The 121,896-nt window shown below is 41.0% G+C and overlaps 13 protein-coding genes across 13 annotated transcripts; 5 read left to right on the top strand and 8 right to left on the bottom strand.

Moving 5' to 3' along the window:
* The first annotated feature begins 392 nt into the window (after nt 1-392).
* On the top strand, nt 393-68,888 carry LOC137133307 (uncharacterized). Its single transcript, XM_067516798.1, has 3 exons — nt 393-1,419; nt 68,278-68,449; nt 68,727-68,888. Exons 1-3 carry the CDS (start codon nt 509-511, stop codon nt 68,871-68,873), a joined length of 1,230 nt encoding a protein of 409 aa, XP_067372899.1. The 5' UTR covers nt 393-508; the 3' UTR covers nt 68,874-68,888.
* On the bottom strand, nt 28,027-29,588 carry LOC137133313 (beta-galactoside-binding lectin-like). Its single transcript, XM_067516805.1, has 4 exons — nt 29,449-29,588; nt 29,021-29,097; nt 28,546-28,717; nt 28,027-28,268 (listed from the first exon to the last, which is right to left on the bottom strand). Exons 2-4 carry the CDS (start codon nt 29,092-29,094, stop codon nt 28,122-28,124), a joined length of 393 nt encoding a protein of 130 aa, XP_067372906.1. The 5' UTR covers nt 29,095-29,097; nt 29,449-29,588; the 3' UTR covers nt 28,027-28,121.
* LOC137133308 (beta-galactoside-binding lectin-like) lies at nt 29,588-32,487 on the top strand. The gene is made up of 4 exons (XM_067516799.1): nt 29,588-29,736; nt 30,913-30,992; nt 31,358-31,529; nt 32,237-32,487. Exons 1-4 carry the CDS (start codon nt 29,731-29,733, stop codon nt 32,378-32,380), a joined length of 402 nt encoding a protein of 133 aa, XP_067372900.1. The 5' UTR covers nt 29,588-29,730; the 3' UTR covers nt 32,381-32,487.
* Nucleotides 37,547-44,045, bottom strand: LOC137133312 (beta-galactoside-binding lectin-like). The gene is made up of 4 exons (XM_067516804.1): nt 43,928-44,045; nt 38,725-38,801; nt 38,257-38,428; nt 37,547-38,113 (listed from the first exon to the last, which is right to left on the bottom strand). Exons 1-4 carry the CDS (start codon nt 43,931-43,933, stop codon nt 37,967-37,969), a joined length of 402 nt encoding a protein of 133 aa, XP_067372905.1. The 5' UTR covers nt 43,934-44,045; the 3' UTR covers nt 37,547-37,966.
* Nucleotides 44,940-49,178, top strand: LOC137133311 (beta-galactoside-binding lectin-like). Its single transcript, XM_067516803.1, has 4 exons — nt 44,940-45,047; nt 47,635-47,714; nt 48,089-48,260; nt 48,924-49,178. Exons 1-4 carry the CDS (start codon nt 45,042-45,044, stop codon nt 49,065-49,067), a joined length of 402 nt encoding a protein of 133 aa, XP_067372904.1. The 5' UTR covers nt 44,940-45,041; the 3' UTR covers nt 49,068-49,178.
* Nucleotides 52,476-54,287, bottom strand: LOC137133310 (beta-galactoside-binding lectin-like). The gene is made up of 4 exons (XM_067516802.1): nt 54,168-54,287; nt 53,253-53,329; nt 52,782-52,953; nt 52,476-52,638 (listed from the first exon to the last, which is right to left on the bottom strand). The coding sequence occupies exons 1-4, from the start codon at nt 54,171-54,173 to the stop codon at nt 52,492-52,494; spliced, it is 402 nt and encodes a 133-aa protein (XP_067372903.1). The 5' UTR covers nt 54,174-54,287; the 3' UTR covers nt 52,476-52,491.
* Nucleotides 54,298-58,135, top strand: LOC137133309 (beta-galactoside-binding lectin-like). Its single transcript, XM_067516801.1, has 4 exons — nt 54,298-54,417; nt 56,490-56,569; nt 56,978-57,149; nt 57,844-58,135. The coding sequence occupies exons 1-4, from the start codon at nt 54,412-54,414 to the stop codon at nt 57,985-57,987; spliced, it is 402 nt and encodes a 133-aa protein (XP_067372902.1). The 5' UTR covers nt 54,298-54,411; the 3' UTR covers nt 57,988-58,135.
* LOC137132800 (beta-galactoside-binding lectin-like) lies at nt 64,061-68,069 on the bottom strand. Its single transcript, XM_067515788.1, has 5 exons — nt 68,061-68,069; nt 66,497-66,570; nt 65,918-66,088; nt 65,371-65,386; nt 64,061-65,212 (listed from the first exon to the last, which is right to left on the bottom strand). The coding sequence occupies exons 1-5, from the start codon at nt 68,067-68,069 to the stop codon at nt 65,069-65,071; spliced, it is 414 nt and encodes a 137-aa protein (XP_067371889.1). The 3' UTR covers nt 64,061-65,068.
* A 2,210-nt stretch (nt 68,889-71,098) lies between the features above and the next one.
* Nucleotides 71,099-73,954, bottom strand: LOC137133195 (trace amine-associated receptor 13c-like). The gene is made up of 2 exons (XM_067516541.1): nt 72,181-73,954; nt 71,099-71,915 (listed from the first exon to the last, which is right to left on the bottom strand). Exons 1-2 carry the CDS (start codon nt 72,354-72,356, stop codon nt 71,099-71,101), a joined length of 993 nt encoding a protein of 330 aa, XP_067372642.1. The 5' UTR covers nt 72,357-73,954.
* Nucleotides 73,955-82,486: 8,532 nt separating this feature from the next.
* On the bottom strand, nt 82,487-84,206 carry LOC137132920 (trace amine-associated receptor 13c-like). The gene is made up of 2 exons (XM_067515950.1): nt 84,034-84,206; nt 82,487-83,757 (listed from the first exon to the last, which is right to left on the bottom strand). Exons 1-2 carry the CDS (start codon nt 84,204-84,206, stop codon nt 82,941-82,943), a joined length of 990 nt encoding a protein of 329 aa, XP_067372051.1. The 3' UTR covers nt 82,487-82,940.
* Nucleotides 84,207-98,382: 14,176 nt separating this feature from the next.
* On the bottom strand, nt 98,383-100,748 carry LOC137132918 (trace amine-associated receptor 13c-like). Its single transcript, XM_067515945.1, has 2 exons — nt 100,576-100,748; nt 98,383-100,299 (listed from the first exon to the last, which is right to left on the bottom strand). The coding sequence occupies exons 1-2, from the start codon at nt 100,746-100,748 to the stop codon at nt 99,483-99,485; spliced, it is 990 nt and encodes a 329-aa protein (XP_067372046.1). The 3' UTR covers nt 98,383-99,482.
* A 9,086-nt stretch (nt 100,749-109,834) lies between these two features.
* On the top strand, nt 109,835-111,150 carry LOC137132917 (trace amine-associated receptor 13c-like). Its single transcript, XM_067515944.1, has 2 exons — nt 109,835-110,007; nt 110,270-111,150. The coding sequence occupies exons 1-2, from the start codon at nt 109,835-109,837 to the stop codon at nt 111,084-111,086; spliced, it is 990 nt and encodes a 329-aa protein (XP_067372045.1). The 3' UTR covers nt 111,087-111,150.
* A 6,787-nt stretch (nt 111,151-117,937) lies between these two features.
* Nucleotides 117,938-121,286, bottom strand: LOC137132916 (trace amine-associated receptor 13c-like). The gene is made up of 3 exons (XM_067515943.1): nt 121,255-121,286; nt 119,584-119,649; nt 117,938-118,748 (listed from the first exon to the last, which is right to left on the bottom strand). Exons 1-3 carry the CDS (start codon nt 121,284-121,286, stop codon nt 117,938-117,940), a joined length of 909 nt encoding a protein of 302 aa, XP_067372044.1.
* Nucleotides 121,287-121,896: the final 610 nt, after the last annotated feature.

The raw sequence follows: 121,896 nt of genomic DNA, 5'->3' as shown, positions 1-121,896 counted from the left end.
ATTGGTCGTGGTTGGTGGAGCCGTCATTTAAGTTAAACGGTACCAACACTGGTGAACCCGTCAATATTTATGGTTTCATGTGGAACTTTAATTTATTGTAATTAATTATATTATTATATAAGTTCGTATGAAAAGAAAACTCCACAGGATGGTCATAGAAAATCCAACCAATAAAAGGAAATCACACGTGAACACTTTCATTTATAAACAAATCATTTCAGAAAGAAGAAGTAAATACTACTCGGTGTTTTGCTTTCGTGTTTGTAAAATCCATAACTCACAATATAGTTGTTGGACTCGCTGGAAAGACACATTTCAAACCAAAACAAACAAACAAACGGGCAACGTCCTGTGACGTCATTGTTTAGTATGAAAGCCATTCATGGCTTTGATGTATGTGACGTCACCTGCATAGCCAGAAGGCCTGACACGATATGAACTGAATTTTGCACAGTAACAGAGACGAGTCTGGTTCGTACTGTACGCAGGTCTTTGGGGGAAATTACTTATGGAGACCGACACGACTCACACTACGACGGAGTCAGAGGAGCTGATCAAATCTCTGCACAAAGAAATACTGCAGCTTCGGATGGAGTTAGAATATGAGCGAGTCCACGCGAAGCATCGGGAGAAGTTCTTTCTGTCCAAAGTCAAGTTGCTGAAGAGGGGGATCGAAGGCCAAGCGGGTCTGGCAGAAAACTACAAGAAACTCTATGTGGCCGCGCAGAGTGGATTTGAAGGAATGGTGAGGAGGCTGAGACGGCGACTGTCCCACGGCACGAACGGTTGGTCCCCCACTGAGACAAGTAAGCTCAGCGAGGACCGTTCATCCGACAGCGTTTACCCGTCAGACGCGGAGACAGAAAGTCAAGACAACGACCCAGAGTTGGTCTCCCTGGTGAGTGAGATGGACAATCTGTGGGTGGAGTGGCAGCAATATGAAAATCCGCCAGAAGACCGGACAGCGGGACAGGAAGTCACTGACCAATCGGACATGAGCGAGACGCAAGGTGACGAGGAAGAGGACTCGTCCTCTAGCGCTGCAAGCCGCGCCAGCACCCCAGAAACCGCACCTGTGAAACCCAGTGTGGAGTTCATAAAGTGGACCAGCAGTACAGCTGAGGACAGACCCCTACTGGCAGAGACTGAGAATCTGTCCGAGGAGGAGGAGGACGTACCAACCGAACCCGAAATCCTCACAGAAGAACCATTGTGTCTGGTCAGTGCTAACGAACAAGTGGACATGTGGGTCCTTTGTGAGGGGACCGATGAACCAGAAAGTCCCGCCGCTGAGCCTCCACAGCTGGAGACCAAACGTCCATCGCGCTTGTTCTCAGGGAGAGTGGTCAAAGGAGTGTGTGTCTACACAGCTGTTGTGATCGGGGTTGGTGCCGTGGCCGTCGCAGTGCACTACTTCCGGTAAGTCTTGCCTGTTGGACTGTGTCCATCACTTGCTGCTATAGCAACAGCGAGGTGTAACAGTGTGAATGGTTCAGTGTGTGTGTCTCTGTGTGTGTGGTGGACCACCTATCCCCACCACACACACTGAGACACAAACGAGCTCCAAAGAGGGGGGGGAGCTCTTAATGAGGGTGGACCACAGAGAGAGGAACCTCTGGCGCCACCCCACCACACACGTGGGAACACAAACTGAAGCTGGGGGGACACTTGCAGTTTGTAGAACAACTTTATTGTTACATGGCCTGTAGCCTTCATCAGGGTCCTTTTCAAAGCGTGCAGCCCATGGTTTGGGGTGCACCCCTTTCTGGACAGGTATGCGTGGGTTTCCTCCGGGGGCTCCGGTTTCCTCCCACAATTAGACCCTAAAAACAATCAAAGGACAAAAATTAAAAACAAACCAAATCTACTGTGGCAATGTCATCAGTCATTGTAGTCCTGTTGAGACATTTAATGTGAAGGTCCAACAGGATTCCGGATTGTCCACCAACAGATGTATGAGGGAACTGAACTGTCTGAAATAGAAAAGAAATTTGACAAGATACAGAGTAAAAAAACCAAATAAACAAAAACTGTTATGAATTACGATGTTTGAAAAATTTGAACCATGCACAGTTCTGTGAATGCTTTTAATCTCACCTACATCCAGATGTGACCGTGTTTTCCGGTTTGAATATCATTTTTTTTACTTACATACATATTTACTATTGGCAAGAAAAAAAAGGAAATAAATAATAGTAATAAACTTTAGATTTAGTAACTGAAATCCAAGTAAAATGTTGACTGATATTAGTTTGTTTCACACATCAACAGTTTTAACATTGTAAAAAAGTTTATTTGAAGATACTGAACATTCTTTATTGACAATATATCGTGAACGACGTGACAACAAAAATCCAACGTCCATAAAATTCACTGTACACTTTGTACACAGAAACAAATTCCATCATTAGGTTGCATTTCAATATGTGGAGAACATCAGTTGAGTCTACAAGAGAAATACAAAACTAAAAGAAGTCACCAAATTAATAAAATAACTAGAAAAAGAAAATGTCCAAAAAGAAAATGCACTGAATGCTTCAGTGCTAAAGGATTTTCCAAGCAATGCTGAAAATCAATATTCTGCAATGCAGAAAAATGTTTTACCATTAAGATGTTAAAATCTTTTTTTAAGTATCAAACAGGCTTTTATTTTGAAACTGTGTTTCCTGTGTGTCTGTGTGTGTGTCTCCACTGTGTATCATGTGGGAGAAAGACTGTCAGGTAAAGTGTTTGGACTCTGATCACATGACCTGATTCAGCGGCGTCTGTTACCATGGCAGCGACAGCTTTCAGTCTGCTGAGTCACGTTTTGCTGAAGACAGGTTAGAAACTGCTCAGATTCGCCTCTCAAAATGTGCAAAATGGGAAAAAGTATTAGTCCTATTAACAAATCGAAACACTATGAGGGGCAGAAGGCTTCAGCGAACATGGTGACATATGTAGTTTGCAGATATTTGTGATTTGAGGAGAATTTCTGCAGGAGAATTTCCAATAGGAGTTTCAGTCTCTTCCCTCCTGGCCAGAAACTGAAAGCACTGTAAGTCCTGTCACTATGAGAGTTACGTTCCTGAAAGAAAACAAAAATGCAGACGTTTCAATGTGTAATTTGATGAGGAAAGATGCAACTCGACTGAAGAAAAAGAATAAAAGTTGAAGCTGAGAAGTTAAGAGTGTGTGTGATGTGACCAACTCCAGCTGGGCAACATTCTGCAAAACATTCACCAAAAAGTAACAAAAACAGTAAAAGTTATCGAAAGGCTGAATCCACGGCTCATAGCTGAAAGTCCTGTCAGAATGGCCTCTGCAGGCTAAAGTAGGCCCGACTAGATAAAGCTGAAGAGTTTCTCCATTCATGTGAATGTGAATATTTTTAAAAGTATAAAGGATATTAAAAAGCTGATGTTCTTAACATGCTGAAAACGGTGTTTCAATATTGATGCACTTAGACTAAGTTTGGACAAATAGCTCTGAAAAATGATGAGATTTTTTATTTTGTAAAAGTTTAACAGATTTAAAATAATGTTATACTTCAATAACTAACAGTTTAAAGGGATTATGAAAATTGGGACTTGTGAATATGGAGTTTCGCCAACAGGATGAATAAGTTAATAATCTGTCATTTCTGACAGTTTGATCTAATAGTTAAGCTGATTAGCACAGCAAACCACATTAACGAGCCGCTGAGCTGCAGCCACAGTTGGACAGACATAGTTGGGACACAAACACCTGCCAATCAGAGCGTAGCTTCAGGTCACATGATTGTCCCCAGCAGCCACAGAGGAAGCATGAACTAAACACTGCTTTGGTTGTTTGTCAGGTATTTCATGACTGTACTTAAATCCTTGTTATTTTCTACGTATCTCACAGAGAGAACATGCAAACTCCACACAGAACGAGCACAGAGCCGGGGACCTTTCAGCTGTGACGCAGCAGCGCTACCCACTCGACCACCGGGCCGCCCTACTAGAAAGACGTGTTAAGAAATTAGATGAAAATATATTGTTGCTACTCAACACATTTTGTTGACCTTCTCTGTAAAATGTGTGAAGCTGTTTGTACTCATCATGTTTTATGCTGAAAGGCACCGAGTATATCAAACATAAAAATAGAGACGTGTAGAAAGTCTATGTGGGGGAAACGTGCACCCGCTCTGTCTCTGGTCTTTGTCAGTCCACCCTGTGTCCTCTCCCTCCTTACAGAGCTCCGACCTCTGCTGGACCTCATGCTCTGTTTCAGCCTCCGCAACCAGTCAGTTTAATAATGTAGCAGCAAGCTGATTCACATGAGGTCAAATTAGCTGCTAAATCATTTTGTCTTGTTCCTTCTTCTTTGCCTGTTCTCATGTTAAAGCACCTCAGCTGCTTCAGAATCCAGAGTAACGAACTGAAGCCTTCAGTATTTGAGCTGGAATATAAGCACGATGGTGACATCTACTGGCTCAAACCGTTTTTCAATTAACACACAGCTGAAACACAGTGCAAAAGGAGAGAGTCACCAGTTTCCCTGGATGAAACAATCTGTTCAGCATTTATTAGACTTGGTTTATGAATCTGCATCTGTAAAACAACTAGTGGCTAAATATGTTGAATGTAGTGGAGCGACTGGAAGTACCCAGGCAGAGTACTAGTACCTTTAAACTATACTAATGTACACAAGTGGAGTAAGTGGACTTGGTTACTTCCCTCGACTTCTTGACATTTGAATTTTACGTCAACCTCGTTCTCTCTGCTGAAGCAGAAAAGGGAGGGAAGAGAAGCTACAGTGCTACGATCTTAAAGTAACATGCTCCCTGTATCCATCATTCTGCTGATCTCCTCATTTCTGTTCATATGTCAACAAGCTACATTTGTGCAAAACAGTAATTATATCAGGCTGCTGCCACACGTTCTCAAGGATTTCAAAGTCATTTGTTGGTAGATTTTTAATCTACTGATTCTCAAACGTGGAATTTGCACCACACGGTGGCTGTTTTGTAGCGCTGTGTCACGTATGATCAGTGTGATTCAAATGATTCATGTTTTTCTTGTTACTCATTGTACTTGATTTCAGTTAGCATTTAATAAAGTCCATGAAGGACAAGTGAAGACCGGACTGTCCCACATGTCCCATAAATACAGAATATCTAGGTGCTTGTGGTCAATTACAGGAAAAGAGTCTAGGTTGGTCTGAGTGAAAAGAAATTAACTAATTTCAAATCCAAAGTAGAAGCCGAAGAAAAGGACAGAACACACGTCCTCTTCTTTTAAAGAAAAAAGAAGGGACAGAAAAAGGGACTCGATTAAAGCTGAATGAAAGGTTTTCAGTAGGTGGCAGGTAGAAGCAGGTAAGTGTTGTTAAACATGAGGGAAAGGAAACGGAACCTAAACTCTACGTCTTCTTGTCACGACAGGTACAAATGACCGATTCTGTCCACTGTCTGTTTGTCCACACACAATGTTCACAACGTCTAACTGTGGCTTATTTACGCTGATGAAGCGATGGCTCATGCTGCCACTGACATTACCATCCAAGCTGAGAACATGAAGCCGTGTGTGTGTGTGTGTGTGTGTGTGTGTGTGTGTGTGTGTGTGTGTGTGTGGTTTAACCTATAGATCATGTAAAGCTGTTTCACATCCTGTTGTTGTGAGGGGACTTGGTTGCCATCTTGTTAGAGAAGTGCTGTGTTTAGCAGGTGTGAATCAAATTTGCTTCATAGACACTAAACTAAAAATCAGTCTAAAGACCCCAAAGACCCCATGGATGAGTGCAGGACATCTAAGTCAAGGACAAAACGGTGAGGTTACTCATGTCATGCACATGAATGAAGAAACTCTTCAGCTCAGTGGTCACACAATGGTGGAACGAGCTTTTGCTCTGACGTTTTGTCCTTGACTTAGATTTTCTACCTCGTACTTCACTTGTAAGTCAGTTTGGATAAAGAATCTGCCAAATGACTAAATGTATAAGTATGTGAATGTCAGAGTGACAAAAGGAAACATTAATGAGAACATTTAATGGGACACAGTGCAGCTGTCTGAAACATGAAGAACAGCATCTATACCTCGATGGAGGTTCTTTCTATGTCCTCTGCCCACTGGCCTCAGTGATCTGAAGCTGCACTCATCCATGGGGTCTTTGGGGTTTTTAGAGGGAATTTTGGTTTAGTGTCTATGAAGCAAATTTGATTCACACCTGCTAAACACAGCACTTCTCTAACAAGATGGAAACCAAGTCCCCCTCACAACAACAGGATGTGAAACAGCTTTACATGATCTATAGGTTAAAGCAAACCACAAACACTCACTCGGCTTCATGTTCACAGCATGTTCAGCCTAAATAAGCCACAGTTAGACGTTGTGAACATTGTGTGTGGACAAACAGACAGTGGACAGAGTCGGTCATTTGTACCTGTCGTGACAAGAAGACGTAGAGTTTAGGTTCCGTTTCCTTTCCCTCATGTTTAACAACACTTACCTGCTTCTACCTGCCACCTACTGAAAACCTTTCATTCAGCTTTAATCGAGTCCCTTTTTCTGTCCCTTCTTTTTTCTTTAAAAGAAGAGGACGTGTGTTCTGTCCTTTTCTTCGGCTTCTACTTTGGATTTGAAATTAGTTAATTTCTTTTCACTCAGATCAAACCTAGAATCATTTCCTGTAATTGACCACAAGCACCTAGATATTCTGTATTTATGGGACATGTGGGACAGTCCGGTCCCAGCTTTATTTACAGTTTCATGTGGACAGACCAGCTCTGTTGCAGACACCAGATACTGTTTCATTACTAAGACACTTCTGCCAGCTACTTTTCAGTGATTGATCTTTTCTTGCTTTGTCCCTTTTCCTTTCAAATTAACATCTTACCACATTTCAGTTGTTCCTCTCAATACATCACAGTGACATCCTGGTAAATGTGGAAGTTGCAGGAACAAGTTCACTGTGCCTCAGTGTTTGATGTCTCACCGACTGCTTTCTTTCGCCATATTCAGCCAACAAGTACAATGACGTCAGCATTTGCATAATCCATAATCCATAATCCTTCCAATCCCACTTCTGGCACCATTTCTGCCATTTTGTGACAAGAGAAGACAAGAATGTACAAAAACAAAATCTGCATCAGATATAAACGGTAACACCAATAGGATCTACACTAATTATTCATTAATTACTAATTATTACATTAATTATTTGGGGTGAGTGGAAAGTGAAGAGAGAAAAGAAATGAAAAGAGCAACAAAAGCAACAACAAAACATTGGGCAGGTTAGTTGGACCAGTAGCTGCACACTGGAAACACACAGCTCCAAAGCCGGGGACACCTGCAGAAAGGGACAGAGAGAGTGAGACAGAGGGGGAGAACAACAACTACGGGAGAGAGAAGACACAAAGTTAACATCATGCAGTGGTGACAAATAAATGTATAGAGAGAAAGAGGAGAGGAGCTCATTGCACTTGCAGGAGTCCCCCATCATTCTAAACCTATAGCATCTTAAGTAGGAGCTGTTTCAGGTTGACTGAGCAATTTTAACTATAAGCTTTATTAAAGAGGAAGGTTTTGAACCTAGACTTAAAAGTAGACAGTGTGTGTCTGCTTCCCGAATCTGAACTGGGAGCTGGTTCCACAGGAGAGGAGCTTGATAGCTAAAGGCTCTGCCTCCCATTCTACCTTTGGAAATTCTGGGAACCACAAGTAGGCCTGCATTCTGAGATTGAAGTGGTCTACTGGGATGATATGGTGCTATGAGGTCTTCTATATATGATGGAGCCTGACTGTTCAGAGCTTTGTATGTAAGAAGCAGGGTTTTAAATTCTATTCTAGATTTAATGGGAAGCCAGTGGAGAGAAGCTAGTGAAGGTGAAATATGATCTCTCTTCCCTAATCCAGTCAGCACTCTTGCTGCAGCATTTTGGATTAACTGAAGGCTTTTAAGAGAGTTAATATTTCACCCCCAAAGTAGGGAATTACAGTAGTCCAACCTAGAGGTAACAAATGCATGGACCAGTTTTTCGGCATCACTTTGAGACAGGATGCTTCTAATTATAGAAATGTTCCGTAGGTGGAAGAAGGCTGTTCTAGAGATTTGTCTAATATGTGACGTAAACGCCAAATCCTGGTCAAAAATAACTCCAAGGTTCCTCATCGCAGTACTGGAGGCCAAAGTTATGTCATCTAAAGTAACTATATTATTAGACAGCATCTTTCTTATCTTTTTAGGCACAAAGAGAATAATTTCAGTTTTGTCTGAATTTAGAAGTAGGAAATTGTAGGACATCCAGGTCTTTATGTCTTTTAGACATGCTTCAAGTTTGACTAATTTGTTTAGTACCTTCTGGTTTCACAGATAAATAGAGCTGGGTATCATCTGCATAGCAGTGGAAGTTTATGGAATGTTTCCTAATAATTTTGCCTAAAGGTGACATATACAGATTGAAAAGTATTGGTCCTAACACAGAGCCCTGTGGAACTCCATAACTAACTTTGGTGCAGAAAGAGGATTCATCATTAACATGAACAAGTTGGAATCTGTCTGACAGATAAGATTTAAACCAATGTAATGCGGTTCCTTTAATCCCAAATCCATGTTCTAGTCTCTGTAATAAAATGTTGTGGTCAATGGTGTCAAATGTGGCACTAAGGTCCAGTGGGACGAATGTGGACACAAGTCCATTATCTGAGGCCATGAGAAGATCGTTGGTGACTTTTACCAGTGCTGTTTCTGTACTATGATGAACTCTAAATCCTGACTGAAAGTCTTCATACAAATTATTCCTGTAAAGATGGTCACATAATTGTTTTGCAACTACTTTTTCAAGGATTTTAGAAATAAACAGGAGATTTGATATTGGTCTAAAGTTGGCTAAATCACCTGGATCAAGACAGGGTTTTTTAAGTAGTAGTTTGATTACAGCGACTTTATAGGCGTTTGGTACATAGCCAGTTTCTAAAGATAGACTGATCAAATCTAATATGAACTTGTTTATTAAAGGTAGAAAACCTTTGAGCAATTTGTTTGGGACAGGGTCTAAAAGACATGAGCTGTTGTACGTGAAGATCTATCTGTAATATTTGGGGGGAGGATCTGGTGAATTCTTTGTGTAATAGCTACAATTTTATTCATAAAGAAGGTCATGAAGTCATTGCTGCTCAGAGTTAAGGGAAAACTAGGCTCAACAGAACTATGGCTCTTAGTCAGCCTGGCTACAGTGCTGAACAGAAACCGGGGGTAGTTCTTGTTTTCCTCTATTAGTGCGGAATAATATGCTGTTCTGGCATCACGGAGCTTTTTTGTACATTTTTAAACAGCTTTTCCAGGCTAAATGAGATTCTTCTAAATTAGTCAATCGCCACTTCCTCTCTAACTTTCGTGACGCCTGCTTTAAGCTGTGCATTTGTGAATTGTACCATGGAGGTCGGCTCCTCTGATTCACTGCCCTCTTTTTCAGAGGGGCAACTGTATCTAGTATCATACGCAGTGAGGCTGCAGATTTATCAACTAGATAATCAACTTGTACAGGAGTAAGATGGCTACTTACCATAGTGGTGAAAAAGATGAAGAAATAATTTCTTTAAATTTTTTCACAGCATTTTCAGATAAACATCTGCTGTGTGTGTGTGTGTGTGTGTGTGTGTGTGTGTGTGTGTGTGTGTGTGGTTTGCTTTGACCTATAGATCATGTAAAGCTGTTTCACATCCTGTTGTTGTGAGGGGACTTGGTTGCCATCTTGTTAGAGAAGTGCTGTGTTTAGCAGGTGTGAATCAAATTTGCTTCATAGACACTAAACTAAAAATCAGTCTAAAGACCCCAAAGACCCCATGGATGAGTGCAGCTTCAGATCACTGAGGCCAGTGGGGAGACGACAAAGAAAGAATCCCCATCGAGGTATAGATGCTGTTCTTCATGTTTCAGACAGCTGCACTGTGTCCCATTAAATGTTCTCATTAATGTTTCCTTTTGTCACTCTGACATTCACATACTTATACATTTAGTCATTTGGCAGATTCTTTATCCAAACTGACTTACAAGTGAAGTACGAGGTAGAAAATCTAAGTCAAGGACAAAACGTCAGAGCAAAAGCTCGTTCCACCATTGTGTGACCACTGAGCTGAAGAGTTTCTTCATTCATGTGCATGACATGAGTAACCTGCACATCTGTGGAGGCTCCATTACTGCTGAATGATATTCAGCTTTAGGAGCAACACATGCTGCCATTCAGACATCTTTTTTTTCAGGGAAGATCTTGATTATTTTAGCAAAGCAGCATCAAACCATATTCTGTACATATTTCAACAGCATGGCTCAGTAGAAAATGAGTCCAGGAGCTAAACTGAGGTCCTAACATGCCAACATCCCAAACGTTTTAACACTGACAAATTCAAATAAAATTTGTCAAAAAAAAAAAGTTTTGTCAACAAGCCAGAGACTGAAGTTGTTATGTGCTAAAGTAGTGGGATGTGTTTTTTCTGACAAGTTATCACGTCCACATCGACTGACTCCAGAAAGACGCTGGGATGTTACAGTCACCACAGGCTTATTCTCAATCTGTGTCTCAAATGGGACATTCTTGTTTGTGTTGTTAGTCTTTATGAAGCATTTACCTGAGTTGTGTTTAAGTTCCCTGTTTCTGATCGTTGTGTGCTGGGTTCCCTGCTGATCATCTTGTCCTTCATCCTCTCTTTACACTCTGGACTGCTGAGGTATACGAAGCTTTGCATTTGGTGAAGTAGGACAGACAGACTTGTGTTTTAAGGAGTTCATTTCCTGCCTGTCTGTTTTATTTCACCTCTGGATTGCTTGTTCACAGGTTCCAGCTCTTTCCTATCCCAGAGTCATGGTGCCTTTCCTCTATGGAGATTTTGGCATAAAAAACGTTAAACCGTAAACTTGTAAGAAGAAACAGAACAAAATGCCACTGGAAAATGCTGCTGTTAAGCTTCCATATTGTTAGTTAACTTGTAAATACTATGTCCAGTGGATCCATATTAATAAAGCTTTGTCAAATATCAAAAATGCCATCACACACAATGTGTCAACCACTGATAAGCAGGAGCAAGTTTGTATCTCCCTACATTGAAATGGCAGGAAAGAGGATGGGAACTTACCCCTAAACGTAATAACAATGCACATTCAGCTGGGACAAATGTTCTCTTATCATTCAGCAGAGAGCAGAGACGGTTTGTAGCAGAGACAAAGGTGCTGTGATTTGTAGCTGGACATGACTGAATTGTTCAGAAACACATGATGCATCGACCTAAAGGGATATATTGTACCTTGTCCATGCTTCAGCTGAGACTATCATACTAAAAGTGAATAAGACACTGAGCTACAAGCAAAGATGAACAGCATATTAGTTGTGAGGCTGGATGGTTAGAGGAAGGGGAAGTAACACAAGACAAGAACCCAGGTGTTTAAATGATGAATCTGTTTAATGTGAATGAGGAAGTTGCAGGGACTGTTTCCTGTCTCACCGACTACTTTGTTTCCCCATGTTCAGCTAAGGTGATTCTAAAGATGTCTGAATGGCAGCATGTGTTGCTCCTAAAGCTGAATATCATTATCAGTAGAATGACTTCAACATTCATCACTTAGTCATCAAATAAAACAGGTTCCACGTCAGTGGTTATGTAGTGGCCGTCATGCTCAGGTCACTCAAAGCATTTTACAGGGAAAATGGAACAAGTACAGTAAGTAAAGAAGGAAATTAACACAAGGACGTGTTTCAATGATCAGTTTTACTTTTTAACAACAAGACAATACTACTTACTCTTCAGCTTTAAGGGTGGGGACCCCACCAATGGTCAGGGTCTGGCCAGCCCTGAAGGTGGTCTTAAGCATCATATTCTGTGCAGAGAAGTAGACTGATAAGATACTTTAACACTACTGGATTTTACTAGACACATTATTGCAGCTACAGGCAAAAAAACAGAAACAATCTTTTAATTTCATCTTTCCAAATTCCCACTGGTAGTTAATTCATAGACCCCAGCTTGTTTCTCCCCCACACTGATTTGAAATGTACCATTCTCATACCATGACAGAGAAACATTAGGTGGGACAAATGGTGGAGGGAAAAATACTTATTGAGCAATAATAACAACTTGACTAAAGAAGAATATGGTCTGTGTACATTTTTTACTTTCTCATCATGTTTAAAATCTCTATATTTTTGATTATTTGCAATTTGTTGAGAGGATAATAAAATACAGGATAACAATCCTGTATTTTGATACTTACTTTCGTCTTTGCAGCCATGGTCAACGAAGAAGGTTCGAGATGAAATGAGAGCTGTAGGCAGAGTCTCCTCTCTGAAGTTTAGCAGGAAAATATAGTCGACAGTGTGGGAGGGACCCTCTCAAACATTGACCATATTTGCAAAGATGCAACTGCCACACCTCCCATACTGTCACCTATATTTTCCTGCCAAGCTGCAGAGAGGAGACTCTGCCTTCACCACTCTCATTTCTTCTCAAACCTTCTTTGTTGAGCACAATTGCCAAGATGAGTTTAAGTATCCAGAGAATATTGTTATACTTGAAATGAGCAATTACATTTGAAATTGGTTCTAGGTCAGGAGAAGTCTGAGAAAAAGTGTGTATTATGCCCTTTTCACCTGAAAGGGGAAAAATCCTACAACATAATCTATTGCCGGTTGCTGCATTTGGTTTAGGCTGCGCAAGTCAGACATCAGGTCTGATCCTTTTTTCTCTATTTATAACAGAATGTTAACATACACATCATTTGTCAGTGTGCACATGGGTTTGTGTAACGAACCAATGTAATGTTTCCATCTTTTGAAGGATTGAACAAGGGATATAAGCATATCCTACAAAACGAAAACATGAATAAAGAAAACAAATAAGGCAGTGAAAATATTCACTAAGACTGAGTAACATCTGCTTTTACATGTATTAAAATATTTTGCATTACTACAGATTTGTCAGATTGAAGTATCTTTTAGTTTTTTAAAGAATCTGTTAAAAGTAGAGAAACACCAGAATGATCTGTAAGAGCAACAATCACTTCACCTAAGTTTTGAAAGACAGAAGTATTTGCAGTATTTGTATCCGTAAGGATTCAAAGGATTCAAGGATTCAAAGTGTTTATTGTCATGTGCACAGACAGAAAGCATGTTTCCCTGCACAATCAAATTCTTACTTTGCCGTCCACAATAACTGCCGTATAGTACAGTAACATAAAAATAGAATAAGGCAATAAAAAGTGAAGTAGTGCAGTTCTGATAAAGTCTGGTATGTTGCTCTGAATGTGGGCCAGCACCACTCTCTCCAAACACTTCATAATGGTTGGAGTGAGTGCCACTGGTCTGTAGTCATTCAGGCAGGTGGGTGGGCTCTTCTTAGGCAGGGGGACGATGGTTGTGGTCTTAAAGCAGGAAGGAACAGTGCACTGGCTGAGGGAGAGGTTGAAGATGGAGGTGAGAACATCAGCCAGCTTGTTGGCACATGCTCTGAGGGCCCACCCAGCAATGTTGTCTGGTCCTGCTGCTTTGCGGGGGTTGGTCTTCCTCAGAGCTTTGTGTACCTGGGCTGTTGAGACGGTTGGTGGAGGGGAGGGGGGGTTGGTTGGTCCAGGTGTGTGTGAGCCTCCTCTCTAAAAGTTACTTAGAAGAAGAGTAAAGTCTCCCCACTGAACGACACTTATAATCCATTTTCCCTCTGACGACAAATGTGAATCGATAATCTCCTCTTTGAAATTTCTATCAAACAAAATATAGCTACACCCACCAGAGGGACTTCCCACCCCACCGATTTGAACGGGTACCTTATGCGTCAGCCTGTAACACAAAGGGGCTGGACAAAGCGTCACTTGTTGACACCTCAGGAGTGAGGATGGGCTGTAAAAGCAGCTAACTCTAGGGATTTTGTTTTATTCAATTTTGTAACAAAAAGTGCAAAGTACATCGAGGTACCATTGTGTGTTAACCAACGTGGCTTTGAACTAGTCATTATTAATAACCATCACTAGCCAGTTGTAAGTTACAAGCTTAGAAACAGAAACGTCTGATTTAGACGTTAAACAGTGAAGTGCACAGAGAAATTATGACTGACTACTTAACATCTTCTGCTGCAATTTGTTTTTGTCCTTTTATTAATCTATAGAATATTTTCCCATTGAGCTGCAGTGTAAATGAGAATGAGAAGCAGTGTAAAGTGCTTTGAGTGCCAACAGGTGGAAAAGTGCTAAATAAGTGTAGAACATTTACCATTAATCTTTATCTGCACAGACTTTGCTGATAGAGAACACGTCCTTCAAGACCGGGCAACTGACTCTTGGTGGGTTTCCCAAGTCCAATGCCGCACAGTAAGTAGTAATCAAAAAAACACTGTCTGGTAAAAAAGCAAAAGTGAAAAATTAATCTTACACTTTTCTTTCAAGGTGACTGAAGTGATTTAAAGATGTAAAGTCATGAGCAAATCTAATCTTGTTCCTTGCTTTCATTAAAATGAGGATAAAAAATTCAGTTTTGCTTTTCAGTCTGGTTTAGTTTCTTTAGTTACATCATGAAACATGTTTTCTTGATTTTCATTTCTATGTATTTTCCTCGTTCCTTACTTACACGTTTATTTGATTTTCTCTGTAACTGACTTGAACATAAAGGCCATTCTCTACATCACTACTGACATCACACTGACTCACCTGTTACCTTTTCCACAGAAATGAGAATGTCTGTGTTTCTTTGTGCTGAAGGTTTGAAGTGAATATTGGCCCCAACAAGCAGGACATTGCTCTGCAGATTAACCCTCGCTTTAAGTTCCAGGATGATGAAAATGTAGTAGTCTGCAACTCTTACCAAGGAGGCGACTGGGGTTCTGAGCATCTTGAGAAATCCTTTCCATTTGGCAGAGGAGAGGATTCATGGTGAGATGTTATCTGTGAATAGATAATCTGCTTAATCGTGTCAGCAGCAGCAAACAGTGGCAACTGGAGATGCTCCCTTTGCTTTATATACATAAAGTAACATAAAGGATTTAATTCATGTGTATAGCACCAGATCACGACAGTCGTCCAAAGGCACTTTACAGTGTAGTATCAAGACCTTAGAGAAACCCAACAAATGGGAACAAGGTAAATATATTTACCAGAAAATTACGAGAGAAAAGATTTATTTTACGTGTCAGTATATAATATTTTAGCAATACAGTTTATATTTCATGTCAATTTTACTCTCAGAAAACTACAAAATCAAACAGAAATAAAGAAAAGATGCTTGCAAGCATGCGGACGTATGATATTCACTCGATAAATTGATCCAGTTATTAAGATTTGTCAAGAGAAAACCCTGTGGAGCATCTGCTGATAGCAGCCATGCAGCTGTGGCAGATGTGCTTTGTTGGTGCTGTTTGTGGGATTTTGGAAAGACAAGTGAAATTTGTTATATTCCCACTTTAGTCTGATGACGTTGTGTGTAATTCGTGACTCGTATCAATGACTGTTAATTAGAGTCTTAAATGTGCCTGTGTGGGTGTTTGATGATGTGTGTAACTTATTTCTAATGGTACAGTGATGGAATGAGAATTGTGTAACATCTTTTTCTCTTTTGTCACCGTCTCTCCATCTGTGCAGATCATCATTGAATTCCGCTCTGAGTTTGTGGTGACTTTACCCGATGCCTCTAAGATTAGGTTCCCAAACCGCATAGGTGCGGAGCAGTACTCAGTCATCACTGTGAATGGGGACGTTCGCATCAAAAAGTTTAAGATTGAGTAAATGTCTCCAGGAATATGGAGCAATACATTATTAAAGTGCATTATTGGTATTTTGACCAAAACTTTGCCTAAAAATGTAGAAAATATCAATAAATCATTGCTTCATCCTGCACTGTTTGCTGCATTGTGTTCACTCCTCATCCTGCCAACATTTAGCCACACTTACTGTACATTGTCAGCCCAGTCTTCAGCTTGGTTGATACTGTGTAGAAGCAGCTTTTGCTTTAATTACAGCCCTGAGTCTGTGTAGACACAGTAGAAAACCTGCACAGCGGCTGTAGATGAAGCACTGTTTGACTCTTCCTCACTGAACTGTTCAAGCTCAGTCACACTGGATGGTGACTGCTGGTGGACTGCAGTCTTCAGGTCCTTCCACAGATTTTTAGTCCATGCTTTACTGTAGGTATCAGAATCAGAATCAGAATCAGAAAGAACTTTATTGCCAGGCATGTTTACACATACTAGGAATTTGTTTTGATGACAAAGCTTCACAGTGCAACAGAATGACTGTGACAATACAAGAACAAATACAATACAATACAATAATATAATTAAATATAATATATAATATACAATATAATATACAATATAAAGATAAAATGCAAAAAGCTAAACAAAATGTAAAATTGACAAATGTGAACACAGTAGTTATGTGTGCAACTTGAAAAGTAAATGAGTATGAGTTTTAATTAGATTATGTGCAATATTGTTATGTGTTCTGTGATGGTCTGTGATGACTTAGATTCTTGCTGCCTTGTACCTCACTTGTAAGTCGCTTTGGATAAAAGCGTCTGCTAAATGACTAAATGTAAATGTAAATGCAAGTGTTCATGAGGGTGATTGCCTGAGGGAAGAAACTGTTCCTGTGTCTGGTCGTTCTGGTACTCAGGGCTCTGTAGCGTCGACCAGAAGGCAACAGTTCAAACAGGGAGTGTGCTGGATGTGAGGGGTCCAGAGTGATCTTCTTTGCCCTTTTCCTCACTCTGGATAAGTACAGTTCTTGGAGACTGGGGAGGGCTATACCAATGATTCGCTCAGCAGTCCGGACTACCCTCCGTAGTCTTCTGAGATCAGACTGGGTAGCTGAGCTGAACCAGACAGATATAGCAGTGCAGAGGATGGATTCAATGATTGCAGAGTAAAACTGTTTCAGCAGCTCCTGTGGAAGGTTGAACTTCTTCAGCTGGCGAAGAAAGTACAACCTCTGCTGGGCCTTTTTCACAATGGAGTCAATGTGAATGTCCCACTTCAGGTCCTGGGAGATTGTGGTGCCCAGGAACCTGAATGACTCCACTGCAGTCACAGTGCTGTCCATGATGGTGAGTTGGGGGAGAGCAGGGGGGGTTCTCCTGAAGTCTACGATCATCTCCACTGTCTTGAGCGTGTTGAGCTCCAGGTTGTTAAGGCCGCACCAGAAGGCCAGCTGTTCCACCTCCAGTCTGTAAGCCGACTCGTCACCGTCCTGGATGAGGCCGATCAGTGTGGTGTCGTCCGCAAACTTCAGGAGCTTGACAGAGGGGTGTTTAGAGGTGCAGTCGTTGGTGTACAGGGAGAAGAGCAGTGGGGAGAGAACACAGCCCTGAGGGGCGCCGGTGCTGATGGTGTGACTGCTGGATGAGAGTTTACCCAGCCTCACTAGCTGCTGTCTGTCTGTCAGGAAGCTGGTGATCCACTGACAGACAGAGGAGGGCAAGGGTGTTCTTTATATGGTGACTTGGATTGTCTTGCTTCCAGACATGCTGTTTGGCATTGAGGTCAAAAAGTTATATTTCGGTCTCGTCAGACCTTAAAAACTTCTTCCAGGATACTGATTCACCAGTAAGTGGACCTGCCACATACAGATGTATTCATACTACAGTTCTTTACACACAATCACTACACTCCACTTAACTAATTGTTTGACTTTGGAAACCAATTGGCTGCACCAGTGATAGTTTAGGTAAGTTACACTGAAGAGTGAGAATCTTTATGCAGTCACTTGCCGTTTTTTTCCCTTTTCTTTCAGCTATTGCTTTATGCTAAGAAAGTAGCACAGGTGCAGTGTGATCAGTCTGCTCTGGTGCCCTTAGTGAAACGTTCAGGGAGTGTAGGGCATCTGTGTTCTGGCAGCACCCAGTAGGCCAACGGCTTTGTTATCAATGGTCGACGTAACTGTTCACAGCAGGTCCAACGACCCTGCATCCACCAGGAAGTGTCCTCATGCTCCTGATGGGCTGTCTGCCACTGTGACATGCTAACAGTAACTTCTGCAAACCATTTTTCTGACAGTAAGTTGTTGCTTTCACTGTTAAATGTGTATTTTTAATGTAATTATCTTTAAGAAGTGAGTAGCACAGTCACCGTATGGGCTATAAAAGCCATAAACATTTCGGATCTTTAAAGGTTAAAATAACTGCAGTGGAAGATGCTAAATACTTAATTGTTTTCAGGAAACATCTGATAGTCTTGACACATCTTTACAAAAACAAACCAAAAATAACTACATATTAAAATTAGATCATAAAACACTTCAAACCTTCTTTCCACTTGATCCTAAGTCTCACAAACTAAAGGTGACAACACTCACAGTTGTTCCCCACTGAGTCCACCTCCAACATTATACAGCAGGTTTAGCTAAATCCAAACTTTATTTATGTAGCATCTTTTGTACAAATTAATTCAAAGTGCTTTACAGGTGGTTTGCTCTCGGCCTAGTCGTGAAGATGAGACTTTGGCAGAACTATCTGTGATTTCAGTCTGTTACAATTACTGTCCTTTCACTTGATTCCATTATAGTAACTTAACAGATACGTTTGTGTAAATAGACTTAGAATTGATGGTTTTTGTCAAACAGGAAGTTTGTTCCATAGAACTAGTGTCAGATATCCAGGGTCAAACCTGCTTCCCTACAGTCCAAGGTGGCACCACCACAGTGTTGTCAGTGGTGATGATCAGTGTGTCAGTTCAGAGTCAGAAAAGGAAACGACTGTGCTCAAGAACTTATCTGAAGTTAAACGTTTACAGGAAGCAGTTTTACAGATTGTTATACACTGATTGTTTGCCCTCCACCCATTATCTTATACTTTGCAGCTGAGCTTCTCTATTTGTCTTTGGAAACATGTGAAGTCTGATGGAATCAGTCCTGAGCTGGAACATCTTGTTCATCCAGCAGGTGGCACTGACGGAGTGCAGTAATGGGTAATGCACCGTGTGTGTGTGTGTGTGTGTGTGTGTGTGTGTGTGTGTGTGTGTCTGTGTGTGTGTGTGTGTGTGAATAACAAGTTTTGTTTTTGTGCCACCAGTGCAGTTACCAAGTTCACCACAGTGACTCTGGTGGAGTAATGCAGAGGGTCACAAATAGCCACATAGCAGTCGATTGATTAAAGAATCATGTTTCCTATTGAGGCACCGAGAGCGATTGAGCTCAAATAAACATGTAGAGAACACATGAGGTCACCAAGAAACCAACAGGTTGTTTCATTGTGAGAGTCTAACACTGATTCAATCCCAATGGCCTCTTTCTCCATTCATGTGAATGAGAACAAATTGCTGAAAAAAGCTGAATATTTCTGAAAGTATAAAAGATATTAAAAAGCTGATGTTCTTAACATGCTGAAAATGGTGTTTCCAGCTGAAAGTTGGCTCAGACACTGAAATCAGAATAGTGATAATAAAGATCAGAATATCATTAGACAGTGTTGTAGAGGCAGTTAGACTAAGTTTTGACACATAGCTCTGAAAAATTATGAGATTTTTTATTTTGTAAAAGTTTAACAGATTTAAAATAATGTTCTATTTCAATAACTAACAGTTTAAAGGGATTATGAAAATTGGGACTTGTGAATATGGAGTTTCGCCAACAGGATGAATAAGTTAACAATCTGTCATTTCTGACAGTTTGATCTAATAGTTAAGCTGATTAGCACAGCAAACCACATTAACGAGCCGCTGAGCTGCAGCCACAGTTGGACGGACATAGTTGGGACACAAACACCTGCCAATCAGAGCGTAGCTTCAGGTCACATGATTGTCCCCAGCAGCCACAGAGGAAGCATGAACTAAACACTGCTTTGGTTGTTTGTCAGGTATTTCATGACTGTACTTAAGTCCTTGTTATTTTCTACGTATCTCACAGAGAGAACATGCAAACTCCACACAGAACGAGCACAGAGCCGGGGACCTTTCAGCTGTGACGCAGCAGCGCTACCCACTCGACCACCGGGCCGCCCTACTAGAAAGACGTGTTAAGAAATTAGACGAAAATATATTGTTGCTACTCAACACATTTTGTTGACCTTCTCTGTAAAATGTGTGAAGCTGTTTGTACTCATCATGTTTTATGCTGAAACGCACAGAGTATATCAAACATAAAAACAGAGACGTGTAGAAAGTCTATGTGGGGGAAACGTGCACCCGCTCTGTCTCTGGTCTTTGTCAATCCACCCTGTGTCCTCTCCCTCCTTACAGAGCTCCGACCTCTGCTGGACCTCATGCTCTGTTTCAGCCTCCACAACCAGTCAGTTTAATAATGTAGCAGCAAGCTGATTCACATGAGGTCAAATTAGCTGCTAAATCATTTTGTCTTGTTCCTTCTTCTTTGCCTGTTCTCATGTTAAAGCACCTCAGCTGCTTCAGAATCCAGAGTAACTAACTGAAGCCTTCAGTATTTGAGCTGGAATATAAGCGCGATGGTGACATCTACTGGCTCAAACCGTTTTTCAATGAACACACAGCTGAAACACGGTGCAAAAGGAGAGAGTCACCAGTTTCCCTGGATGAAACAATCTGCTCAGCTCAGAACATGTCAGCATTTATTAGACTTGGTTTATGAATCTGCATCTGTAAAACAACTAGTGGCTAAATATGTTGAATGTAGTGGAGCGACTGGAATTACCCAGGCAGAGTACTAGTACCTTTAAACTATACTAATTGTACACAAGTGGAGTAAGTGGACTTGGTTACTTCCCTCGACTTCTTGACATTTGAATTTTACATCAACCTCGTTCTCTCTGCTGAAGCAGAGAAGGGAGGGAAGAGAAGCTACAGTGCTACGATCTTAAAGTAACATGCTCCCTGTATCCATCATTCTGCTGATCTCATCATTTCTGTTCATATGTCAACAAGCTACATTTGTGCAAAACAGTAATTATATCAGGCTGCTGCCACACGTTCTCAAGGATTTCAAAGTCATTTGTTGGTAGATTTTTAATCTACTGATTCTCAAACATGGAATTTGCACCACACAGTGGCTGTTTTGTAGCGCTGTGTCACGTATGATCAGTGTGATTCAAATGATTCATGTTTTTCTTGTTACTCATTGTACTTGATTTCAGTTAGCATTTAATAAAGTCTATGAAGGACAAGTGAAGACCGGACTGTCCCACATGTTGTCCCATAAATACAGAATATCTAGGTGCTTGTGGTCAATTACAGGAAAGGATTCTAGGTTTGATCTGAGTGAAAAGAAATGAACTAATTTCAAATCCAAAGTAGAAGCTGAAGAAAAGGACAGAACACACGTCTTCTTCTTTTAAAGAAAAAAGAAGGGACAGAAAAAGGGACTCGATTAAAGCTGAATGAAAGGTTTTCAGTAGGTGGCAGGTAGAAGCAGGTAAGTGTTGTTAAACATGAGGGAAAGGAAACGGAACCTAAACTCTACGTCTTCTTGTCACGACAGGTACAAATGACCGATTCTGTCCACTGTCTGTTTGTCCACACACAATGTTCACAACGTCTAACTGTGGCTTATTTACGCTGATGAAGCGATGGCTCATGCTGCCACTGACATTACCATCCAAACTGTGAACATGAAGCCGTGTGTGTGTGTGTGTGTGTGTGTGTGTGTGTGTGTGTGTGTGTGTATGTGGTTTGCTTTAACCTATAGATCATGTAAAGCTGTTTCACATCCTGTTGTTGTGAGGGGACTTGGTTGCCATCTTGTTAGAGAAGTGCTGTGTTTAGCAGGTGTGAATCAAATTTGCTTCATAGACACTAAACCAAAATTCCCTCCAAAAACCCCAAAGACCCCATGGATGAGTGCAGGACATCTAAGTCAAGGACAAAACGGTGAGGTTACTCATGTCATGCACATGAATGAAGAAACTCTTCAGCTCAGTGGTCACACAATGGTGGAACGAGCTTTTGCTCTGACGTTTTGTCCTTGACTTAGATTTTCTACCTCGTACTTCACTTGTAAGTCAGTTTGGATAAAGAATCTGCCAAATGACTAAATGTATAAGTATGTGAATGTCAGAGTGACAAAAGGAAACATTAAAAAGAACATTTAATGGGACACAGTGCAGCTGTCTGAAACATGAAGAACAGCATCTATACCTCGATGGGGATTCTTTCTTTGTCCTCTCCCCACTGGCCTCAGTGATCTGAAGCTGCACTCATCCATGGGGTCTTTGGGGTCTTTAGACTGATTTTTAGTTTAGTGTCTATGAAGCAAATTTGATTCACACCTGCTAAACACAGCACTTCTCTAACAAGATGGCAACCAAGTCCCCTCACAACAACAGGATGTGAAACAGCTTTACATGATCTATAGGTCAAAGCAAACCACACACACACACACACACACACACAAACACACACACGGCTTCATGTTCACAGTTTGGATGGTAATGTCAGTGGCAGCATGAGCCATCGCTTCATCAGCGTAAATAAGCCACAGTTAGACGTTGTGAACATTGTGTGTGGACAAACAGACAGTGGACAGAGTCGGTCATTTGTACCTGTCGTGACAAGAAGACGTAGAGTTTAGGTTCCGTTTCCTTTCCCTCATGTTTAACAACACTTACCTGCTTCTACCTGCCACCTACTGAAAACCTTTCATTCAGCTTTAATCGAGTCCCTTTTTCTGTCCCTTCTTTTTTCTTTAAAAGAAGAGGACGTGTGTTCTGTCCTTTTCTTCGGCTTCTACTTTGGATTTGAAATTAGTTAATTTCTTTTCACTCAGATCAAACCTAGAATCCTTTCCTGTAATTGACCACAAGCACCTAGATATTCTGTATTTATGGGACATGTGGGACAGTCCGGTCCCAGCTTTATTTACAGTTTCCTTTGTGGTTTCCTTGTGGACAGACCAGCTCTGTTGCAGACACCAGATACTGTTTCATTACTAAGACACTTCTGCCAGCTACTTTTCAGTGATTGATCTTTTCTTGCTTTGTCCCTTTTCCTTTCAAATTAACATCTTACCACATTTCAGTTGTTCCTCTCAATACATCACAGTGACATCCTGGTAAATGTGGAAGTTGCAGGAACAAGTTCACTGTGCCTCAGTGTTTGATGTCTCACCGACTGCTTTGTTTCGCCATATTCAGCCAACAAGTACAATGACGTCAGCATTTGCATAATCCATAATCCATAATCCTTCCAATCCCACTTCTGGCACCATTTCTGCCATTTTGTGACAAGAGAAGACAAGAATGTACAAAAACAAAATCTGCATCAGATATCAACGGTAACACCAATAGGATCTACACTAATTATTCATTAATTACTAATTATTACATTAATTATTTGGGGTGAGTGGAAAGTGAAGAGAGAAAAGAAATGAAAAGAGCAACAAAAGCAACAACAAAACATTGGGCAGGTTAGTTGGACCAGTAGCTGCACACTGGAAACACACAGCTCCAAAGCCGGGGACACCTGCAGAAAGGGACAGAGAGAGTGAGACAGAGGGGGAGAAGAACAACTACGGGAGAGAGAAGACACAAAGTCCCCCATCATTCTAAACCTATAGCATCTTAAGTAGGAGCTGTTTCAGGTTGACTGAGCAATTTTAACTATAAGCTTTATTAAAGAGGAAGGTTTTGAGCCTAGACTTAAAAGTAGACAGTGTGTGTCTGCTTCCCGAATCTGAACTGGGAGCTGGTTCCACAGGAGAGGAGCTTGATAGCTAAAGGCTCTGCCTCCCATTCTACCTTTGGAAATTCTGGGAACCACAAGTAGGCCTGCATTCTGAGATTGAAGTGGTCTACTGGGATGGTGCTATGCGGTCTTCTATATATGATGGAGCCTGACTGTTCAGAGCTTTGTATGTAAGAAGCAGGGTTTTAAATTCTATTCTAGATTTAATGGGAAGCCAGTGGAGAGAAGCTAGTGAAGGTGATCTCTCTTCCGTATTCCAGTCAGCACTCTTGCTGCAGCATTTTGGATTAACTGAAGGCTTTTAAGAGAGTTAATATTTCACCCCCAAAGTAGGGAATTACAGTAGTCCAACCTAGAGGTAACAAATGCATGGACCAGTTTTTCGGCATCACTTTGAGACAGGATGCTTCTAATTATAGAAATGTTCCGTAGGTGGAAGAAGGCTGTTCTAGAGATTTGTCTAATATGTGACGTAAACGCCAAATCCTGGTCAAAAATAACTCCAAGGTTCCTCATCGCAGTACTGGAGGCCAAAGTTATGTCATCTAAAGTAACTATATTATTAGACAGCATCTTTCTTATCTTTTTAGGCACAAAGAGAATAATTTCAGTTTTGTCTGAATTTAGAAGTAGGAAATTGTAGGACATCCAGGTCTTTATGTCTTTTAGACATGCTTCAAGTTTGACTAATTGGTTAGTACCTTCTGGTTTCACAGATAAATAGAGCTGGGTATCATCTGCATAGCAGTGGAAGTTTATGGAATGTTTCCTAATAATTTTGCCTAAAGGTGACATATACAGATTGAAAAGTATTGGTCCTAACACAGAGCCCTGTGGAACTCCATAGCTAACGTTTGTGCAGAAAGAGGATTCATCATTAACATGAACAAGTTGGAATCTGTCTGACAGATAAGATTTAAACCAATGTAATGCGGTTCCTTTAATCCCAAATCCATGTTCTAGTCTCTGTAATAAAATGTTGTGGTCAATGGTGTGGCACTAAGGTCCAGTGGGACGAATGTGGACACAAGTCCATTATCTGAGGCCATGAGAAGATCGTTGGTGACTTTTACCAGTGCTGTTTCTGTACTATGATGAACTCTAAATCCTGACTGAAAGTCTTCATACAAATTATTCCTGTAAAGATGGTCACATAATTGTTTTGCAACTACTTTTTCAAGGATTTTAGAAATAAACAGGAGATTTGATATTGGTCTAAAGTTGGCTAAATCACCTGGATCAAGACAGGGTTTTTTAAGTAGTAGTTTGATTACAGCGACTTTATAGGCGTTTGGTACATAGCCAGTTTCTAAAGATAGACTGATCTAATATGAACTTGTTTATTAAAGGTGGAAAACCTTTGAGCAATTTCTTTGGGACAGGGTCTAAAAGACATGAGCTGTTGTACGTGAAGATCTATCTGTAATATTTGGGGGGAGGATCTGGTGAATTCTTTGTGTAATAGCTACAATTTTATTCCTAAAGAAAGTCATGAAGTCATTGCTGCTCAAAGTTAAGGGAAAACTAGGCTCAACAGAACTATGGCTCTTAGTCAGCCTGGCTACAGTGCTGAACAGAAACCGGGGGTTGTTCTTGTTTTCCTCTATTAGTGCGGAATAATATGCTGTTCTGGCATCACGGAGCTTTTTTGTACATTTTTAAACAGCTTTTCCAGGCTAAATGAGATTCTTCTAAATTAGTCAATCGCCACTTCCTCTCTAACTTTCGTGACGCCTGCTTTAAGCTGTGCATTTGTGAATTGTACCATGGAGGTCGGCTCCTCTGATTCACTGCCCTCTTTTTCAGAGGGGCAACTGTATCTAGTATCATACGCAGTGAGGCTGCAGAATTATCAACTAGATAATCAACTTGTACAGGAGTAAGATGGCTACTTACCATAGTATTGACACATGGTGGTGAAAAAGATGAAGAAATAATTTCTTTAAATTTTTTCACAGCATTTTCAGATAAACATCTGCTGTGTGTGTGTGTGTGTGTGTATGTGTGTGTGTGTGTGTGTGTGTGGTTTCCTTTAACCTATAGATCATGTAAAGCTGTTTCACATCCTGTTGTTGTGAGGGGACTTGGTTGCCATCTTGTTAGAGAAGTGCTGTGTTTAGCAGGTGTGAATCAAATTTGCTTCATAGACACTAAACTAAAAATCAGTCTAAAGACCCCAAAGACCCCATGGATGAGTGCAGCTTCAGATCACTGAGGCCAGTGGGGAGAGGACAAAGAAAGAATCCCCATCGAGGTATAGATGCTGTTCTTCATGTTTCAGACAGCTGCACTGTGTCCCATTAAATGTTCTCATTAATGTTTCCTTTTGTCACTCTGACATTCACATACTTATACATTTAGTCATTTGGCAGATTCTTTATCCAAACTGACTTACAAGTGAAGTACGAGGTAGAAAATCTAAGTCAAGGACAAAACGTCAGAGCAAAAGCTCGTTCCACCATTGTGTGACCACTGAGCTGAAGAGTTTCTTCATTCATGTGCATGACATGAGTAACCTGCACATCTGTGGAGGCTCCATTACTGCTGAATGATATTCAGCTTTAGGAGCAACACATGCTGCCATTCAGACATCTTTTTTTTCAGGGAAGATCTTGATTATTTTAGCAAAGCAGCATCAAACCATATTCTGTACATATTTCAACAGCATGGCTCAGTAGAAAATGAGTCCAGGAGCTAAACTGAGGTCCTAACATGCCAACATCCCAAACGTTTTAACACTGACAAATTCAAATAACATTTGTCAAAAAAAAAACAGTTTTGTCAACAAGCCAGAGACTGAAGTTGTTATGTGCTAAAGTAGTGGGATGTGTTTTTTCTGACAAGTTATCACGTCCACATCGACTGACTCCAGAAAGACGCTGGGATGTTACAGTCACCACAGGCTTATTCTCAATCTGTGTCTCAAATGGGACATTCTTGTTTGTGTTGTTAGTCTTTATGAAGCATTTACCTGAGTTGTGTTTAAGTTCCCTGTTTCTGATCGTTGTGTGCTGGGTTCCCTGCTGATCATCTTGTCCTTCATCCTCTCTTTACACTCTGGACTGCTGAGGTATACGAAGCTTTGCATTTGGTGAAGTAGGACAGACAGACTTGTGTTTTAAGGAGTTCATTTCCTGCCTGTCTGTTTTATTTCACCTCTGGATTGCTTGTTCACAGGTTCCAGCTCTTTCCTATCCCAGAGTCATGGTGCCTTTCCTCTATGGAGATTTTGGCATAAAAAACGTTAAACCGTAAACTTGTAAGAAGAAACAGAACAAAATGCCACTGGAAAATGCTGCTGTTAAGCTTCCATATTGTTAGTTAACTTGTAAATACTATGTCCAGTGGATCCATATTAATAAAGCTTTGTCAAATATCAAAAATGCCATCACACACAATGTGTCAACCACTGATAAGCAGGAGCAAGTTTGTATCTCCCTACATTGAAATGGCAGGAAAGAGGATGGGAACTTACCCCTAAACGTAATAACAATGCACATTCAGCTGGGACAAATGTTCTCTTATCATTCAGAGCAGAGACGGTTTGTAGCAGAGACAAAGGTGCTGTGATTTGTAGCTGGACATTGTTCAGAAACACATGATGCATCGACCTAAAGGGATATATCGTACCTTGTCCATGCTTCAGCTGAGACTATCATACTAAAAGTGAATAAGACACTGAGCTACAAGCAAAGATGAACAGCATATTAGTTGTGAGGCTGGATGGTTAGAGGAAGGGGAAGTAACACAAGACAAGAACCCAGGTGTTTAAATGATGAATCTGTTTAATGTGAATGAGGAAGTTGCAGGGACTATTTCCTGTCTCACCGACTACTTTGTTTCCCCATGTTCAGCTAAGTTGATTCTAAAGATGTCTGAATGGCAGCATGTGTTGCTCCTAAAGCTGAATATCATTATCAGTAGAATGACTTCAACATTCATCACTGATCCCTTTGATTCTAAATGATTCCTTAATAAGGAGCCTCTTATCAGTACACTCATTTCTGGGAACACAACACGGCAGAAACTGTGCCAGAAATGGAATTTGTTATCAGGATCATTGATGCTGCACAAATTAATAATTGGCCGCCTGTTGATTATGATGTCAGTTCATTGCCTGTTGATGTTTTATACAGTGAACTTGTCTATAGAGTGGACCATTGTCACAAAAAGGGTTTTTACTCACAGATACTTGTGAACCCTGCATATAATGTATCACAACCACTGCATCATTGTTATGTCCAACGCCTATTATCAGTCCCAGTGTCCCACATCTGTTGGGTGAGGCTGTAACTGGGCTCTTATGTTGTAGTCTGAACCAGGCATAAGTGAGTAGAAGACAGTGAGTGTAACATGAATAATGAAAGGGTAGAAAGTAATGTGCAGTTTTTGGCAGAAGCTCATCAAAATAAATGAATATAACTGCAGAAATCATGCACTTGACTGTTTAGCAATAACCAGCGTACACATGTTTATAAGAGCTTGTGCTTTAATAGATGATGATGAACAATCAGTTACACAAACTGAAAAGCACAAACAGATTTTGCTTCCTGTAAAGGTGGAACTTTACACAATATTAAAGCTTGTAATGCTACAATCCCCATGTACGTTGATGAACGGGTACTCCTCCAAACCTATGCGGTTGGGGAAGACAACGTTGGAGCCATCGGAAAAACTCACCACGAACTCCTTGCCAGTGAACTTGATGATGATCTGTGCAGTTGGAGAGACAGAGACAAAAGTTCAGACTTTTTAAATACTTTTTTGTACATTCTGCAAAGGTTGTTTATAAGACGATTTGCATATGTGGCAGCTGTCACCTACAGTGTCCCCTGCTGTGGCAGCTCAGTGGCCACAAACAGCAGCTACTGGAGTGGAAATCACTAGTTGGAAGTTGATACAAACAATGGCAGCTACATGCATCTCACTTTGTCTCTCGACACTTTGAGCCTGCTGTCTCTACACAAGATGTCAAACCCTGAACACTCACCTTGAATTCAGTTCCACGGCAGAAAGGAAATTCTCCACCACGTATTTCACTTCCCCAAATGCCTCCCTGGCAAGAGTTGAAAACCACTCTTTTGTAGTCCTCATAGCGTTGAAAACGAGGGTTGACATGCAGCGCAATATTATTATCATCAGTGCCAATATTCACTGCAAAACTGCAGCACAAATAAACAAACAATATTACATTTTAACACGACTCATAATCTTTACAATAAACGACACAGTGCACAAAGTTTTAAGACAAACATATAATGTGCTGAGCAACACATTCAGAACACGTAGTCATCAAATAAAACAGGTTCCACGTCAGTGGTTCTGTAAAGAGTGGCCGTCATGCTCAGGTCAGTCAAAGCATTTTACAGGGAAAATGGAACAAGTACAGTAAGTAAAGAAGGAAATTAACACAAGGACGTGTTTCAATGATCAGTTTTACTTTTTAACAAGAAACTACTACTGACTGTGAAGCTTTAATGGTGGGGACCCCAGTAATGGTCAGGGTCTGGCCAGTCCTGAAGGTGGTCTTTAGCATCATATTCTGTGCAGAGAAGTAGACTGATAAGATACTTTAACACTACTGGATTTTACTAGACACATTATTGCAGCTACAGGCAAAAAAACTGAAACAATCTTTTCATTTCATCTTTTCAAATTAGATAGATAGTTAATTCATAGCTTGTTTCTCCCCCACACAGATTTGAAATGTACCATTCTCATACCATGACAGAGAAACATTAGGTGGGACAAATGGTGGAGGGAAAAATACTTACTATGAGTTCTGTTTACATTTTTTACTTTCTGATCAAGTTTAAAATCTCTATATTCTTGATTATTTGCAATTTGGGTAATAAAATACAGGATAACAATCCTGTATTGTCTTGATACTTACTCTAATCTTTGTAGACGTGGTCAACGAAGAAAGTTCGAGAAGAAATCAGAGAGCTGTAGGCAGAGTCTCCTCTCGCAGTATGGCAGGAAATATAGTCAATAATGGGGGTGGGACCCTCTTAAACATTCTTCTTTAACTACATTTGCAAAGACTTCGTTTTAAAGACATTATGTTTCCTTTGCAAATGGTCCCTCCCCCTTCCACTTCTACAGTCTAGTCTGTAGACTCTGCCTACAGCTCTCATTTCTTCTCGAGCCTTCTTTTTTGACAACATCTGCAAATATGACTGTAAGTATCCAGAGAATATTGTTATCCTTGAAATGAGCAATTACATTTGAAATTGGTTCTAGGTCAGGAGAAGTCTGAGAAAAAGTGTGTATTATGCCCTTTTACCTGAAAGGGGAAAAATCCTACAACATAATCTATTGCCGGTTGCTGCATTTGGTTTAGGCTGCGCAAGTCAGACATCAGGTCTGATCCTTTTTTCACTATTTATAACACAATGTTAACATACACATCATTTGTCAGTGTGCACATGGGTTTGTGTAACGAACCAATGTAATGTTTCCATCTTTTGAAAGATTGAACAAGGGATATAAGCATATCCTACAAAACGAAAAAGTGAATAAAGAAAACAAATAAGGCAGTGAAAATATTCACTAAGACTGAGTAACATCTGCTTTTACATGTATTAAAATATTTTGCATTACTACGGATTTGTCAGATTGAAGTATCTTTTAGTTGTTTAAGGAATCTGTTAAAAGTAGAGAAACACCAGCATGATCTGTAAGAGCAACAATCACTTCAGCTAAGTTTTGAAAGACAGAAGTATTTGCAGTATTTGTATCCGTAAACGGTACTTAGAAGAAGAGTAAAGTCTCCCCACTGAACGACACTTATAATCCATTTTCCCTCTAACGACAAATGTGAATCGATAATCTCCTCTTTGAAATTTCTATCAAACAATATAGCTACACCCACCAGAGGGACTTCCCACCCCACCGATTTGAACGGGTACCTTATGCGTCAGCCTGTAACACAAAGGGGCTGGACAAAGCATCACTTGTTGACGCCTCAGGAGTGAGGATGGGCTGTAAAAGCAGCTAACTCTAGGGATTTTGTTTTATTCAATTTTAGTACATCGAGGTACCATTGTGTGTTAACCAACGTGGCTTTGAACTAGTCATTATTAATAATCATCACAAGTCAGTTGTAAGTTACAAGCTTAGAAACAGAAACGTCTGATTTAAACAGTGAAGTGCACAGAGAAATTATGACTGACTACTTAACATCTTCTGCTGCAATTTGTTTTTGTCCTTTTATTAATCTATAGAATATTTTCCCATTGAGCTGCAGTGTAAATGAGAATGAGAAGCAGTGTAAAGTGCTTTGAGTGCCAACAGGTGGAAAAGTGCTAAATAAGTGCAGAACATTTACATTTACCATTAATCTTTATCTGCACAGACTTTGCTGATAGAGAACACGTCCTTCAAGACCGGGCAAAACCTGACTCTTGTTGGGGTTCCCAAGCCCAATGCCGCACAGTAAGTAGTAATCAAAAAAACACTGGACATTTCAGGGTAAAAAAGCAAAAGTGAAAAATTAATCTTACACTTTTCTTTCAAGGTGACTGAAGTGATTTAAAGATGTAAAGTCATGAGGCAAATCTAATCTTGTTCCTTGCTTTCATTAAAATGAGGATAAAAAATTCAGTTTTGCTTTTCAGTCTGGTTTAGTTTCTTTAGTTACATCATGAAACATGTTCTTTTGTTTTTCATTTCTATGTATTTTCCTCGTTCCTTACTTACACGTTTATTTGATTTTCTCTGTAACTGACTTGAACATCACACTGACTCACCTGTTACCTTTTCCATAGAAATGAACATTTCTGTGTTTCTTTGTGCTGAAGGTTTGAAGTGAATATTGGCCCCAACAAGAAGGACATTGCTCTGCAGATTAACCCTCGCTTTAAGTTCCAGGACGATGAAAATATAGTAGTCTGCAACTCTTACCAAGGAGGCGACTGGGGTTCTGAGCATCTTGAGAAATCCTTTCCATTTGGCAGAGGAGAGGAGTTCATGGTGAGATGTTATCTGTGAATAGATAATCTGCTTAATCGTGTCAGCAACAGCAAACAGTGGCAACTGGAGATGCTCCCTTTGCTTTATATACATAAAGTAACATAAAGGATTTAATTCATGTGTATAGCACCAGATCACGACAGTCGTCCAAAGGCACTTTACAGTGTAATATCAAGACCTTAGAGAAACCCAACAAATGGGAACAAGGTAAATATATTTACCAGAAAAGTACGAGAGAAAAGATTTATTTTACGTGTCAGTATATAATATTTTAGCAATACAGTTTATATTTGATGTCAATTTTACTCTCAGAAAACTACAAAATGAAACAGAAATAAAGAAAAGATGCTTGCAAGCATGCGGACGTATGATATTCACTCGATAAATTGATCCAGTTATTAAGATTTGTCAAGAGAAAACCCTGTGGAGCATCTGCTGATAGCAGCCATGCAGCTGTGGCAGATGTGCTTTGTTGGTGCTGTTTGTGGGATTTTGGAAAGACAAGTGAAATTTGTTATATTCCCACTTTAGTCTGATGACGTTGTGTGTAATTCGTGACTCGTATCAATGACTGTTAATTAGAGTCTTAAATGTGCCTGTGTGGGTGTTTGATGATGTGTGTAACTGTTATTTCTAATGGTACAGTGATGGAATGAGAATTGTGTAACATCTTTTTCTCTTTTGTCACCGTCTCTCCATCTGTGCAGATCATCATTGAATTCCGCTCTGAGTTTGTGGTGACTTTACCCGATGCCTCTAAGATTAGGTTCCCAAACCGCATAGGTGCGGAGCAGTACTCAGTCATCACTGTGAATGGGGACGTTCGCATCAAAAAGTTTAAGATTGAGTAAATGTCTCCAGGAATATGGAGCAATACATTATTAAAGTGCATTATTGGTATTTTGACCAAAACTTTGCCTAAAAATGTAGAAAATATCAATAAATCATTGCTTCATCCTGCACTGTTTGCTGCATTGTGTTCACTCCTCATCCTGCCAACATTTAGCCACACTTACTGTACATTGTCAGCCCAGTCTTCAGCTTGGTTGATACTGTGTAGAAGCAGCTTTTGCTTTAATTACAGCCCTGAGTCTGTGTAGACACAGTAGAAAACCTGCACAGCGGCTGTAGATGAAGCACTGTTTGACTCTTCCTCACTGAACTGTTCAAGCTCAGTCACACTGGATGGTGACTGCTGGTGGACTGCAGTCTTCAGGTCCTTCCACAGATTTTTAGTCCATGCTTTACTGTAGGTATGGTGTTCTTTATATGGTGACTTGGATTGTCTTGATCCACACATGCTGTTTGGCATTGAGGTCAAAAAGTTATATTTCGGTCTCGTCAGACCTTAAAAACTTCTTCCAGGATACTGATTCACCAGTAAGTGGACCTGCCACATACAGATGTATTCATACTACAGTTCTTTACACACAATCACTACACTCCACTTAACTAATTGTTTGACTTTGGAAACCAATTGGCTGCACCAGTGATAGTTTAGGTAAGTTACACTGAAGAGTGAGAATCTTTATGCAGTCACTTGCCGTTTTTTTCCCTTTTCTTTCAGCTATTGCTTTATGCTAAGAAAGTAGCACAGGTGCAGTGTGATCAGTCTGCTCTGGTGCCCTTAGTGAAACGTTCAGGGAGTGTAGGGCATCTGTGTTCTGGCAGCACCCAGTAGGCCAACGGCTTTGTTATCAATGGTCGACGTAACTGTTCACAGCAGGTCCAACGACCCTGCATCCACCAGGAAGTGTCCTCATGCTCCTGATGGGCTGTCTGCCACTGTGACATGCTAACAGTAACTTCTGCAAACCATTTTTCTGACAGTAAGTTGTTGCTTTCACTGTTAAATGTGTATTTTTAATGTAATTATCTTTAAGAAGTGAGTAGCACAGTCACCGTATGGGCTATAAAAGCCATAAACATTTCGGATCTTTAAAGGTTAAAATAACTGCAGTGGAAGATGCTAAATACTTAATTGTTTTCAGGAAACATCTGATAGTCTTGACACATCTTTACAAAAACAAACCAAAAATAACTACATATTAAAATTAGATCATAAAACACTTCAAACCTTCTTTGATCCTAAGTCTCACAAACTAAAGGTGACAACACTCACAGTTGTTCCCCACTGAGTCCACCTCCAACATTATACAGCAGGTTTAGCTAAATCCAAACTTTATTTATGTAGCATCTTTTGTACAAATTAATTCAAAGTGCTTTACAGGTGGTTTGCTCTCGGCCTAGTCGTGAAGATGAGACTTTGGCAGAACTATCTGTGATTTCAGTCTGTTACAATTACTGTCCTTTCACTTGATTCCATTATAGTAACTTAACAGATACGTTTGTGTAAATAGACTTAGAATTGATGGTTTTTGTCAAACAGGAAGTTTGTTCCATAGAACTAGTGTCAGATATCCAGGGTCAAACCTGCTTCCCTACAGTCCAAGGTGGCACCACCACAGTGTTGTCAGTGGTGATGATCAGTGTGTCAGTTCAGAGTCAGAAAAGGAAACGACTGTGCTCAAGAACTTATCTGAAGTTAAACGTTTACAGGAAGCAGTTTTACAGATTGTTATACACTGATTGTTTGCCCTCCACCCATTATCTTATACTTTGCAGCTGAGCTTCTCTATTTGTCTTTGGAAACATGTGAAGTCTGATGGAATCAGTCCTGAGCTGGAACATCTTGTTCATCCAGCAGGTGGCACTGACGGAGTGCAGTAATGGATAATGCACCGTGTGTGTGTGTGTGTGTGTGTGTGTGTGTGTGTGTGTGTGTGTGTCTGTGTGTGTGTGTGTGTGTGAATAACAAGTTTTGTTTTTGTGCCACCAGTGCAGTTACCAAGTTCACCACAGTGACTCTGGTGGAGTAATGCAGAGGGTCACAAATAGCCACATAGCAGTCGATTGATTAAAGAATCATGTTTCCTATTGAGGCACCGAGAGCGATTGAGCTCAAATAAACATGTAGAGAACACATGAGGTCACCAAGAAACCAACAGGTTGTTTCATTGTGAGAGTCTAACACTGATTCAATCCCAATGGCCTCTTTCTCCATTCATGTGAATGAGAACAAATTGCTGAAAAAAGCTGAATATTTCTGAAAGTATAAAAGATATTAAAAAGCTGATGTTCTTAACATGCTGAAAATGGTGTTTCCAGCTGAAAGTTGGCTCAGACACTGAAATCAGAATAGTGATAATAAAGATCAGAATATCATTAGACAGTGTTGTAGAGGCAGTTAGACTAAGTTTTGACACATAGCTCTGAAAAATGATGAGATTTTTTATTGTGTAAAAGTTTAACAGATTTAACATAATGTTCTATTTCAATAACAGTTTAAAGGGATTATGAAAATTGGGACTTGTGAATATGGAGTTTCGCCAACAGGATGAATAAGTTAACAATCTGTCATTTCTGACAGTTTGATCTAAACCACATTAACGAGCCGCTGAGCTGCAGCCACAGTTGGACAGACGTAGTTGGGACACAAACACCTGCCAATCAGAGCGTAGCTTCAGGTCACATGATTGTCCCCAGCAGCCACAGAGGAAGCATGAACTAAACACTGCTTTGGTTGTTTGTCAGGTATTTCATGACTGTACTTAAGTCCTTGTTATTTTCTACGTATCTCACAGAGAGAACATGCAAACTCCACACAGAACGAGCACAGAGCCGGGGACCTTTCAGCTGTGACGCAGCAGCGCTACCCACTCGACCACCGGGCCGCCCTACTAGAAAGACGTGTTAAGAAATTAGACGAAAATATATTGTTGCTACTCAACACATTTTGTTGACCTTCTCTGTAAAATGTGTGAAGCTGTTTGTACTCATCATGTTTTATGCTGAAAGACACAGAGTATATCAAACATAAAAACAGAGACGTGTAGAAAGTCTATGTGGGGGAAACGTGCACCCGCTCTGTCTCTGGTCTTTGTCAGTCCACCCTGTGTCCTCTCCCTCCTTACAGAGCTCCGACCTCTGCTGGACCTCATGCTCTGTTTCAGCCTCCGCAACCAGTCAGTTTAATAATGTAGCAGCAAGCTGATTCACATGAGGTCAAATTAGCTGCTAAATCATTTTGTCTTGTTCCTTCTTCTTTGCCTGTTCTCATGTTAAAGCACCTCAGCTGCTTCAGAATCCAGAGTAACTAACTGAAGCCTTCAGTATTTGAGCTGGAATATAAGTGTGATGGTGACATCTACTGGCTCAAACCGTTTTTCAATGAACACACAGCTGAAACACGGTGCAAAAGGAGAGAGTCACCAGTTTCCCTGGATGAAACAATCTGCTCAGCTCAGAACATGTCAGCATTTATTAGACTTGGTTTATGAATCTGCATCTGTAAAACAACTAGTGGCTAAATATGTTGAATGTAGTGGAGCGACTGGAATTACCCAGGCAGAGTACTAGTACCTTTAAACTATACTAATTGTACACAAGTGGAGTAAGTGGACTTGGTTACTTCCCTCGACTTCTTGACATTTGAATTTTACGTCAACCTCGTTCTCTCTGCTGAAGCAGAGAAGGGAGGGAAGAGAAGCTACAGTGCTACGATCTTAAAGTAACATGCTCCCTGTATCCATCATTCTGCTGATCTCATCATTTCTGTTCATATGTCAACAAGCTACATTTGTGCAAAACAGTAATTATATCAGGCTGCTGCCACACGTTCTCAAGGATTTCAAAGTCATTTGTTGGTAGATTTTTATGAAATCTGTACATTTTCAATCTACTGATGTCTGGGATGCCTGAGTACTGCTCTGTATGTGGTTGGGGAATTGAATCCTAGACACCTTAGGTAAAGTCACCAAAAACTCCCTTGGGGTGAATTCAGTGATGTTCTGTAGAGACAGAGAGAAGCGGAGGAAGAATCCGTAAATAGTGATTTGTCTTTATACAGCAGCACCCAAAACGAGGATTGATATGCAATAGTATATTTTGCTCATCAAGACCAATAGTCAGCATTTTACAGGGAAAATGGAACAATCACATAAAAAGAAGAAAATGGACCGTAGTGAAACACATAACCGTGTGTTCAGCTGGGATGTAAGTAAAAACAGATCACTCTTTATGCTGGTTTTTCACAAGCAAATCACATCAGCAACTGTGTTAAACCCCACAAAGACGCCTCAAGAAACTCATTGGTCCTGATATGATCATGTCCTGAACAATATAAGAGGAAGAGGACTGGCACAGACGGTGATTGTGAGGTAAAACTACTGGATTTTACTATTTGACATTAGCATTGCAGCTACAGTGCCTGTAAAACATCCCCCATTAAATGTTCTTTTTTAATGTTTCCTTTTGTCACTCTGACATTCACATACTTATACATTTAGTCATTTGGCAGATTCTTTATCCAAACGAGGTAGAAAATCTAAGTCAGGGACAAAACGTCAGAGCAAAAGCTCGTTCCACCATTGTGTGACCACTGAGCTGAAGAGTTTCTTCATTCATGTGCATGACATGAGTAACCTGCACATCTGTGGAGGCTCCATTACTGCTGAATGATATTCAGCTTTAGGAGCAACACATGCTGCCATTCAGACAAAAAGTCCAGGAGCTAAACTGAGGTCGTAACATGCCAACATGTCAATGTCCCAAACGTTTTGACACTGACAAATTCAAATAACATTTGTCAAAAAAAACTATTTGGTGGACAAGCTGGACACTGAAGTTATTATGTGTTAAAGAAGTGGGATGTGTGTTTTCTGACAAGTTATCAGGATCATTGATGCTGCACAAATTAATAATTGGTCGCCTGTTACTTATGATGTCAGTTCATTGCCTGTTGATGTTTTATACAGTGAACTTGTCTATAGAGTGGACCATTGTCACAAAAAGGGTTTTTACTCACAGATACTTGTGAACCCTGCATATAATGTATCACAACCACTGCAGACTACAGAGTCTTAGGATCTTGACTTTATTAACAGATTGGTTGATGCCTTTATGTTTGGCAATAGAAACTTTCCCTTTTGTTACAAGGACATTATGATTTGGTGTTTTGCAGCTTATTGGTAATTGTTCGCAGTAATGAGATGAGGCAGTGATTGTCGTCCATTATGAAATACTATCCAAAATAAAACAATCATTGTTATGTCCAACGCCTATTATCAGTCCCAGTGTCCCCCATCTGTTGGGTGAGGCTGTAACTGGGCTCTTATGTTGTAGTCTGAACCAGGCATAAGTGAGTAGAAGACAGTGAGTGTAACATGAATAATGAAAGGGTAGAAAGTAATGTGCAGTTTTTGGCAGAAGCTCATCAAAATAAATTAATATAACTGCAGAAATCATGCACTTGACTGTTTAGCAATAACCGGCATACACATGTTTATAAGAGCTTGTGCTTTAATAGATGATGATGAACAATCAATCACACAAAATGAAAAGCACAAACAGATTTTGCTTCCTGTAAAGGTGGAACTTTACACAATGGCAAAGCTTGTAATGCAAACATCCCCATCAACAGTGATGTGCGAGTACTGCTGTAAACCTATGCGGTTGGGGAAGACAACGTTGGAGCCATCGAAAAAACTCACAACAAACTCTTTGCCAGTGAACTTGATGACGATCTGTGCAGTTGGAGACAGAGACAAAAGGAAGAAAGAGTATTGAGAATATTCTTATAGCTTTCACAGATCTCTGTGAGGCCCATTTAAGAACAAAGGTTTGAGCCTGCTGTCTCTACACAAGATGTCAAACCCTGAACACTCACCTTGAACTCAACTCCATGGAAGAAAGGAAATTCTTCACCACGTATCCAAGATCCCCAACTGCCTCCCTCACAAGAGTTGAAAATCACTTTTTTGTGCTCCCCATAGTGGTTAAAACGAGGGTTGACATGCAGCACAATATCATCATTATCAGGGCCAATATTCACTGCAAAACTGCAACACAAATAAACAATATTACATTTTAACATGATTCATAATCTTTACAATAAATGACACAGTGCACAAAGTATTAAGACAAACATATAATGTGCTGAGCAACACATTCAGAACACGTAGTCATCAAATAAAACAGGTTCCACGTCAGTGGTTATGTAAAGAGTGGCCGTCATGCTCAGGTCACTCAAAGCATTTTACAGGGAAAATGGAACAAGTACAGTAAGTAAAGAAGGAAATTAACACAAGGACGTGTTTCAAGGATCAGTTTTACTTTTTAACAAGAAACTACTGACTTTGTAGCTTTAAGGCCGGGGATCCCAGTAATGGTCAGGGTCTGGCCAGTCCCGAAGGTGCTGTTTAGCGTCATATTCTGTGCAGAGAAGAAGACTGATAAGATACTTTAACACTACTGGATTTTACTAGACACATTATTGCAGCTACAGGCAAAAAACAGAAACAATGTTTTCATTTCATCTTTTCAAATTCAATTCAATTCAATTCAACTTTATTTATATAGCGCCAATTCACAACAAAGTCATCTCAGGGCACTTTACAGAATAAAGTCAAGATTATAAAGATATATAAAGAGAACCCAACAATTCCCCCTGGAGCAAGCCATAGGCAACAGTGGAGAGGAAAAACTCCCTTTAACGGAAGAAACCTCCAGCAGAACCAGGCTCAGGGTGGACGGCCTTCTGCCTCGACCGGTTGGGGTGAGTGGAAAGGGGAGAGAGAAAAGAACAGAGCAACAAAAAGCAACAACAAAACATCGGGCAGATTGGTAGGACCAGTAGCTGCACGCTGGAAGACACACAGCTTCAAAGCCGGGGGACACCTGCAGAAAGGGACAGAGAGAGGGGGACAGAGGAGGACAAAGACAACTACGGGAGAGAACACACAGAGTTAATGACATACAGTGGTGACAATTGCGGGGTGAGAGGAGAGATGGTCAAGAGGAGGAAAGGAGCTCAGTGCATCAGGGGGTGGGTCCCCCAGCAGTCTAAGCCTATGGCAGCATAACTATAACTAACTATATGCTTTATTAAAGAGGAAGGTTTTAAGCCTACACTTAAAAGTAGAGAGGGTGTCTGCTTCCCGAATCTGAACTGGGAGCTGGTTCCACAAGAGAGGAGCTTGATAGCTAAAGGCTCTGCCTCCCATTCTACTTTTGGAAATTCTGGGAACCACAAGTAGGCCTGCATTCTGAGAGCGAAGTGGTCTACTGGGATGATATGGTGCTATGAGGTCTTCTATATATGATGGAGCCTGACCATTCAGAGCTTTATATGTAAGAAGCAGGGTTTTAAATTCTATTCTAAATTTAATGGGAAGCAAATGGAGAGAAGCTAGTGAAGGTGAAATATGATCTCTCTTGCTAGTTCCAGTCAGCACTCTTGCTGCAGCATTTTGGATTAATTGCAGGCTCTTTAGGGAGTTACTGGGGCATCCTGAAAGTAGGGAATTACAGTAGTCCAACCTAGAGGTAACAAATGCATGGACCAGTTTTTTGGCATCACTTTGAGACAGGATGCTCCTAATTTTGGCAAAAAAGTGGAAGAAGGCTGTTCTAGAGATTTGTTTTATATGTGAGTTAAAGGACAGATCCTGATCAAAAATAACTCCAAGGTTCCTTGCAGTAGTACTGGAGGCCAGACTTATGCCATCTAGGGTAACAATATGGTTGGACATCATATCTCTGAGATTTTTGGGCCCAAATACTATGACTTCAGTTTTGTCTGAGTTTAAAAGTAAAAAAATTGTGGGACATCCAGGCCTTTATGTCTTGTAGGCTTGAAGGTTTATTAACTGATTATTTTCTTCTGGTTCCATAGATAAATATAGATGGGTATCATCAGCATAACAGTGGAAATTTCTGGAGTGTTTTCTAATAATGTTGCCTAAAGGAGACATATATAAAGTAAAAAGTATTGGTCCTAACACAGAGCCTTGTGGAACTCCATAGCTAACCTTTGTGTGCATGGAGGATTCATCATTAACATGAACAAATTGAAATCTATCAGACAGATAAGATTTAAACCAACCTAGTGCAGTTCCTGTAATTCCAATTTCATGTTCCAGTCTCTGTAATAAAATGTTGTGATCAATGGTATCAAATGCGGCACTAAGATCTAACAGAACAAGTATAGAGATGAGTCCATTATCTGAGGCCATGAGAAGATCGTTGGTGACTTTTTCCAGTGCTGTTTCTGTACTATGATGAACTCTAAATCCTGACTGAAAGTCTTCATACAAATTATTCCTATGAAGGTGATCACATAATTGTTTTGCGACTACTTTTTCAATTATTTTAGAAATAAAGGGGAGATTAGATATTGGTCTGTAATTGGCTAAAACACCTGGGTCAAGACAGTGTTTTTTAAGTAGTGGTTTAATTACAGCTACCTTATAGGCCTGTGGTACATAGCCTGTTTCTAAAGATAGATTGATGATATCTAATATGAACGTATCTATTAAGGGTAAAGCTTCCTTGAGCAGCTTAGTTGGAATAGGGTCTAGCAGACATGTTGTTGGTTTAGATGAGGTAATAATTGAAGTTAGCTCAGAGAGATCTATGGGTAAAAATCAGTCTAACAGGGATTGGGGCCTTATTGATGACTCTAGCACTGCTGTACATGAAGATCTATCTGTAATTTTTGGGGGGAGGATCTGGTGAATACTTTCTCTAATAGCTACAATTTTATTCATAAAGAAGGTCATGAAGTCATTGCTGCTCAAAGTTAAGGGAATAGTAGGCTCAACAGAACTATGGCTCTTAGTCAGCCTGGCTACAATGCTGAACAGAAACCGGGGGTTGTTCTTGTTTTCTTCTATTAATGATGAATAATATGCTGTTCTGGCATCACTGAGAGCTTTTTTGTACGTTTTAAAACTATTTTTCCAGGCTAAATGAGATTCTTCTAACTTTCTGGAACGCCACTTCCTTTCTAACTTTCATGTTTCCTGTTTTAAGTTGCGTGTTTGTGAACTATACCATGGAGATCACCTCTTCTGATTTACTGCCTTCTTTTTCAGAGGGGCAACACTATCGAGTATTGTACGTAGTGAGGCTGCAGAATTGTCAACAAGATAATCTACTTGTGCAGGAGTAACATTAAGGAGACTACTTTCCATTGTATTAACATATGGTGAAGCAAATGATGGAGAAATAATTTCTTTAAATTTGTTGACAGCTTTTTCACTTAAGCATCTGCTATAGTGGAATTTTTCCCTATGTGCTATATAGTCCGTTATTGTAAATTCAAATGTTATTAAAAAATAGTCAGACAGAAGAGATTTGTGAGGAAATATGGTTAAATTCTCCGCTTCAATTCCATATGTAAGGACAAGGTCTAACGTGTGACTAAAACAGTGAGTGGGTTTATTTACATTTTGGGAAAAACCAATTGAATCTAATAATGAATTAAACGCAGTGCTCAGACAGTTACTGTCAGCATCTACATGAATGTTAAAGTCACCCACTATAATTACTTTATCTGTACTAAGCACTAAATCAGATAGAAAATCAGAAAATTCAATCAAAAACTGGAGGACGGTACACGATAACAAATAATAGTGGTTTTTGAGTTTTCCAGTTTGGGTGTGAAAGGTTAAGAGCAAGGCTCTCAAATGAGTTGTAACTATGTTTAGGTCTATGGAAGATTGCTGCTACTCCTCCACCTCGGCCTGTGCTTCTAGGAACATGATAATTAATATGACTCATTTAAACTGACATATTCTTCCTGCTGCAACCAAGTTTCAGTGAGACAAAATAAATGGAATTGATGATCACTTATTAAGTCATTTACTAACAGAGATTTAGAAGAGAGAGATCTGATATTTAATAATCCACATTTAATAGTTTTGGGGTTTTGTTCTGTAAGAGGAGTAGTCTTAACTTTTATTAGGTTATCATGATTAACTCCTTTTGTTGTCATATTTACTTTATGTAATTTAGGTCGGGGAACAGACACAGTCTCTATAGGTATGTGGGAGTTGTGGGGGGGTGACGGTTGTAAGGACACTGCAGAGAGGCGTGTAGGACTGGATCTCTGCATCCTAGGCTCAACTCTGGATTGTCATACTTTTGGTTGTCTAATAAAACCAGCCATATTTCTGGATAAGAAAGCTGCACCATCTAAAGTAGGATGGATGCCATCTCTCCTAATCAGCTTAGGTTTTCCCCAAAAACGTTTCCAATTGTCTATGTAGCCCACATCGTTTGCTGGACACCACCTAGACAGCCAGCGGTTGAATGACGACATGCGGGTGTACATGTCGTCACTGGTCAGATTTGGCAGGGGACCAGAGAAAATTACGGAGTCCGACATTGTTTTTGCAAAGTTACACACCGATTCAACATTCATTTTAGTGACCTCCGATTTGCGTAATCGGGCGTCATTAACTCCCACGTGAATAATAATCTTACTGTATTTACGTTTATCCTTAGCCAGGAGTTTCAAATATGATTCAACGTCGCCCGCTCTGGCCCCAGGAAGACATTTGACTACGGCCACTGGAGTCTCTAATTTCACGTTTCTGACTATAGAGCTGCCAATTACCAGAGTTGGTTTCTCAGCGGGTGTGTCGCTGAGTGGGGAAAATCGATTAGAAACCTGAACCGACTGGTGGTGAACCTCGGGCGTCTGTTTAGCATTAGATCTCTTACGAACCGTCACCCAGCCGGACTGGCTTCCCGGCTGCTCGGGAACTGCCGGGGGAAAACTAGCAGGGGCTACGCTACGTTGGCCTGCACCAGCTACCGGGGCCTGACTAGCGGAGTTGTTTTCCATGGTGCGGAGCCGCACTTCCAATTCCGTGAGCCTTGCCTCCAAAGATGCAAAAACCTTTCACTTATTACATAAACCATTATCACTAAAGGAGGCAGAGGAAAAACTGAACATGAGACACACCGAGCAAGTGAGAGAAGGAGAGACAGAGGGAGACAGAGAAGCCATTGCTAATGGATAACTGCTAAGCTAGCAAAGCTAATATAAGTGAAATGTGGAATTTGTAAACTTTAGCTGGTTATGTTTTGCAAAAGCAGGTGCTTGTGCAATACAAGCGTATGTTACGACTAAGTATTAATTCTTGTGTGAAGAAATCACTTATTTAAGTAAAAATAACAGCTACAATTAATCAGTAAACAGTCTTTCGGTAGAAACCCAAGAGTGTGCAGAAACAGGAACGCTTACTGCAAATCTGGATTGCACGAGGAGCGCAATGATAGTTAATACATAGAGCCCAGCTTGTTTCTCCCCCACACAGATTTGAAATGTACCATTGTCATACCATGACAGAGAAACATTAGGTGGGACAAATGGTGGAGGGAAAAATACTTAATGAGCAATAATAACAACTTGACTAAAAAAGACTATGGTCTGTGTACATTTTTTACTTTCTGATCATGTTTAAAATCTCTATATTTTTGATTATTTGCAATTTGTTTAGAGTGTAATAAAATGCAGAATAACAATCCTGTATTGCCTTGATACTTACTCTCATCTTTGCAGATGTTGTCAATGAAGAAGGTTCGAGAAGAAATCAGAGAGCTGTAGGCTCCTTTCTGCAGTATGGCAGGAAAATATAGTCAATAATGTGGGTGGGACCCTCTTAAACATTCTTCTTTAAGGGACCCTCCCACACTGTTAAGTATAATTTCCTGACAAACTGTGAAGAGGTGACTCTGCCTACAGCTCTCTGATTTCTTCTCGAACCTTCTTCATTAACAACATCCGCAAAGATGACAGTAAGTATCCAGAGAATATTGTTATCCTTGAAATGTGCAATTACATTTGAAACTGGTTCTAGGTCAGGAGAAATCTGAGAAAAAGTGTGTATTATGAAGGGTAAAAATCCTACAACATCCATAATGCATTGCGTTCTTTTGTTTCCAAGGCCGCACCCTTGGTTGCTGCATTGGGTTAGGCCTGCACAAGTCAGATTTCAGGACTACTGCTTTTTTCTCTCTTTATGAGATTTAAAAAAGGGAACAAAGCGAACAACTAAGGCACTGAAAAAAATTACTAAGACTAAGTAACATCTACATTTATTAAAATATTATGAAAGATTTTTAGATTTTAGATGTCTTAAAGGCTTTTTTCTTCTTTTGACCATTACTACAGAATTTTTTTTTTTACAAGTTGAGATATTTTAATATAGGGAGGTCAAAGGGAAGTTTAATGGCATTTTGGGTTTTGAGTTTGGGTAGTACATCAAGTTCAAAAACTAAAACTAAAAAAGACTATGGTCTGTGTACATTTTTTACTTTCTGATCATGTTTAAAATCTCTATATTTTTGATTATTTGCAATTTGTTTAGAGTGTAATAAAATGCAGAATAACAATCCTGTATTGCCTTGATACTTACTCTCATCTTTGCAGATGTTGTCAATGAAGAAGGTTCGAGAAGAAATCAGAGAGCTGTAGGCTCCTTTCTGCAGTATGGCAGGAAAATATAGTCAATAATGTGGGTGGGACCCTCTTAAACATTCTTCTTTAAGGGACCCTCCCACACTGTTAAGTATAATTTCCTGACAAACTGTGAAGAGGTGACTCTGCCTACAGCTCTCTGATTTCTTCTCGAACCTTCTTCATTAACAACATCCGCAAAGATGACAGTAAGTATCCAGAGAATATTGTTATCCTTGAAATGTGCAATTACATTTGAAACTGGTTCTAGGTCAGGAGAAATCTGAGAAAAAGTGTGTATTATGAAGGGTAAAAATCCTACAACATCCATAATGCATTGCGTTCTTTTGTTTCCAAGGCCGCACCCTTGGTTGCTGCATTGGGTTAGGCCTGCACAAGTCAGATTTCAGGACTACTGCTTTTTTCTCTCTTTATGAGATTTAAAAAAGGGAACAAAGCGAACAACTAAGGCACTGAAAAAAATTACTAAGACTAAGTAACATCTACATTTATTAAAATATAACGAAAGTTAGAAAGGAAGTGGCGTTTGACTAATTTAGAAGAATCTCATTTAGCCTGGAAAAACAGTTTAAAAGTGTACAAAAAAGCTCTGTGATGCCAGAACAGCATATTATTCATCATTAATAGAAGAAAACAAGGCTCCAATCCATCTTAGACTGCTTTTCACCCATAGATCTCACTGAGCTAAGTTCAACTATCGCTTCGTCAAAACTAACATGTCTTTTAGACCCTGTTCCAACCAAATTGCTTAAAGATGTTCTACCTTTAATAGACACGTTCATATCAGATTTGATTAACCTATCTTTAGAAACTGGCTATGTACCAAACGCCTATAAAGTCGCTGTAATCAAACCATTACTTAAAAAACCCTGTCTTGATCCAGGTGATTTAGCCAACTATAGAACATTATCAAATCTCCCGTTTATTTCTAAAATCCTTGAAAAAGTAGTTGCAAAACAATTATGTGATTACCTTTACAGGAATAATTTGTATGAAGACTTTCAGTCAGGATTTAGAGTTCATCATAGTACAGAAACAGCACTGGTGAAAGTCACCAACGATCTTCTCATGGCATCAGATAATGGACTTGTGTCCACACTCGTCCTACTAGACCTTAGTGCCGCATTTGACACCATTGACCACAACATTTTATTACAGAGACTGGAACATGGATTTGGGATTAAAGGAACCGCATTACATTGGTTTAAATCTTATCTGTCAGACAGATTCCAACTTGTTCATGTTAATGATGAATCCTCTTTCTGCACAAACGTTAGCTATGGAGTTCCACAGGGCTCTGTGTTAGGACCAATACTTTTCAATCTGTATATGTCACCTTTAGGCAAAATTATTAGGAAACATTCCATAAACTTCCACTGCTATGCAGATGATACCCAGCTCTATTTATCTGTGAAACCAGAAGATACTAACCAATTAGTCAAACTTGAAGCATGTCTAAAAGACATAAAGACCTGGATTTCCTACTTCTAAATTCAGACAAAACTGAAATTATTCTCTTTGGGCCTAAAAATATGAGAAATATGCTGTCTAACAATATAGTTACTTTAGATGATATAACTTTGGCCTCCAGTACTGCGGTGAGGAACCTTAGAGCTATTTTTGACCAGGATTTGGCGTTTACGTCACATATAAAACAAATCTCTAGAACAGCCTTCTTCCACGTACGGAACATTGCTAAAATTAGAAGCATCCTGTCTCAAAGTGATGCTGAAAAACTGGTCCATGCATTTGTTACTTCTAGGTTGGACTACTGTAATTCCCTACTTTTGGGGTGAAACAATAACTCTCGAAAAAGCCTTCAGTTAATCCAAAATGCTGCAGCAAGAGTGCTGACTGGATTAGGGAAGAGAGATCATATTTCACCTTCACTAGCTTCTCTCCATTGGCTTCCCATTAAATCTAGAATAGAATTTAAAACCCTGCTTCTTACATACAAAGCTCTTAATGGTCAAGCTCCATCATATTTAAAAGATCTCATAGTTCTGTATCGCCCGATTAGACCACTTCGATCCCAGAATACAGGCCTACTTGTGGTTCCCAGAGTTTACAAAAGTAGAATGGGAGGCAGAGCCTTTAGCTATCAAGCTCCTCTCCTGTGGAACCAGCTTCCAATCTAGATTCGGGGGACAGACACCATCTCTACTTTTAAGACTAGGCTTAAAACCTTTCTTTTTGATAAAGCTTATAGTTAAAACTGCTCACTCAACCTGAACTACCTCCTACTTAAGATGCTATAGGTTTAGAGTGTTGGGGGAATCCTGCAAATGCAATGAGCTCCCCTCCTCTTTATCTCCATATATTTATTTGTCAACACTGTATGCCATTATTTTGTGTCCTACCAACCTGTATAATGTTTTGTTGTTGCTTTTTGTTGCTCTTTTCTTTTTACTCTTCACTTTCCACTCACCCCAACCGGTCAAGGCAGATGGCCGCCCACCCTGAGCCTCGTTCTGTTGGAGGTTCCTCCCGTTAAGTTTTTCCTCTCCACTGTTGCCTATGGCTTGTTCAAGGGGGAATTGTTGGGTTGCTTCTACATACTTGTGTACTCTGGACTTTATTCTGTAAAGTGCCTTGAGATGACTTTGTTGTAAATTGGCGCTATATAAATAAAGTTGAATTGAATTGAATGAGTGTGTGTATGTGATTGTTAGTGTGAATGAGAAGCAGTGTAAAGTGCTTTGAGTGCCAATAGGTAGAAAGGTGCTATATAAGTGCAGAACATTTACCATTGACCATTAATCTTTATCTGCACAGACTTTGCTGATAGAGAACACGTCCTTCAAGACCGGGCAAAACCTGACTCTTGTTGGGGTCCCCAAGCCCAATGCCACACAGTAAGTAGTAATCAAAAAAACACTTTCTGGACATTTAATTTTTTTTTCAAGGTGACTGAAGTGATTTAAAGATGTAAAGTCATGAGGAAAATCTGATCTTGTTCCTTTGCTTTCATTAAAATGCTGATAAAAAATTCAGTTTTGCTTTTCAGTCTAGTTTAGTTTCTTTAGTTAAATCATGAAACATGTTCTTTTGTTTTTCATTTCTATGTATTTTCCTCGTTCCTTACTTACACGTTTATTTGATTTTCTCTGTAAATACCCGAACTGACTTGAACATAAAGGCCATTCTCTACATCACTACTGACATCACACTGACTCACCTGTTACCTTTTCCACAGAAATGAACATTTCTGTGTTTCTTTGTGCTGAAGGTTTAAAGTGAATATTGGCCCCAACAAGCAGGACATTGCTCTGCAGATTAACCCTCGTTTTAAGGTCCAGGACGATGAAAATGTAGTAGTCTGCAACTCTTACCAAGGAGGCGACTGGGGTTCTGAGCATGTTGAGAAATCCTTTCCATTTGGCAGAGGAGAGGAGTTCATGGTGAGATGTTATCTGTGAATAGATAATCTGCTTAATCGTGTCAGCAGCAGCAAACAGTGGCAACTGGAGATGCTCCCTTTGCTTTATATACATAAAGTAACATAAAGGATTTAATTCATGTGTATAGCACCAGATCACGACAGTCGTCCAAAGGCACTTTACAGTGTAATATCAAGACCTTAGAGAAACCCAACAAATGGGAACAAGGTAAATGTAAAGGTAAAAATTTAGCAACACAGTTTATATTTCATGGCAATTTTACTCTCAGAAAACTATAAAGTTAAACAGAAATAAGGAAAAGATGCTTGTAAGCATGCGGACGTATGATATTCACTCGATAAATTGATCCAGTTATTAAGATTTGTCAAGAGAAAACCCTGTGGAGCATCTGCTGATAGCAGCCATGCAGCTGTGGCAGATGTGCTTTGTTGGTGCTGTTTGTGGGATTTTGGAAAGACAAGTGAAATTTGTTATATTCTCACTTTAGTCTGATTACGTCGTGTGTAATTCGTGACTCGTATCAATGACTGTTAATTAGAGTCTTAAATGTGCCTGTGTGGGTGTTTGATGATGTGTGTAACTGTTATTTCTAATGGTACAGTGATGGAATGAGAATTGTGTAACATCTTTTTCTCTTTTGTCACCGTCTCTCCATTTGTGCAGATCATCATTGAATTCCGCTCTGAGTTTGCGGTGACTTTACCCGATGCCTCTAAGATTAGGTTCCCAAACCGCATAGGTGCGGAGCAGTACTCAGTCATCACTGTGAATGGGGACGTTCGCATCACAAAGTTTAAGATTGAGTAAATGTCTCCAGAAACATGGAGCAATACATTATTAAAGTGCATTATTGTTATTTTGACCAAAACTTTGCCTAAAAATGTAGAAAATATCAATAAATCATTGCTTCATCCTGCACTTTTTGCTGCATTGTGTTCACTCCTCATCCTGCCAACATTTAGCCACACTTACTGTACATTGTCAGCCCAGTCTTCAGCTTGGTTGATACTGTGTAGAAGCAGCTTTTGCTTTAATTACAGCCCTGAGTCTGTAGACACAGTAGAAAACCTGCACAGCGGCTGTAGATGAAGCACTGTTTGACTCTTCCTCACTGAACTGTTCAAGCTCAGTCACACTGGATGGTGACTGCTGGTGGACTGCAGTCTTCAGGTCCTTCCACAGATTTTTAGTCCATGCTTTACTGTAGGTATGGTGTTCTTTATATGGTGACTTGGATTGTCTTGATCCACACATGCTGTTTGGCATTGAGGTCAAAAAGTTATATTTCGGTCTCGTCAGACCTTAAAAACTTCTTCCAGGATACTGATTCACCAGTAAGTGGACCTGCCACATACAGATGTATTCATACTACAGTTCTTTACACACAATCACTACACTCCACTCACTTAACTAATTGTTTGACTTTGGAAACCAATTGGCTGCACCAGTGATAGTTTAGGTAAGTTACACTGAAGAGTGAGAATCTTTATGCAGTCACTTGCCGTTTTTTTCCCTTTTCTTTCAGCTATTGCTTTATGCTAAGAAAGTAGCACAGGTGCAGTGTGATCAGTCTGCTCTGGTGCCCTTAGTGAAACGTTTAGGGAGTGTAGGGCATCTGTGTTCTGGCAGCACCCAGTAGGCCAACGGCTTTGTTATCAATGGTCGACGTAACTGTTCACAGCAGGTCCAACGACCCTGCATCCACCAGGAAGTGTCCTCATGCTCCTGATGGGCTGTCTGCCACTGTGACATGCTAACAGTAACTTCTGCAAACCATTTTTCTGACAGTAAGTTGTTGCTTTCACTGTTAAATGTGTATTTTTAATGTAATTATCTTATAAGAAGTCAGTAGCACAGTCACCGTATGGGCTATAAAAGCCATAAACATTTCGGATCTTTAAAGGTTAAAATAACTGCAGTGGAAGATGCTAAATACTTAATTGTTTTCAGGAAACATCTGATAGTCTTGACACATCTTTACAAAAACAAACCAAAAATAATTAGATCACAAAACACTTCAAACCTTCTTTGATCCTAAGTCTCACAAACTAAAGGTGACAACACTCACAGTTGTTCCCCACTGAGTCCACCTCCAACATTATACAGCAGGTTTAGCTAAATCCAAACTTTATTTATGTAGCATCTTTTGTACAAATTAATTCAAAGTGCTTTACAGGTGGTTTGCTCTCGGCCTAGTCGTGAAGATGAGACTTTGGCAGAACTATCTGTGATTTCAGTCTGTTACAATTACTGTCCTTTCACTTGATTCCATTATAGTAACTTAACAGATACGTTTGTGTAAATAGACTTAGAATTGATGGTTTTTGTCAAACAGGAAGTTTGTTCCATAGAACTAGTGTCAGATATCCAGGGTCAGACCTGCTTCCCTACAGTCCAAGGTGGCACCACCACAGTGTTGTCAGTGGTGATGATCAGTGTGTCAGTTCAGAGTCAGAAAAGGAAACGACTGTGCTCAAGAACTTATCTGAAGTTAAACCTTTACAGGAAGCAGTTTTACAGATTGTTATACACTGATTGTTTGCCCTCCACCCATTATCTTATACTTTGCAGCTGAGCTTCTCTATTTGTCTTTGGAAACATGTGAAGTCTGATGGAATCAGTCCTGAGCTGGAACATCTTGTTCATCCAGCAGGTGGCACTGACGGAGTGCAGTAATGGGTAATGCACCGTGTGTGTGTGTGTGTGTGTGTGTGTGTGTGTGTGTGTGTGTGTGTGTGTGTGTGTGTGTGTGTGTGTGTGTGTGTGTGTGTGTGTGTGTGTGGTTTGCTTTGACCTATAGATCATGTAAAGCTGTTTCACATCCTGTTGTTGTGAGGGGACTTGGTTGCCATCTTGTTAGAGAAGTGCTGTGTTTAGCAGGTGTGAATCAAATTTGCTTCATAGACACTAAACTAAAAATCAGTCTAAAGACCCCAAAGACCCCATGGATGAGTGCAGCTTCAGATCACTGAGGCCAGTGGGGAGAGGACAAAGAAAGAATCCCCATCGAGGTATAGATGCTGTTCTTCATGTTTCAGACAGCTGCACTGTGTCCCATTAAATGTTCTTTTTAATGTTTCCTTTTGTCACTCTGACATTCACATACTTATACATTCAGTCATTTGGCAGATTCTTTATCCAAACTGACTTACAAGTGAAGTACGAGGTAGAAAATCTAAGTCAAGGACAAAACGTCAGAGCAAAAGCTCGTTCCACCATTGTGTGACCACTGAGCCGAAGAGTTTCTTCATTCATGTGCATGACATGAGTAACCTGCACATCTGTGGAGGCTCCATTACTGCTGAATGATATTCAGCTTTAGGAGCAACACATGCTGCCATTCAGACAAAAAGTCCAGGAGCTAAACTCAGGTCGTAACATGCCAACATGTCAATGTCCCAAACGTTTTGACACTGACAAATTGAAATAACATTTGTCAAAAAAAACTATTTGGTGGACAAGCTGGACACTGAAGTTATTATGTGTTAAAGAAGTGGGATGTGTGTTTTCTGACAAGTTATCAGGATCATTGATGCTGCACAAATTAATAATTGGTCGCCTGTTACTTATGATGTCAGTTCATTGCCTGTTGATGTTTTATACAGTGAACTTGTCTATAGAGTGGACCATTGTCACAAACAGGGTTTTTACTCACAGATACTTGTGAACCCTGCATATAATGTATCACAACCACTGCAGACTACAGAGTCTTAGGATCTTGTCATGACTTTATTAACAGATTGGTTGATGCCTTTATGTTTGGCAATAGAAACTTTCCCCGTTGTTACAGGGACATTATGATTTGGTGTTTTGCAGCTTATTGGTAATTGTTCGCAGTAATGAGATGAGGCAGTGATTGTCGTCCATTATGAAATACTATCCAAAATAAAACAATCATTGTTATGTCCAACGCCTATTATCAGTCCCAGTGTCCCCCATCTGTTGGGTGAGGCTGTAACTGGGCTCTTATGTTGTAGTCTGAACCAGGCATAAGTGAGTAGAAGACAGTGAGTGTAACATGAATAATGAAAGGGTAGAAAGTAATGTGCAGTTTTTGGCAGAAGCTCATCAAAATAAATGAATATAACTGCAGAAATCATGCACTTGACTGTTTAGCAATAACCAGCGTACACATGTTTATAAGAGCTTGTGCTTTAATAGATGATGATGAACAATCAGTTACACAAACTGAAAAGCACAAACAGATTTTGCTTCCTGTAAAGGTGGAACTTTACACAATGGCAAAGCTTGTAATGCAAACATCCCCATCAACAGTGATGTGCGAATACTCCTCCAAACCTATGCGGTTGGGGAAGACAACGTTGGAGCCATCGAAAAAACTCACAACAAACTCTTTGCCAGTGAACTTGATGACGATCTGTGCAGTTGGAGACAGAGACAAAAGGAAGAAAGAGTATTGAGAACATTCTTATAGCTTTCACAGATCTCTGTGAGGCCCATTTAAGAACAAAGGTTTGAGCCTGCTGTCTCTACACAAGATGTCAAACCCTGAACGCTCACCTTGAACTCAACTCCATGGAAGAAAGGAAATTCTCCATCACGTATCTCATATCCCCAACTGCCTCCCTGGCAAGAGTTGAAAACCACTCTTTTGTAGTCCCTATAGTGGTTAAAACGAGGGTTGACATGCAGCGCAACATCCTGCTCATCAGGGCCAATATTCACTGCAAAACTGCAACACAAATAAACAATATTACATTTTAACATGACTCATAATCTTTACAATAAACGACACAGTGCACAAAGTTTTAAGACAAACATATAATGTGCTGAGCAACACATTCAGAACACGTAGTCATCAAATAAAACAGGTTCCACGTCAGTGGTTATGTAAAGAGTGGCCGTCATGCTCAGGTCACTCAAAGCATTTTACAGGGAAAATGGAACCAGTACACTAAGTAAAGAAGAAAATTAACAGAAGGACGTGTTTCAAGGATCAGTTTTACTTTTTAACAAGAAACTACTACTGACTGTGAAGCTTTAAGACCGGGGATCCCAGCAATGGTCAGGGTCTGGCCAGTCCTGAAGGTGGTCTTTAGCATCATATTCTGTGCGGAGAAGTAGACTGATAAGATACTTTAACACTACTGGATTTTACTAGACACATTATTGCAGCTACAGGCAAAAAAACTGAAACAAAGTTTTCATTTCATCTTTTCAAATTAGATAGATAGTTAATTCATAGCTTGTTTATTCCCAGCTTGTTTCTCCCCCACACTGATTTGAAATGTACCATTCTCATACCATGACAGAGAAACATTAGGTGGGACAAATGGTGGAGGGAAAAAAAACGATGTCCTTCCTGTAGCTGCTCGCATCAGGTTCAAAGCTCTGTGTCTTGCTCACAGGCTGGTTAACTCGACAGCTCCTGTTTACCTCAACTCCCTCATTCAAGTCTACAATCCTTCCCATCTGCTGTGGTCTGCCAACAAATGACCTCTGGTGGTCCCAGCACCACAAAGAAGACACCAAGCAAAACGATGGTGAAATGAGCTTCCAAACTCTGCACGCTCAGCAGATTCTCTCCCAATATTCAAAAAACTGCTGAAAACAGAACTCTTCCACATCTTCCTATGCACTAAAATCACTTAAAAAAATCTTCCTTTCTGCTCTTTCTCACACTTGCATCTCGTGAAATGTAAACACTTTTCTGATAGGACTTTGCTTTGATGTTCTCTCCTTGACTTAACGTCTGCTAAATTACTTAATGTAAATGTAAATGTAAAAATACTTAATGACTACTTAACTTGACTACAGAAGACTATGGTCTGTGTACATTTTTTAGTTTCTGATCATGTTTAAAATCTCTATATTTTTGATTATTTGCAATTTGTTTGGAGGGTAATAAAATGAAGAATAACAATCCTGTATTGTCTTGATACTTACTCTCATCTTTGCGGATGTGGTTAATGAAAAAGGTTCGAGAAGAAATCAGAGAGCTGTAGGCAGTGTATCCTCTCTGCAGTATGGCAGGAAAAAATAGTTGACAATGTGGGTGGGACCCTCATTCTTCTTTAAGGGACCCTCCCACACTGTTCAGTATATTTTCCTGCCAAACTGTGGAGAGGTGACTCTGCCTACAGCTCTCTGATTTCTTCTCGAACCTTCTTCATTAACAACATCCGCAAAGATGACAGTAAGTATCCAGAGAATATTGTTATCCTTGAAATGTGCAATTACATTTGAAATTCTAGGTCAGGAGAAATCTGAGAAAAAGTGTGTTTTATGCCCTTTTACCTGAAAGGGTAAAAATCCTACAACACCCATAATGCATTGCGTTCTTTTGTTTCCAAGGCCGTGTTGGGTTAGGCCTGCACAAGTCAGATTTCAGGACTACTGCTTTTTTCTCTCTTTATTTATGAAATTGAAAAAAAGGGAACAAAGTGAACAACTCAGGCACTGAAAAAAATGACTAAGACTAAGTAACATCTGCTTTTACATTTATTAAAATATTATGAAAGATTTTGGATGTCTTAAAGGCTTTTTTCTTCGTTTGACCATTACTACAGATTTTTCAGATACAAGTTGAAATATTTTAATATAGGGAGGTCAAAGGGAAGTTTAATGGCATTTATGTAAATGTACTACCCAAACTAGAACCAAACGAAGCAAGTTCAAAATCAGTGAAGGCCTTTAAGGGGTTATTGCTGAAAAGTTGCAGATCTTCCAAGCATGTCTTTGTATTTTTTTAATAATTTCTTTAATTGCTATGCCATATTAATTATGTTTTAGAAAAGAGCAGTTTAGTTTCAAATACCCTGGAGTAAATCTTTTAGTTTTTTAAGAATTCTGTTGTAAAGTAGAGAAACACCAGCATGATCTGTAAGAGCAACAATCATATCAGCAGAATTATTGTATCGGTAAACGTTACATGGAAGAAAAGTAAAGTCTCCCCACTGTTCTGTAGTTATAATGCATCTCTCCTCTGACGACAAATGTGAATCGATAATCTCCCCTTTGAAATTTCTATCAAACAAAATAGCTACACCCCCAGACAGAGTTCCCACCTCACCGATTTTGCTCAAATAATCCATCCTTTTTTCCAGGAGTGCATTTCTTTGAGGAAATAGATATCTCTGTTTTTTGAGCTTGACAATAAATAAAGCATTTCTTATATTAATATCATGTATACCTCCCAAATTAATGGAAAAACAGGATAAAGGCAGCAACAAGAAAACACACACCATCTCGTACTTGAATTGAACCCTGTTCTCCTGTGGAAGAGGACTGTGTGTTGTTGTACCATCCATCAATCCGTCCACCTCCCTATGAGGCTTTTTCTCTTCATATTTTACGTCATTGATTTAGGCATCAATTATTGAAGCGTCAGGGTTTCCACTTAACTTAAAGTACACTGAAAGCTCAGAGCTTCACTCACAGACATGAACGGATACCATATGTGTCAGCATGTAGCATAAAGGGGCTTTACGAAGAGACGCTTTTTGACGCCTCAGGAGTGAGGATGGGCCGTATAACCAGCTAACTCTAACTTTTTATGCTACTTGTTATTGTTTTTTCTGTTTGACATTTCAATTAATTATGTTCCATTTTTGAAAGATCATAGTGTTGAAATATTTAGAGCTATAAAGCTTTGGACTTTATTAGACATAACAATGTAGACACTTCAGTCAGGCTATATGATAAAATAATTTAATGTTTCCTTGTAAAATGATTAAATGTTAATGTCCTGGTAGAAGCTGTGTTGAGGAAAAGGGCAAAAGCTACAATGGTGCAGTGAAAAAACAGAATCTGTGAACAAACTATCGATGAGCTTTTAATCTAAAACACATATTGTAATTTCTATGGATGAAATGAGGACTGGAGAGTTGGTTGAGGCCACTATTCTTTTTTTTTTTTTTTTGTAGATAAAATAATAAATGGAACTAGGAAAATCTAGAATTACAGTCCCAGAAAATAACACACCCCAGGTTGACTGTGGCGCAGGAAGGTAGAGCGGTTGTCCACTAATTCCACAGTTGTTGGTTTGATCCCAGGCTCCTCGGGTCACATGTCAAAGTGTCCTTGAGCAAGATACTGACACTGGCCAGCTGCATAGCAGCTCCTCCATCGGTGTGTGAGTGTGTGTGTGATTGTGAGTGTGAATGGGTGAATAAGAAACAGTGTAAAGTGCTTTGAGAGCCAATAGGTAGAAAAGTGCTATGTAAGTGCAGAACATTTAACATTTACTATTAATGTTTATCTGCACAGACTTTGCTGATAGAGAACACGTCCTTCAACACCGGGCAAAACCTGACTCTTGTTGGGGTTCCCAAGTCCAATGCCGCACAGTAAGTAGTAATCAAAAAAACACTGTCTGGACATTTCAGGGTAAAAAAGCAAAAGTGAAAAATTAATCTTTCAGTTTTCTTTCAAGGTGACTGAAGTGATTTAAAGATGTAAAGTCATGAGGCAAATCTAATCTTGTTCCTTGCTTTCATTAAAATGAGGATAAAAAATTCAGTTTTGCTTTTCAGTCTGGTTTAGTTTATTTAGTTACATCATGAAACATGTTCTTTTGTTTTTCATTTCTATGTATTTTCCTCGTTCCTTACTTACACGTTTATTTGATTTTCTCTGTAAATGCCCGAACTGACTTGAACATAAAGGCCATTCTCTACATCACTACTGACATCACACTGACTCACCTGTTACCTTTTCCATAGAAATGAACATTTCTGTGTTTCTTTGTGCTGAAGGTTTGAAGTGAATATTGGCCCCAACAAGAAGGACATTGCTCTGCAGATTAACCCTCGCTTTAAGTTCCAGGACGATGAAAATATAGTAGTCTGCAACTCTTACCAAGGAGGCCACTGGGGTTCTGAGCATCTTGAGAAATCCTTTCCATTTGGCAGAGGAGAGGAGTTCATGGTGAGATGTTATCTGTGAATAGATAATCTGCTTAATCGTGTCAGCAGCAGCAAACAGTGGCAACTGGAGATGCTCCCTTTGCTTTATATACATAAAGTAACATAATGGATTTAATTCATGTGTATAGCACCAGATCACGACAGTCGTCCAAAGGCACTTTACAGTGTAATATCAAGACCTTAGAGAAACCCAACAAATGGGAACAAGGTAAATATATTTACCAAAAAAAGTACGAGAGAAAAGATTTATTTTATGTGTCAGTATATAATATTTTAGCAATACAGTTTATATTTGATGTCAATTTTACTCTCAGAAAACTACAAAATCAAACAGAAATAAAGAAAAGATGCTTGTAAGCATGCGGACGTATGATATTCACTCGATAAATTGATCCAGTTATTAAGATTTGTCAAGAGAAAACCCTGATAGCAGCCATGCAGCTGTGGCAGATGTGCTTTGTTGGTGCCGTTTGTGGGATTTTGGAAAGACAAATGAAATTTGTTATATTCCCACTTTAGTCTGATGACGTCGTGTGTAATTCGTGACTCGTATCAATGACTGTTAATTAGAGTCTTAAATGTGCCTGTGTGGGTGTTTGATGATGTGTGTAACTGTTATTTCTAATGGTACAGTGATGGAATGAGAATTGTGTAACATCTTTTTCTCTTTTGTCACCGTCTCTCCATCTGTGCAGATCATCATTGAATTCCGCTCTGAGTTTGTGGTGACTTTACCCGATGCCTCTAAGATTAGGTTCCCAAACCGCATAGGTGCGGAGCAGTACTCAGTCATCACTGTGAATGGGGACGTTCGCATCACAAAGTTTAAGATTGAGTAAATGTCTCCGGAATCTGTTGGTTACAAATTAAAATCTGTTTGTGCTTTTTAATGTGTCTGACATCAGGTCACATATTAAGATATTTACCAAACGTTACCACATTTTGATTCCATCCCAGGAACATGGAGCAATACATTATTAAAATGCATTATTGTTATTTTGACCAAAACTTTGCCAAAAATGTAGAAAATATCAATAAATCATTGCTTCATCCTGCACTTTTTGCTGCATTGTGTTCACTCCTCATCCTGCCAACATTTAGCCACACTTACTGTACATTGTCAGCCCAGTCTTCAGCTTGGTTGATACTGTGTAGAAGCAGCTTTTGCTTTAATTACAGCCCTGAGTCTGTAGACACAGTAGAAAACCTGCACAGCGGCTGTAGATGAAGCACTGTTTGACTCTTCCTCACTGAACTGTTCAAGCTCAGTCACACTGGATGGTGACTGCTGGTGGACTGCAGTCTTCAGGTCCTTCCACAGATTTTTAGTCCATGCTTTACTGTAGGTATGGTGTTCTTTATATGGTGACTTGGATTGTCTTGATCCAGACATGCTGTTTGGCATTGAGGTCAAAAAGTTATATTTCGGTCTCGTCAGACCTTAAAAACTTCTTCCAGGATACTGATTCACCAGTAAGTGGACCTGCCACATACAGATGTATTCATACTACAGTTCTTTACACACAATCACTACACTCCACTTAACTAATTGTTTGACTTTGGAAACCAATTGGCTGCACCAGTGATAGTTTAGGTAAGTTACACTGAAGAGTGAGAATCTTTATGCAGTCACTTGCCGTTTTTTTCCCTTTTCTTTCAGCTATTGCTTTATGCTAAGAAAGTAGCACAGGTGCAGTGTGATCAGTCTGCTCTGGTGCCCTTAGTGAAACGTTCAGGGAGTGTAGGGCATCTGTGTTCTGGCAGCACCCAGTAGGCCAACGGCTTTGTTATCAATGGTTGACGTAACTGTTCACAGCAGGTCCAACGACCCTGCATCCACCAGGAAGTGTCCTCATGCTCCTGATGGGCTGTCTGCCACTGTGACATGCTAACAGTAACTTCTGCAAACCATTTTTCTGACAGTAAGTTGTTGCTTTCACTGTTAAATGTGTATTTTTAATGTAATTATCTTCTAAGAAGTCAGTAGCACAGTCACCGTATGGGCATTTCGGATCTTTAAAGGTTAAAATAACTGCAGTGGAAGATGCTAAATACTTAATTGTTTTCAGGAAACATCCGATAGTCTTGACACATCTTTACAAAACCAAACCAAAAATAATTAGATCATAAAACACTTCAAACCTTCTTTCCACTTGATCCTAAGTCTCACAAACTAAAGATGACAACACTCACAGTTGTTCCCCACTGAGTCCACCTCCAACATTATACAGCAGGTTTAGCTAAATCCAAACTTTATTTATGTAGAACCTTTTGTACAAATTAATGAAATTCAAAGTGCTTTACAGGTGGTTTGCTCTCGGCCTAGTCAAGAAGATGAGACTTTGGCAGAACTATCTGTGATTTCAGTCTGTTACAATTACTGTCCTTTCACTTGATTCCATTATACTAACTTAACAGATACGTTTGTGTAAATAGACTTAGAATTGATGGTTTTTGTCAAACAGGAAGTTTGTTCCATAGAACTAGTGTCAGATATCCAGGGTCAAAGCTGCTTCCCTACAGTCCAAGGTGGCACCACCACAGTGTTGTCAGTGGTGATGATCAGTGAGAAGTATAGGTGGGAGGATCTGTCTGTCTTTGAAATTTAACACATCATCAAAACATGCAACATACATTACACTAGTTTTTACAAAAGCTGTTATGAAGTCAGACATTATGTGCTGTCTTTAGAAAAAAGGGCCAATCAATCTTAGAGAGACTGGAGACTCGAACATGCATTTTAGACACTGTAGTAATGTAATACAAGTGAACACAAGATACACACTTGATCTTGTATTAACAAACCAACCAAAATCTGTGAATGAATTGACTGAACAACAAACTACCTAACTAATTCTCAGTCTCCTCCTCTAATTCCTCTGTCTTTTGAATTCCTGTCCCTGTTGATACTATTATTGAACATTTATCCACCCAGTCTGTGACCATCTGCTTTCACTTCACTTCATTTTATTTTTATCACTATACTTCACATGTAAGCGTCTGTTGGAGTGTTTGTGGACATTTGTGGAAGAGAGACAGAATGTAAATTGTACCACATTCATCAAAGTTTACTTCTTATTTACTTCTGTGTAACAGAAGTCACGGTGTGGTGCTTGTGAAAACAGACACAGAGGAAAAAACAGTTTGTAACCAGAAGCCGAATGAGAAACAGGACAAACTCAGACTGGAAATACACAGATTAGATATCTGCAGCAGGGAGTGTGTATGGCTGGTTACTAATAATAAGCACAATCACTGGAAATAATGAAGCATCACTTCAATCAGGAGAAAATCCAACAGATTATCTGACAGTAACAACTTAAGAACTGCACATTTTCACCGTTTGGATTTGTGAATTCACTCACTGAAGAACATGAACAAATGAATTTCTTCGTTCATAGAGCAGATCACATTTCAGTCACTGCACAGTCTCTGTTTACAGCATGTTGGTCTCACGGGAGCCAGGCTGCAGTATCTGAAGAGAGAAAATGAGTCTGATAGCTTTTCTAAATCAGGGTTAGAACAAGGCGTAGATCACAGGGTTCAGACAGGGGTTAATATGTAACAGGAAGACACCAAAGGTTGTATGTAACTTATCAACAGAGATATGTGGTACAAAAAAGATGGAGAAATATGTGTAGAGACAGATTAAGAACACAACTACAACAACACACAGAGTCCTGGCTGCTTTCAGCTCAGATTTCTTAGTCATTACAGGCCCTGAATGCTGGAGTGTGACGGCTGCAACATGAGAGCGCATGGCAAGAGCCTGAGACACAGCTGTCACAAACACTCTCATATACAGAATAAAGATCACAGTGACTGGAGCAAGAGATGTCAAAAGCGCATCAACAATTCCTGAAATGTTTTCAGTGCCTGCCACACATCTTACATAGCAGGGCCTGGAAAGCACTGGTTGAGTCAAGAAGTCCTTTAAAATGAGACAATTGTAGACAAGAGAACATGTCCAACATATACAAATCCACATTTTAACTCTTGTCACGGTGACTCTGGTTGGATAATGCAGAGGGTCACAAATAGCCACATAGCGGTCGACTGATATAAGAACCATGTTTCCTAATGAGGCACAGAGAGCGATTGAGCTCACATAGACATTTAGAGAACACATGGTGTCACCAAGAAACCAACAGGTTGTAAGTCAATTAACTTCTACCGTTGACTCAAAGCCCAAGAGAAAGTCAGACACAGCCAGAGAGAGGAGGAGGAGGTTGGTGGGTGTGTGCAGCTGCCTGCAGGGAGACAAAGACATGTAATGTAATATCAGACATTAATGTAAAGGGATATGTCTTACATGTGGCACATCTGGACATTTAACATTCAAAAACATTGTCAGCAAAGCAGAAAATACGTCTGGTGTCAAGATGTGAAGTTATATACACACTAACTAAGTAACATTTTCTTGTAAATCAGACTGTTCACACAAAGAATCAATTGTAAGTTTTCAGAGTTTATTTCTGCCTGAAGTGGGAGACTGAGATGATGACGAGCAGAATGAGAATCACAGTGAACACAGAAAAGATGAACAACACAAAATACAGTGTGGCAGTTTTAGACTGATAGTGCTTTGGTTTCTTGCACAAGGCATTGAGGATTTGTGGAAAGCAGAGATCCTCCATTCTCAAAAAGAAGAGGAGGAGAAGCTGCAGCCTTTGCAGCTTCTGACTGAAAATCCGTCAAACAACTCGGCCGTTTCGGCCTTAACAATCATCCCTCCCATTCTCTCTCTTTCTTTCTAAATACATGAGACCCTCATCACCATGTTGGCACTGGGCGCCTCCGTCGGCAGCAGCCTTTCCAGCAGCTCCATGTGTCTTTTTCTTTTTTTGTGTATTTGTGTAGTTTTTGTGCCTCTGTTGCATCAGATTAGCATCTTTCCTATGGATATGGATTCTCACATGCCAAAAGTTGTTTATTCTTTAAAGCCACCACTTGACCACTTAAAACAAAGTCTTGTGCTGGTGTGGTTCCCTGTTTACCTGACGAGGCCCTATGGTGGCTGCAGAGCCAGCCCTAAGCTAAAGGCTAAGCAGCTAGCGAGGAAGTGGCAGAATAAGCCGTTGGTACCTTCTGTGATCAGGGGAAATGGAATCTTGCTACTGGAGAAGATCGACAATTTGGCTGCGCTGGTGAAAAATGTCAAGATCTACAGAGAGTGTTGCTTGTTGTGCTTCTGTGTAACATGGCTCACTACTAGCATGTGGTGTTTGAGTTCTCTTCATTGGATTTTTACCCCACTTGTAAGTCAGTCCCTACACTGACCAGAACAAAACAGGTAGGATGGAAGTGAATCAGGAAGTTTAAAGATCTTCTTCCAAGTTGCATCAGCTAAAAAGACAGTGCTATATTTTAGTTGCCATTAGACAAAAGCCAGTATTGTCTGGACTGAACCATTTCCGGGAGTCAAAAGAGGAATATGCTGACGCAGTCACTGATGTTGCTTTACAATTCACTCTGTCAAGGAAAATTAACCGGGGCTGAAAAGCTTAGTTCTAGAAAGTCATTATGCTGTTGCCAAGTCTTTAACAAATGAAAGTAGTCGAGGTTATGATCAGCCATGAGATCGTTGATCAAAGAGCTTTTGTTGGAGATTGAGTGGATTTTAAACAGCCCAAATGCAGATGTAGTGTTGATCAATCTGACCAAGCTGGCTAGCACCCTGAAACCAACAGTCCAATCTGGTTTCCTGGGTGGATGAGGGATTGAGGGCCAGAGTGACTGTATAGGCTTGAAATCATCATACCTGTACATGTTTGTACATGTTCCTCAGTGAGTGAATACAGGTCCAAACAGTGAAAATGTGGAGTTGTTACTCTCAGATAATCAGTTGTTTTTTTTAATCGTGTCAGTACATTTGAAGCTAGGCAAATTAAAATAATATAATCGAAATAATAGAAGAATAATCTACAACGTAAACCTGTCACTTTAAAATCTTCTCCTTTCAGGAGTCGCCACATCGAATCATGTGCCTCCATCTAACTCTGTCCTCTGCATCCTCTTCACTCACACCAACTAACTTCATGTCCTCCCTCATTACATCCATAAATCTCCTCTTTGTTCTTCCTCTAGACCTCCTGCCTGGCAGCTCCAACCTCAGCATCCTTCTACTGATATATTCACAGTTTCTCCTCTGAACATGTCCAAACCGCCTCAATCTGGTCTCTCTGACTTTATCTCTGAAACATCTAACATGAGCTGTCCCTCTGATGTCCTCATTCCTGATCCTGTCCATCCTCGTCACTCCCAAAGAGAAGCTCAACATCTTAAGATCTGCTACCTCCAGCTCTGCCTCCTGTCTTTTCTTCAGTGCCACTGTCTTTATGACCTTCTCTGTACTTCTCCATCAGCATCCTCAAAGCAAATACTGCATCTGTTGGACTCTTTCTAGGGATGAAACCATATTGCTGCTCACAAATGTTCACCTCTGCCCTTAGCCGAGCTTCTACTACTCTTTCCCAAAACTTCATTGTTTGGCTCATCAGCTTTATTCCTCTGTAGTTGCCACAGCTCTGCACATCTCCCTTGTTCTTGTTCTCCATTTCTCGGGCATCCTCTCACTCCAAGATCTTGTTCCAAGAACAAATTAGTCAGAAACTCTACTGATCTTTGCTACTTCCTGCTCCACACCAGTCACCTCTTCTACTCTTCGTTCCCTTTCATTTTCCTCCTTCATCAACTCTTCAAAGTTCTCCTTCCATCTTCCCATCACACTCCTGGCACCTGTCAATACATTTCCATTCTTATCTTTAATCACACTAACCTGCTGCACATCCTTCCCATCTCTATCTCTTTGTCTGGCCAACCTGTACAAATCCACCTCTCCCTCTTTAGTGTCCAACCTAACATACAAGTCCTCATATGCTCTTTGTTTGGCCTTTACCGACTCTACCTTCACCTTACGCTGTATCTCCCTGTACTCCTGTCTACTCTCTTCAGTCCTCTCCGTGTCCCACTTCTTCTTAGTTGATTTTCTGTTTCTGTATACACTCCTGTACTTTTTTGGTCCACCACCAAGACTCTTGGTGGACTTTCCTCTTTCCCGATGACACACTGAGTCTCTCCTACCTGTCTCCCTGATCACATTAGCTGTAGCTCTAGCTGTGAACCTCCTCTCCATTCTCAGGTCTGTTGCAGTCCATGTAAGCCTGACACATCTGGAGGAGAACACCGATGTACGAATGGTGTACTGTACGTGACCTTCAGTGGATCGGCTTGTCAAAACTCATCTGTTCTTTCAAATGTTAATAAGAGGAGAAATCATGAATTATTATTTAACAATTAATGCCCTTTAACCTCAGCTTAGCCTTAGCTGTGTACAGTTGTGTCCACCTGCTGAATATCACTGAAGCAGATGCAAACCTGGTTTCTGCTTTGTGCAGTACTGCAGTTACACTTTTACGCTTTGAAAGGTAAAGTGTTATAGTATTTGCCTATTTTTAAAAAGTATATATTACAATTCTTTCTACACTTCATTTCTTTAAGCTAATCAATGTCCACGCTTTACTGAGATTGAAGTTACCTAACAAGAAAACTGATGTGTTTTCATGCAGCACTTTCACAGCTCTCATTCCAGGAGCACACAGCTGGATTTATGGCAGTAAACATACAGTTTATTGTACCTAAATATCTGGAAGACATCAGGGAAATTTTATCATCTTCACTTAAACCTACTGGCTGGACTGTGGTCTCTCAGGTGCAGGGTTTGAGGAACTTGGTAACTGCATTGGTGGCACAAAAAAAAAACTTGTTATTCACACACACACACACACACACACACACACACACACACACACACACACACACACAGTGCATTACCCATTACTGCACTCCGTCAGTGCCACCTGCTGGATGAACAAGATGTTCCAGCTCAGGACTGATTCCATCAGACTTCACATGAGACATTTACTCAATCTTAAACATTGTGATGCGAACGTCCCCATTCACAGTGATGACTGAGTACTGCTCCGCACCTATGCGGTTGGGGAACTGAATCTTAGAGGCATCGGGTAAAGTCACCACAAACTCAGAGCGGAATTCAGTGATGATCTGCACAGATTGAGAGACGGTGACAAAAGAGAAAAAGATGTTACACAATTCTCATTCCATCACTGTACCATTAGAAATAAGTTACACTCATCATCAAACACCCACACAGGCACATTTAAGACTCTAATTAACAGTCATTGATACGAGTCACGAATTACACACGACGTCATCAGACTAAAGTGAGAATATAACAAATTTCACTTGTCTTTCCAAAATCCCACAAACGGCACCAACAAAGCACATCTGCCACAGCTGCATGGCTGCTATCAGCAGATGCTCCACAGGGTTTTCTCTTGACAAATCTTAATAACTGGATCAATTTATCGAGTGAATATCATACGTCCGCATACTTACAAGCATCTTTTCTTTATTTCAGTTTGATTTTATAGTTTTCTGAGAGTAAAATTGACATCAAATATAAACTTTATTGCTAAAATATTATATACTGACACGTAAAATAAATCTTTTCTCTCGTAATTTTCTGGTAAATATATTTACCTTGTTCCCATTTGTTGGGTTTCTCTAAGGTCTTGATATCACACTGTAAAGTGCCTTTGGACGACTGTCGTGATCTGGTGCTATACACATGAATTAAATCCTTTATGTTAATTTATGTATATAAAGCAAAGGGAGCATCTCCAGTTGCCATTGTTTGCTGCTGCTGACACGATTAAGCAGATTATCTATTCACAGATAACATCTCACCATGAATCCTCTCCTCTGCCAAATGGAAAGGATTTCTCAAGATGCTCAGAACCCCAGCGGCCTCCTTGGTAAGAGTTGCAGACTACTATATTTTCATCGTCCTGGAACTTAAAGCGAGGGTTAATCTGCAGAGCAATGTCCTGCTTGTTGGGGCCAATATTCACTTCAAACCTTCAGCACAAAGAAACACAGAAATGTTCATTTCTATGGAAAAGGTAACAGGTGAGTCAGTGTGATGTCAGTAGTGATGTAGAGAATGGCCTTTATGTTCAAGTCAGTTCGGGCATTTACAGAGAAAATCAAATAAACGTGTAAGTAAGGAACGAGGAAAATACATAGAAATGAAAAACAAAAGAACATGTTTCATGATTTAACTAAAGAAACTAAACCAGACTGAAAACCAAAACTGAATTTTTTATCCTCATTTTAATGAAAGCAAGGAACAAGATTAGATTTGCCTCATGACTTTACATCTTTAAATCACTTCAGTCACCTTGAAAGAAAACTGTAAGATTAATTTTTTAATTTTGCTTTTTTACCCTGAAATGTCCAGACAGTGTTTTTTTGATTACTACTTACTGTGTGGCATTGGGCTTGGGAAACCCAACAAGAGTCAGGTTTTGCCCGGTGTTGAAGGACGTGTTCTCTATCAGCTAAGTCTGTGCAGATGAAGATTAATGGTAAATGTTAAACGTTCTGCACTTATAAAGCACTTTTCTACCTATTGGCTCTCAAAGCACTTTTCACTGTTTCTTATTCACCCATTCACACTCACAATCACACACACATTCATACACTGATGGGGGAGCTGCTATGCAGCTGGCCAACACTCACCGGGAGCAACTAAGTTGAGGTTCAGTGTCTTGCTCAAGGACACTGACATGTGACCAGAGGAGCTGGGGATCGAACCAACAACTGTGGAATTGGTGGACAACCGCTCTACCTTCCTGCGCCACAGTCAACCTGGGGTGTGTTATTTTCTGGGACTGTAATTCTAGATTTTCCTAGTTCCATTTATCATTTCATCTACAAAAAAAAAAAAAGAAAAGTGGCCTCAACCAACTCTCCAGTCCTCATTTCATCCATAGAAATTACAATATGTGTTTTAGATTAAAAGCTCATCGATAGTTTGTTCACAGATTCTGTTTTTTCACTGCACCATTGTAGCTTTTGCCCTTTTCCTCAACACAGCTTCTACCAGAACATTAACATTTAATCATTTTGCAAGGAAACATTAAATTATTGTATCATATAGCCTGACTAAAGTGTCTAAATTGTTATTTCTAATAAAGTCCAAAGCTTTATAGCTCTAAATATTTCAACACTATGATCTTTCAAAAATGGAACATAATTAATTGAAATGTCAAACAGAAAAAACAATAAGAAGTAGCATAAAAAGTTGGAGTTAGCTGGTTATACGGCCCATCCTCACTCCTGAGGCGTCACAAAGTGACGCGTCGTAAAGCCCCTTTATGCTACATGCTGACACATAAGGTATCCGTTCATGTCTGTGAGTGAAGCTCTGAGCTTTCAGTGTACTAAAAATATACTTAACAGTGTGGGAGGGTGTAGGGTCCCTCCCACATTATCAACTATATTTTCCTGTCATACTGCAGAGAGGAGCCTACAGCTCTCTGATTTCTTCACTAAACCTTCTTCATTAACCACATCCGCAAAGATGAGAGTAAGTATCAAGGCAATACAGGATTGTTATCCTGCAATTTATTACCCTCAAAACAAATTGAAAATAATCAAGAATATAGAGATTTTAAACATGATCAGAAAGTAAAAAATGTACACAGACCATAGTCTTCTGTAGTCAAGTTGTTTTTAAGTATTGTTAGTGCTTCTCAGTCATGGTATGACAATGGTACATTTCTGCCAATATCAGAAACACGCTGGACCAGCTGCCTGTAGCTGCAATAATGTGTCTAGTAAAATCCAGTAGTGTTAAAGTATCTTATCAGTCTTCTTCTCTGCACAGAATATGATGCTAAAGACCACCTTCGGGATTGGCCAGACCCTGACCATTACTGGGATCCCCACCCTTAAAGCTACACAGTTAGTAGTAGTTTCTTGTTAAAAAGTAAAACTGATCATTGAAACACGTCCTTGTGTTAATTTCCTTCTTTACTTTCTGTACTTGTTCCATTTTCCCTGTAAAATGCTTTGACTGACCTGAGCATGACGGCCACTACATAACCACTGACGTGGAACCTGTTTTATTTGATGACTACGTGTTCTGAATGTGTTGCTCAGCACATTATATGTTTGTCTTAATACTTAGTGCACTGTGTCGTTTATTGTAAAGATTATGAGTCATGTTAAAATGTAATATTGTTTGTTTATTTGTGCTGCAGTTTTGCAGTGAATATTGGCCCTGATGAGGATGATGTTGCGCTGCATGTCAACCCTCGTTTTGACTACTATGGGGACCAGAAACAAGTCGTTTTCAACTCTTGCCAGGGAGGCAGTTGGGAAGAAGAGATACGTGAGGGAGAGTTTCCTTTCTTCCATGGAACTGAGTTCAAGGTGAGTGTTCAGGGTTTGACATCTTGTGCAGAGACAGCAGGCTCAAAGTGTCGAGAGACAAAGTGAGATGCATGTAGCTGCCATTGTCTGTATCAACTTCCAACTAGTGATTTCCACTCCAGTAGCTGCTGTTTGTGGCCACTGAGCTGCCACAGCAGGGGACACTGTAGGTGACAGCTGCCACATATGCAAATCGTCTTTTAAACAACCTTTGCAGAATGTACAAAAAAGTATTTAAAAAGTCTGAACTTTTGTCTCTGTCTCTCCAACTGCACAGATCGTCATCAAGTTCACTGGCAAGGACTTCGTGGTGAGTTTTTCCGATGGCTCCAACGTCGTCTTCCCCAACCGCATAGGTTTACAGCAGTACTCGGTCATCAGCGTTGATGGGGATTGTAGCATTACAAGCTTTGCCATTGTGTAAAGTTCCACCTTTACAGGAAGCAAAATCTGTTTGTGCTTTTCATTTTGTGTGATTGATTGTTCATCATCATCTATTAAAGCACAAGCTCTTATAAACATGTGTACGCTGGTTATTGCTAAACAGTCAAGTGCATGATTTCTGCAGTTATATTAATTTATTTTGATGAGCTTCTGCCAAAAACTGCACATTACTTTCTACCTTTTCATTATTCATGTTACACTCACTGCCTTCTCCTCACTTACAGTACTGTTCAAAATAATAACAGTACAATGTGACTAACCAGAATAATCCAGGTTTTTAGTATATTTTTTTATTGCTACGTGGCAAACAAGTTACCAGTAGGTGCAGTAGATTCTCAGAATACAAACAAGACCCAGCATTCATGATATGCAGCTCTTAAGGCTGTGCAATTGGGCAATTAGTTGAAAGGGGTGTTTTCAAAACACCAAATCATAATGTCCTCATAGCAACGGGGAAAGTTTCTATTGCCAAGCAGAAAGGTCTCAACCAATCTGTTGATGAAGTCATGACAAGATCCTTAGCTCTGTGTGTGTGTGTGTGTGTGTGTGTTTGTGTGTGTCTGTGTGTGCGCATGAAGGCCCAATGCATCTAAAGAACTTTAAAGTTAGATAAAATACATTGGCCCATAATTACTGGGTAATACTGATGTATTCTGTTCTGGCTGACAGGAAATAAGCTATTTTTATACATTTACAATGCTTAATCCATAAATAGAATAAAACCAATAAAAGAAAATAGAAATTTAAAGCCTTTTCAATGGGAAAGTGACTGATGTGTCAGGGGGCTAATTTATGGATTCAACATGAAGGGGAATATTTTTGGTAGCAAGATAAACGGTTTGACCTGGATTGCAGGTGGGGGCCGGGACTCTCAGATGGTCACCTAGCTGCTTGTCCCTGTCCGCAGCCCTGAGCACGGCGGCCCGGGTTTCCCTCCGGTTTTCAGCAGCGATGGATGTTCATCTGAACCGAGGGAACAGCGATTTCTGCCTCTTGCTGGGAAACAGTGGCGGCTGATAGCATAGGGAAGCAGAGGAGGTAGCTGCTGTTTCATGTCTCCTGGATCCACTAGACTGGCCAGATTGTTCTGTCACAGTTCCAGTGGTGTAGTATGACATGGACCCAAAGTGGGTGGTAAACAGTGGTTTATTCATAAGAACTGGGCAGGTAGGAGCAGGGGGAAGAGGAATCTATTTACTCTCATTTTTAAAAACTTGGATGTGTGATTTTTATCTGATCTCAAAAACATGAAGATAGTTACCAAAGAATCTGTGAAGCTTAAATGTGTCCACATGATTCAGAAACACATTCATGTTATGTTTTCACAAATTCACCAGATACTATTAAAGGTCTAGTAAAAAATGAAAATACAGAAACATGAGCAAACTAATGCAACAAACGTGTTTTGTTTTCTAATTTTTCACTATGACCACTGCTTTGGGGATCCCACAGGTTCCTGAGGTTTTTTCCTTCTTTTTACCTTAAAGGGGTTTGGGCACATTTACTTTATTTGATTTACGGTAAAGGTAAAGGACAGAGGGCGTTTTTGTGGAGCAGACTGTAAAACCCACTGGGGCAAAACTCCCCTTTGACATCAGGAGATTATATTTTGATTTGATAACATTTTAATTTTTCTGCTGATGTGAAATAGCTTGAATTGTCACAGTGCTTAACATTCAACATTGACATTGGTTTGTTTGCATCAAATGACAAAAAACTATTTTCAGTTGGAAAAAGTTACTATCCTCATTTAAAATGACAAAAAACATAATTTCACAACATAATATTAAAAGCACATTCAGCTGATATAAAAATGTTCAATGTCTATCTATCTATCTATCTATATAGACATATATTTTTTTGACCCTATGGTTGGTAGGTGGCCCCTCTACCAACTGAGCAACCCCCCCCCTCCAGACTTTTACATATAACTGTCAGTATTTTACTAATCCTTTTTATGCCCTCATAGACCATGTTGGTACTTCTGATAGTGACCAGCTGAACGTGCATTCTTATGATGTTAGGTTTAGTGTTACGATTGGATGAGGGCATTTCAGTATATGAAGATCCAAACGTAACACTAAACCTGATATGATGTAAAATTCGTTTTGATGCATAACATCCCATTTTAAATCATACAATCAGTTAAGTACATACACCTCTGTTTCCATAGAGCAGGTCTCATCTGAGCCACCCACAGTCTCTCTACAGGATGTTGGCCTCACGGGATCCAGGCTGCAGAATCTGAAGAGTGACAATCAGTTTAACAGCTCTTCTAAACCAGGGGTAGAACAAAGCATAGATTAGAGGGTTTAGACAGGAGTTAAAACAGAAAACAGAGATCACAAGGATTCCATATGAGGAATTGAGCAAGTTTGATCCTGCAAGACAGACACAGTAATAAGGGATGAAACATATTAGAAACACAGCTATAAGAATTCCAAGAGTCCTGGCTGCTTTCAGCTCAGACTTTCTTGATGTCACAGTCACTGAATGCTGCAGTGTAACAGCTGTAATGTGAGAGCGCATGGCACGAGCCTGAGACACAGCCACCACAAACACTCTCAGATTCAGAACGATGATGACAGTAACTGGAATAATAAAGGTCACAAAAACATCTACAAACCCTGTAATATAGTCGATAAAAAATTCACACTCTCCATAGCAGGACACATATTTGTCATTTTGAAACACCATATCCTTTATTAAGAAACTTCTGTAAAAAAACGAACACAACCAACACAGAAAATTGCAAAGTTTCACTCTTCTCACAGTGACTCTGGTTGGATAATGCAGAGGTTGACAAATAGACACATAACGATCGATTGATATGAGAACCATGCTTCCAACTGAGGCAGAGATGGTGAGCGGGATAATGTACTTATACAGAGAACACATTACGTCACCTAGAAACCAGCAGGATGTTTTTCTGAGAACTTCACCAGGCATGAACACAAGTCCCACAATGAAGTCTGAGACCGACAGAGAGAGGAGGAGGAGGTTGGTGGGTTTGTTGAGCTGCCTGGAGGCAGAGAGCAGTTAAACACATTAGAATACAAACATAGAAATCAAAAAATATATAATTACATTTATCAGTATCAGTATCAAGTATCTGCAGTAAACTGAAGTAGCACTTAAGTTGGAGAAAATATATGCTTTACATTTGTTACATGTTGTGCTTCAGTGAGCAAAATTGGCAACATTGGCACAGTGGACAAGTCTTCGTGTGCATCTGCAGATCAACCTATAACAAATAAACTTTTGTTTTATGTGATAGTGAACTTTGCCTGAAATGGGAGATCGCGATTATGACGAGCAGGTTCAGAGCCACAGTGAGCACAGAGAGAGGAGACAGCAGACAGCACAAAAACACAGCTTCAGTCCAAGTAGCCACTTTTTTCCAGCAGGAGGTGTTGAGGAGCTGTGGAAAGCAGAGCTCTGCTCCATCATGTACCTCCATCATCAGAGATGTGAAGAGAGTTGCAGCTGTAGCAGCTTTCTGTCATACAACAGTTTTATCTGTGTGACACACACTTCATCAGTCCTCTGCTCTCAGTCTCTGCTGGGACCTCATGTCCCTCCTTCTCTCTACACATTACATCATCATATTCTCTTCCAGCCTCCTCAGAACCTCCCCAGTTTCTATTTGGGACCCACTTCCTTCTTTACTAACTTTACTCACTTTACTTTGACTTTAAAAATCCATCTTTCACAATCAGTAACTAGGATTTTACATAAAGTAGAAGGAATTTTTGTTGGATATTTGGTGCAAAACTAAATGTAATATACAGTATGAGGAAATAAAATAACACAAAGATCAATTAAAAAAGATACGCACACTCATTTAAAATGCACAGAGATATAACTAGAAATTAAAACAAGACAGCAGTGACAAATATGAAGAAAAGTAAAAGTTTCAATAACGTGACACATTCATATATAGCAAATTTGAAGATATCATTGTAAAGAAATGAATGAAAATGAGTGATGACCTCTGACCCCATCATTAATCAGTCTCTTTGAACGGTGGGTGGAAACCTTACAGAGGCCCCATTTGGTGGGAAAAGTCCATCCAAAACCATGTTGTAAACTGGAGCCTACGATCATAGACAATGACCTTCCATGAGGCAAAGAGGTGCTGAAGTGGGACTTCTGGAGAGCTTGGGCAAGGTGACAAAGCCTTGGTGTGCTCTCCTCATCTTGCTCAGGAAGTGCAAACGTATTTGCCACTGAGCAAATATAACTAGTAATGAAATATTATGAACTTTGTGACCAACATTTCCATTACCTGGACTCTTGCAATATGGTAACAGCTCTGCTGTTAATGAAGAGTGGTGTGTTACTGGGCCAATTTCTTTCAAAGTCGATAATTATGTCATTGGTCTTTGTGACATTCAGGATGAGATTGTGGTTGATGCACGAGTCCACCACTTACTTCACCTTCTCTCTGTAGGCCACTGTAGCATCGTCTGCATACCTAATGAAACGATGAGCACAGTCGTCGTGTGTCATCAGTGTGAATTACAGTGGACTAAGGACACAGCCCTGAAGTGACCCTATGTAGAGTGAGATGAAGTTGGATGCGTTGTTTTCCACTCTCACTGACTGTGGTTTGTCTAGAGGAAGTGCAGATAATTTGGTTCTTTCCCAGCTTCTTGAAGAACTTCATCATGGGAGTTAGTGCAACAAGACTAATTGTGGGCATTACGCAGGTCTTCTGTGCATTTTTGGATTATGTCAGATACAGATGCAGCATACCTCTCCACATTAGTGGGCTAATTGTTACTGCAGTCTGCCAACGAATGAGGTCTGGTGGTCCCAGCACCGCACAGAAGACACCAAGCAAAACTTTTTAGCGCAATGATCCCACGATGGTGGAACGAGCTACCAAACTCTGCAGGCTCAGCTGACTCTCTCCCAATATTCAAAAAACTGCTTAAAACAGAACTCTTCCGCATCTTCCCATGCACTTAAAAAAAAATCCTTTCTGCTCTTTCTCGCACTTGCATATTGTGAACTGTGAACACTTTTCTGATAGGACTTTGCTGTGATGTTTTCTCCTTGACTTAGATTTTTGCTACCTCACTTGTAAGTTGCTTTTGATAAAAGCGTCTGCTAAATGACTAAATGTAAATGTAAGGCAAGTTTAGGAGGCAAAAGGCAGCTCACAGTCTTGGTTATGGTGAGTTTAATCAGCAAGAGGGAGAAACTCACAGCAGAACCTGGTGAGTCATGCTGTAACCTGCGGCCTCGTGCAGTAAGCATATTGCGTCACTTCCTGTTTCTGCACATTCTTGAGTTCCTACTGCAGGACCGTTAATTGCAGCGCTTATTTTACTTAAATAAGTGATTTCTTCACACAAGAATTAATACTCGAGTCGTCACATATGCTTGTATTACACAAGCACTTGCGCTTCTAAAACATAACTAGCTAACGTTTACCTTATTTTACCTATTTTAGCTTCGCTAGCTTAGCAGTTATCCGTTAGCAATGGCTTCTCTGTCTCGCTCTGTTTCTCCTTCTCTCACTTGCTCGGTCTGTCTCATGTTCAGTTTTTCCTCTGCCTCCTTTAGTGATAATGGAATATGTAATAAGTGTAATATTTTTGAAGCTTTGGAGTCGAGGCTCACGAAATTGGAAGTGGCTCCGCACCATGGAAAATAACCTAGCTAGTTAGGCCCCAGTAGTTGATGCGGGCCGACCTGTTAGCTGTCCCCCGGCAATTCCTGAGCAGCCCGGAAGCCAGTCCGGCTGGGTGACGGTTTGTAAGTGATCTAATGCTAAACAGACGCCCAAGGTTCACGTTTCTAATCAATTTTCCCCACTAAGCGTTGCGCCCGCTGAGAAACCACTGTCACAACAAGAACAACGCCTGGTTTCTGTTCAGCACTGTAGCCAGGCTGACTAAGAGCCATATTTTTTTGGAGCCTAGTTTTCCCTTAACTCTGAGCAGCAATGACTTCATGACTTTCTTTAGGAATAAAATTGTAGCTATTAGAGAAAGAATTCACCAGATCCTCCCCCCAAATATTACAGATAGATCTTCATGTACAGCAGTGCTAGAGTCATCGATAAGGCCCCAAACCCTGTTAGACTGCTTTTTACCCATAGATCTCTCTGAGCTAACTTCAATTATTACCTCATCTAAACCAACAACATGTCTGCTAGACCCTATTCCAACTAAGCTGCTCAAGGAAGCTTTACCCTTAATGGATACATTCATATTAGATATCATAAATCTATCTTTAGAAACAGGTTATGTACCAAAGGCCTATAAAGTTGCTGTAATTAAACCACTACTTAAAAAACCCTGTCTTGACCCAGGTGTTTTAGCCAATTACAGACCAATATCTAATCTCCCCTTTATTTCTAAAATAATTGAAAAAGTAGTTGCAAAACAATCATATGATCACCTGTACAGGAATAATTAGTATGAAGACTTTCAGTCAGGATTTAGAGTTCATCATAGTACAGAAACAGCACTGGTAAAAGTCACCAACGATCTTCTCATGGCCTTAGATAACGGACTCATCTTTATACTTGTTTAGTTAGATCTTAGTGCTGCATTTGACACCATTGATCACAACATTTTATTACAGAGACTAGAACATGAAATTGGGATTAAAGGAACTGCACTAGGTTGGTTTAAATCTTAACTGATAGAGCTTTTTGCACAGTAGATGCATCCTGTTTGGAAAGAAGTAAACAACATCAACCCAGTTGCAAAATATGCAAACCCTAGTCAAGCAATATCTCTATTTCTGACAAAGCTCAGTCAAGTCAATCAGCCAATATTTGAAAAGCCCATCAGGTGGGGGGTGGCCTTGTAATAACATTTCAAGGCACTAGAGGCATTTTGTGCTGCACAGATTATCTCCTGCAGAACAAAGCTCTATATGCTGGAAAGAACCCTGGTGTAAAGACCTTGCTATACTGGTAGGTGTTCGTATATACACACATCCCCCCTTTGGAAATGTGATCTTTACTATCAGCTAGCTTTGCATACAAATGAAAACACTAATTAGGAAAAAAATTAGGAAAATTTCTTCACAAAGCTTCCTAGATAGGCTTGCTAGTGACTGCATGGTTTGCAGATTCAGTTCCTGTGAAGAGAAAGTTGAGTAAGGTGAAACATTTGTCCCACCATGGCTTCTGAATTTACTGCAGAAATCAAATAGTGTGTCATATTTCATAACTGATATTTAGTTTCTAGTACCTCAGCGCAGCCATGAGGATCTCCATCCTCCTCTGCAGGCAAAAGAGCAGCAGTGCTCAACACAACATCACAGCAATGTTAGGCTTTTGAAGCAGTATATCAGAACAGATAACCACATCACATGACGCTAACACAGCTTTCTCTGCTGCAACAACAGCTCTCAGACAGAGAGGGAGACCTGCTACAACTGGATCCAACCTGATCAGAAACAAGCAACGGGCTGTTCTACAACCGTGAGGTTGGTGTAACACGCGACTCAAAAGAATGTTTAAATGATCAAAGCTCACCGTCTTTGTGAGATTTGGACCAGATGCTATGGCTCAGCTAATGGAGCAGTGTGAGTAACTAATGACACAAGACACCAAGCATTTACTTAACAACAAGGTATTATTACAATTTCAATAACAATTAGTTTATCTCTCATTATAGAACATCAATGTAGCCAAATAGCAACACAATACAAAGCAGAGAAGAAGAAAACACACACACACACACACACACACATATATATATATATATATATATATATATATATATATATATATATATATATATATATATATGTTTTTTATACACACACATAGGAAGAAAAGGACAAAAGAAAACTCCTGGGAGGTTTTACTCAGCTTCTGCTGGTATACGCTCACACCAATGAACATAAAGTTTAATCCCAGAGTTCCTCACTCTCCTTGCAGCATGTGCCAAAGAGCTGATATATTCAGAAGTTATCCTACTGTTCAAGAAGTTTCCACAGTTCACTGTCCATCCAAGGCAAATCAAATGCTCTCAACCTCGGTGTTCATCTCTACAGATCCTGGTACAATCAGCTCACCATGCTTGGATGAAGTTTTTACAAAATCATACAATCATACATCAAAAAAATAAAAAATAAAAAACTCCACGAGAAAAAGAAATAAATCCAGCAACACTAATAAGTTGTCTCTCTTCCCAAAAGAACCAAGATACAGAACAACTCTGTAGCCTCACGATGGCAGCAACATGGAACCAGGGACCAGCTACAGCCAAAGAACTGATGTGAGTGAACTGATCTTTTCACCACCATATGCACATACACACAGAATAATGCTCAAGTCATAATCATATTCACACATATCATGAGCATTCCTGTGTGCCGTTATATCGTTTATTGTAGAACAGAGGAAAAACCAAAACCCCAACTTCAAAACAGTCTTCTTCTTCTTTTCCTTTGGGCTGTTCCCTTTCAGGTGTCGCCACAGCGAATCATGTGCCTCCATCTAACTCTGTCCTCTGCATCCTCTTCTCTCACACCAACTAACTTCATGTCCTCTCTCACTACATCCATAAATCTCCTCTTTGTTCTTCCTCTAGACCTCCTGCCTGGCAGCTCCAACCTCAGCATCCTTCTACCGATATATTCACAGTTTCTCCTCTGAACATGTCCAAACCCCCTCAATCTGGTCTCTGACTTTATCTCCAAAACATCTAACATGAACTGTCCCTCTGATGTACTCATTCCTGATCCTGTCCATCCTCGTCACTCCCAAAAAGAACCTCAACATCTTAAGCTCTGCTACCTCCAGCTCTGCCTCTTGTCTTTTCTTCAGTGCCACTGTCTCTAAGCCGAACAACATCTCTGGTCTCACCACCGTCTTGAACATCTTTCCTTTCATTCTCGCTGATACTCTTTTATCACACAACACACCTGACACTTTTCTCCACCCGTTCCAACCTGCCTGCACTCGCCTCTTCACCTCTTTTCCACATTCACCGTTGCTCTGAACCGTTGACCCTAAGTACTTAAAGTCCTGCACCTTCTTCACCTCTGCTCCCTGTAACCTCACTGTTCCACCTGGGTCCCTCTCATTCACACACATGTATTCTGTCTTACTGCGGCTAAGCTTCATTCCTCTGTTTTCCAGAGCAGACCTCCACCTCTCTAGATTTTCCTCCACCTGCTCCCTGCTCTCACTACAAATAACAATGTCATCTGCAAACATCATAGTCCATGGAGATTCTTGTCTAACCTCATCTGTCAGTCTGTCCATCACCAGAGCAAACAAAAAGGGGCCCAGAGCTGATCCTTGATGCAGACCCACCTCCACCTTGAACTCCTCTGTCACACCTACAGCACCTCATCACAGTCTTACAGCTCTCATACATGTCCTGCACCACTCTAACATACTTCTCTGCTGCTCCAGACGTCCTCATACAATACCACAGTTCCTCTCTCTGCACCCTGTCAAACGCTTTCTCTAAATCTACGAAGACACAATGCAACTCCCTCTGACCTTCTCTGTACTTCTCCATCAGGATCCTCAAAGCAAATACTGAATCTGTTGTTCTCTTTCTAGGCATGAAACCATATTGCTGTTCACAAATACTCACCTCTGCCCTTAGCCGAGCTTCCACTACTCTTTCCCATAACTTCATTGTTTGGCTCATCAGCTTTATTCCTCTGTAGTTGCCACAGCTCTGCACATCTCCCCTGTTCTTAAAAACTGGCACCAGTACACTGTTGAAAGCAAATGAGAGCGGTTAAGAACAATGGTAAAGCTAGAGAAATGAACTGGGGACAGGAAGTAGATGAAAGGGGAAACAAAATAAAAATCCAGGACAGGAAATTAATGTGAGGGTCAGATCATGTCAGCAGTACACTTCTCCTCCAGTCCTCAGCATCCTCTCACTCTCCAAGATCTTGTTAAACAAACTAGTCAGAAACTCTACTACCACCTCTCCTAGACACTTCCATACCTCCACAGGTTTGTCATCAGGGCCAACTGCCTTTCCACTCTTCATCCTCTTCAATGTCTTCCTCACTTCAGTCTTACTAATCTTTGCTACTTCCTGCTCCACACCAGTCACCTCTTCTACTCTTCGTTCCCTTTCATTTTCCTCGTTCATCAACTGTTCAAAGTTCTCCTTCTATCTTCCCATCTCTATCTCTTTGTCTGGCCAACCTGTACAAATCCACCTCTCCCTCTTTAGTGTCCAACCTAGCATACAAGTCCTCATATGCTCTTTGTTTGGCCTTTGCCACCTCTATCTTCACCTTACGCTGTATCTCCCTGTACTCCTGTCTACTCTCTTCAGTCCTCTCAGTGTCCCACTTCTTCTTAGCTAACCTCTTTCTCTGTATACACTCCTGAACTTCCTCGTTCCACCACCAAGTCTCCTTGTCCGCTTTCCTCTTTCCAGATGACACACCGAGTACCCTCCTACCTGTCTCCCTGATCAAATTAGCTGTAGTAGTCCAGTCATCTGGAAGCACCTCCAAACCACCCAGATTCTGTCTCAGCTCCTCCCTGAAAACTACACAACATTCTTCCTTTTTCAACTTCCACCACTTCGTCCTCTGCTCTGCCTTAGTCCTCTTCATCTTCCTCACCACCAGCATAATTTTTGACTACACTCTCCCCTACCAATACTTTACAGTCACTGATCTCTTTCAGATTACAGCGTCTACACAAGATGTCGTCCACCTGAGTGCTTCTCCCTCTGCTCTTGTACGTCACCCTATGTTCCTGCCTCTTCTGAAAGAAAGTGTTCAATACAGCCATTTCCATCCTTTTTGCAAAGTCAACCACCATCTGACCTTCTGCGTTCCTGTCCTGAAGACCAAACCTGCCCATCACAGTCTCATCACCTCTGTTCCCTTCTCCTACATGTCAATTGAAATCTGCACCAATCACCACTCTCTCACCTCTGGAGATGCTCTGCATCACTTCATCTAACTCACTCCAGAATTTCTCCTTCTCTTCTAACTCACATCCTACCTGTGGGGCATAACCACTCACAACATTGAACATCACCCCTTCAACTTACAGCTTTAGACTCATCAACCTGTCTGATACTCTTTTCACCTCTAGAACATTCTTCACAAAATCCTCTTTCAATACAACTCCTACTCTATTTCTCTTCCTATCTGACCCATGGTAGAACAACTTGAACCCTGCTCCTAAGCTTCTAGCCTTGCTACCTTTCCACCTGGTCTCCTGGACACACAGTATGTCCACCTTCCTTCTCTGCATCATGTCGATCAACTCCCTAGCCTTCCCTGTCATAGTCCCAACATTCAAACTCCCACTGTCAGTCCTACATTCTCAGCTTTCCTCTTCTCTCTCTGCCACGAACACACCTTCCTCCTCTTCTTCTTCGTCTTTGACCAACAGTAGTCTAATTTCCACCGGTACCCTGTAGGTCAACAGCACCGGTGGCGGTCGTTGTTAACCCGGCCCCGACCGATCCGGTATGGAAGTCTTTGTCACGATTCGCATGTTTGATTTGGCATGTGTTTTACGTCGGATGCCGTTCCTGCCACAACCCTCTGCATTTATCCAGACTTGGGACTGGCACAAGAAGACACTGGCTTGTGCCCCCTTGCGGTTGCATTCACAACTTCAAAACAGTAGCGCTAGCTTAATGCCGTTAGCCATTAACCGTTAGCCGTTAGCCACCATGAATTAGCTTCCAAACACTTCTACTGAAGCGATTCACTCACCAGGAAGAGCCAAGTCTTATCAGCCAGTGGTGGTTCCCATGTTAATAATTCTGAATCTTATCCTGGATTTCACTCTACTACCTTTAGATTTGGTCAAGAGAGCAGCAGGAAAACAACTGCAGGGTTGTTTTAAAATATGCTACTATATTCATTTTTCTATGTGCACATAGAAATTGCATTGAAGATGTTCGTGTAGCCTCCAAGTTCATAAGATTCATGTCACACAGTGTAGCTTTCAATAAACATATTAAAACCAATAAACATAGTAAACATACGTTTAATGAAATCACACACAGTCTGTAAAAGCTCTGTTACAAGGTTATAGGTTGTAAATAATGGAAGAGAGCTGGAGGGTTGAGTTGAGCAGATTAAGAAAATAGTAGAAAGGGCCAGAAGGTAATTTCCATTAACAGGACAGAACAGAAGAAGACAACTGACAGAGAGTCAGGGAAACAAACAGTGCCCAGCCCCCTCCCTGCTTTGCAAGTCAGGCTCAGGGAAACCAGGGAACCCGACTTAGCCTGAATTGCCATTCTGTGAGTGAGTAGCCTACCCAGTCAAATTTTACAGGAGGCCTGTCCTGACATCATCTTTGCATTTTTAATGCACCATTTCTAAGAATTTACCACATGAAGGCCCAAGAGTTTACTCGACAATGCATCTAAAGAACTTTAAAGTTAGATAAAATACATTGGCCCATAATTACTGGGTAATACTGATGTATTCTGTTCTGGTGGACAGGAAATAAGCTATTTTTATACATTTACAATGCTTAATCCATAAATATAATAAAACCAATAAAAGAAAATAGAAATTTAAAGCCTTTTCAATGGGAAAGTGACTGATGTGTCAGGGGGCTAATTTATGGATTCAACATGAAGGGGAATATTTTTGGTAGCAAGATAAACGGTTTGACCTGGATTGCAGGTGGGGGCCGGGACTCTCAGATGGTCACCTAGCTGCTTGTCCCTATCCGCAGCCCTGAGCAGGGTGGCCCGGTGTCCCTCCCACAGTGGCGGCTGATAGCATAGGGAAGCAGAGGAGGTTCATGTGGAGCAGAGGGTGCTTAGCTGGCATCTCTGCCAGCTGGGAGATGTGCTGCACAGACTGACTCAGTCCTTCCTCCAGGTGCAGCATCTGTTGGTCGTGCTGCCAGTAAGGTGCCCTGGCTGGTGATCACCTGTTGCAGCTGTTTCATGTCTTCTGGATCCACTAGACTGGCCAGATTGTTCTGTCACAGTTCCAGTGGTGTAGTATGACATGGACCCAAAGTGGGTGGTAAAAAGTGGTTTATTCATAAGAACTGGGCAGGTAGGAGCAGGGGGAAGAGGAATCTATTTACTCTCATTTTTAAAAACTTGGATGTGTGATTTTTATCTGATCTCAAAATCATGAAGATAGTTACCAAAGAATCTGTGAAGCTTAAATGTGTCCACATGATTCAGAAACACATTCATGTTATGTTTTCACAAATTCACCAGATACTATTAAAGGTCTAGTAAAAAATGAAAATACAGAAACATGAGCAAACTAATGCAACAAACGTGTTTTGTTTTCTAATTTTTCACTATGACCACTGCTTTGGGGATCCCACAGGTTCCTGAGGTTTTTTCCTTCTTTTTACCTTAAAGGGGTTTGGGCACATTTACTTTATTTGATTTACGGTAAAGGTAAAGGACAGAGGGCGTTTTTGTGGAGCAGACTGTAAAACCCACTGGGGCAAAACTCCCCTTTGACATCAGGAGATTATATTTTGATTTGATAACATTTTAATTTTTCTGCTGATGTGAAATAGCTTGAATTGTCACAGTGCTTAACATTCAACATTGACATTGGTTTGTTTGCATCAAATGACAAAAAAACTATTTTCAGTTGGAAAAAGTTACTATCCTCATTTAAAATGACAAAAAACATAATTTCACAACATAATATTAAAAGCACATTCAGCTGATATAAAAATGTTCAATGTCTATCTATCTATCTATCTATATAGACATATATTTTTTTGACCCTATGGTTGGTAGGTGGCCCCTCTACCAACTGAGCAACCCCCCCCCTCCAGACTTTTACATATAACTGTCAGTATTTTACTAATCCTTTTTATGCCCTCATAGACCATGTTGGTACTTCTGATAGTGACCAGCTGAACGTGCATTCTTATGATGTTAGGTTTAGTGTTACGATTGGATGAGGGCATTTCAGTATATGAAGATCCAAACGTAACACTAAACCTGATATGATGTAAAATTCGTTTTGATGCTTAACATCCCATTTTAAATCATACAATCAGTTAAGTACATACACCTCTGTTTCCATAGAGCAGGTCTCATCTGAGCCACCCACAGTCTCTCTACAGTATGTTGGCCTCACGGGATCCAGGCTGCAGAATCTGAAGAGTGACAATCAGTTTAATCGCTCTTCTAAACCAGGGGTAGAACAAAGCATAGATCAGAGGGTTTAGACAGGGGTTAAAACAGAAAACAGAGATCACAAGGATTCCAAAATAAGTGTTGAGAAGGTCCACTCCTACAAGACAAACACAGTGATATGGGATGAAACATATTAGAAACACAGCTATAAGAATTCCAAGAGTCCTGGCTGCTTTCAGCTCAGACTTTCTTGATGTCACAGTCACTGAATGCTGCAGTGTAACAGCTGTAATGTGAGAGCGCATGGCACGAGCCTGAGACACAGCCACCACAAACACTCTCAGATTCAGAACGATGATGACAGTAACTGGAATAATAAAGTTCACAAAAACATCTACAAATCCTCCAATATAGTCAATAAAAAATTCACACTTCCCATAGCAGGACACATACATGTCATTTTGAAACAACATATCCTTTATTAAGACAATTCTGTAAAGAAACGAACACAACCAACACAGAAAATTGCAAAGTTTCACTGTTCTCACAGTGACTCTGGTGGGATAATGCAGAGGTTGACAAATAGACACATAACGATCGATTGATATAAGAACCATGTTTCCAACTGAGGCAGAGATGGTGAGTGTGGTAACATACATATACAGAGCACAGATATGATCACCGAGAAACCAGCAGGATGTTTTTCTGAGCATTTCACCTGGAAGGGTCACAAGTCCCACAATGAAGTCTGAGACAGACAGAGAGAGGAGGAGGAGGTTGGTGGGTGTGTGGAGCTGCCTGGAGCCAGAGAGCAGTTAAACACGTTAGAATACAAATATGGAAATTAAAAAAACTTATCAGATACAGTATCTGGAGTAGCCTATAGTAGCATTTAGGATGAAGCAAATATATGCCTCACATTTAGTAGATGTTGCACTTTAATGTGTCAAATCATTATCAACATTGACACAGTGCAAGTCTTCATGTATTTGTTAGAACTGATTTCTTATAAGAATCAACTACAGATCTGCCTATAACAAATAAACTTCTGTCTTATGTGATAGTGAACATTGCCTGAAGTGGGAGATCGAGATGATGACGAGCAGGTTCAGAGCCACAGTGAGCACAGAGAGAGACGACAGCAGACAGCGAAAAAACACAACTTCAGACCAAGAAATCAGTGGCTTCCTGCAGGAGGTGTTGAGGAGCTGTGGAAAGCAGAGCTCTGCTCCATCATGTACCTCCATCATCAGAGATGTGAAGAGAGCTGCAGCTGTAGCAGCTTTCTGACCACAACTCTGTCATACAACAGTTTTATCTGTGTGACACACACTTCATCAGTCCTCTGCTCTCAGTCTCTGCTGGGACCTCATGTCCCTCCTCCTCCTTTCTACACGTTACATCATCATATTCTCTTCCAGCCTCCTCAAAACCTCCCCTGTTTCTATTTGGGACCCACTTCCTTCTTTACTAACTTTACTCACTTTACTTTGACTTTAAAAATCCATCTTTCACAATCAGTAACTAGGATTTTACATAAAGTAGAAGGAATTTGTGTTGGATATTTGGTGCAAAACTGAATGTAATATACAGTTTGAGAAAAAAAATGAACAGAGTTATAACTAGAAATTAAAACAAGACAGCAGTGACAAATATGAAGAAAAGTTAAAGTTTAAATAATGTGACACATTCATATCTGATCCTATTCAGATCCTACAGCAGGAAGTTTTTCAGCCAATTCAGAAAAATTCACAAGAAGAGACAAAAATAATGTCATAGTTAAATGGTAAATGTTCTGCACTTATAAAGCACTTTTTTACTATTGGCCCTCAAAGCACTTTATACTGCTTCTTATTCACCCATTCACACTCACAATCCCACACACACACGCACTCATGCTGCTATGCAGCTGGCCAACACTTGCTGGGGGCAACTAAGTTGGGGTTCAGTGTCTTGCTCAAGGACACTTCGACACGTGACAGGAGGACCAACAACTGTGAGATTGGTGGAGATTGGCTCTACCATCCTGCACCCCAGTCGCCCCATAACTTGACCTTTGACCACCAAAGCCTTCATTCAGTAATATTATGTTAGAAATGTGACAGATGTGAGGGCACAGTGAGCTTGACATCCGACTGGAACAATTTCATCTACGAGTCCACGTGGATGCTTTCAAATTTGAAGAAAATCCCTAGAGGCTTTAATTGAAAAATATAAAGCAAACGGGGCCCCATTAACTTTAACCTTTGACCTCTGATTAACGGGACGCAATCAGTTCACCATCAGTGGTTAGAATGGACCTTTGCAGCAAATTTGAAGATACCATTGTAAAGAAATGAATGAAAATGAGGTCAAAGTGATGACCTCTGACCCCAATCATTAATTAGTCTCTTTGAACGGTGGGTGGAAACCTTACAGAGGCCCCATTTGGTGTGAAAAGTCCATCCAAAACCATGTTGTAAACTGGAGCCTACGATCATAGACAATGACCTTCCATGAGGCAAAGAGGTGCTGAAGTGGGACTTCTGGAGAGCTTGGGCAAGGTGACAAAGCCTTGGTGTGCTCTCCTCATCTTGCTCAGGAAGTGCAAACGTATTTGCCACTGAGCAAATATAACTAGTAATGAAATATTATGAACTTTGTGACCAACATTTCCATTACCTGGACTCTTGCAATATGGTAACAGCTCTGCTGTTAATGAAGAGTGGTGTGTTACTGGGCCAATTTCTTTCAAAGTCGATAATTATGTCATTGGTCTTTGTGACATTCAGGATGAGATTGTGGTTGATGCACGAGTCCACCACTTACTTCACCTTCTCTCTGTAGGCCACTGTAGCATCGTCTGCATACCTAATGAAACGATGAGCACAGTCGTCGTGTGTCATCAGTGTGAATTACAGTGGACTAAGGACACAGCCCTGAAGTGACCCTATGTAGAGTGAGATGAAGTTGGATGCGTTGTTTTCCACTCTCACTGACTGTGGTTTGTCTAGAGGAAATGCAGTAGCCAGGTACACAACAGGGTGCTCAGTTTGCTCACCAGATTCCGAGGGATGATCCGATTTAATGGTGAGCTGAAGTCAACAAACAGCATTCCTGCGTGGGTGTTCTTATTCTCCATATGTGCCAGGGTCACGTTGACAACTGAGAAAATGAGATCCTCTGTGGAGCAGTTTGGTGTGTGTGCACACTAAAATAAATCGAATGGTGGGGGACGTTTTGAGATAATGTGGTTCTTTCCCAACTTCTTGAAGAACTTCATCATGGGAGTTAGTGCAACAAGACTAATTGTGGGGATTACACAGGTCTTCTGTGCATTTTTGGTTGTTGTCAGATACAGATGCAGCATACCTCTCCACATTAGTGGGCTAATTGTTACTGCAGCTCTGAACATGTCACAGTCTTTGAACTGAAAACAGTCCTACAAGGCTTCCATTTACATTGGGTTTATCTCTAATCGGCCGGTGCTTGCATGCACCGGCATCAGCATCGCTGAGAGGTGGTCTCAACAGACAAGGTGGGGGCGGGAGAAAGCTATGAAATCATTTTTGATGTTAGTACATTGCGTCCAAAAGTGGATCCGAATGGGTTAACTTTTACAACGTTTTGTTATGTTACATCGGTATTTTAAAATTCAATTCATTATTTTCCATAAACTTCTACAAACAATACCCCATAATGACAACGCAAAAGGTGTTTGTTTGAAATCTTTGTAAATTTATTAAAAGCAAAGAGACAAAAAAACAATCAATCTGGGCTCTGGCTGGACCAATCAGGGACATTCACAGAGTTGTCCGGTAGCCACTCCTTTGTTATCTTGACTGTGTGGTTAAGGTCCTGGTGTCCTGTTGAGAGATGAACCGTCGCCCCAGTTTGAGGAACAGGTTTTCATCAAAGATGTCTCTGTACATTGCTGCATTTATGTTTCCCTTGATCCTGACTACTGTCCACTTGCTGTGGGGATGAAAAACATCCTGGTCCCAGCCATCACCACCATGCTTGACCGTACGGATGGTATTGGCCAGGTGGTGAGCGGTGCCTGGTTTCCTCCAGACATGACACTTGGCATTCAGGCCAAAGAAGTCAATCTTTGTTTCATCAGAGCAGCGAGTTTTGTTTCTTATGGTCAGAGTCCTTCAGGTGGCTGTCATGTGCCTTTTCTTGAGGAGGGGTTTCCGTCCGGCCACACTACTATACAGGCCTGATTGGTGGAGTGCTGCAGAGATGTTCTTCTGGAAAGTTCTTCTACTCCAGAAAGTAGTTCTACTTCTTGGTCACCTCCCTGAATAAGGCCCTTCTCTCCCAGTCTCTCAGTTTAGCCGGTTGGCCCGGTCTAGGAAGAGTCCTGGTGGATCCAAACATCTTACATTTACATTTACATTTAGCAGACGCTTTTATCCAAAGCGACTTTCAAGTGAGGTACAAGGCAGATAAAATCTAAGTCAAGGAGAAAACATCTAAGCAAAGTCCTATCAGAAAAGTGTTCATAGTTTCACAAGATGCAAGTGCGAGAAAGAGCAGAAAGGATTTTTTTTTTTTTTTTTTTTTAAAGAGATTTAAGTGCATAGGAAGATGTGGAAAAGTTCTGTTTTCAGCAGTTTTTTGAATATTGGGAGAGAGTCTGTTGAGCGTGCAGAGTTTGGTAGCTCGTTCCACCATCGTGGGATCATTGCAATAAAAAGTTTTGCTTGTTGTCTTCTGTGTGGTGCTGGGACCACCAGATGTCGTTCGTTGGCAGACCGCAGCGGGCAGGAAGTATTATAGACCTGAAATTAGGGACGTCATCCCTAAATCCCATTTAAGGATTATGGAGGCTGCTCTGCTCATTGGGACCTTCAATACCACGAAAATCATTCTATTCCCTTCTTTAGATCTGTGCCACTGTGAGACAATCCTGTCTCGGAGGTCTACAGAAAATTCCTTGGACTTCATGTCTTGGTCTGTGCTCTTCATGCACTGTTAACTGCGGGACCTTATATAGACAGGTGTATGCTTTTCCAAATCATGTCCAATTAACTAAATGTCCCACAGGTGGACTCCAATCAAGTTGATGTACACAGCTAAGATGATAATAGAAAAACCCCTTGGCAGGTATAAGGTCTGCATTTAAGAGTAAGCAGCTCTATGCCGGAAGTTCACTATTGCACCATCAGTTGTTAGTGTAAATGCACAACCATTCACAGCTTGACTTTTGTCCAGCTGGAAAGCTTTTAGTCCCAGCAAGCTAACGGCTTCATCAGGAAAAAAACAAGTTTAGCCACGTCTCTGTCAGGATCATAGCAGAGCAGTCCACTACCTCCCTATGTGCTATTAAGTTCAGTCTCAGGTAGTCCATTTCGTGGAGGATAACATGGATGGTGTCGTGGCAAAAACACACAACATCTTGGTCACTCTTCTGCATGTATCGGATCATTTCTTCATTCAACTCAGTTTTTATCCCTAGACCTTCGGAATCTCCCCCCACACTTGTAACATTCCGACGCAACCTCAGGTCTCTCAACCCGGATCGATTCTTCTCGCTGGTCTCCGCAACCCTGCCCCCAACACAGGACCTCTCCATCCTCGATGCAGATGCAGCCACAGCCACAGACAGCCTCTGCAATACACTTTCATCATGTCTGGATTGTCTCTGTCCCATGTCTTCGAGACCCGCTCATCTCTCATCTTCTAATCCGTGGCTCACTGACGGGATCCGTGAACAATGCACCATGCTCAGGAGTGCAGACTCCATCTGCCCTTGCTGAGTATCAGGATCTGCTTGGACCTTTTTCTCACAGTGTCACCAGGGAAAAGATCGATTACTACCAGGAGAACCTCAGCAACACCTCAGATACCAGAAAGCTGTTCTCAACTTTCAAATCACTCATTTACCCACCTTCACCTCTGCCATCTACCTCTCTCACTGCTGACGACTTTGCCGACTTCTTTACCAACAAGGTGGCAGCCATCAGCTCACAGTTCTCTCCTCCACATGATGACATCCGTCTAACTTCTTCCAACACTGCATTGCTCGCAATTCTGACTGAGGATGACGTATCTACCCTCCTCCTCTCTAATCATCCGACCACCTGAACTCTGGATCCAATCCCTTCCACTCTTCTCCAAGCAGTTGCACCCGCCCTAATGCCAGCTATTACACAAGTCATCAACACATCTCTCAGGGACTTTTCCTACCGCTTTCAAGCAGGCCTTGATTACCCCACTGCTCAAAAAGCCTTCTCTTGATCCCTCTGTAGTGAAGAACTACAGACCTGTCTCCCTCCTTCCTTTTCTGGCCAAAACAATGGAACAAGCCGTGTTCAACCAACTCTCAGACTTCCTTTCCAAGAACAACCTCCTCGATGTCAACCAGTCTAGCTTCAAGAGGGGTCACTCCTCAGAAATGGCACTCCTGACTGTTGTGGAATATCTTCGAGCTGAAAAAGCCACAGGTCAATCGTCTGTCTTTTTCTACTAGATCTCAGTTCTTGGTCCTCTTTTGTTTTCTATGTATACTTCATCCCTTGGTGCCATCATTCACTCATATGGTCTTTCCTATCACTGCTACGCTCTTCCTGTCCTTTCCACCGGACGACTCCACTGTCTCATCGTGCATTTCTGCCTGTCTCTCAGACATCTCAGCCTGGATGAGTGAGAGACATCTTCAGCTCAACCTCTCCAAGACCGAAGTCCTTGTCTTCCCAGCCAGACCTTCGACACAACACACCATCAGCATCAACATGGGATCTACAGTGATTGTCCCCACTAATTTGGCCAAAAATCTGGGGGTTATCATCGACGACCAACTGAGATTTATGGACCACATCTCCTCAGTCTCTAGGGCAGCAGATTTGCCCTCTACAACATCAGGAAGATCAGACCCTACATCACGGAATATACAACCCAACTCTTTGTACAGGCGCTCACATCTTGTCTTGATTACTGCAACACTTTGTTGATGGGGTCACCAGTATCCACAATCAAACCCTTGCAGATGATCCAAAATGCAGCAGCTCGCCTCATTTTTAATCAGCCAAAAAAGACCCATGTCACACCACTCTTCAGATCTTTACACTGGCTGCTCGCATCAGGTTCAAAGCTCTGTCTCTTGCTTACAGGATGGTTAACTCGACAGCTCCCGCTTACCTCAACTCACTCAAGTCTACAATCCTTCCCGCCCGCTACCGTCTGCCAACGAACGACGTCTGGTGGTCCCAGCACCGCAGAAGACACCTAGCAAAACTTTTTAGCGCAATGATCCCATGATGGTGGAACGAGCTACCAAACTCTGCAGGCTCAGCTGACTCTCTCCCAATATTCAAAAAACTGCTTAAAACAGAACTCTTCTGCATCTTCCCATGCACTTAAATCTCTTTAAAAAAACTTTACTTCAGTAGGTGGAACAAAAAAAAAAATAAATAAATAAAATTATATATATATATATATATATATATATATATATATATATATATATATATATATATATATATATATATATATATATATATATATATATATATATATAATTTTATTTTTTTTTTTTTTTTTTTGTTCCACCTACTGAACATTAGAAGCATCCTGTCTGAAAGTCGAAAAACTAGTCCATGCATCTGTTACCTCTAGGTTGGACTACTATAATTCCCTACTTTCAGGATGCCCCAGTAACTCCCTAAAGATTTACAATTAATCCAAAAGGCTGAAGCAAGAGTGCTGACTGGAACCAGCAAGAGAGATCATAGCTTCTCTCCATTGGCAAAAATCTAAAAAATCTAGAATAGAATTTCAAACCCTGCTTCTTACATATAAAGCTCTGAATGGTCAGGCTCCATCGTATCTAAAAGACCTCATAGTATTATATCTTTGCAGTAGCCCATTTTGATCTCAGAATGCAGGCCTACTTGTGGTCAATTCAATTTAACTTTATTTATATAGCGCCAATTCACAACGAATTCATCTCAAAGCACTTTACAGAGTAAAGTCAAGACTATAAAGATGTATAGAGAGAACCCAGAAAATCCCCCTTGAGCAAGCCCTAGGCAACAGTGGAGAGAAAAAACTCCCTCTAACAGGAGAAACCTCCAGCAGAACCAGGCTCAGGGTGGATGGCCATCTGCCTCGACCGGTTGGGGTGAGTGGAAAGGGGAGAGAGAAAAGAACAGAGCAACAAAAAGCAACAGCAAAACATCGGGCAGATTGGTAGGACCAGTAGCTGCACGCTGGAAGACACACAGCTTCAAAGCCGGGGGACACCTGCAGAAAGGGACAGAGAGAGGGGGACAGAGGAGGACAAAGACAACTACGGGAGAGAACACACAGAGTTAATGACATACAGTGGTGACAATTGCGGGATGAGAGGCCATCTGCCTTGACCGGTTGGGGTGAGTGGATAGCGGAGAGCTAAAATAAAGCAACAAAAAGCATCCCAAATGGGGATGTGAAAAGTTAAGAGGAAATATTGTCAATTGGTGGGTCATAGAGTCAGTGACTGCACACATTATCAGTCCATGAGCACAGGGAAAAAAGCAATCTACACAAGGTCTGTGAGGTAGTGCCCATAATAACACCTGTGAAGACAGACAAATGAAGGCTTTCCACCTTCCAAACATAACATCAAACCAGATGCAAGTGCTGGTGTCGTTGTAGCCAGATGACTTTTCAGTCCCTGTCGCACTGACCTTAGTCCCTCTAACACATTTGTTGTTTAGTATGAGGTTACTACTTGAGTCTCCAAAGATTGCACAGACACCTTGTTTGTCTGCGAGCAGCATGTCCATTGCTATTTCGTTTTTCTAACATGACCTCCTCCGATGTTGTTGTGTGCATGCAATTGATGAGCCTCAGTTGGTTGTGATACATGTAGCTGATATATTGTCAATGTCGATAAATGACAGAGACCATGTAGAAGAATACAGGTCAAGCAAGTGCAGGTCCAGCCACCCCTCCCGTTGGTGAGTCGCTGACCGATCCCTCAACCTTGCCATAGTTCACCAATCATCCACAGGACTGCTGCAACCGTGGCAAAGAGAACAAACATGCTCATTATCTTACCTTCAGGTTCCACTGCTTCATTCTGAGTGGGTGCTCTTGCGGTGTGTGATTCACAATCGTAGGGCACCAGATGTCGCCTCTGTCACCTTCCTGTATTCACCTTTCTTGACATATGTTGGAGCTTGAAGTGTGGACAAAGCCCAATCCGCACCTCTCCCCCCTCATCGAGACAAACAATTCAGAGGAAACATTTGACCGTCTGTGGCTTGTAGGTCGTCTTCCACAGCGGCTGCATCCACATCGAGTCAGTGCACGTCTGGGTGTAGTTCCCTGTCTCGTTCAGGGGATCCTCTTGCAGTGGCTGGCATGGACCCACGTGACGCGTCTCTCCACCTTCACCGCTGTATTAAAAGTCAGTAGTACCTGAAATGATCCTGTGAAACGTCTCTGCCTCCAGTGTTTCCTCCAGTGGTCCCTGATGAGCAGCCAATGACCTGGTTTGAAATCGTGCAGGATGGTGGCACCAGGGGTAGACAGGAGTGCTATCACCTGGGGACAAACAGCTGAGAGACCTCTGCACAATAGGCATAAAATCACATCCTCATGAAAAACTGATCAGAGTTTGCTTGTTCTGAATAAGTACCACACCAAGAGATCTTTCCAAGAATTATTTAGAACAGACTTAACTTGCATACTGAATAGTACTGATGCTAATTCTTAATCCATGTCAAACCTATTACTTCACAACGCTTCTTCAATTTGGTCATTCTATCACACCTAAACTCACTGATGTTGCCGGTGTGTTGCTGCCTTATCACTGGGGATGATAAGACAGCAACACTTTATAAACAAACTCAAATTAGCTTGACAAATCGCTTGCCCCCCTATGGCGAACCCAGAACCACCGTCACTAACAACTTTCTTCTGCAATACTTCACCTAATGGTCGTTTGTCTTGTTAGAGCTTTTTGCCACAGTAGATGCATCCTGTTTGGAAAGAAGTAAACAACATCAACCCAGTTGCAAAATATGCAAACCCTAGTCAAGCAATATCTCTATTTCTGACAAAGCTCAGTCAAGTCAATCAGCCAATATTTGAAAAGCCCATCAGGTGGGGGGTGGCCTTGTAATAACATTTCAAGGCACTAGAGGCATTTTGTGCTGCACAGATTATCTCCTGCAGAACAAAGCTCTATATGCTGGAAAGAACCCTGGTGTAAAGACCTTGCTATACTGGTAGGTGTTCGTATATACACACATCCCCCCTTTGGAAATGTGATCTTTACTATCAGCTAGCTTTGCATACAAATGAAAACACTAATTAGGAAAAACATTAGGAAAATTTCTTCACAAAGCTTCCTAGATAGGCTTGCTAGTGACTGCATGGTTTGCAGATTCAGTTCCTGTGAAGAGAAAGTTGAGTAAGGTGAAACATTTGTCCCACCATGGCTTCTGAATCTACTGCAGAAATCAAATAGCGTGTCATATTTCATAACTGATATTTAGTTTCTAGTACCTCAGCGCAGCCATGAGGATCTCCATCCTCCTCTGCAGGCAAAAGAGCAGCAGTGCTCAACACAACATCACAGCAATGTTAGGCTTTTGAAGCAGTATATCAGAACAGATAACCACATCACATGACGCTAACACATCTTTCTCTGCTGCAACAACAGCTCTCAGACAGAGAGGGAGACCTGCTACAACTGGATCCAACCTGATCAGAAACAAGCAACGGGCTGTTCTACAACCGTGAGGTTGGTGTAACACGCGACTCAAAAGAATGTTTAAATGATCAAAGCTCACCGTCTTTGTGAGATTTGGACCAGATGCTATGGCTCAGCTAATGGAGCAGTGTGAGTAACTAATGACACAAGACACCAAGCATTTACTTAACAACAAGGTATTATTTCAATTTCAATAACAATTAGTTTATCTCTCATTATAGAACATCAATGTAGCCAAATATTTTTTATACACACACATAGGAAGAAAAGGACAAAAGAAAACTCCTGGGAGGTTTTACTCAGCTTCTGCTGGTATACGCTCACACCAATGAACATAAAGTTTAATCCCAGAGTTCCTCACTCTCCTTGCAGCATGTGCCAAAGAGCTGATATATTCAGAAGTTATCCTACTGTTCAAGAAGTTTCCACAGTTCACTGTCCATCCAAGGCAAATCAAATGCTCTCAACCTCGGTGTTCATCTCTACAGATCCTGGTACAATCAGCTCACCATGCTTGGATGAAGTTTTTACAAAAATCATAGATAAAAAAAAAAAAAAACCTGACCTGTATAATCCAGTTAAAGAATCATTGATGCATCTTAAGAACAAGATTAAACATAGTGCATTTCTTTTCAGAATAATTAATTTCCACGAGAAAAAGAAATAAATCCAGCAACACTAATAAGTCTCTTCCCAAAAGAACCAAGATACAGAACAACTCTGTAGCCTCACGATGGCAGCAACATGGAACCAGGGACCAGCTACAGCCAAAGAACTGATGTGAGTGAACTGATCTTTTCACCACCATGTGCGCACACACACAGAATAATGCTCAAGTCATAATCATATTCACACATATCATGAGCATTCCTGTGTGCCGTTATATCGTTTATTGTAGAATAGAGGAAAAACCAAAACCCCAACTTCAAAACAGTAGCGCTAGCTTAATGCCGTTAGCCATGAACCGTTAGCCGTTAGCCACCATGAATTAGCTTCCAGACACTTCTACTGAAGCGATTCACTCACCAGGAAGAGTCCCAGCACATCCAGCACCTTGTCTTATCACAGTATGAGACGCTTGACCACAGCTTAGCACAGCCAAAAAAGATAAAATAAACTTTCCCACGAACCAAAACCGAACTTTTTTTCTCCTCCTCGTTCCTCGTCTCCATCCAGTCAGACACAGGGGGCGGAGCTACTCCACACTACACCTGTCCTGAGTCTGCAGACAGGCCATGATTCCCCTACATGTCATTACTCAAACCAAAATACAATGAAATACACAATTACACAACACAATAACAAATGTACAATTTCAGAAAAAGGCCATTTTTAGTAGCCCTTTATGTTGACAGGGTTACATTGGAATAAGAAAGAAGTCCAGAAACTGTCTTCCTGGTCAACAACAAACTCGGATTAGGCAAAGCAAGTGCAGGGGCCACACTTTTCCTTCAGGAGTCCACATGGTCTCATCATGTGCAAACAGCAACAACAAAAAACATTAACCATGCACCACAGCAAACAGGAAAACATAACAGAGAACAATTCGTCTGCAAAATGGTGTCATGTCATGTTTCTTTATTCATCTGCTTTGGAATATTTTGAATTCCGGCGATTCATTTTTGTGACAGTTTTCGTCTGGGGTGATCAAATGACCCAGATAATGTCATAATGTGCAGTCTGCAAACTGCAGTTTAGAAAAAGTAATTTAAAGGCCATTTTCTACAAGATGTTTTAACAGGTGCACCATATTATTTTTGCATTGACATATTGACAAATACAAATTAGCAAATAATCTACACACTGTAGCAAACACAAACATTGGTCCAATTTGGTGCCTGAGGAAGAAGGATTGTAGATTTTTACTTAAGGTGCTCTGGGATGGATGGCTGCATTCACCTCCTGTGAACTTGAATGAAGCGGCACTCAATTGTCAAAATCCCTTTTGTGGTTGTGTGTGTGTGTATATATGTGTGTGTGTGTGTGTGTTTGTGTGTTTGTGTGCGTGTGTGGTTTGCTTTAACCTATAGATCATGTAAAGCTGTTTCACATCCTGTTGTTGTGAGGGGACTTGGTAGCCATCTTGTTAGAGAAGTGCTGTGTTTAGCAGGTGTGAATCAAATTTGCTTCATAGACACTGAACCAAAATTCCCTCCAAAAATCCCAAAGACCCCATGGATGAGTGCTGCTTCAGATCACTGAGGTCAGTGGGGAGAGGACATAGAAAGAATCCCCATCGAGGTATAGATGCTGTTCTTCATGGTTCAGACAGCTGCACTGTGTCCCATTAAACTGTTCTTTAAATGTTTATTACTTGAAATCTCCATTTATTTAGCACCTTTTGTACAAATTAATTCAAAGTGCTTTACAGGTGGTTTGCTCTCGGCCTAGTCGTGAAGATGAGACTTTGGCAGAACTATCTGTGATTTCAGTCTGTTACAATTACTGTCCTTTCACTTGATTCCATTATACTAACTTAACAGATACGTTTGTGTAAATAGACTTAGAATTGATGGTTTTTGTCAAACAGGAAGTTTGTTCCATAGAACTAGTGTCAGATATCCAGGGTCAAACCTGCTTCCCTACAGTCCAAGGTGGCACCACCACAGTGTTGTCAGTGGTGATGATCAGTGTGTCAGTTCAGAGTCAGAAAAGGAAACGACTGTGCTCAAGAACTTATCTGAAGTTAAACGTTTACAGGAAGCAGTTTTACAGATTGTTATACGCTGGTTGTTTGCCCTCCACCCATTATCTTCTTATATTCTCTATTTGTCTTTGGAAACATGTGAAGTCTGATGGAATCAGTCCTGAGCTGGAACATCTTGTTCATCCAGCAGGTGGCACTGACGGAGTGCAGTAATGGGTAATGCACTGTGTGTGTGTGTGTGTGTGTGTGTGTGTGTGTGTGTGTGAATAACAAGTTTTTTTTTTGTGCCACCAATGCAGTTACCAAGTTCCTCAAACCCTGCACCTGAGAGACCACAGTCCAGCCAGTAGGTTTAAGTGAAGATGATAAAATTTCCCTGATGTCTTCCAGATATTTAGGTACAATAAACTGTATGTTTACTGCCATAAATCCAGCTGTGTGCTCCTGGAATGAGAGCTGTGAAAGTGCTGCATGAAAACACATCAGTTTTCTTGTTAGGTAACTTCAATCTCAGTAAAGCGTGGACATTGATTAGCTTAAAGAAATGAAGTGGAGAAAGAATTGTAATATATACTTTTTAAAAATAGGCAAATACTATAACACTTTAACTTTCAAAGAGTAAAAGTGTAACTACAGCACTGCACAAAGCAGAAACCAGGTTTGCATCTGCTTCAGTGATATTCAGCAGGTGGACACAACTGTACACAGCTAAGGCTAAGCTGAGGTTGAAGGGCATTAATTGTTAAATAATAATTCATGATTTCTCCTCTTATTAACATTTGAAAGAACGGATGAGCTTTGACAAGTCGATCCACTGAAGGTCATGTACAGTTTGATAGATTGGAGCGAAGTCGTATCAGCCAGTGGTGGTTCCCATGTTAATAATTCTGAATCTTATCCTGGATTTCACTCTACTACCTTTAGATTTGGTCAAGAGAGCAGCAGGAAAACAACTGCAGGGTTGTTTTAAAATATGCTACTATATTCATTTTTCTATGTGCACATAGAAATTGCATTGAAGATGTTCGTGTAGCCTCCAAGTTCATAAGATTCATGTCACACAGTGTAGCTTTCAATAAACATATTAAAACCAATAAACATAGTAAACATACGTTTAATGAAATCACACACAGTCTGTAAAAGCTCTGTTACAAGGTTATAGGTTGTAAATAATGGAAGAGAGCTGGAGGGTTGAGTTGAGCAGATTAAGAAAATAGTAGAAAGGGCCAGAAGGTAATTTCCATTAACAGGACAGAACAGAAGAAGACAACTGACAGAGAGTCAGGGAAACAAACAGTGCCCAGCCCCCTCCCTGCTTTGCAAGTCAGGCTCAGGGAAACCAGGGAACCCGACTTAGCCTGAATTGCCATTCTGTGAGTGAGTAGCCTACCCAGTCAAATTTTACAGGAGGCCTGTCCTGACATCATCTTTGCATTTTTAATGCACCATTTCTAAGAATTTACCACATGAAGGCCCAAGAGTTTACTCGACAATGCATCTAAAGAACTTTAAAGTTAGATAAAATACATTGGCCCATAATTACTGGGTAATACTGATGTATTCTGTTCTGGTGGACAGGAAATAAGCTATTTTTATACATTTACAATGCTTAATCCATAAATATAATAAAACCAATAAAAGAAAATAGAAATTTAAAGCCTTTTCAATGGGAAAGTGACTGATGTGTCAGGGGGCTAATTTATGGATTCAACATGAAGGGGAATATTTTTGGTAGCAAGATAAACGGTTTGACCTGGATTGCAGGTGGGGGCCGGGACTCTCAGATGGTCACCTAGATGCTTGTCCCTATCCGCAGCCCTGAGCAGGGTGGCCCGGTGTCCCTCCCACAGTGGCGGCTGATAGCATAGGGAAGCAGAGGAGGTTCATGTGGAGCAGAGGGTGCTTAGCTGGCATCTCTGCCAGCTGGGAGATGTGCTGCACAGACTGACTCAGTCCTTCCTCCAGGTGCAGCATCTGTTGGTCGTGCTGCCAGTAAGGTGCCCTGGCTGGTGATCACCTGTTGCAGCTGTTTCATGTCTTCTGGATCCACTAGAGTGACCAGATTGTTCTGTCACAGTTCCAGTGGTGTAGTATGACATGGACCCAAAGTGGGTGGTAAAAAGTGGTTTATTCATAAGAACTGGGCAGGTAGGAGCAGGGGGAAGAGGAATCTATTTACTCTCATTTTTAAAAACTTGGATGTGTGATTTTTATCTGATCTCAAAAACATGAAGATAGTTACCAAAGAATCTGTGAAGCTTAAATGTGTCCACATGATTCAGAAACACATTCATGTTATGTTTTCACAAATTCACCAGATACTATTAAAGGTCTAGTAAAAAATGAAAATACAGAAACATGAGCAAACTAATGCAACAAACGTGTTTTGTTTTCTAATTTTTCACTATGACCACTGCTTTGGGGATCCCACAGGTTCCTGAGGTTTTTTCCTTCTTTTTACCTTAAAGGGGTTTGGGCACATTTACTTTATTTGATTTACGGTAAAGGTAAAGGACAGAGGGCGTTTTTGTGGAGCAGACTGTAAAACCCACTGGGGCAAAACTCCCCTTTGACATCAGGAGATGATATTTTGATTTGATAACATTTTAATTTTTCTGCTGATGTGAAATAGCTTGAATTGTCACAGTGCTTAACATTCAACATTGACATTGGTTTGTTTGCATCAAATGACAAAAAACTATTTTCAGTTGGAAAAAGTTACTATCCTCATTTAAAATGACAAAAAACATAATTTCACAACATAATATTAAAAGCACATTCAGCTGATATAAAAATGTTCAATGTCTATCTATCTATCTATCTATATAGACATATATTTTTTTGACCCTATGGTTGGTAGGTGGCCCCTCTACCAACTGAGCAACCCCCCCCCTCCAGACTTTTACATATAACTGTCAGTATTTTACTAATCCTTTTTATGCCCTCATAGACCATGTTGGTACTTCTGATAGTGACCAGCTGAACGTGCATTCTTATGATGTTAGGTTTAGTGTTACGATTGGATGAGGGCATTTCAGTATATGAAGATCCAAACGTAACACTAAACCTGATATGATGTAAAATTCGTTTTGATGCATAACATCCCATTTTAAATCATACAATCAGTTAAGTACATACACCTCTGTTTCCATAGAGCAGGTCTCATCTGAGCCACCCACAGTCTCTCTACAGTATGTTGGCCTCACGGGATCCAGGCTGCAGAATCTGAAGAGTGACAATCAGTTTAACAGCTCTTCTAAACCAGGGGTAGAACAAAGCATAGATCAGAGGGTTTAGACAGGGGTTAAAACAGAAAACAGAAATCACAAGGATTCCATATGAAGTGTTGAGAAGGTCCACTCCTACAAGACAAACACAGTAATATGGGATGAAACACATTAGAAACACAGCTATAAGAATTCCAAGAGTCCTGGCTGCTTTCAGCTCAGACTTTCTTGATGTCACAGTCGCTGAATGCTGCAGTGTAACAGCTGTAATGTGAGAGCGCATGGCACGAGCCTGAGACACAGCCACCACAAACACTCTCAGATTCAGAACGATGATGACAGTAACTGGAATAATAAAGGTCACAAAAACATCTACAAATCCTCCAATATAGTCAATAAAAAATTCACAATTCCCATAGCAGGACACATGCATGTCATTTTGAAACAACATATCCTTTATTAATGCAATTCTGTAAAGAAACGAACACAACCAACACAGAAAATTGCAAAGTTTCACTCTTCTCACAGTGACTCTGGTGGGATAATGCAGAGGTTGACAAATAGACACATAACGATCGATTGATATAAGAACCATGTTTCCAACTGAGGCAGAGATGGTGAGTGTGGTAACATACATATACAGAGCACAGATATGATCACCGAGAAACCAGCAGGATGTTTTTCTGAGCATTTCACCTGGAAGGGTCACAAGTCCCACAATGAAGTCTGAGACAGACAGAGAGAGGAGGAGGAGGTTGGTGGGTGTGTGGAGCTGCCTGGAGCCAGAGAGCAGTTAAACACGTTAGAATACAAATATGGAAATTAAAAAAACTTATCAGATACAGTATCTGGAGTAGCCTATAGTAGCAATTAGGATGAAGCAAATATATGCCTCACATTTAGTACATGTTGCACTTTAATGTGCAAAATCATTATCGACATTGACACAGTGCAAGTCTTCATGTATTTGTTAGAACTGATTTCTTATAAGAATCAACTACAGATCTGCCTATAACAAATAAACTTCTGTGTTATGTGATAGTGAACATTGCCTGAAATGAGAGATCGAGATGATGACGAGCAGGTTCAGAGCCACAGTGAGCACAGAGAGAGACGACAGCAGACAGCGAAAAAACACAACTTCAGACCAAGAAATCAGTGGCTTCCTGCAGGAGGTGTTGAGGAGCTGTGGAAAGCAGAGCTCTGCTCCATCATGTACCTCCATCATCAGAGATGTGAAGAGAGCTGCAGCTGTAGCAGCTTTCTGACCACAACTCTGTCATACAACAGTTTTATCTGTGTGACACACACTTCATCAGTCCTCTGCTCTCAGTCTCTGCTGGGACCTCATGTCCCTCCTCCTCCTTTCTACACGTTACATCATCATATTCTCTCCCAGCCTCCTCAGCCTGCCTCTGTTATTCTCTACATTTTTCTAATTTCCTATTAAGGACCCAGTTACTTCTTTACTCATTAGTCTGACTCTTAACATCAGCATTTAAAATTTTCTCTCCTCTTTCTTTTGTGTTGTGCCTGTTATCTTTCACCATCAGAAACTGTTGGTTTGTCTGTGATCTGTCTGTGATCTGTCTTCAATATTTGGTGTAAAACTAAATTAAATATAATATGAGAAAAGAAACAATGACACAAATTTGAAATGCACAGAGATAATTCAATTCAACTTTATTTATATAGCGCCATTTCACAACAAAGTCATCTCAGGGCACTTTACAGAATAAAGTCAAGATTATAAAGATGTATAAAGAGAACCCAACAATTCCCCTTGGAGCAAGCCATAGGCAACAGTGGAGAGGAAAAACTCCCTTTAACGGAAGAAACCTCCAGCAGAACCAGGCTCAGGGTGGAAGGCCATCTGCCTCGACCGGTTGGGGTGAGTGGAAAGGGGAGAGAGAAAAGAACAGAGCAACAAAAAGCAACAGCAAAACATCGGGCAGATTGGTAGGACCAGTAGCTGCACGCTGGAAGACACACAGCTTCAAAGCCAGGGGACACCTGCAGAAAGGGACAGAGAGAGGGGGACAGAGGAGGACAAAGACAACTACGGGAGAGAACACACAGAGTTAATGACATACAGTGGTAACAATTGCAGGATGAGAGGAGAGGAGAGATGGTCAAGAGGAGGAAAGGAGCTCAGTGCATTGGGGGGTGGGTCCCCCAGCAGTCTAAGCCTATGGCAGCATAACTATAACTAACTATATGCTTTATTAAAGAGGAAGGTTTTAAGCCTAGACTTAAAAGTAGAGAGGGTGTCTGCTTCCCGAATCTGAACTGGGAGCTGGTTCCACAGGAGAGGAGCTTGATAGCTAAAGGCTCTACCTCCCATTCTACCTTTGGAAATTCTGGGAACCACAAGTAGGCCTGCATTCTGAGAGCGAAGTGGTCTACTGGGATGATATGGTGCTATGAGGTCTTCTATATATGATGGAGCCTGACCATTCAGAGCTTTATATGTAAGAAGCAGGGTTTTAAATTCTATTCTAGATTTAATGGGAAGCCAATGGAGAGAAGCTAGTGAAGGTGAAATATGATCTCTCTTGCTAGTTCCAGTCAGCACTCTTGCTGCAGCATTTTGGATTAATTTCAGGCTCTTTAGGGAGTTACTGGGGCATCCTGAAAGTAGGGAATTACAGTAGTCCAACCTAGAGGTAACAAATGCATGGACCAGTTTTTCGGCATCACTTTGAGACAGGATGCTCCTAATTTTGGCAATGTTCCGTAGGTGGAAGAAGGCTGTTCGAGAGATCTGTTTTATATGTGAGTTCAAGGACAGATCCTGATCAAAAATAACTCCAAGGTTCCTTGCAGTAGTACTGGAGGCCTAGACTTATGCCATCTAGTGTAACAATATGGTTGGACATCATATCTCTGAGATTTTTGGGCCCAGATACTATGACTTCAGTTTTGTCTGAGTTTAAATATAAAAAATTGTGGGACATCCAGGCCTTTATGTCTTGTAGGCTTGAAGCTTTATTAACTGATTATTTTCATCTGGTTCCATAGATAAATATAGCTGGGTATCATCAGCATAACAGTGGAAATTTATGGAGTGTTTTCTAATAATGTTGCCTAAAGGAGACATATATAAAGTAAAAAGTATTGGTCCTAACACAGAGCCTTGTGGAACTCCATAGCTAACCTTTGTGTGCATGGAGGATTCATCATTAACATGAACAAATTGAAATCTATCAGACAGATAAGATTTAAACCAACCTAGTGCAGTTCCTGTAATTCCAATTTCATGTTCCAGTCTCTGTAATAAAATGTTATGATCAATTGTATCAAATGCAGCACTAAGATCTAACAGAACAAGTATAGAGATGAGTCCAGTATCTGAGGCCATGAGAAGATCGTTGGTGACTTTTACCAGTGCTGTTTCTGTACTATGATGAACTCTAAATCCTGACTGAAAGTCTTCATACAAATTATTCCTATGAAGGTGATCACATAACTGTTTTGCAACTACTTTTTCAATTATTTTAGAAATAAAGGGGAGATTAGATATTGGTCTGTAATTGGCTAAAACACCTGGGTCAAGACAGGGTTTTTTAAGTAGTGGTTTAATTACAGCTACCTTATAGGCCTGTGGTACATAGCCTGTTTCTAAAGATAGATTTATGATATATAATATGAATGTATCTATTAAGGGTAAAGCTTCCTTGAGCAGCTTAGTTGGAATAGGGTCTAGCAGACAGGTTGTTGGTTTAGATGAGGTAATAATTGAAGTTATCTCAGAGAGATCTATGGATAAAAAGCAGTCTAACAGGGATTGAGGCCTTATCGATGACTCTAGCACTGCTGTACATGAAGATCTATCTGTAATTTTTGGGGGGAGGATCTGGTGAATTTGTTCCCTAATACCTACAATTTTATTCATAAAGAAAGTCATGAAGTCATTGCTGCTCAAAGTTAAGGGCCGTTACCTATAAATTAAACATGAAATTAGTAAACAATATGTAGAAAAATAAAAGTTGCGACACTTCCATGTCTATGCGCATGCATTAGTAAAAAAGCAGTTATATTGGGACATTCAAGGGTCTCATAGACCACCTCTGTTTAGTGACCATTTTCCTGGTAAACTACCAAAAGCCTCTTTCACTACAAAGAGGTCCATAAAAGGAATGAAGAAAGCCAACTACAGTACATTAACAGGTGCTTTTGGACTGCGGACGTTGTCATAGTTCTTTTAGGTGGATAAAGTCCCCTCTTTTTGAAAAAGACATAGGGCCACAGTGACTTAAACCAACAAAATACAATCAGTTCACCCTTGAGTCCAAGTGGATGTTTGCAGCAAATTTGAAAAACTTCCTTTAAGCTCCTCCTGACACGATATGTTCACAAAAATGAAAGAACACAACCTTTGATTTTGTTGTAGACGGACATTTGGTCTTCAACCAGATTACCAGACTCCATCTGTCCCTGTGATCATTGTTGAGTCGAACCCGTGAGGCCGGCTCCTCCTGCGGTGGGCATATCGTGTCACTTCCTGTTTCTGCTGAAGGACTGTTTACTGGTTAATTCAAGCTCTTACGTCCTGAAACAAGAATCACTACTTGAGATGTGAATTACGCTTGTATTACACAAGCACCTGCCCTTGTAAAGATAACTAGCGTTAACTAATTCCAAATTTTACCCATCTCACACTCATTGCTCATCAGGTCGGTGGGGTGCAACTGGACTTTTCGTCAATGATACCTGGAAGTTTTCCCAGACAGCACCCCTCAACAATCTGTCCTCTCTGGAATATCATGCCATCTCACAAGAAGACTGGCTTCAGTCTTACCTATCAGGACAAACCTTCAAGGTATCCTGGCAGGGGAATGTTTCTCACTCTCATAGCCTCTCTACCGGTGTGCCGCAGAGTTCAGTTCTTGGTCCTCTTCTTTTTTCTGTCTGTACTACTTCCCTGGGTTCTATCATGTCAGCGAATGTGGCGCAAGAAGGTAGAGCGGCTTTCCACCAATCTTGCAGTTGTTAGTTCAATCCCCAGCCCATTCAGTCACATGTGTCCTTGAGCAAGACACTGAACCCCAACTTATTTGCTCCCGGTGAGCGTTGCCCAGCTGCATAGCAGCTCCCCCATCAGTGTATGAGTGTACGTGTTATTGTGAGTGTGAATGGGTGAATAAGATCAGTGTAAAGCGCTTTGAGTGCCAATAGGTAGAAAAGTGCTATATAAGTGCGGAACATTTACCATTTATCATACGCTCACATGGTCTTTCCTATCATTGCTATGCTGATGAGACACAGCTCTTCCTGGTCTTGATGACTCCATTGTCTCATCACGCATTTCTGCCTGTCTCTCAGAAATCTCTGCCTGGATGAGACAGAGACATCTTCAGCTCAACCTCTCCAAGACCGAAGTCCTTGTCTTCCCAGCCAGACCTTCGAAGCAACACAACATCAACATCCTAGAACATCAGCAAGATCAGACCCTACCTCACGGAATATACAACAGAACTCATTGCACAGGTGCTGGTTATATCTCGTCTTGATTACTGCAATGCTTTGTTCATAGGGTCACCAGTATCCACAACCAAACCATTGCAGAGGATTCAAAATGTGGCCGCACACCTCATTTTCAGCCCAAAAGAACTTGTATTACGTCACTTCTTAGATCTGTACACTGACTTCCTGTAGCTGCTTGCATCCAGTTCAAAGCTTAGTCTTTCACCCACAGGGTGATCACCTCAACAGCTCCTGCTTACCTCAACTCCCTCATTCAGGTCTACAATCCCTCCTGTCAACTGTGGTCTGTCAAAGAACGATGTCTGGTGGTCCCAGCACCGCACACAATACACTAAGCAAAAGTCCTCAGCTCAATGATCCCATGATGGTGGAACAAGCTACCAAACTCTACACACTCAGCAAACTCACTCCTAATATTAAAAAAACTACTGAAAACAGAACTCTACCACACCTTCCACTTAAATCTAAAAAATAAAAAAAATTCAAACAAATGACACTTCTTTCCTGCTCTTTCTTGCACTTGCATCTCGTGAACAGTAAACTTTTTTCTACCGGGACTTTGCTTTGATGTTTTCTCCTTGACTTAGATTTTTGCTGCCTTGTACCTCACTTGTAAGTCGCTTTGGATAAAAGCGTCTAATAAATGACTAAATGTAAATGTACCTGTCTTAGCAGTTTTTTGTCTCCCTCTGTCTCTCCTTCTCTCACTTGCTCGATGTGTCTCATGTTCAGTTTTTCCTCTGCCTCCTTTACTGATAACACACTTCCTCCCTTTGGACTTTTATTTTGTAGCCCCTTTTCCCCCACTTCCTATTCCTAGTACTGTTCTGTTAACTTTACCTTCATTATCCCTCATTGTTTGCAACTGCTCCCTTCACTATTTAAGTCCAGTCTTCCCCACAGTTCCCGGCCAGATCCTTATCATCTCTCTCCCAGCCAACGCTCTGAATTCTTGATTTACCTGATCATAGAAATCCTGACTCTTGAATATTGGACTCTGTTTTCTAGCAACCTTTGGTCTGAGGTTTGGTCTGTTTCCCATCCAGTCTCCTAGTTATTTTTGTGTGTGTGCATTTTTGATAGGCTTTGTTCTTAATCCCTTAGGTATGAGTGCAATTTTGTTTAGTAGTTAATTCCTGCTCCTTATTTTTTGTTGCATACATCTTTTAGTTCACAGTTTATATTTAAGCCTAGTTGCTTCTGTATTGTGTATTTTGTTTCCTGAGTTACCCAGCAGATTAATGTTCAGTACTGTTAGTTCTTTGTGTTTCTTATCAACGTCTTCTGTTTATTAGTTTCCCTATTCTTTTCCAGTGTGTGCCTTAGGGTTTAGCAGTTTATGTTTCACATCCGTGTTTTATTTTATTTCTCAGCCATTTTTCAGTAGAGTTATTTTGGTTCCCAATTTTTTATTTTTTTTTTGTTGACGTTAGTTAGTTTTCCTAGTTTCAGTCAAGTTGATAGTTTGTGCTTTGCCTTTTCTTGTACCCTCCTGTTTGGATCCTTTCTGTTTATCATCAAGAGTTTTTTCGTGCGAGTGTTTTTTTTTTTCTTTTTCTTCCCCCCCCATGGATGCCAAAGAGACTTGCATGTCCTTCTTGGGGTACAGACCCCAGGCTCATAGCCAGACTCGGGTCTTAAACGGTTATGAGGGGACCTGTCTGGAAATCTGTCCTCCGGACGTGGGCCCCCGACATAGGAGGTCCAAACCTCATACAAAATCGCTAATCCCTGAAACTACTCAGTCTGCCCCTGTTCCTGAGCGTCCTTCTGCCCTTGACACCACCCCTGAGCCTGCCACCACACCGCCTGTCTCCAAACCACCTAACTGCCCACCTGTTCCTGTTTTGGCTCCAGTAGAACCTACTCCACCGATACCTGAGATGTCAGCTCCTGTTTCTGTGATAGCTTCATGTCCGGTCGACACTCTCCCTCATTCGGTCAGGAGTATAACAGACCAGCCTGCCACTGAAACACAGGAGGCTGATTCCCCTGTGTGTAGGAAACGCTCAGCCAGACGTCGAAGGGCCCATTACGCCAGCTCCTCCAGATGCCCCAGCCCTCAACCCACTTGAGGTGGTACTCTCTCCAGTAACTCCCAAAGTTCTGACACTTCCGATATAGATCAATACCCGGTCATCCATCAGCTGTTCGCACGCCTAAGGGAGACTGTGGCAACCTCCGTGGACACTGAGGTTGGCTGCTCAGCAGCACGGCAGTTGGAGGAGATCGTCAGGTCCAGAACGTAGTTATTGAGCATGCAAGATGTGCCAGAGTTACTGGCCTATTTAGGTGCGATCAGGACACCAGGGAAGTTTGGACAAGCAGAACCTTCCCTTGTCCAGAACTGCACGCCTGCTTCAGAGTTGGCCAATGTTCTGCCTGCTCAGGATTCCGAGCTCACAAGCAGTCCACCCAAACCCGCTCCTAGCCTGGACTACACTCCTGAGCCTGCCTCTGGGTCGGACAACACTTCACCTGGCCTTGGCTCTGATTTCTGTTACAGAGCGGGTCGACGCCGCCTCCGGCGCTGGTCCCATCCCTGTTTGTCCAGGTCCAGTCTGGAGGTTGGGGTCAGCTCCTGTTTCCGCTCCTGCTGTCTCTGGACGGGTTGACACCGCCACCTCAGCTCCTGTTCCGGTACGGGTCAATGCCGCCAGCAGCTTGGAGGGGTTCACCCAAGTCGATGCCACGCCTGTTCCTGGCTCCGGGTCGGCCGTGGTGTGGCCTGGCTCTGTTCCTACTCCTGTTCCCGGATCCAGGTCGGCCAAGGTCCGGCCCGTTGCTGATCCTGCTCCTGACCCCAACACTCCTCAAGGTCCAGTTTCTGGTCCTCCAATACGGGGTTCTAGCTTTCGTCACCGACCACTGCCTGCCCCCCAGAGGGCCTCATCCGCTATCGCCGGCTTCCTGCCTGCCCCCGGAGGGTCTCAGCCGCCGTCCCCAACCTCCTGCCCGGCCCCCATAGGGCCTCTGCCGTTGTTACTGGCCTCCTGCAAGAACTCCTGTCCAGCCCCCAGAGGGCCTCAGCCGCCGTCGCTGACCTCTTTCACATCCGTGTTTTATTTTATTTCTCAGCCATTTTTCACTATCGTTGTTTTGGTTAACAATTTTTTTTTTCACTCCAGTAGTCGATGTTAGTTTTCCTAGATTTCAGTGGAGTTGATAGTTTGTGTTTTGCATCTTCTTGTACGCTCCTGTTAGGAACGCCACTTACTTTCTAACTTTTGTGTTGCGTGTTTGTGAACTATACCATGGAGATCACCTCTTCTGGTTTACTGCCTTCTTTTTCAGTGGGGCAACACTATCGAGTATTGTACATAGTGAGGCTGCAGAACTGTCAACAAGATAATCTACTTGTGCAGGAGTAACATTAAGGAGGCTACTTTTCATTGTATTAACATATAGTGAAGCAAATGATGAAAAAAAATTCTTTAAATTTTTATTCTTTAAATTTCTTTTTCACTTAAGCATCTGCTATAGTGGAATTTTTCCCTAACTGTTACAATGGGGTTAAATAAACTATGTTTTGCGGACCCTGGCCTGTTTTAATTCACTGCCCTCACACTGTCTCAAAGTGATGCCGAAAAACTGGTCCATGCATTTGTTACCTCTAGGTTGGACTACTGTAATTCACTACTTTCAGGATGCCCCAGTAACTTCCTAAAGAGCCTGCAATCAATCCAAAATGCTGCAGCAAGAGTGCTGACTGGAACTAGCAAGAGAGATCATAATTCACCTTCACTAGCTTCTCTCCATTGGCTTCCCATTAAACCTAGAATAGAATTTAAAACCCTGCTTCTTACATATCAAGCTCTGAATGGTCAGGCTCCATCATATATAGAAGATCTCATAGCACCATATCATCCCAGTAGACCACTTCGCTCTCAGAATGCAGGCCTACTTGTGGTTCCCAGAATTTCCAAAGGTAGAATGGAAGGCAGAGCCTTTAGTTATCAAGCTCCTCTCCTGTGGAACCAGCTCCCAGTTAATTTTCAGGAAGCAGACACCCTCCTTTCTTTTAAGTCTAGGCTTAAAACCTTCCTCTTTAATAAAGCATATAGTTAGTTATAGTTATGCTGTTAGGCTTAGACTGCTGGGGGACGCACCTCATCCTGTCACTCTCTCCTCTCCTCTCACCCCACAATTGTCAACACTGTATGACATTAACTGTGTGTTTTCTCCCATAGTTGTCTTTGTCCTTCTCTGTCTCCCTCTCTCTGTCTCTGTGTCCCCGGCTTTAGAGCTGTGTGTTTCCAGTGTGCAGCTACTGGTCCTGGCTCCTACCAACCTGCTTCCATATTTCTGTTGCTTGTTTTTATTTACTCTATAAGTACATTTCTATGTGCATTTATACATTTGTGTGGATATTATTCTGAATATACTTGTGGTTTTGTCTTTTCTTATTTTAGATTTTAAAACAAGTTTGGCACCACATTACCAAGACAAATCTTTTGTAAGTGAAAACTGCTTGATAAACAACTTTTTTTTTTGTCTTTTAGGAATGAAAATGGTAACATCACAATATAAAAGGAAGAGAGAGCATAATGACCATCAATTACAAAATGTGAGTCAAGTGACTGAAGAAGAAATTTGTAAAAAAGAAAAAACAGAGGGAGGGTTGGAAGGCCCGCAGAGAATGCAGTGAGGATGATGATGAGGAGGAGGAGGTAATGCCAAGAGTGATGAAGGAGGGACCTGAGGTCCCAGCAGAGACTGAGAGCAGAGGACTGATGAAGTGTGTGTCACACAGATAAAACTGTTGTATGACAGAGTTGTGGTCAGAAAGCTGCTACAGCTGCAGCTCTCTTCACATCTCTGATGATGGAGGTACATGATGGAGCAGAGCTCTGCTTTCCACAGCTCCTCAACACCTCCTGCAGGAAGCCACTGATTTCTTGGTCTGATGCTGTGTTTCTTTGTTTTCTGCTGTCTTCTGTCTCCGTCCTCACTGTGTCTCTGAACCTGCTCGTCATTGTATCGATCTCCCACTTCAGGCAGAGTTTCACTTCTCATTAGAACCTAAACGTTTCAAAGTTTGAAGCTAAATTTTCTCAAATGAAATGGCCTTGGGAGAGTTTATAAAATGTACACTGACTTGTTGAAATTGCTTTTGCACACTAAAAATCAACATCCAATGAATGTAAAGCATGTGTTTGACCCATTTTAAGTACAATTGCAATTTCTTCTAATAATAATGTGCAAATTAACATTCCATTACTCTATTATAATATGTTTAATGATCTCCTCTTCCTCCAGGCAGCTCCACAAACCCACCAACCTCCTCCTCCTCTCAATGTCTTTCTCAGACTTCATCGTAGGCTTTGTGTTCATGCCTGGTGAAATCCTCCGAAAAACATCCTGCTGGTTTCTCGGTGACCTCTTTTGTTCCCTGTATATTTATTTTGCAGCTATTGCTCTCTGTTCCTCAGTTGGAAACATCGTTCTTATATCAGTTGACCGATATGTTATTATTTGTGACCCTCTGCATTATCCCACCAGAGTCACTGTGAGAAGAGTGAAACTTTTCATTTCTCTGTGTTGGCTCTGTTCAAACTTCTACAGCAGTTACTTGGTAAAAGACGACTCTTTACAAAAAGACAAGTATTTTTCCTGCTATGGAGAGTGTGTGTTACTTGTTGACTACACTTTAGCATATGTTGACCTTGTTTTAAGCTTCATTGCTCCAGTTACCATCATCGTAGTTCTGTATGTGAGAGTGTTTGTGGTGGCTGTGTCTCAGGCTCGTGCCATGCGCTCTCACATTACAGCTGTTACACTGCAGCATTCAGTGACTGTGACATCAAGAAAGTCTGAGCTGAAAGCAGCCAGGACTCTTGGAATTCTTATAGCTGTGTTTCTAATGTGTTTCATCCCGTATTACTGTGTCTCCTTTGCAGCGGGGAACATACTCAATAGTTCATATGGAATCTTGGTGCCATGTCTCTTTTGTTTTAATTCCTGTCTAAACCCTCTGATTTATGCTTTGTTCTACCCCTGGTTTAGAAGAGCTGTTAAACTGATTGTCACTCTTCAGATTCTGCAGCCTGGATCCTGTGAGGCCAACGTTCTGTAGAGAGACTGAGATTGTGAGCTGAAAACAGAAAAACAAGTTCATGTTGTTAAATAAGTAAAAATCACAAATCCCCAAAAAGCTAATAATTTCTTTATACATATTTTACACCTATTATTTAATGATGACAAAAATCTGTACAGATTATTATAATCCCTCTGTTCTTTACACATATATGAATTTGTTTTTAATTTTGAAAGATCATGACAATTTCCCCCATTTTGACTGTAGTAATCTGTATTTATTTTTTTACCTATATTGACATTGGATGTGTGCATCATCCTTATTATTATTATTATTGTTTGTAATAATTTCTACCACCACTAATAATAATAACATAATGGGCTTTTTAACAAGAGTCTAGTAACTCTTGTGAAAAAACATGCTAATGAGTTCAGCTTAGTTATCTAATTAAAATGTTTCCTTCAGTTTGGTGGAAAGCAGGAACCTCATTCATTTTAAATGTGGGGGCCAAAACATTAGAACCACCTCTTCTTATAACGCACTCCAGTACGACTTCACTACTCACTTTGAACTCAATAATAAACATATAGAATTGTCAGCTTTCTGTCAGTTTCAACCTAAAAACTGAGAAATTATAACCTTGGAAAGGTAGAATTAATGGCAGAGCTGCCGTGCTGGATTGTATTGGTGTATGAAGTGGTTCAAATAAGCACCACCTTTAAAGCAGCAATAGTGATGTTAACACCTTAATTCGTCAATAATTATAATCCAGAAATATAAATACCATTCTAAAATGAACTATTCTGCAATACTTTAGCTTTTAATAGGCCACATAAGTAGAATTTGTTGTTTTCAGCAACAGTAAACAGTGAAAACTCCTGCACAGTAATGTAATGTGTCAACCTGCTGCTTCGCTTTATACCACTGTCTTGGGATGTAGTTTTTAATGAAAAGATTCGTTTAAACTTTATTGTCATTACACGTGCAAGTACAAGGCAACTTAAACCAGTTTAGTATCTAACCAGAAGTGTAATAAGCACAAGTACAAAATATACAGTCTCTACTGCATAAACAACATAGGCACTATTATGTACATAATAAACAGGTGGAAGTACTATGGACATAATGTAGAGATGAACATTTGTTATTAGATTTAAAGTGTCAGCAGAAACTATGTAAACATTATTTACAAGTTACTATTATAATTTACCATTACAGCAATGGACATTAAGAAAAATGCATAACACAATAAACAACAACAAAGATGAAGATATATTACAGTAATGTTATAAATGCTTCATTTTAAACAGTAAATAAGCAAATGTCACTATGAATGATATACTGTTAGATTACAGCTTCAGTTACTGAAGCTACTGAATGTGCGCTGAACGTAGCTGCTAACATGCACCAAACATGTTGATTCATCAAGTATAGTGTTAGCTAACGTTAGCTAGCGCAGGAAACACTGTGAAGTGGCCTCTTGTTTATCTACAGGAGCACAGCCGCTAAAACGGGGTCTCTAACCTTTTTTCCCTAAGAGCTACTGTTACAAAGAAATGGCTGATAGCTACTCACGTTTTGTAACATTTATTCTCAAAGCTTGTTTCAACCCAAACAAACTGATAAGCTGTTTTCTGAACCGTTACAAAATGTTGGCATCTCACAAGCTAAGAGAATAAATATTAAGATTAAAATATCACAAAAAAAAGGTTCTGTGTGTATTTTTTGCATTTGTGTGTGTCTCTCTGCATTTCTTTCTATTGTGTTCTCTGACTGGTTTGGGTACCAGCAGCAGCTTTGTGCGATTCATTTCCACTGGCTCATCAAGTAGCAGCAGCACTGTTTGATTGACAAACAATTGTCAAATAATATTTTTGTGTTAGGAGCCGGGATGAATTTTATTGTATATACATATAAGTTGGTTTGCAGAGTGAACACTTAAATTTGACTTATCAAGTTTTGAAATTTATGTAGGATTCAGAGCTTTCCTGATCCTGTGGTATCAGGTGAAGGCCACGAGAGTAGTAACTGAGCTTACACACAGACATACAAACATGGTCACACACAAATTAAAATAAATAGGCCTGATAATTACAATAAAATAATAAAACCAATTCATGAAGTTTAATTCTGACATGCTGCTTTATTGCACATAAGGAATTAGTTTTTGTTACATTTGACTCACTGTTTGGTTAAATATGTAAATAAAATAAAAAGAATAAATTGTAATACAAACCAGGGTGCATTGTGTGTATGTGAGGAGAGACATGGTCACCCATGTTACTGTGAGATCAGCAATCTGATGGCTTGGGAGGATGAAGCTATCACAGAACCTGGTTGTCCTGGCCAAATACTGCAAAACCTCTTCCCAGAGGGCAGCAGAGAGAACGGTCCGTGGTGGGGATGTGTAAAGTCTCTGATGATATTCTGGGCTTTAGTCAAACAGTGGTTGTGCCCAGTGTCATTAATGGATTGAAGAGAAGCACAGATAATCTTCTCAGATGTCTTTACCACTCTCTGCACACATATCCCATTTCCTATTTGTTCAGTAAGCTCTTTATAGTGCCTCAAAAGATGAACCGTCGCCCCAGTCTGAGGTCCAGAGCGCTCGGGAACAGGTTTTTATCGAGGACATCTCTGTACATTGCTGCATTCATCTTTCCCTTGATCCTGACTAGTCTCCCAGTTCCTGCTGCTGAGAATCATCTCCACAGCATGATGCTGCCACCACCATGCTTTACTGTAGGGATGGTGTTGAGCAGGTGGTGTCTGGTTTCCTCCAGATATGACACTTAGCATTAAGGCCAAAGAATTCAATCTTTGTTTCATCAGACCAGAAAATTTTGAGTCCTTCAGGTGGGCTGAGGTGTCGTTTCTGTCTGGCCACTCTGCCTTACAGGCCTGATTGCTGGAGTGCTGCAGAGGGGGTTGTTCTTCTGGAAGGTTCTCCTCTCAACACAGAGAAAAGCTGGAGCTCTTTCCGAGTGACCATCACGTTCTTGGTCACTTCCCTGACTAAGGCCTCTTTCTGAATCTTTTGATATGATATTGATATTATGAACCTTAGATTGTCAGGATCGCTAACTGCACTTTCTCCTCAGACTTTTATTTTGCAACCACTTCTTGTTCCTGGTCCCTTCACATTCACTCCACTTCACTAATTACCTTTCTCACACAGTGTGAGGTTTAATTCTGTCTACAGCCTTCATCCTTCCCATCAGAGGAGGCCAAAGTTGCTTATCTTCCTTCTCTGCTCACTGGCCGTGCCTGCCTCTGGGGTAGAGCTGCGTGGTCTTGGCAGAAGGCTTGTTGTTCCACCTTTAGATCTTTTGGGGATGAGTTCTCACGCATCTTTCACCTCGCTAGCTCACCTGTCCAGTCTAGCTCAGGACGCATGCCCCATCATAGACTATATTATTGACTTCCATACGCTGGCTGCAGACAGTGAGTGGAATGATGCAGCATTATACAACACGTATAAAGGCCTGGGAGATCGGCTCAAGGACACTTTAGCGGAGGAGCCTAAACCCAGGACCCTCTAGGACCTCATTGAGGCAGCTACTTGCCTTGATAATCGCCATAGAGAACGCCTCCTGGAAAACGCCCATGCTCATCGCCATGTTTCTCATGCCTCTCAGCCCAAGACCCCATTGTTGTGATTCAACTCTTCATCCGTTGGTCCTCGGCATACCACAATTAGAATTAGATAACCCACTCATAGACTTGTGAACCAACAAGATTCTGGGTTGGAGCAGCCCATGCTTAGCTTCATGCCTACACTCTGCTCAGACTCCCATTATTCTGTCCTCAGACCTTGAATGTCCTCAAGAAGGCCTTTAACAAGTCCCGTGCCACCTCATTGTCCCCTCACATACCATATGACTGTGCAATCGACCTGCTAGGTCGCCACCATGCCCCCTAGAGGCCGCCTATTCTCAGAGCTGCATGGCCCTGCAAAAATATATCACATAGTCACTGGATGCTGGAGTCACTGAAGCTTCACCAGCTGGAGCAGGTTTTTTCTTCGTGGGCAAGAAAGATTGAGGTTTAATCAGGAAAAGATATCCACTCCCACTTCGAACTCCTCCAGGGCTCGGTCATCTACACAAAGCTTGACCTAAGCAACAGTTATCACCTGATGAGAATAAGGGTGGGTGACAAATGAAGGACTGCTTTCAATATGCCGGCCGGTCATTACGAATACCGGGACCAATGCCCCGGCAGTGCTCTAGTATCTAAGTCAATGATGTGTTGGGAGATATGTCGAACAAATATATTATACATATATATATATATATAATACATTTTAGAGCAGTCTCCTAAAATCAGCTATTCTTCAAAGCAGAGAAATGTGAGTTTCACGCCACCACTGTCTCATTCCTCGGGTACATCATCGCACCAGGCAAGATCACCATGAATCCAGTTAAGGTGCAGGCAGTAAAAGACTGGCCAACACCTGACCCCGACGACAGCCCCAAAGATTCTTAGGATTCGCCAAGTTTTACGGCTGCTTCATTAAAGCATACAGCTCTATAGAAGCACCTTTCCATCAGATTACCTCCTCCAAGGTCAAGTTCACGTGGTCCACTCAAGCCTCAACAGCCTTTGGTACACTCAAGTCACGTTTCACCACAGCCCCCATACTGACCTTGCCCAACCCTGACCTCCCATTCATTGTTGTGGTTGATGCCTCCAACACAGGGATCTGGGATGTACCTTCCCTGCGTTCAAAAAAGAATAATAAAATTCATCCATGTGCTTTCTTCTGCCGCCGCCTTTCAGAAGCAGAGAAGAATTATGATGTTGGAAATAGAGACCTCTTGGCACTTCAGCAGATCACAAGAATCTGGAATACCTCTGCTCTGCCAAATGGATAAACTCTCGTCAGGTCCAGTGGGCTCTCTTCTTTGGTTCCTTCAACTTCACCCTTTAATATCGTCCAGTCTCCAAGAACTGCAAGGCAGATGCTCTATCCCGCATGCACAACCTGGATGACCAATCTCAGGACCCCGACTAGATTTTACCCCCCGCTGTTTGTCTTGCAGTAGCTAAGGTTGATCTGGAAGAGGAAGTCATTCAAGCCCTCGCCCAAGCACCAGCACCCTCTGCTTGTCCTTCTCACCTTCTCTCTCTATCCCCGAGAACCTACGCTCTAAGGACATTCATTGCTGCCACACCTCTAATATCACCCTGGTGTTTCCAGGTCCCTCTTTGTCATCCTGCAACGTGACACATGACCAGAGTGTGTGCAGGCCAAGACTCCCAGACGTCCCCCCGGAGGTCTTCTCTGCCCGTTACCTATCTCTTAGAGACCCTGGTCCCACATTTCCATGGATTTTGTTACTGGACTTCCCCGTACAAATGGCATGACCACTATCTTTATAATTGTTGTCACAGTTGTTGTCGCTTCTCAAAAATGGCTCATTTCATACCTTTTCCCAAGCTGCCCACCTCCAAGGAAACTGCTGACATTCTCCTCACCCATGTTTTCTGTCTCCATGGCTTCCCCTGCAACATTGTCCCAGTTTGAGGACCCCGATTCACAGCCAAGTTCTGGGCAGAGTTCTGTTGTTTGTTGGGTACCTCAGTCAGCCTGTCATCCGGTCAATCTGAGAGACTTAAAAAGGAACTAGAGACAGGTCTGCATCTGCTGTGCACCCGGGATCCCTCCACATAGTCAAAAAATGTGGTCTGGGTGGAGTATGCACACAACTCCCTTTCATGTACAGCCATGGGGCTCACTCCCTTTCAAGTAGTGTATGGCTATAAGCCACCATTGTTTTTCAGCCAGGATACTGATGCCATGTTCCATCGGCTGCTGCTGCGGTACGACGTTGTCACCTCTCTTGGCAAAGAGGACGTCAAACCCTTCTCAGATCAGTGTCAAGATTGGCCCACTCTTTAGTTTAGTTCTGTTCTCCTGTGTGTGTGTTTCTCCCTCTTGCTGATTAAACTCAACATAACCAAGACTGTGAGCTGCATTTTGCCTCGCAAACCTGCCTTACAGTTTTTGACACCAAGTGCCTTATTGGGTCCAACTTTAAAACCAGTCCCTTTCATAGATAATTTAATCCCCAAATTCTTTCAATTTGCATTGAGAAATGTTATTGTCAAGGTGCTGAACATCAATTTTTTCTTACTGGTTAACCACTCCCTTTGCTTATTACTGATTAGAATATGGATTAGAGGACTAATAATATATATTATTTCTCCATGAATTTGCATGTCTATGTACAGTATATAGTTTTTTTGCGTGTTAGCTGTATTGTTCAGTAAGGTGATGACAGTCCACTTTGGTTTACTTTGTTTACACTTTCTTTTTTTTATCCTGTGATTTAAAATTAAATACAAATTCTGACTCATGAGAAAACTAATGTTTTACTAACAACGATACTTTTTTTGTTGTATAATTGTTCATTATAGCGATTGTCTTTAGGATGCTTTATACTTTGTACACACAGCATCTGACTTTGCTTCCTAGAAATGGTATAACATGTGCTCCTGAGGTTTCTATCATTTCTTTCTACAATAATTGTGTTTTGAGGCACAAATAAAGAAAATCCTTATTTTATTTAAGGGTATAACGACAGAGGGTGTTTTGGTGGAGGAGACTGTAAACCCCATGGGGCAAAACTCACCTTTGACATCAGGTGATTTTGATTTGATTTACCTTTATTTTTCTGCTGATGTGAAAGAAGTTAAATTGCCATTGTGTATACAAAATGCTTAACATATGAAATTGACCAGTGTGTATACATAAAATTACATAAACACAATTTATACTTCAGACAATTATACATAAAATCCCATTTTCAATCATATTAAATCCTGTACATGCTGTAAAATTCTGTTTCTCATTTCAGGCCTCATTTCAATTACTCACAGTCTCTTTACAGTATGTTGGCCTCACAGGATCCAGGCTGCAGAATCTTACACGTGACAATCAGTTTAACAGCTCTTCTAAACCAGGGGTAGAACAAAGCATAAATAAGAGGGTTTAGACAGGGGTTAAAACAGAAAACAGAGATCACAAGGATTCCATATGAAGTGTTGAGAAGATTCACTCCTGCAAGAGAGACACAGTAATACGGGATGAAACACATTAGAAACACAGCTACAAGAACACCAAGAGTCCTGGCTGCTTTCAGCTCAGACTTTCTTGATGTCACAGTCACTGAATGCTGCAGTGTAACAGCTGTAATGTGAGAGCGCATGGCACGAGCCTGAGACACAGCCACCACAAACACTCTCAGATTCAAAACGATGATGACAGTAACTGGAATAATAAAGGTCACAAAAACATCTACAACTCCTGCAATATAGTCAATAAAAAAGTCACACTCTCCATAGCAGGACACATAATTTTGAAACACCATATCCTTTATTAAGAAACTTCTGTAAAAAAACGAACACAACCAACACAGAAAATTGCAAAGTTTCACTCTTCTCACAGTGACTCTGGAGGGATAATGCAGAGGTTGACAAATAGACACATAACGATCGATTGATATGAGAACCATGTTTCCAACTGAGGCAGAGATAGTGAGCGTGATAATGTACTTATAAAGAACACACAGATGATCACCAAGAAACCAGCAGGATGTTTTTCGGAGGATTTCACCAGGCATGTACACAAGGCCTACGATGAAGTCTGAGACCGACAGAGAGAGGAGGAGGAGGTTGGTGGGTGTGTGGAGCTGCCTGGAGGCAGAGAGCAGTTAAACACATTAGAATACAAACATGGAAATCAAGAAATATATAATTACATTTATCAGTATCAGTATCAAGTATCTGCAGTAAACTGAAGTAGCACTTAAGTTGGAGAAAATATATGCTTTACATTTGTTACATGTTGTGCTTCAGTGAGCAAAATTGGCAACATTGGCACAGTGGACAAGTCTTCGTGTGCATCTGCAGATCAACCTATAACAAATAAACTTTTGTTTTATGTGATAGTGAACTTTGCCTGAAGTGGGAGATCGAGATGATGACGAGCAGGTTCAGAGCCACAGTGAGCACAGAGAGAGACGACAGCAGACAGCACAAAAACACAGCTTCAGTCCAAGTAGCCACTGGCTTCCTGCAGGAGGTGTTGTGGAGCTGTAGGAAGCAGAGCTCTGCTCCATCATGTACCTCCATCATCAGAGATGTGAAGAGAGCTGCAGCTGTAGCAGCTTTCTGACCACAACTCAGTCATGCAACAGTTTTATCTGTGTGACACACACTTCATCAGTCCTCTGCTCTCAGTCTCTGCTGGGACCTCATGTCCCTCCTCCTCTCTACACATTACATCATCATATTATCTCCCAGCCTCATCAGCATCTCCCCAGTTTCTATTTGGGACCCACTTCCTTCTTTACTAACTTTACTCACTTTACTCTGACTTTAAAAATCCATCTTTCACAATCAGTAACTAGGTTTTTACATAAAGTAGACGTGGGAACAGTGTCTTCTTGGAAAGGGATGGAGAAGGCCTGCAGCTAAAAATGTGAAGTCTTGTGTTGGGCACAGAGAAGGCATTCTGAGACATAGTTACACATGCCTCATCTCAGAGATGGCCAGCAGAAATGCTGTTTGACCCTGAGACTGGTGCTTAGGGCACCTGGATGACAGGAAAGTAGAGAGACATGACACAATGTGAGCACTTGGGATTTCTGGTAGGCAGGAAGAAACATTTTACCCAAGGGACAGGAGGAACTGGCTCTTGGTTGTCCTTCTCTTAGGTGGCAAAGTGTTGGGTTGGGAATCAGGGTTAGTATTATTGGAGCCCGGACAGTAGGCATGATAGAAGTGGAAGCAGCTAAAAACAGAGCCTATTTATGCTGGAGTGGGTGTAGTTTGTGGACAACTGTCATAAAGCTGCTCCCCCACCAGTGTTAATGGTGTCTCCCTCAATATTATATTGAGATATATAGTATATCTGAAAGGGTCAGGGTTGCATCTGGATACACAAGGCATAAGATCTAGTCCACCTGAGTGCTCCTGCCTCTTCCAGAAGAAAGTGTTCACTACAGCCATTTCCATCCTCTTTGCAAAGTCTACCACCATCTGTTTTACCTGCAGAACATTTCTTACAAACTCCTCTTTCAGGATAACTCCTACTCCATTTCTCTTCCCATCCACACCACAGTAAAACAACTTCGTATTAACTTTGAACCTGTGATTTTTAGATTAGCTCAATAAAATGAACGAGGTTCGTCAATAATCACCTTTCTCATTGTTGGTGGGGACTGTGTCTGATGGAACATGGATCCACATGATTCACAAACAGAACTGTGTATTATGCTGTCACAAACACAGTAATTTCGCTGGCCTAGATGTGATAGCTGGAGAGCCCTGTAGCCCTTCTTGATGTTGGAGTACACCTTGTCCAACATATTTACTGTAGTGGCACATTTTACAGACTGATGTAGTTTAGGGAGCAGTCTGTAAGTCAGCATGGTTAAAGTCCCCAGTTATAACATGCGCAGCCTCAGAATACTTGTGCTGGCTACCAAGTTAGAATTGGCATATCTTGGTATATACAGTGCAGTTAGCATGATCACCTTAGTCTCTCTCAGGAGGTAAAAGGTTGTATATATGACTGTCACAAATTCCAGATCCAGGGAGCATTTTAGCCTGTAGCCCCTCCTTTGTTATCTTGGCTGTGTGCTTAGGGTCGTTGTCCTGTTGAAAGATGAACCGTTGCCCCAGTCTGAGGTCCAGAGCTCTCTAGAACAAGTTTACATCAAGTATGTCTCTGTACATTGCTGGATTAATCTTTCCCTCCATCCTGACTAGTCTCCCAGTTCCTGCCGCTGAAAAACATCCCCACAGCATGATGCTGCCACCACCATGCTTCACTGTAGGGATTTCATCAGACCAGAGAAGTGTATTTCTCATGGTCTGAGAGTACTTCAGGTGGCTGTCATGTGCCTTTTACTGAGGAGAGGTTTCCGTCAGGCCACTCTACCATACAGGCCTGATTGGTGGAGTGCTGTACACCATCCTGACAGCCTCGCTTCTACCTTCTGTCCCTGTGCGGCCTTCACCTAGTCTTCGCAGGGATGGTCACCCACAGAGAGCCTGGGGTCCTGGTTACATCCCTATATTTAGGAGGTTGGCCAGCTATAGATATTGTATGACAGGCAGAGTGTACACAAAAACCAAAACAAGCACCCAAGGGCAGAGCTCTGAGCTACTGCGTCATCTCTCAAATTCATGGTACATGAGCAAGAACCTCCTGTTCATCTCCGCCATCTTGCCTGGTGTTTGCCTCAATCTCCACCTTCCCCAACTCAGCCTGCAGCAGTCACCCTCCCCACGTCTCCAAACATCCTCTGGAGTTCTCTCTTTAATAGATCTTTATATATTTCTTGTCTGCCAATAGTCACCCCCATTTTGTTACCAAGTGATTCCAAATGCCCCAACCAGTTGAAAGGCTGAACAGACAGAGGTCTACTGTCCCTCACACCACTGGCATCCTTCCCCAAGCCCTCTACAATTCTTAGATACTCCCTCACATTGGAAACACACATATCCATCCTGCTGCGTTTAAGTGATCTTCAAGACAAGAGAGTGACTGCACCAACGATATGCTTCTACTCATTAACACAATTAAAAACAAAGGACTATACCCACTGAATGTGGGCATCATCAAACTGAGATTTATATGGGCCCAGTTTACTGAGTCCCAACTTTTGTCCAATATTGATTCTGTAATTATGTCAACGTATTTAAGAAATTATAATCGTTATCTAACTGTAAAGCCCTCTGGTTAGGCCAATATTTGCTGATTTAAAGACAGCTCTAAATCCCAACCATTTATTGATTTGTGTGATCTGAAAACAATTTAAATTTAAAAATGCTG

This window comes from Channa argus, chromosome 9 (assembly GCF_033026475.1).
Source record: "Channa argus isolate prfri chromosome 9, Channa argus male v1.0, whole genome shotgun sequence".
NCBI classification, from domain to species: domain Eukaryota; kingdom Metazoa; phylum Chordata; class Actinopteri; order Anabantiformes; family Channidae; genus Channa; species Channa argus.
Note: the sequence above shows the minus strand (reverse complement) of the source record. Positions and strands in the feature narration are given on the sequence as shown.

Bases quoted from the DNA above. Each gene is read 5' to 3' on its own strand.
- LOC137132800 (XM_067515788.1), bottom strand. The intron at 66,089-66,496 runs GTAAGTAGTAAT...TTTGTGCTGAAG, and splicing joins CCCAAGCCCAATGCCACACA to GTTTGAAGTGAATATTGGCC.
- LOC137133311 (XM_067516803.1), top strand. The intron at 47,715-48,088 runs GTAAGTAGTAAT...TTTGTGCTGAAG, and splicing joins CCCAAGCCCAATGCCACACA to GTTTAAAGTGAATATTGGCC. The intron at 48,261-48,923 runs GTGAGATGTTAT...CCATTTGTGCAG, and splicing joins GCAGAGGAGAGGAGTTCATG to ATCATCATTGAATTCCGCTC.
- LOC137133195 (XM_067516541.1), bottom strand. From the start codon at position 72,356: ATGATGGAGGTACATGATGGAGCAGAGCTCTGCTTTCCACAGCTCCTC. The intron at 71,916-72,180 runs GCAAAGTTCACT...CTCTGCCTCCAG, and splicing joins ATCGCGATCTCCCATTTCAG to GCAGCTCAACAAACCCACCA.
- LOC137133312 (XM_067516804.1), bottom strand. The intron at 38,429-38,724 runs GTCAGTAGTTTC...TTTGTGTTGCAG, and splicing joins CCCGGCCTTAAAGCTACAAA to TTTTGCAGTGAATATTGGCC. The intron at 38,114-38,256 runs GTGAGTGTTCAG...CCAACTGCACAG, and splicing joins TCCATGGAGTTGAGTTCAAG to ATCGTCATCAAGTTCACTGG.
- LOC137132918 (XM_067515945.1), bottom strand. From the start codon at position 100,748: ATGGAGGTACATGATGGAGCAGAGCTCTGCTTTCCACAGCTCCTCAAC. The intron at 100,300-100,575 runs GCAATGTTCACT...CTCTGGCTCCAG, and splicing joins ATCTCGATCTCTCATTTCAG to GCAGCTCCACACACCCACCA.
- LOC137133309 (XM_067516801.1), top strand. The intron at 56,570-56,977 runs GTAAGTAGTAAT...TTTGTGCTGAAG, and splicing joins CCCAAGTCCAATGCCGCACA to GTTTGAAGTGAATATTGGCC. The intron at 57,150-57,843 runs GTGAGATGTTAT...CCATCTGTGCAG, and splicing joins GCAGAGGAGAGGAGTTCATG to ATCATCATTGAATTCCGCTC.
- LOC137132916 (XM_067515943.1), bottom strand. From the start codon at position 121,286: ATGGCGGAGATGAACAGGAGGTTCTTGCTCAT. The intron at 119,650-121,254 runs GTACCATGAATT...CCTGTCATCCAG, and splicing joins AACAGGAGGTTCTTGCTCAT to GTGCCCTAAGCACCAGTCTC. The intron at 118,749-119,583 runs GTAACTATGTCT...CTCTGCCTCCAG, and splicing joins ATCTCTGAGATGAGGCATGT to GCAGCTCCACACACCCACCA.
- LOC137133310 (XM_067516802.1), bottom strand. The intron at 52,954-53,252 runs GTCAGTAGTAGT...TTTGTGTTGCAG, and splicing joins CCCGGTCTTAAAGCTTCACA to TTTTGCAGTGAATATTGGCC. The intron at 52,639-52,781 runs GTGAGCGTTCAG...CCAACTGCACAG, and splicing joins TCCATGGAGTTGAGTTCAAG to ATCGTCATCAAGTTCACTGG.
- LOC137133313 (XM_067516805.1), bottom strand. From the start codon at position 29,094: ATGATGCTAAAGACCACCTTCAGGACTGGCCAGACCCTGACCATTACT. The intron at 28,718-29,020 runs GTCAGTAGTAGT...TTTGTGCTGCAG, and splicing joins CCCACCATTAAAGCTTCACA to TTTTGCAGTGAATATTGGCA. The intron at 28,269-28,545 runs GTGAGTGTTCAG...CCAACTGCACAG, and splicing joins GCCGTGGAACTGAATTCAAG to ATCATCATCAAGTTCACTGG.
- LOC137132920 (XM_067515950.1), bottom strand. From the start codon at position 84,206: ATGGAGGTACATGATGGAGCAGAGCTCTGCTTTCCACAGCTCCTCAAC. The intron at 83,758-84,033 runs GCAATGTTCACT...CTCTGGCTCCAG, and splicing joins ATCTCGATCTCCCACTTCAG to GCAGCTCCACACACCCACCA.
- LOC137132917 (XM_067515944.1), top strand. From the start codon at position 109,835: ATGGAGGTACATGATGGAGCAGAGCTCTGCTTTCCACAGCTCCTCAAC. The intron at 110,008-110,269 runs GCAGAGTTTCAC...CTCTTCCTCCAG, and splicing joins GTATCGATCTCCCACTTCAG to GCAGCTCCACAAACCCACCA.
- LOC137133307 (XM_067516798.1), top strand. From the start codon at position 509: ATGGAGACCGACACGACTCACACTACGACGGAGTCAGAGGAGCTGATC. The intron at 1,420-68,277 runs GTAAGTCTTGCC...TTTGTGCTGCAG, and splicing joins GTCGCAGTGCACTACTTCCG to TTTTGCAGTGAATATTGGCC. The intron at 68,450-68,726 runs GTGAGTGTTCAG...CCAACTGCACAG, and splicing joins TCCATGGAACTGAGTTCAAG to ATCGTCATCAAGTTCACTGG.
- LOC137133308 (XM_067516799.1), top strand. The intron at 30,993-31,357 runs GTAAGTAGTAAT...TTTGTGCTGAAG, and splicing joins CCCAAGCCCAATGCCGCACA to GTTTGAAGTGAATATTGGCC. The intron at 31,530-32,236 runs GTGAGATGTTAT...CCATCTGTGCAG, and splicing joins GCAGAGGAGAGGAGTTCATG to ATCATCATTGAATTCCGCTC.